We start from the raw sequence: 144,179 nt of genomic DNA on the forward strand, positions 1-144,179 counted from the left end.
TACTGATGCTGTAAAATAAAAATTTTATATGCGATAAAGGTGGTATCTCAAATGATTTTCAAAAGAAAAGATCAACATTTTACTAACTGGGCAGCCATATAGAAAAAGACAAAACTTGATAAAGATATCATAAACCAAAAATAAAATCCAAATAGATGGAATATTTAAAAATACAAATGAAACCATAGAAATACCAGAAAAAAAATAGGTAATTAACCTTTAGACCTATAGGTAATTAACCTTTAGACAAATCAGGTCTATAACCCGGGAGTGGGATAAACTTCTCATCATGACTCAAAATTCAAAAACATGAAAGAAGAAGAGTGATAGCTTTGACTATATAAAAATAAATGCCTCATGGTAATAAATAAATAAATGGCAAGTGAAAGGCTGGGGGGTGGAGAGAGTGGTAAAATCCTTAAAGACCTTCTAAAAATAAGAAAAACAATCAACACCACACCAGAAAAAGAACAAGGAAAAAAAGGCAAATTGTTCTTAATATAAAAAAGTATATAACAAGTATAATATATAAAAAGTATAAAAAAATAAAAAGTATATGACAAGGAAACTCAAATGGTTAATTGCAGGTTGGGGCAAGAAATGCATAACTAGACCCTAGAACATTTTATACTGGAAAGTAAGAAAGTAATCAGAGACAAATCACTTTTAGAGATTGCTCAGATAAAAACTCTTTAACCTGAAATTTAAAATACATTTGCGATAATTTGGAAGGTCACTGTGTAATAAAAACAACCATAAGTACGTGAAAAGATGCTCAGTATCATTAGTCATTGTTGCAGTTGCTTAGTCACTAAGTCCTTTTATGATCCCGTGGACTGCAGCCCATCAGGCTGCTCTGTCCATGGGGCTTTTCCCAGCAAGCATACTGGAGTGGGTTGCCATTTCCTTCTGCAAGGAATCTTCCCAACCCTCGGGTCAAACCCATGTCTCCTGCATTGGCAGGCTAATTCTTTACCAGTGAACCTCCAGAGAAGCCCCACCATTAGTCATTAGGTATATGCAAGTCAAACCTGCAATAAGACAGAACCAATCACAAGGATGGTTATCATAAAAAGAGCCAGACAATAGCAAATATTGGAAAGGACATAGAAAAATGGGAACCCCCAGAGATTACTGACAGGAATATAAATATTTCAACAACTTTGGAACGCATTCTCAAAGTTTTCCAAAAGTTCAACAGAGAGTTTCCATATGCTCCAACAGTTCCATTCTGAGGTATATATGGCCACAATGATAACTAGGCTTACCATGGTAATCGCTTTGAAATGACCAAATCACTGTGTTGTGTACTAGGAACTAACATAGTGTTGTAGGTCAGTTATACTTTAAAAACAAATAAACCCATAGAAAAAGAGACCAGATCTGTGGTTACCAGAGACAGGGAACGGAGGAAGGAGGTACTGGATGAAGGTAATCTAAAGGTATACACTTTCAGTAATAAGATAAGTAAGCACTATAGGGATGTAATGTACAACTTGATAAATATAACTAACACTGCTGTATGAAAAGTTCTAAATCCAAAGAGGTCTCATCACAAGGGGAAAAAAATATTTTTGTTTCTTTAACTGTATATATGAGATGATGGATGTTCACTAAACTTATCGTGATAATCATTTCATGGTACATGTAAGTCAAATCATTAAGCTATACACCTTAAATTCATACACTGCTCTATGTCAGTTATATCTCAGTAAAGCTAGAAGGATAAAAACTGCCTAAGAGAATAGGGGGAAAAAAGAAAACATAGGTCCACATAAAAACTTGTACATGAACACTGCTATATCTAAAATGGATAACCAACAAGGACCTACTGTTTAGCACAGGGAGCTATGCAGACCTACTGTGAAGCTCCCTCCCAGGCTGGATAGGAGGGGAGCTCAGGGCAGAATGAATACATGTATATGTATGGCTGAGTCCCTTTGCTGTTCACCTGAAACTATCACAACATTGTTAACAGGCTACCCCAGTACAAAATAAAAAGTTAAAAAAAATAACTTGTACATGAATGTTCATAGCAGCATTATTCACAATAGTGAAAAGGTGGGAACAACCCAATGACTATCAACTGATGAATGAATAAATAAGATAGTATATTTATACAGTGGCAATAAAAAGGAATGAAGTACTGACATGTGCTACAATATGGGTGAACCTTGAAAATATTATGCTATAAAAAAAGCCAAACACACAAACACAAATTCTATGATTCCATTTACATGAAATGTCCAGAAAAGGCAAACCCATAGAAACAGAAAGTAGTTAGTGGTTGGCAATGGCTGACATGAGGGCAGGGAATGAGGAATGGCTGTTTTGGGAGAGATATTCTGGAATTAAATAGTTGTGATGATTGCCCAGTTTGTGAATATGCTAAAAACTACTGAACTGTGTGCTTTAAAGGGGTGAATTGTGCAATGTGTGAATTATATCTCAATAAAGCTGTTATTTTAAAAAAAATCACTTTGTAGAACTTGTTTGGATCCTGATTCAAATTTACCGATTACAGAAAGACACATGGAAGACGGTCTGGAAATTCTGAACACGACTTAGTGTAAAACGATGTGAAAGAGCTGGTAATTTTATTTCAGATGTGACAATGCCACTGTGGTAATTTAAAAATTATCTCTTAGATGCATCCTAAGTACTTATGGATAAAACTGTATAGCAGCTTGGATTTACTTTTAAATAATGTGTTGGGAGTACAGAACAGTATGCGTAGAAGCAAGATCACTCACAGATTGATCTTGAAGCTGAACGAAGATTACCTATGAGTTCATTATACCTTTCTCTCTACTGTTGCATGTTTTTAAACTGTCATAATAAAAATGCCTTAAGATTATTTTTAGACAAGCAAACCAAAGAAACAAAACAGAAGACAAAAAGCAATCATCACTTGTTAATCTGTATTCCTAAGAACCATCCTAGGGGATCATCTTGTTCCTAAAGCTTTTGATGCCAGCAGGCAGAATTCACCCACACACACACACCCTCAGGCTCACCTATAACCAGTTCTCCTAGAACATTGTTAGCATTCCCTGCACATCAGCTGGTTGAATTGCATTGTCTGTATAAACATATATTTATCACAACTTCATTCCTCTAGAATTCTCATGATGGGTTATTCTAAACAAGCAAATTTTTCTGCATGACTGAGAGTTTATCCCTTGAAATTTAAAACATTTAAATATTTTAGATAAAAATCTTTGTAAAATATATTGCATGACTTTTACCTTTCTAGTATTAAACTGGCCTATTCTTTATGGGTTTTTAAAATTAATCATTATGAAAATTAATCATGCTTACTGTAGTACTGGGATTCTCACAGAGGGTTTTCAGCTATACAGTGGCTTGCTGCCTACATCAAAGGACCCTCAGGTGGCTTTGGGTCTTTCTGAACATCTCTTATGTCACTCGTGTTCCTTCACTTCCTGGTACTGTCCTTTCTGTCCTCAGAGTGCCGTCTCTCCCCATTCCTAATTTATTACTTTGAATTTAACATGTAAGTGAAGGAACAAGACACTTCAACTTGTTAGAATTACAGAGTAACCACACTTTCCAGCTACGTGCTCAGTTGACTCAATGGACATGAATTTGGGCAGACTCTGGACAGGGAAGCCAGACCCACAACAACAGTCTATTTTAATAATGTTTTGACCTGTTTTTCTCATTATTCTTTGTTTTTCAGTTGGTTCAGCATCAGATTGCCAGCTTAATTCTGAACAGATGATACACGCAAAAGCACTTTGCAAACCCTGGAAATTGCTAATCATACATAAATCATCATCGTTATTTCCATGAAAGTCTCTCAGTTGTCTTTGACTCCTTGCGACCCCATGGGCTGTAGCCTGCCAGGCTCCTCTGTCCATAGAATTCTCCAGGCAAGAATACTGGAGTGGGTAGCCGTTCCCTTCTCCATGGGATCTTCCTGACCCAGGAATCAAACCAGAATCTCCTGCATTGCTGATGGAATTCTTGACCATCTGAGCTACCAGGGAAGCAGGAGATAAAAACGATGCACTCTACGGCTTTATTTGTTCATATGCTTCCACCTATAATCCTTAAGAATTCTGAAGAACAGTGTATCATTGTTCTGCTTATTAATTCACTGTCTCTCAGCTTCAAACATACTCAGGTACTTGGCTGTCATGCTGGGTTAGCCTCTGCAAACCTTTTACCTTGGCCAGTCACTCCTTGTTAGGCTCTGCCAGTAGAGGGCAGTAGAGAGACTACACTTCCCCAGCGTCCTCTACCTCTCAGAATCATCCTGAAGTTTCTTCACCCCCACAGCTCACCCTGTTTCAGTGACAGCAGTTGGTGGAAGTTTTCCCAGTGCTCCCAGAACCAGCTTCAAAAGCCTCTTAAAGACACCAGCACTCATCAGCTTGGAATCTCCTCCTTCTCCCAGCTCTGGCCCCTTCCTTCCAGCTTCCAGGTGATCATTACAAATTCTTCCCTGTGTTCTCACAGAAATAGGGGCGGTGGTTGATTCCTGTACCTACTGTTCCAAGGACACCTGGGTTCCTTTTTGCTACTTCTCAGGTAATAAATCTTCATGTTAAATTATTTTCATTAAAATTACTGCTGTTGGGCTTCCCTGGTGGTTCAGTGGTAAAGAATCCACGTGCTAATGCAAGAGATCTGCATATCTGAGATTATTGCTATTTCTCCAGGCAATCTTGATTCCAGCTTGTGCTTCTTCCAGTCCAGCGTTTCTCATGATGTACTCTGCATATAAGTTCAATAAGCAGGGTGACAATATACAGCCTTGACATACTCCTTTTCCTATTTGGAACCAGTCTATTGTTCCATGTCCAGTCCTAACTGTTGCTTCCTGACCTGCATATAGGTTTCTCAAGAGGCAGGTCAGGTGGTCTGGTATTCCCATCTCTTGAAGAATTTTTTACAGTTTATTGTGATCAACACAGTCAAAGGCCTTGGCATAGTCAAGAAAGCAGAAATAGATGTTTTTCTGGAATTCTCTTGCTTTTTCCATGATCCAGCGGATGTTGGCAATTTGATCTCTGGTTCCTCTGCCTTTTCTAAAACCAGCTTGAACATCTGGAAGTTCATGGTTCACATATTGCTGAAGCCTGGCTTGGAAAATTTTGAGCATTACTTTACTAGCGTGTAAGATTAATGCAATTGTGTGGTAGTTTGAGCATTCTTTGGCATTGCCTTTCTTTGGGATTGGAATGAAAACTGACCTTTCCCAGTCCTGTGGCCACTGCTGAGTTTTCCAAATTTGCTGGCATATTGAGTGCAGCACTTTCACAGCATCATCTTTCAGGATTTGAAACAGCTCAACTGGAATTCCATCACCTCCACTAGCTTTGCTCCTAGTGATGCTTCCTAAGGCCCACTTGGCTTCACATTCCAGGATGTCTGGCTCTAGGTGAGTGATCACACCCTCATATTATCTGGGTCGTGAAGATCTTTTGTGTACAGTTCTTCTGTGTATTCTTGCCACCTCTTCTTAATATCTTCTGCTTCTGTTAGGTCCATACCATTTCTGTCCTTTATTGAGCCCATCTTTGCATGAAATGTTCCCTTGGTATCTGTAATTTTCTTGAAGAGATCTCTAGTCTTTCCCATTCTGTTGTTTTCATCTATTTCTTTGCATTGATTGCTGAGGAAGGCTTTCTTATCTCTCCTTGCTATTCTTTGGAACTCTGCATTTAGATGCTTGTATCTTTCCTTTTGTCCTTTGCTTTTCACTTCTCTTCTTTTTACAGCTATTTGTAAGGCCTCCTCAGACAGCCACTTTGCTTTTTTGCATTTCTTTTTCTTGGGGATGGTCTTGATCCCTGTCTCCTGTACAGTGTCATGAACCTCCATCCATAGTTCATCAGGCACTCTGTCTGTCAGATCTAGGCCCTTAAATCTATTTCTCACTTCCACTGTATAATCATAAGGGATTTGATTTAGGTCATACCTGAATGGTCTAGTGGTTTTCCATACTTTCTTCAATTTAAGTCTGAATTTGGCAATAAGGAGTTCATGATCTGAGCCACAGTCAGCTCCTGGTCTTGTTTTTGCTGATTGTATAGAGCTTCTCCATCTTTGACTGCAAAGAATATAATCTATCTGATTTCGGTGTTGACCATCTGGTGATGTCCATGTGTAGAGTCTTTTCTTGTGTTGTTGAAAGTGGGTGTTTGCTATGACCAGTGCATTTTCTTGGCAAAACTCTATTAGTCTTTGTCCCGCTTCATTCCTCATTCCAAGGCCAAATTTGCCTGTTACTCCAGGTGTTTCTTGACTTCCTACTTTTGCATTCTAGTCCCCTATAATGAAAAGGACATCTTTTTGGGGTGTTTGTTAGTTCTAAAAGGTCTTGTAGGTCTTCATAGAACCATTCAACTTCAGCTTCTTCAGCATTACTGGTTGGGGCATAGACTTGGATAACTGCGATATTGAATGGTTTGCCTTGGAAACGAACAGAGATCATTCTGTTGTTTTTGAGATTGCATCCAAGTACTGCATTTTGGACTCTTTTGTTGACCATGATGGCTACTCCATTTCTTCTGAGGGATTCCTGCCCACAGTAGTAGATATAATGGTCATCTGAGTTACCCATTCCACTCCATTTTAGTTTGCTGATTCCTAGAATGTCGATGTTCACTCTTGCCATCTCCTGTTTGACCACTTCCAATTTGCCTTGATTCATGGACCTAACATTCCAGGTCCCATCACTTCATGGGAAATAGATGGGGAAACAGTGGAAACAGTGGCTGACTTTATTTTTTTTGATCTCCAAAATCACTGCAGATGGTGACTGCAGCCATGAAATTAAAAGACACTTACTCCTTGGAAGAGAAGTTATGACCAACCTAGATAGCATATTAAAAAGCAGAGACATTACTTTGTCAACAAAGGTCCGTCTAGTCAAGGCTATGGTTTTTCCAGTAGTCATGTATGGATGTGGGAGTTGGACTGTGAAGAAAGCTGAGTGCCAAAGAATTGATGCTTTTGAACTGTGGTGTTGGAGAAGACTCTTGAGAGTCCCTTGGACTGCAAGGAGATCCAACCAGTCCATCCTAAAGAGATCAGTCCTGGATGTTAATTGGAAGGACTGATGCTAAAGCTGAAACTCCAATACTTTGGCCACCTCATGTGAAGAGTTGACTCACTGGAAAAGACCCTGATGCTGGGAGGGATTGAGGGCAGGAGGAGAAGGGGACAATAGAGGATGAGATGGCTGGATGGCATCACCGACTCAATGGACTTGAGTTTGGGTGAACTCTGGGAGTTGGTGATGGACAGGGAGGCCTGGCGTGCTGTGATTCATGGGGTCACAAAGAGTCTGACACGACTGAGTGACTGAACTGAACTGAATGCAAGAGATGCAAGTTTGACCCTTGGGTCAGGAAGATCCCCTGGAGGAGGAAATGGCAACCCACTCCAGTATTCTTGCCTGGCAAATCCCATGGACAGAGGAGCCTGGCAGGCTACAGCTACACAACTTAGCAACTAAATCACCACCAATATCAACTGTATAATATGCTGAACAGGACTATCCTTGTGGTCCAGTGGTTAAGAATGCTCCTACCAGTGCAGGGGACACAGGTTCAATCCCTGGTCTGGGAAGATCCCACATGCTGTGGGGCTCTAAACCCCTGCATTACAACTACTGAGTCCGTGCTCTAGAGCCTGTGCTCACGAACAAGAGAAGCCACCACATCAAAACCAAGAGCAGGGCCCACTGACTGCAACTAGAGAAAGCTTGCACACAACAACAAGGACCCAGCACAACAAAAATAAAACTAAAAATTTAAAATGCTGGACAGAATAACATCAGTGCTTTCAGCAACCTTGCTTTCATTTCTTCAAGTAACACTGAGGTCTTGTTGTATACTCACTCCCTGCTGTCAGAAACATTTTGTTTTTAATCTAACTCTAATATAAAGCAGAATAAAAAGCAGCAAAACTGAGTGCTCAAGATATTTTCCAATACTCTGTGCTTGCTATCATTAATGACACCACTAGTATTGAAGAATTTTTGCATCTTTGAAGATAGTTAATCAAATTTCTTTGTGGGTTTAACACTATTTTAATATGAATACAATCCTCAATCCTTCTTTACTCTTCTTTGAACATTTTTAATAGTGAAACATTCTACACACACATAAATGTACAGCTTAATAAATTGCTATAAAATGAATATCTATGTAGCTAGCATTAAGTAAGGAAATATAATCTCAAATTGGCAAAATGGTTGTCTGAGGAGACCTTATAAATAGCTGAGAAAAGAAGAGAAGCAAAAGGTAAAGGAGAAAAGGAAAGACATACCCATCTGAATGCAGAGTTCCAAAGAACAGCAAGGAGAGGTAAGAAAACTTTTTTATGTGAACAATGAAAAGAAATAGAGAAGCTATACTTAATATTTTGTAATAACCTATAATGGAAAATAATCTAAAAGAAAATACAAATATCTACATATATGGAGATATATAAATGTATATAAATATATATATATAACTGAATCACTTTGCTGTATGCTTGGAAGTAACATAATATTGTAAATCAACTAAACTTCAAAAGAATTCATTAAAAAAGTGCCACGGTGGAGGGGTTCTCTAGTGTCCGGTGGTTAAGAATCCATCTTGCAATGCAAGGGACACAGGTTTGATCCCTGGGCTGGGAAGATCCCGCGTGCTGCAGAACTAGGCCCGTGTGCCGGAACTACTGAGCCGGTGGCATTCTAGAGCCTGAAAGCCGAGACTTCTGAAGCCTGTGTGCCTAGAGCCTGTGCTCCACCAAGAGAAGCCTGCACGCCGCCAACAGAGCAGCCCCCACTCGCAGCAACTAGAGAACGCCCTCGTGCAGCAACGAAGACTCACCACAGCCAAAAAACAAATAAACAAATCTTTTTCAAATGCGACTGTTAAAAAAAAAAAGTATTTCCAAATCAGTCAAGGGCCTCTTTGTCAGCTCCAACTATAATTTATTTCAATAAAATACAAGAAAGTGGGAGGAAGGAAATTACTTTAAGTTTTTGTAATGCAATTTGACCAGCAAATAATAAATCATTGTTGAACTAAAAGTCAAAAGTGACAGAAAATAGATATTTTAAAAAATAATAATAGCATCAACCACAAGCATATGAAACAAAATTAGGATGTAGCTTTTATCTTGTCAACAATACATTCCTAAGTCATAATCAAATCAAACAAATCAAGCAGTGTTGTAGGGTTCAATTATTTTACCATAATAAAGGTTATATTTCCCTCGTCAAAAAATCTAACTCTAATAAAAAGCAGAATAAAAATAGCAAAATTGAGTACTAATGATGTTTTCCAATTCTCTGTGTTTTCTATCATTAATGAGGCAACTGGTATTGAAGAATTGAAGAATTCTTGTATCTTTGAAGACAGTTGTCCATACCTATTTGTGGTTTTAATGCTGTGTTATATGAATATAATTCCCAACCCTTCCTTTCTTTACTCTTTGAAGATTTTTTAAATAGTGAAATATTCTACACATACATAAGTGTATAGTTTAATGAATTGTTCTGAAATGAATATCTACAAACCAGCATTAAAAGTCAGAAAATACAATCTCAAAGGCACTCTATCCCCAAGTCTCCACCCTGCCCTGCCCACCAGAACTGACCACAATCCTAAGTTTATGAGATTCACTTTTTTTATATCGTTTTCTCCACTAAGTATCCCTGGAGAAGGAAATGGCAATCCACTCCAGTACTCTTGCCTGGAAAATTCCATGAACGGAGGAGCCTGGTGGGCTACAGTCCATGGAGTGGCAAGGAGTTGGACACTTTCTTTTTCTTTTTCTTCACCTTCTTTTTCTTTTCCACTAAGTATGCATCCATAACCATAATGCAGTTCAATTTTGCCTTTTAAAACTATTTATGTGCAAAATCATACAATGTATTGGGGTGTTTTTTAACTCAATATTGTATTTTAATACGCCTCTGTTTTATTGCATGCAGATGTAGTTCATTAATTGTTGCTATTGTATAGTATGTCAGTATATGAAATCAGTTCAGTCGCTCAGTCGTGTCCAACTCTTTGTGACCCCATGGACTGCAGCACCCCAAGCCTCCCTGTCCATCACCAACTCCCGGAGTTTACTCAAATTCATGTGCATTGAGTCGGTGATGCCACCCAACCATCTCATCCTCTGTTGTTCCCTTCTCCTCCCGCCTTCAACCTTTCCCAGCATCAGGGTCTTTTCAAATGAGTTAGTTCTTCACATCAGGTGGCCAAAGTATTGGAGTTTCAGCTTCAACATCAGTCCTTCCAATGAATATTCAAGACCGATTTCCTTTAGGATGGACTGCTTGGATCTTCTTGCTGTCCATGGGACTCTCAAGAATCTTCACCAACACCACAGTTCAAAAGCATCAATTCTTTGGTGCTCAGCTTTCTTTATAGTTCAACTCTCACATCCATACATGACTCCTGGAAGAACCACAGCTTTGACTAGACAGACCTTTGCTGGCAAAATAATGTCTCTGCTTTTTAATATGCTGTCTAGGTTGGTCATAACTTTTCTTCTGCAGTCACCATCTGCAGTGATTTGGGAAATATTACAATTAAATTAACTTTTATTGTTGATGAATATTTCAGTTATTTCCAGTTTGGGTGCACATAAGCATACGCAGGTGGGAGGTAAACACCTAAAAAGTGAAATTGCTGAATCACAGGGTGTACACATCCGAGCTAATGTGAAGCCATTTTCCAAAGTATCTGCACGAACTCACACTCCCATCTGCAGTATATGAGGGATCTTTGCCCTACCATCCTCCCCAACCCTGGGCGCTGTCAAGTATTTTAATGTTTGCCCACATGGTGAGTGTGGCCGGTATGCACAGTGGCTTTACTTCATCCTCTTCTGATTATTAACCTTTTCCATCCACAACACATAGTTATTGGCCACTGGATTTCTTCTGTGAAATTTCTGTTCAAATCATCTGTCCATTTTTAAATTGGATTCTTTGCTTTCTTAATTTGTAGGAGTTCTTTACATAATCCCTTCCCACTCGGTGGCCTGTCTTTCCTTGCTTTTCAACTTTGGAAAAGCCAGTATGGGCTGCGAGCGGCTTCATTGGGAGCTCCCGGGATCCTGGGAGCTGTGCCCTGGACGCGGTCATCACAACCCGTCCCATCCTCTCCACCTGGACCGGCTAGCCGGCACTGTGTAATGGGGGATGCCAGGATGGACAGCACAGGCCCCGCCCTCTCGCTGAGGCCCCGCCCACAGCCGGGCGGCCAGAGTCGCGCGGGGCTGGCTCTGTTGGCCCCGGTCTCCAGGGCAGCACTGGGAGACGCAGGGCGGGACCGGGAGGCGCCAGCACTGAGGATGCGGGGCCTCCAGGGTCGCGGCAGCCAGGAACGCCCGGCAAGGTGACAGGCGGTTGCCTCCCAAACAGGGTGTGCGGTGCGCCCGAGCAGGGGTTGGGGGTGGGCGGTGGGACCGTTGATGGGGACAGGAAAAAACCTCTCGAGGAAAGTGATCCAGGTGGGGAGAAAAAGGAGCCCACAAGCGGGAGCCCTTGGGACCCAGATGGGAAGAACAGACGGTGGCCGAGGCAGGGACGGAGCCCAGGGGCCGGTGGTCAGGATCTGGAAAGACTGGCGCCCAGACTCCCAGAACAGCCCTAGTCTGCGTTGATCAGGCCGGTCCGGGGCATCAGACCCACCGGATCACCCATCACTTCCTGGGCCTTAAAGCGCTGCTGGCTGCCGAGTCTTGTCCATCAGAGAATAGGTGGAGGGAGGAAATAAGTGCCACACCCCTTTGGGCAGCTTAGGACTTGTTCCAAAACAGGGTAACTTTTCCTCTGCACTCGTCTTGGTGGATGAACCCTTAAAGCAGGGCTACATTTCACCTATAGAAGGAAGTGTGTTCCTCCCAGTACTAATGTAATGGGCTGGGCCCAAGGATCTTGATGGCACCCCTTGGGAACGAGGGGTTTCTTGGTGCCACTGGTTTATCCCTGTCTGTCTTGTTTACTTAGGAGATGTGTCAGCCGGTCTTTGTCTGAAATTTCAGTGAAAAACTCTGTCCAGTAGGGAGCCACAGTCACTGCATTTAGAAGTCCCACTTTCTAATTTATTTCAGCCACCAGCTTTTCCTTTTTTAATCCCATGCTTTTATAAAATCACACCTCCACAGATGACCCAACTTGGATGGTATCTGGCTTTGCTCTCTTCATCAGCTCCCAAACATCAACAACAAAAATCGTATCTTTTCCTACGAACATTTTTAACTGATTAACTCCAAGAAACCCTAGTCTATTTAAGAAACGAAGAGAAATTGAAGGGACTGAATTATTTCATGAAGGGGCAGTTCCAAACTGAAATACAATAATTATTTCAAGCTTTTTTAAGATCCCAAGTACAGTGACTTGAACTCTTAAAGATGTATTATTACAAACTGCTTTGGTTAAAATGTGTTAGTATTTGAGGGATTTGCTGCTTTCTAAAAATATCCAAAAAGCAAAGGTTGATCCATTTCTCAAAATTAAAATAATATGGTAAAATGAAATATATATTTTTAAAATAAGGCAATTAATACAAACAGTTTGACAAATAATATGTTAGTCTACCAAGAGGGGGGAACTTTAAGTTAAAAAGAAAACCATAGATATTTAAATATCATATGTACTTCAATATGAATGTTACCTTTGGTCTCTTGTTTGTTAAGGTGCTTTCCTCCAAGGAGTTGAGGATGTTCCATAGAAACGTTAGCAACAAGGTCAACTAGGACTAAAAAGAAGGTCATGTTATTTAATTAAAGAAAGGATTTGCCAAAAGAATAGGAGTAAACCATTAAAAGAAATTTTACAGTAATCTCTGATCAGAAAGGTTGTTTCTGTTATCTGACCTACAGGAGAAAAAAATGGCATAAAGGCAGTGAGATAGAAGACAGAGCAAACAGAAATGCCAGCTAGAGATGAAAGGAAACACAATCCAAAAACATCATTTCCTTTCAATCGTATCTGAACTCAAAGCACCCTTTCCGTAAACCATCTCATGGGTCTTTATGACAGCCCTTTGAGACAGGGAGGGCTCACTTGGAATCATACTCTTAAGCGAGTTAGAAGGGACCCCAGCTGTATTCAGGCCAATCTTCCACCCAGCCAACATTCCCCAGGACAGCATCCCTTTCAGGTCCACGTGGATACCCAGCCTCTGCTGTGAATCACTGAATGGCAGAATTCACAAGGCCATCAAATCTTCTGTTGAACAGTTTTGATCATTATCATGGGGTTTTTATTAACACTGAGCTGAAGTTGATCTCCATGTTACATCCACTTAAATTACGTATTCCTACCTGGTAGCAACCTGGATATCAAAAAGTCTTTCAAATGAAAAGTCAGCCAGTATATGTCTAGGAACAAACTAGCTTCCATCATCTTTTCAGTTCCAACTGTGGAAACCATACTGTCTCCCCCTCCTTTATTTTCCAAAAGGCAGACCGTGAACCTGTTTTACTCTGTCCGTAAATACTACTGAACACGGCATATATATATCAGTGCCCTGGGTATTGGAAATAAGGCACTGAAGTACTATCCATAATAACCCATTTGGTTTTGTCCAGTCTTATCTGTAACAGGCTCTTGGAAGCTAGAAAAAGGATTCCAGTCATTTGATTTCCTCAATAAAGCTGCATTTGATTATTCAGACTGTTTATGAGCTCTGCAGCAGAAGTGTTCCTGTAAATGGAAAAACACAATAGTTTTTCCAATAGACCTTTCTCATACTTACAAAAGGGTGCATACAAAACCCTGCAGATAATATAATGAGGTTCTCTTACTTATTTAAGTTTTTGATTAATATTAGAATTAGAGATTTTAATTGTCACAGAATAACATAAATATAACTTTTTTAGGCAAATGCTCTTGTGAACCACAACTTTAAATATCCCACCAGCTGCTGCCATCCACCAGAGAGAATCCCTGTTCATTTTTGTATTTTTCTCAAGATGAGTCATAGTAAATTCATTCCCAAGCTGTCTATTCAATCTCCTGTACATCACACCAACTTAAAGGTCCAGTCCACAGAGCCATCTTTTAAGAAAGAAGACTTACATTTGATTTCAAAAGACTCTTTGGAATCTGACTCAGAAAGCCCCACTCAAAAGATCAAGTCCCGGTCTGAGCTTGAAGACCAAATTCAGGACAACGACATGGAGCCTGACAGCCTAGAGGAGGAGAGCTTGAGTGAGATGGAAGAGGAAGCAAGCAGAAAAGCAGCTCAGAGGGCCTGCAAGGAAAACCTCCACACCCAAGACGCTGGTGCAATTAACAGGTAAGGAATTGGCTTGTGTAAGAAACAGTGGGTTCTGAGATGCACTGTTACATAATTATTGGTACTGTCCCAAGTGAAAGTAAGGATGGGCTCTTGTTTGGGGATTTTTTTTTTTATAGTGGATATAATTGATTTACAATGTTGTATTACTTTCAGGTATGCAAAGTGATTCAGTTATAGGTATACATATATCTAATTCCTTTTTCATTCTTTTCCCGTTCTTTTCTTTTTTCAGTATTACCAAATATTGAGTAGAACTCCCTGTACTATACAGTAGGTCCCTGTTGATTATCTGTTTTATTTATCGTAGTGTGTACATGTTAATTGCAAACTCTTCGTTTATCCCTCCCCCTCAACAACCTTTCCCCTTTGAGTCTGTTTCTGAACAGGCTCTTGTAACGAGCTCCTTTGTAATGTGTGTGAGACAGATCTCCAAGCAGTTAAGGACAGCTTGGAGCCAAGATTTTTGATGAGAATAGTTATTAATGATAAGGACATTTGTATTTCTTATGCTCCTTACTTCCTGTCCATATTCCAAGGTGCTATGACCTCACCCTGAAGAAATCCCAGAGAGCCTCATCTAGAAAAATGCCATGACTTTGGACTCAGGTGTTCTTGAGTTGGTCGAGGCAATGGTGTTTAGTGTATAATTTGAAATAAGTCCCTTTTAGTCTTTTGCAGCTCATTTTTTCTCTCCTGTGAAATGAGCCAGCCTGCTTCTCTCACAAGACTGCCATCACGTCAGTGAAGTACATTGTTGGGGGGAACTTGAGACCTCTACCTGAGCCAGGAGAGGTCTACCTTCCTGGGCTTATATAATCACAGAGATTTGATTTCTATAACCATCAGTATTTAGGGTGTATTCATTTTATGCTAGAAGCTACCAAAACATCTAAGAAGATATAAATGAGTGCAATATTATTCAGTTTTAATGAAAATATAAATGACACACTAGAGTATTGAAGTTCAAAGCCACTGATTAGAAAGGGATCTTAGGATGGTGGTTAAGTTACAAAGCATCTGAAGCAGACCAAGTGGTTTCAAATTCTGCCACTGACTAGTTGTGTGACCTTGGCTAAGCCCATTTAAACTCTCTGTGCCTCAGCTCATCAGTAAAAATGGGATAATAATAGTAGTTATCTCACAGTTTATTGTGAGGCTAAAATCAGTGTGTGTGTGTGTGTGTGTGTGTGTATGTTTCATATATATATATATATGTATGTATGTGTGTGTATATATATATAAAGTGCTTCAAACAGTGACTCTTAATAAGTTATGTATGCGTTAGATTAAAAAAAACCACTCTTCTACCATGTTTTTTTTTTTTTTCCATAAAACCAAAGCTGAAGGGTTGAGGAGGAGCAATGATATAAAGTCAGAAGTAGGGCTTAATTTTGTTAGCCAAGTAATAAGGGTGCATGGGAATTGTAGAAAATAATGCCTTACCTTATTCTCTTAAGTTTAAGGAAACAATTTTTACAAATGTGCAGTATAAACTGCTTTTATTTTTTTGAATTGGAATATAGCTGCATTACCATGTTGTATTAGTGTCTGCTGTACAACAAAGTGAATCAGCTATGTATACATATATCCCCTCCCTCCTGGACCTTCTTTGTGTTAGATGGATTTTAACTTAGGGCTAAAATAAATTGAGGAAAGTTTATTGGAAGGCTTAGAACCTGGGCAGGCAGGGTTTTGGAAACTAGGCACGATTTGGGGAAAAAAGGACAGAATTAACATGAGTGTGTGTGGCCCATTGAGCCCTATTTGATGACAGAGGATGTTTTTTGAAGGTAGGGAAATTAGAGGAGGAGCCTGCTTTCAAGGGCCTTTGTGGACACCACATCCCATGCCACGGATGCGACACTGAACACAGAACCCAGATGATGTTTCCCAAGAGTACACTCCTGGCGCAGTCTTTCATGGGAGCCAGAATGAGAGGCTAGCCCTACTTATTTTCCCCCTTTCTTCGTTCCTTCTTTCACTAAAGATACCAAGTTGAATCAAGCTCGTCTGCTGTCAGAGTAGAGTAAGTCCCCTAAATACGAACCTTCTAGTCATGAACTTTCAAAGATATGAACATATTATAAACCCTAACAGTACAATGCTATAAAGGCAATTTTGTTAGTTGGGTACCGAGGGTAGCTTTGTTAGACTTACAAATAAATCAGACTTAACTAACTGATCTTACATTATCTTAACTGACTTAACCATCTTGGAATGGAACTCACTCGTATATAGGAGACTTACTGACAAGTGATAAATGCTATAATGAGGTGCAGCCACAGAGTTAGGGGGTGAAAGAGGCTTAGGAAGGCTTTAACCAGCTCGCCACCCCTGACTGAATGGGGTTGGGTATACCCAGAGGAGAAAATTCAGGTTCTTGGGGAGGACAATAAGATGAAGCAATATTCAAGGAAGATTATTCTGCAAGCTGGTGCATTATGAATTAGACGGTAAAAACACAGCAGAGACCACCAGATGGTAGTAATTATAATGACAACAGTAATAGTAACGTCATCTCTTTTGAAAGGCCATTGTAACTTCACTCAATTCTTCATTGCAATCCCACAAGAAAGTGCTGCTATTCCCATTTTACAGGTCAGGAAAATGAAGCTGACAGAGATGAAGTCACCTAACATCAGAGTGCTTTGTTACTGATGTTGAGGGTTTCTTTTTTTTTAAAAAAAATATTCATTTATTTACTTTGGCCATGCCGTGCAGCCTGCAGGATCTTAGTTCCCCAACCAGGGATTGAACCCAGGCCACAGCAGTGAAAGTGCCAAGTCCTAACCACTGGACCACTAGGGAATTCCCTGAAGTTTCAAATTAAGAAAACATTCTAATCCACAGAAAAGTACAGAGAAAAATACCATCTCACCCTTATTGCCATATTTGTTTCAGATATATTTTTTAAAACATAAAATGTTGCAGATAGTTTCCTTGTTCCTCTTCTCACACCCCCCGTCCTCCTCAGAGATAACCAACTCATACTTTTATTCTGGCCTTGCTGTGCAGCCTGTGGGATCTCAGTTTCCTGATCAGGGACAAGACCCTCATGGTAGAAGTGTGGAGTCTTAACCACTGGACCACCAGGGACGTTCCAACCAATACATACTCTTATATGAGTGTATTTCCCTCATAGCAATTTTTAATTCATTTCCTTCACAGCTAATGAGTGGAGACATATGTATATCAAGAATTGCTAGGACTTGGTGACAGTTTAGAACTGGGGTTGGAAAGAACAAGAGAAGGCAAAGATTACTTTAAGGTTCTGACAACAAAAGCATTAACAGAATACTTGTCCTGAGCCTGATTCCTGTGCCAGACACTTGACATATATCATCTTATTTAATCCTTTTGGCAGCCCCAACAGGTGGACACTATCATGATCCCATCTTAGAGACTGCAAATGAGGCTTACAGAAGCTGGTTATTTATTTCACCAAGGGCGCGGTAGAGCAGCAAACTCCTGCAGTCTGACTCTATGCTTTAAACCATGTTTTTATTGTAGCACTAATCTAAGAGAGTCATAGTCTCCTAGGTAATAAATGGCAGTTTTATTTATAGAAACAGGGCATCGGAAAGGATAGGTATTCTTGTCTGTACTTTTACAAGGAAGAAACCAAGGCAAGGATCCATTATGTGACCTCATTTCCCCGATGTTGAGTTTTTCCTCTCTGAACAGTGCTCAGAGACCTGACTTTAACCTTGCTTTTTACCAAAGGACAATGTAAATACTATTCAATGTATTTTTTAAATTTATTTCTTTATTGAAGGATAATTGCCTTATAGAATTTTGTTTTCTGTCAGACCTCAACATGAATCAGCCACAGGTATTCGTATAATCCCCTCCCTTTTGAACCTCCCTCCCGTTTCCCTCCCCATCCCATCCCTCCAGGTGGATACAGAGCCCCTGTTTGAGTTTCCTGAGTCATACAGCAAACTCCCATTGACTATCTATTTTACATATGGTGATGTTACTCTTTCCATACATCTCACCCTCCCCTCCTCTCTCCTCATGTCCATAAACTGCTGCCCTATAAATTCCTCAGTACCATTTTTCTAGATTATGTATATATGCATTAGAATACAACATTTATCTTTCTCTTTCTGACTCACTTCACCCTGTATAATAGGTTCTAGGTTCATCCACCTTATCAGAACTGACTCAAATGCATTCCTTTTTATGGCTGAGTAATATTCCATTGTGTATTTGTACCACAACTTCTTTACCCATTCATCTGTCAATGGACATCTAGGTTGCTTCCAGGTTGCTTCCATGTTATAGCTATAGTAAATGGTGTTGCAGTGAACAATGGGATACATGTGTCTGTTTCAATTTTGGTTTCCTCAGGGTATATGCCTAGGAGTGGGATTGCTGGGTGGCTTTATTCCTAGTTTTTTAAGGAATCTCCATACCATCTTCCATAGTGGCTGTATCAATTTACATTCCCACCAACAGTACAAGAGCGTTCCCTTTTCTCCACACCCTCTCCAGCATTTATTGTTTGTAGACTTTTTGATGATGGCCATTCAGACTGGTGTGAGGTGGTATCTCGCTGTAGTTTTGATTTGCATTTCTCTAATAATGAGCGATGTTGAGCATCTTTTCATGTGTTTGTTAGCCATCTGTATGTCTTCTTTGGATAAATGTCTGTTTAGGTCTTTTCCCCCACTTTTTGATTGGGTTATTTGTTTTTCTGGCATTGAGTTGTATGAGCTGCTTGTATATTTTGGAAATTAATCCTTTGTCAGTTGTTTCATTTGCTATTATTTTCTCCCATTCTGAGGGTTGTCTTTTTCACCTTGCTTACAGTTCTCTTTGCTGTGCAAAAGCTTTAAGTTTAATCAAATCCCACTTGTTTACTTTTGTTTTTATTTCCATTACTCTAGGAGGTGGGTCATAGAGGATCTTGCTTAGATTTATGTCATCAAATGTTCTGCCTATGTTTTCTTCTAAGAGTTTTATAGTTTCTGGTCTTACATTTAGGTCTTTAATCCATTTTGAGTTTATCTTTGTGTATGGTGTTAGGAAGTGTTCTAATTTCATTCTTTTACATGTAGCTGTCCAGTTTTCCCAGAACCATTTATTGAAGATGCTATCTGTGCCCCATTGTATATTCTTGCCTCCTGTGTCAAAAATAAGGTACCCATAGGTGCATGGGTTTACTTCTGGGCTTTCTATCTTGTTCCATTGGTCTATATTTCTGTTTTTGCACCAGAACCATACTGTCTTGATGACTGTAGCTTTGTAGTATAATCTGAAGTCAGGAAGGTTGATTCCTCCAGCTCAATGCTTCTTTCTCAAGACTGCTTTGGCTATTTGGGGTCTTTTGTGTTTCCATATGAATCGTGAAATATTTTGTTCTAGTTCTGTGAAAAATGTCATTGGTAATTTGATAGGGATTGCACTGAATCTGTAGATTGGATTTGGTAGTATAGTCATTTTCACAATATTGATTCTTCCTACCCAGAAACATGGAATATGTTTATGTCATCTTTGTTTATGTCCATCTGTTTATGGCATCTTTGCTTTCTTTCATTAGTGTATTATAATTTTCTGTATACAGTCCTTTTGTCTCCTTAGGTAAGTTTATTCCTAGATATTTAATTCTTTTTGTTGCAATGGTGAATGGGACTGATTCCTTAATTTCTCTATCTGATTCTTCATTGTTAGTAAATAGAAATGCAAGTGATTTCTGTCTATTAATTTTGTATCCTGCAACTTTGCTAAATTCACCGATTAGCTCTAGTAATTTTCTGATAATTATCTTTAGGGTTTTCTATGTATAGTATCATGTCACCTGCAAACAGTGAGAGCTTTACTTCTTTTCCAATCTGGATTCCTTTTATTTTTTTCTCTGACTGCTGTAGCTAGGACTTCCAGAACTATGTTGAATAATAGTGGTGAAAGTGGACACCCTTGTCTTGTTCCTGATCTTAGGGGGAATGCTTTCAGTTTTTCACCATTGAGAATAATGTTTGCTGTAGGTTTATTATATATGGCCTTTACTATTTTGAGGTAGGTTCCTTCTATGCCCATTTTTTGAAGAGTTTTAATCATAAATGGGTGCTGAATTTTGTCAAAGACTTTTTCTACATCTATTAAGATGATCATATGGTTTTTCTTTCAGTTTGTTAATATGGTGTATCACATTGATTGATTTGCGTATATTGAAGAATCCTTGCATCCCTGGAATAAACCCAACTTGATCTTGGTGTATGAGCTTTTTGATGTGTTGCTGAATTCTGTTTGCTAAAATTTTTGTTGAGGATTTTTGCATCTAGTTCATCAGTGATGTTGGCCTGTAGTTTTCATTTTTTACGTTGTCTTTGTCTGCTTTTGTTATCAAGGTGATAGTGGCCTCATAGAATGAGTTTGGAAGTATTCCTTCCTTTGCAATTTTTTGAAAGAGTTCTAGAAGGATAGGCATTAGCTCTTCTCTAAATGTTTGATAGAATTCTCCTGTGAAGCCGTCTGGTCCTGGGCTTTTGTTTTTTGGGAGATTTTTGATCACAGCTTCAATTTCAGTGCTTATAACTGGGTTGTTCATAGTTTCTATTTCTTCCTAGTTCAGTCTTGGAAGATTGAACTTTTCTAAGAATCTGTTCATTTCTTCCAGGTTATCCATTTTATTGCCATAGAGTTGTTCATAATAGTCTCTTATAATCCTTTGTATTTCTTCATTGTCTATTGTAACCCCTCCTTTTTCATTTTCAATCTTGTTGATTTGATTCTTTTCTCTTTTTTCTTGATGAGTCTGGCTAAAGGCTTGTCAATTTTGTTTATCTTCTCAAAGAACCAGCTTTTAGTTTTATTAATCTCTACTATTGCTTCTTTCATTTCTTTTTCATCTATTTCTTCTCAGATCTTTATGATTTCTTTCCCTCTACTAATTTTGGGGTGGGGGTTTGTCCTTCTTTTTCCAGTTGTTTGGGTGTAAAGTTAGGCTGTCTACTCAGTGTCTCTCTTGTTTCTTGGGGCAGGATTGACTTGCTATAAACCTCCCTCCTAGAACTGCTTTTGCTGCATCCCATCGGTTTTGAGTTGTAGGGTTTTCATTGTCATTTGTTTCTAGAAATTTCCTGATTTCCCTTTTGAGTTCTTCAGTAACCTGTTGGTTATTTAGGAACATGTTGTTTAATCTCCATGTCTTTGTGTTTCTTAGATTTTTTCTTGTAATTCATATCTAGTTTCATACCATTGTGGTTGGAGAAGATGCTTGATATGATTTCAGTTTCCTTAAATTTACTGAGGTTTGATTTGTGACCCAAGATGTGGTCTATCATGGAGAATGTCCCATGTACACTTGAGAAGAAGGTGTATTCTGCATTTGGATGGAATGTCCTGAAGATATTCTTCTCATATAATGTACCATTTAAGACCTGTGTTTCCTTATTAATTTTCTGTTTTGATGATCTGTCCATTGGTGTGAGCGGGGTGTTAAAGTCTCCTACTATTATTGTGTTACTGTCAATTTCTCCTTTTATGTCTGTTAGTGTTTATCTTGTGTTTTGAGGTGCTCCTATGTTGGGTGCATAGATATTTATAATTGTTATGTCTTCCTCTTGGATTGATCCCTTGATCATTATGTAGTGTCCTTCCTTATCTCTTATAATATTCTTTATTTTAAGGTCTATTTTGTCTGATATGAGAATTGCTACTCCAGCTTTCTTTTCGTCACTATCTGCATGGAATATATTTTTCCATACTCTCACTTTCAGCCTATATGTGTCTTTAGGTCTGAAGTGGGTTTCTTGTAGACAGCATATATATGGGTCTTGTTTTTGTATCCATTCAGCCAGTCTGTGTCTTTTGGTTGGAGCATTTAGTCCATTTACATTTAAAGTAATTATTGATATATATGTTCCTACTGCCATTTTCTTAATTGTTTGGGGTTGATTTTGTAGATCTTTTTCCTCCTCTGTATTTCTTGACTGTATAAGTCCTTTTAACATTGTTGTAAAGCTGGTTTGGTGGTACTGAATTCTCTTAACTTTTGCTTGTCTGAAAACCTTTTTATTTCTCCATCAGTTTTGAATGAGATCCTTGCTGGGTACAATAATCTTGATTGTAGATTTTTCCCTTTCAGTACTTTAAGTATATCCTGCCATTCCCTTATGGTCTGAAGAGTTTCTGCTGAAAGATCAGCTGTTAAGTGTATGGGGTTTCCCTTGCAAGGGGTCTCCCTTGCTGCTTTTAATATTCTTTCTTTGTGTTTAGTCTTTGTTAGTTTAATTAGTATTTGTCTTGGTGTTTCTCCTTGGGTTTATCCTCTATGGGACTCTTTGTGCCTCTTAGACTTGATTGACTACTTCCTTTTCCATGTTGGGGGAATTTTCAACTATGATCTCTTCAAAAACTTTCTCATACTCTTTTTCTCTTTTTTTTTCTGGGACCCCTATAACTCGAATGTTGGTGCATTTGATATTGTCCCAGAGGTCTCTGAGACTGTCCTCGGTTCTTTTCATTCTTTTTACTTTATTCTGCTCTTCAGAAGTTATTTCCACCATTTTAGCTTCCAGCTCACTGATTCATTCTTCTGCTTCAGATATTTTGCTATTGATTCCTTCCAGAGTATTTTTGATTTCAGTAATTGTGTTGTTTGTCTCTGTATGTTTATTCTTTAATTCTTCTAGGTCTTTGTTAATTGATTCTTGCATTTTCTCCATTTTGTTTTCAAGGTTTTTGACTATCTCTACTATCATTATTCTGAATTCTTTTTCAGGTAGTTTGCCTATTCCTTCTTCATTTATTTGGACTTCTGTATTTCCAGTTTGTTTCTTCATTTGTGTAGTATTTCTCTGCCTTTTCATTATTTTTTTTAACTTATTGTGTTTGAGGTCTCCTTTTCCCAGGCTTCAAGGTTGAATTCTTTCTTCCTTTTGATTTCTGCCCTCCTAAGGTTGCTCCAGTGGTTTGTGCAAGCTTTGTATAGGGTGAGACTTGTGCTGAGTTTTTGTTTGTTTGTTTGTTTGTTTTTCCTCTGATGGGCGAGGATGAGTGAGGTGGTAATCCTGTCTGCTGATGACTGGATTTGTGTTTTTGTTTTGTTTGTTGTTTAGATGAGGCATCCTGCACAGAGTACTACTGGTGGTTGGGTGATGCTGGGTCTTGTATTCAAGTGGCTTCCTTTGTGTGAGTTCTCACTATTTGATACTCCCTAGGGTTAGTTCTCTGGTAGTCTAGGGTCTTGGAGTCAGTATTCCCACTGTAAAGGCTCAGAGCTTGATCTCCTGTGTCACAAAGTAATTCAGTGGAAGAGATGAAATGGGCACCCAGCTCTCAATTTTCAATCCAGGGATCGTTTTCACTACACAGGATCCCCTTAGAAGAGCTGTTGGTTCTCTGTCTTTTTCAGAGCACTGGAGGAAGAGACAGTCAACACTCAGGAGTAAGAAGATAAGTAACAATTTCACAAATCCATAGTAGCCGGAAGAATGTGACACTTTAGACTCCAAGGGAGCCCCAAAAACATCAATGTATTTTTAAATAAATAATACAAAGTCAAAAGCATGGTTAGGGCATTGGTCTTCTGATTCACAGATCCTAAAACGATAGTATTTTCCTTAGACTGATTTGTCTTGGAAACATTAATGAAAGACTATAATCCCCAGGATTAGAGTGGGTTATGGCCCTAGTGATTGTTTGGCTGTGCAATGCTTCATACATTGACTGGAGAACCAGTTCTCCACTATAAAGGAAAACACAACCAAAGCATTTAGTCAAGTAGTGCCTCAAAAATATCATCCAGAGACTTCCCTTATAATCCAGTGGCTAAGATTTTGCACTCCAATGCAGGGGGCCCAGATTCAATCCCTGATCAGGGAGCTAGATCCAACATGCCACAACTGAAAGATCCTGCAACCAAGGCCCCAGCATAACCAAATAAAAACAACTTTTAAAGCCTTAAAAAATATCATCCAGCTGAGCATTTCCTTACTGGCCCCTTTCTCTGTTCATCTTGGAAACTTTTCCTTGGTGTATCATTGCTTGGATCTGAGTAGTTTATGAGTCGAGAAATAGACAAATTGATCACAGGCTCTCAATATGAAATTCAAGAGTGCTTTCATTTCTGTCAGGTAGATAGCATTCTGGGAACTGTAGTTCAAAATAATTAGTCAAAGCCTTGCCTTAAAACCAAGCAAAATCTCTTTCTTCTTGCTTTTGTGGGCAACCATTTTAAAAGCTGCCTGCCAAGTCACTTATGAGCTCTACTCTTGTGTTTTGATGTTACTAGAACCTCCTCAAAGCAATTACTCCCTTGTACCTCAGCAAAGTCAAGCCTCAGCTCAATGTATATGGATTAGAAAAACCTTTTACTTAATAGAAATTGGAGCAGCATTGACTGCAGTGAATGAATCAAGAGTAGAAAGAGGATCTTCACGTGATAATCCTTAAACCCCACTCCAGAACTAGCCTTATGACACTCAGCACTCAGGGAAAAGGAGATCAATGTAATTCCTAGAGCATTAGAAATAACCTCTTCAGCCCTGTGGCCCTCTGAAGCCTCATATGTTAAAAAAAAAAATCAGAAAGCAGCAATACAGTAACTGGTATATGTGTTTGATAAGGTTTTATTTACAAAAATACCTCAATATAATTAGCTACTATTTGGAGGACCATTTGCTTGATATATACTATCTCATTTATCACAACAAGAGGCTCTTAGACAAATTTTGCAGATGGGGAACCAAGGCTCTGAAAGTTTTGTTAGGTGTATGTAGCTACTAAGTGGCCGAGCCAGAAATTGAACTGAATGAACTGTCTTCTAACTCCAAAGTCTGTGTCTCGAGTTGTATGTATCTGGATAGGTGATCAAGGACTGATCTAGTCAAGAACTCAGTTTTGCTCTCTATCAGAAATTAAAGCTATAACAGCTTCAATATGGACCGAACTGAGGCCAGATTAAATATGCATGTAAAATGATAAATTTTAGTTAAGTAATACAAATCTGTAATGGATCCTGTGTCCTCAGAACACAATAAACATTGATAGTGTTTTACTTTTGGGCAGGAGGATCATTTGTTGTTGTTTAGTCACTCAGTCATGTCCAACTCTTTGTGACCCCACGGACTGCAGCACACCAGGCTTCCCTGTCCTTCACCACCTCCCAGAGCTTGCGCAGATTCACATTCATCAGAATTACAGTAGCCTGTATTCCCCAACAACTCTCCTGGAAAACAGAATGTTTTCCTTCAGTGAAGGCTCTCTCATCACCTAGGAAGCAGAGCCCTCACCAGATATCTCCCATTCTGTCTAACAGACCACCTTGTGCCAGAAATTACTGGGTGGAAGACAGGTACGGGAAGGTATTCTTAGTTAACTTGAATATTCAGAATTGACTGAAAGTAAGAAAAGGACTCAGAAAACGAAGATCATGGCATCCGGTCCCATCACTTCATGGGAAATAGATGGGGAAACAGTGGAAACAGTGTCAGAGTTTTTTTGGGGGGGCTCCAAAATCACTGTAGATGGTGACTGCAGCCATGAAACTAAAAGACGCTTACTCCTTGGAAGAAAAGTTATGACCAACCTAGATAGCATATTGAAAAGCAGAGACATTACTTTGCCGACTAAGGTCCATCTAGTCAAGGCTATGGTTTTTCCTGTGGTCATGTATGGATATGAGAGTTGGACTGTGAAGAAGGCTGAGCACCGAAGAATTGATGCTTTTGAACTGTGGTGTTCGAGAAGACTCTTGAGAGTCCCTCAGACTGCAAGGAGATCCAACCAGCCCATTCTGAAGGAGATCAGTCCTGGGATTTCTTTGGAAGGAATGATGCTGAAGCTGAAACTCCAGTACTTTGGCCACCTCATGTGAAGGGTTGACTCATTGGAAAAGACTCTGATGCTGGGAGGGATTGGGGGCAGGAGGAGAAGGGGACGACAGAGGATGAGATGGCTGGATGGCATCACTGATTCGATGGACGTGAGTCTGAGTGAACTCCAGGAGTTGATGATGGACAGGGAGGCCTGGCGTGCTGAGATTCATGCGGTAGCAAAGAGTCGGACATGACTGAGCGACTGAACTGAACTGAAGAAAAGGACTCAGGAATAATCACCTGCATTTTTGTGGTAGTATATAATTTTTCCTCTCAAAAGCTTTCACATATATATATGAAATATGTAGTATTTATATATAAATATGTTGTGTGTGTGTGTGTATATATATATATATATATAGTTGACCCTTGAACAAAATGAATTTGAACTGAATGGGTTCACTCACATGAAGATTTTTTGTTAATAAATAGTACTACAGTAGTACAAAACCCACAGTTGGTTGAATTACTGGATGTGGTACCGTGGATACAGAGGGTGGGTCGTGCCACTTGAGCATCCACAGAATTTGGTATTCTTGGCATGTCCTGGAACCAATCCCTCACACATACCAGGGATGACTGTATGTTGTCTCCGATTAACAATACAAGAATCAAGTGAAGTACTGAATGGTGATTTCTAGGACTTAAATATTAGTATGGGATAAGCAAAACCAAAAGTAGGTAGAGCGACTTAGTAAAAACCCAAACTCAGAATTTTAACTTTCCCCTCCAATTTCGCACATAAGATATATTTGAGCTGATGAGAGATTACTTCCTCTCATAAGTGTCATAGAGATTAATTTTTCTCCCTCTGGTTGGGAGAGTAAAGAAACTTGAGGCTAGGTGTAATATTCTAGTTTTATCAAGAACATTCTGAGAGCTTCCAGGCATCAACTTTCATTCCTGTTGGTTTCTAGCAACATTCATCCATGTTAATTTATGTTGTCTTGATGAGATTTTCCATTTAAGGTTATTGGCTGGCCAGCCTCTTCAAATGCATTCTACTCTATACCCAAGGGCTTCCCAGGTGGCTCAGTGGTAAAGAATCTGCCTGCCCGTGCAGGAGATGCAAGAGACACAGGTTTGATCGCTGAGTGGGGAAGATCCTCCTGGAGAAGGAATTGGCAACCCACTCCAGTATTGTTGCCTGGGAAATTCCATGCACAGAGGAGCCTGGCAGGCTACAGTCCATAATGTTGCAGAGAGTCATGAGCATGCGTGCACATGTACCCAATCCTATGGGGTTCACACAGTATTTGGCGATAGCTACTAGCATGTTGGTTATTTATTTCTGATCACATGGGTATCATCATATCAAAGAAGAGACCTGCTGTCATAGGTACTGGCCACTGCTGTCTTATGTTCACTTGCTCACTAACTATGCAGCTGTGAAACCCTGACACGCTCCTCAGAGCAGGCATTGTGCCATCATGACAGACGAGCAGTCAGAGGAGGAAGTGAAGTGTGTGCGTGGGCATGAATTATGTCTATTAGAGGCACAGGCGCCGCCAGAAATGCTAATGCTACCGTGACTCCTGGGGTTTTATTGCCCTCGGAGACGACCATGAGTTCCTTTCCAGCTTATTTCCAAATGGGGATGCATTACTGTGTCAAAATAAGTAAATAAACAGTGAGTTCGAAACCTCACAATGTGTTATTGAAATTTATATCACCTACAGTCCTGCCAGTTTATCAAGAGGAAGACTGTAACCAAGTAACTAAGGAGATAAGTTTAATTGACAACCTTCACTGTATTCATCTGTTTCTACTCCCTGACAAATTTGGAAATGTGGAAATCTTTGGTTACTATAATTTTTTAATGGATGGAATTTAAAATTTTTCCCCAACCCCTATATATATTGGTGAGTTTCCCATGATAGGCCCAATTCAGTTTTTAAAATGGTGGATTCTTAGAGCTGTTTGGTCTTTTAAAGGTCAGCCTGTATTAATAAAAGATGGAACCTGAGGCCTAGAGTGTGAGGCCTAGAGTGGATAAGAAACTTACCCAAGTTCACATAACTGCTCAGTGGCAAAATCTGGACTAGGGCTCAGGTGTCAAGGCCTCTCCAGTGCTCTTCCCATGACATCACAGCTACCTTGCAATTCCAATGCCATTAGTATCTGGCAGTTAAAATACAAGAGAGGACTCCCCTGGTGGTCCAGTGGTTAATATCTTGCCTTCCAATGCAAGGGATGCGAGTTCCATCTCTGGTCAGGGAGCTAAGATCCTACATGCCTCTTGGCAAAAAAAAAAAAAATATATATATATATATATATATAACAGAAACAATATTGTAACAAATTCAACCTAGACTTTAAAAATGGCATGTGTATGCTCAGTTGTATGACTCTCTACAATCCCATGGACTGTACCACACCAGGCTCCTCTGTCCATGGAATTTTCCAGGCAAGAATACTGGAGTGGATTTTCTTAAAAATGGTCCACACCAAAAAAAAAAAAAAATCTTAAAAAAGTACAAGAAACTAGCACCTGGAAGTGCTGTCAATCTAGGTCTCTGCCTTTTAGCCACTGTTTCTGGAGAATGAAAAGAACTCCCGAGCTTTCCACAGAAAATGTCTGGCAGGAGCATTGTAAACTGTCACTGAAGGAGGGGAATTCTGTTTCTAAATATGTTCTGTGTCATACAGCATTTCCCTTGTGAGGATGCAGCCGTTGTTTCATGTAAGATAATCTTAATGGAAACGAGGTACTGGAATTTCACATTGCAATTACTAGCATGCCCTCTTAAGATAATTTAACTCAGAGATTGTCCATGAATCAACACTGGTACTATAAGAACCTGGTGCAAATATTTGGTTATTTTGCAGCCAAAAGCTGTTGTCAACAAAGGGAGACTTTGATTGGAATTATCCAAACTGTATGACTGCAGTCAACAAAATTCACCAGATAACATAACAATCCAACCCCGTCACTTGTGGATAGTCTTTGGCCTTTGGTTCATTAAACTACTTTTCTTCTATTAAAATGTTTAATTTTTTTAGCAGAATAAATACCTGCATTAGATGAAATTTTCTGGGTTGTAAATAGCCTTCCCAAAGGATTTCAATATACTTGTGGAACCTTTTTGTTTCATACTTGCAAAAGTGATTTTTTTGATCCTTTGGATTAATTTCATTTTATTTACTTAAAAGCTGTTGATAAAAAGATTAAGATGAGCACAAAATTCAGAAATCCTTGGAAGCAATTGTCAGATTTATTGCTCCTTAAAGAAGCATTAAAAACTGTACACTTAAACAGAAATTGAATTTGCTGTTCATATCCATAAAAGATTTAATGGCATATAAATTGGGAATAATTGTTCTGTTTAAAAGGATTAAATTAAACCTACATCAATAATAACATGTGCAGTTTCAATTTAACTGCCTACTTAAAATAAAGTGGCAAAGAAATAACTGCTAAATGATTAATAGCAATGCTTTTATTCACCTCCTTGACAGGCAAAATGGCCAGTTATTGAATATTTTATTATGAGTGCAAAGGATGTTAATTGTACTAGAAACATGCTCTAATTTTAGTGATTTTTTGATTGAATACTAAACTGAACACGAAGCTCTTCGTCAAATGGAGATTTGATTTTATTTGGACTGAAGTTGTCACAGTCAGTGCTCAAATGTGGTCCATTAGAGACAGCAAATAGGATGGCATAGCCTAGGAGACCACCCTCCCCTTCCTCTCTGCATCCATCTCTAACCTGGGCATCCGAAGGGCAGACCTGGCATCTGTTGTCTGAATGGCAACAAAAGCATTGTGTACTCATTGTCTAACTTCCCTATCCAATGGGGAGAAAACAAGGTGTGTGTTTTGTGTGCACATGATTACCGATGAAGGAGCACTTCACACTCATTTTGTTCCAGTGTGTTGACCTGGACCACACAACACAATGGAGCATCTCAGCACACAAGCTCAGAACAATGGGCTTTTTTAGTATCATGTTCTATTTCAACCATTAGATTTGTTTCCGTGAAGTATTACAGCTTTTCACGCTCCTGAGTTTGCAAAACATAACCTCGCATTTGTCCCTACATATGGTTTCCATCAAAAGGAAGAGAAGGGGGCATGTTTTAAGATAGTCATTGTAGCTGTACACGGTACAGTGTAATTAAAGCTCTTAGAAGAGCCACATTTTCTGATTCTAATCTTGTAAATACACATTATTAGAGTGTCTCTTCAAACGATTGGTTCAAAAATATCTTTCACAGCCCGAGCAACTCAGTATGTCTGATTTGTTTCAAAGCCTTCTGAATTTTCCAGGTTTCACTCAAAACACCCGTCTTTCCCAGGGTGTGTGATGCTGCTTGGCAGTGTCTGATGGCAATTTGTTGAGGCTAGAAATTATATCTCCTTCTGAAAGTCTAAAATAATTGAATTCTCCCAGTTTTATCTTCCTCATCATCTCTCAGCAGTGCCTAAAATTTCTCATCGTGTGGAAACACAGACATTTCTTAATCCCATTTTCCTAAATCACAGTTCATGATGCCTAGTTCTTCAGAAAAAATTTTAATCTTTTTTTTTAAGAGAGTGTATTCATTCTTTCAGGCCACTAAGGTGCCACTTAGTGCATCACAAGACAGCACTGTGTCCTGGAAATAACTTAGGCCTTAGGGAGAAAAAAATTCCTTGAGATCCAATCAGCAGGAAGCACAAGACACGTCAGTGTCGTGTCACGTGACAGAACGCAACACACAGCAACAGACTCCAGTGACGGAGCCTGTTGGCACCCGCTCTCATAGCAGACCCTTCCTGGGGCCTTCCTTACTCTGTAACAAGAACATAGTTCTAGGGACTCCCCCAGTGGTCCAGTGATTAAGAATCTGCCTTGCAATGCAGGGATGCAGGTTTGATCCCTAGTCAAGGAACTAAGATCCCACATGCACGGGGCAACTAAGCCCTCAAGCCACAGCTAGAGAGAAGCCTGCGAGCCACAACGAAGATCCCGTGTGCCGCAACTATGACCCAACACAACCAAATAAATATTTTTTAAAAAGCAAACACAGATAATAAGAAAATTATATCTTAAAAAAGAACATAGTTCTCAGCATATATATGTATACAAATGTGCTTAATACTCTCAATGACTATGAAGTAGGTACTATTATCTTTTTTTAGGGAGGTACTATTTGCATCCTCATTTTATTGATGAAGAAACTGAAGCACAGAGAACTACAATAACTTGCCCACACTCCCACGCTAACTGGCAGCACAAGGAATTCAGTGCAGGCAATCTGATCCTCACTCTCCAAACCTCAGTTTCTTCATCTATTAAATGGGCATAATAGTGACACCTCCCCATAGGGTTGCTCTGAGGTTAAAAAAGCAGATTCATTATCAGCATTCCCTAGATCAGCACGGCATAATATGTTCTATCTTCCCAAAGCCAGCACTCTACAACCCAGCCTAGGAAAGCGGTGGGCCAGTGGGCCCCAATAAGATGCGTCACTTTAAAAGAATTTGTCTTTTAATTTATTTTTGAGTCTTCATTGCTGCGCGGGCTTCTCTCTGGTTGTGGATAGCAGGGACTACGCTCTAGCTGCGGTGCTTGTGCTTCTCTTTGCAGTGGCTTCTCTGGTCGTGGAGCACAAGCTCTAAGCTCACGTGCCTCAGTGGTTGCAGCCCATGGGCTCAGTAGTTGCTGCTCCCAGGCTCTAGAGCACAGGCTCAATAGTTGCGGTGCACAGGCTTAGTTGCTCCACAGCACGTGGGATCTTCCTGGGCTAGAGACTGAACCCTTATCTCCTGCTTTGGCAGACTGATTCTTTAGCAGTGAGCCACCAGGGAGGCCCAGATGTATCACTTTTAAGGTTGCCAAGCCCTGCTTTAAACAGCGCAAAGAAGAAGGCTACTTGTTCTAAAACTTTCCCCCCAAAACCGTATATAAGCCGTAGATAACCGTAGATAAGCCCTTTGAACACCACATCACTGTGCCTATCCAAATATATCTGTATTACTTTATTCTTTAATTGAGTGATTTTGCTAAATTAAATCCAAACTTTCAAGTTAATGGAGTTAAGCCATACCCTTCACGGAATTTACAAAGCCCTACAAAATTTCACCTCGGCTTAACCCTGAGCTTCACTCCTCAACCGTCCCCACTCCTAGCCTCCACTTTATCCTGCAAAATTTGTCCTTTGAAAGCCCCATGTTCTCTCGCTCCTCTGTCCCTTTCTACAAGTTGCTTCCTCAGCCTGGCTTAGACTCTCTGCCCTTCTCAGCCTTCGGTATCAGCTAAGCCATCAGTGCCTTCAGAAAGCTTCCCTTTTTCCCAAGCTGGGACTTGGTGTCCCTCCGTTCTCCTGCTCGCTGCATTCATGACTCCAGCTGTAAATCGCTCATTTCCTGGTCTGTATCCCCAACTGAGCTCACCACCATCTCCCCCTAACTTGTGTGGGGATGTGCAGTCGTGTCCGACTCTTTGTAAACCCACGGACTGTAGACCACCAGGCTCCTCTGTCCGTGGAATTTTCCAGGCAAGAATACTAGAGTGACTTGCCATTTCCTATCCCAGGGGATCTTCCTGACCCAGGGATCGAACATCTCCTGCGTTGACAGGCGTGTTCTTGACCACTAGCACCACCTCCCCCTAACTTAGTACGTGCTCAATAAACATCTATAGAATCACTGAACAAGCAAATGCATGAGGAAAGTTAAATTCTGTCAAATCAAGTGAATGAATGAATGAGGAGAGTTAAACTCACATTTTCCTTTGAATATATCATAGATATGGGAAAATGGCACATTTCTTCATTTAAAAAAATACTTTCTATCTTTATTTATTTGACTCTCTTCATCTTTTCTTCCATTGCTGAAACTTTTACTTGATGCAGCGCAAAATAAGCCCTAAAGTCATTCACTGGTTTGGTCCAAAGAAAACAGCTTTTCTGCCTGTTTAAATACTAATTTACTACTGTTGGGCTTTTTAAAAAAAAATATAAATATCTAATGGTCAGTTATTGATTCAAGCATCACATTTTACCTCTTCTGTCCATAGCACAGGGCAGAGGTGAGGGAAAGGAAGGCCAGCCCTCAGTCCCTGCTGCCCAGGACCTGACCTAGGTGAGGAGACACAGTTGCCATGGTGAACAGTGAACTAAGCACAAATACAGCACATGAATTTGGCTACATTGTCTCATCTGGCTTTTATGCAATCTTGAGAAATAAACAGAACAAATATAACTGATCCCTAACTTAAGGATGAGAGAAACCGGCTCAGAGATGACATGGTCTTCCAACCAAGGCACAGATAAGTAGTGATAGACCCAGGACTTGAGCCCAGGTCTGTCTACTCCCAAATCCAGATTATGCCCCGCTGGACCAACCCCTGCTCCTGGGACAGTAGGGGCCATCGCACAGAGAGACCTCCTCAAAGCCCCAGAGGCAGGTTGCCCTGTGGAGTTTCAGGAGTGACGAGTCACACGGTTTGATGTCAGTTTCCTGACAATCATGGACCATCCATCCAGGCGCTTTGCTGGAGGAGAATATCATTTTTCTTCCCTCAGCGGAAAAGGAAGAGCAGTCCATCCCAATAAGTTTTCCATCTTAACATGTGAACTACGGATTCACAGTGACAAGGGGAACTCCCCGGCAGTCCAGTGGGTTAGGACTCGGGACTTACACCATTGTGACCCAGGTTCAGTCCTGGATCGGGGAACTGACATCCCGTCCAGCAAGCCTTGCATCATGGTTAAAAAAAAGGACACTAAAAATTCAAAGTGACAATTTAGCAAGATATGGAAGTTGGGGCTTTCTGCTCTAGTTTCTGCTTTACATCAAATCAAAGAAATCTAGGTTCACATTAAGAGGACTAAATTAGCATTAGGGGCACCATTAGTTTGTTTACCCAGCATAAAATTATGTCCTCTGTAAACGGGAATATCAAATAGCATAAAAAGCCCAGATGATTTACATTTTCTTTTTGATTAGAGGATTGCATCTACTGTACTCAAGGAAAATCTCTCCCATTTAGCTTTTGAAGATCAAAGAGGCCATTAAATATGCCCATATTACCAGCATTTTTTTTTTTCCTTTTTTGATTAAGACTAGGAGGTGCTTTACAAATTGAGATCGTCATAGGGAAAAAGGGAGGACTTGATTTGGGGTCATATGTACTGATTATGGACCCATTCATATGGACCAGGCAGGACCCTATGCTTAACCTTTTATTCATATAGGGCTTTTCTACACCTTAAAACACATGCTGACCTGTCTACTGAGTTTTGTGTACACAGACCTGACCCAGAGAATATGAGCTGAGAGCTTTCAGAGGCATTGTCTGATCCCAAATGTGAGGGATCTTCCCGTAGCATATTTGAAAAGAAAGACAAAATGAAGTGATGAATAAAAATCACTGATACAGGAGGATGAACCTGTGTAGGTGTTCAGTTGGCATAAATCCTGCTTTTCTCCCACAAAAGATGCAGACTGAGTCGTTGTCCAGGCAACAGTCGAATTTCCCTTCCTTGATAAACAGCTAAATGTGTATATCACCAGCTAAGTGTGAAATCCATTTTATCCTCAGCAGCTTATTACTTATGCAACTTACAGTGTGTCTAAGTAATGGCATTCCCCGCACCAAGATGATTTCACTGGTTTAACATTACAGACATTGGTTTTCCAGCATTTAGAAATGAACCATCCCCCTTTTTTATTCCATATTTCCGTGAACTTAGATAATGACGACTTTCTGCCCTTACGTGTAGTGTGTAGGCCTAGTCTGAGCCTGAGATGTGTCTTTCCCATGTTATATAGTAAAAAAGGAAAATTGTAAGAGAAAGATGGAGATTGATGTCGAGTAAGATGGTCAGCTGAAGAGAATGAGTAATCTGTTTGGATGAAGGCCTTGACATTTCTTTTCTGCTCTGGGCAGCCAACAACCCACAGAAGACAAATACTCACACCTCCGATACGATCCAAACTGGAAGAGTAAGAAAGAGGAGGGGAAGTTGTTGCCTGTGGAAGCGTTGCCAGAGTCCGTGGACAGCTCTACAGAAAATCTGACTCTGGACCCACTCTACCCTTCCAAGGAGCCTTCGATGGACCTCTCAGGGAGCAAAGGTGAACAGACGCGCCCACGGAGCACAGCCTCCTTACTCGGGAGTGAATTCGTAAGCCCGAACTACGAGCTCAGCACCCACCGCTCTGAGCCGTTTTCCGTGCTGAGTGACAGTGATCCTGAGGAGAAGTCCAGCAACCTCTCTCAGTACTTGAAGAGTTCAAGTTCACGCAGAGGGCCATTCCTGCCAGGATCACGCGGCCCTCGGCGAAGGAAGTCCAAACAGTATTTTGTGGAAAAGAACAAGCTGACTTTGGGATTACCCACTCCAAGAATGGACTCTTATCTTCAACTTCACAATAAAAAAAGGGGGGAAGGTCGCCTAGAACAGGTATGTAGTAACTTCTTAAAAATCTCTTCCAGGCACTAGACTGGAATTTGCCTCTGTTTGCAATAGCTGGGTATCACTTCCTTTGGGGTGGTGATGTCATTGTAAGCACCCGGCTGAGTAAAACAAACACCCTGTACCTTGCCCCTCTTTGAGAATTGGGGGGATTATTCCACAAATTCTTAAAAGCAAAATAGAAGTCATTAATGGCTTACAGTGCTGTAATTCAATTATTAGACCCAAAATGTTTCCATCCAAGGAACCATAGGTTTTTTTGTTGTTGTTTTTTTTAACTATAAACTCCATTAGATAAATTACAGAGCTGAGGGTTTGATCCTCTGTATTGGCTGCCTTTTTTCCCACAAAAGCACTGGACTTCAATCCTATTAAATCCCTCTAGTACATTGGAGGTGACATGACACACTCATATCAGTAACAGCAACTGACAGAAGTGCTTCTCAGCTCAGATTCTGTGTGTGTGTGTGTGTGTGTGTGTGTGTGTATGTATGTGTGGAGAAGGAAATGGCAACCCACTCCAGTATTCTTGCCTAGAGAATCCTGTGGACAGAGGAGCCTGGTGGGTTGCTGTCCATAGGGTCGCATAGAGTCAGACACAACTGAAGCAACTTCGCATGCGTGCATTGGAGAAGGAAATGGCATCCCACTCCAGTGTTCTTGCCTGGAGAATCCCAGGGATGGAGGAGCCTGGTGGTCTGCCGTCTATGAGGTCACACAGAGTCAGCCACAACTGAAGCGACTTCAGTTCAGTCGCTCAGTTGTGTCGACTCTTTGCGATCCTATGAACCACAGCACTCCAGGCCTCCCTGTCCATCACCAACTCCTGCAGTCCACCCAAACCGATGACCATTGAGTCGGTGATGCCATCCAGCCATCTCATCCTCTGTCGCCCCCTTCTCCTCCTGCCATCAATCATTCCCAGCATCAGGGTCTTTTCAAATGGGTCAGCTCTTCGCATGAGGTGGCCAAAGTATTGGAGTTTCAGCTTCAGCATCAGTCCTTCCAGTGAACACCCAGGACCGAAGCGACTTAGCAGCAGCATATGTGTGTGTGTGTGTATATGTGTATAGTGAAGTCGCTCAGTCGTGTCTGACTCTTTGCAACCCCATGGCTCCTCCATCCATGGAATTTTGCAGGCAAGAGTACTGGAGTGGTCTGCCATTGCCTTCTCCAGAGGATCTTCCCAACCCAGGGATAGAACCTGGGTCTCCTGCATTGCAGGCAGACGCTTTACTGTCTGAGCCACCAGGGAAGCTTTTATATATATGTGTATATATATATAGGGTGGTAGCGCAAGGACGGCAGGGTACAACATGGGTATTTTTTTATTATTATTATCCAGGTGATTCTATTATCTTTCCAGCTCCCATTGATAATCACTGTACTGTCTTTTAACCTGTGCAAATGATGCGATATGATTATAAACTTTAGTCTCTCTGTCTATAAAATTGGAATAATAGTATGTCCCCTCCCTTTCTCGTCTGATCATTTTGAGGGTTTATTCTACCCCAGATGATGGATTCAAGACCTGCTGGAGCCAGTAAACTTAGCTCTATTTCATGGACACACATAAAGCTCACATCAACCCACCTCCTAGGGGACATGTTTGTGGACATGGAAAATAGAATGGCTGGATCAGTGCATCCACCACCCTTATTGGAGAAACAGATTGAAATTCATCACCCAACAATGTGGGATCATTTTCAAACATGAAGGAGAGGTTGTTATATTAACTAGGGATGCCCTTGGGGCTTTCTAGGTGGTGCTAGTGGTAAAGAATCTGCCTGCAAATGCAGGAGACTCAGGTTCGATCCCTGGGTGAGGGAATTCCCATGGAATAGTAAATGACAACCCACTCCAGTATTCTTGCCTGGAAAATTCCATAGACAGAGGAGCCTGGAGGTCCATGGGGCCAAGGGGAGTCAGACATGACTCAGCCACTAAGCGTGTGCACACACACATATGCACACACACAGGGATGCTTTTAGACCTATTCGAATTCAAACTGGTATTATTTAGAGTACTTTGACCTGTTCTAACCTGTGAGTATTTTCTGAAGGAACAAGAGAAAGTGAACATTTGTGATTTTTTTCTTAACTCAGGAAACTCTCTGGTCTTAAAAGATTATGTCATATCCTTGCCTTCGTAACTGAAAATAAAACAAAGGCGTGGATATGTATTTTTAGTTGATTATCAAAACAAATACTTAGCTGACCTCAAACAGAATTTTCAACATTTTTTACTCAGTTCCAGTTGTGAATGTACTTTTCCATGAAACTTATGTGACATTTAAAATTTTGCTTGGTCACTCATTTTAAAATACAAATAAATTCTGTGAAAGCTGTTTATGGTCAATAATTTCTCCTAGACTAAGGCAATATTTTTCCTTTATTTTTAAATGTATTCTCGAAAGAGAAGAGGCAAATAGTGAAGCAAAAAATAATTAGTTATATCTCCAATAATAAAACTGAAAAAAGGTTTATTATAAGCTCCTTAATTGACTTAATTGCTAATTTTTCTTAATAGTTATAGTTTAATTTACAAACAATATCAGCGTGTGTTGATTGTCACTGATTCCATAGCATAATTTTGTTTCAGTATGCCCAGGAGGAAACTTTAAAGCAGTTCAGGTTTGTCCAGTCTTTAAGCTCTTGAATTATTCTGTGAAATGGCCATGGATCTTTTCCTCCACTTTCTCCAGATTCAAATGTCTAAAGGCTGATTGCTAATTGTATTCAAAATTGTTTCTTCATCATTTTCGAACATACATTTCCTTCATTTTACTCCAATTCCTTAAAAAAAAAAAAGATGCAAACTAGTTTGACCTAATAGTGATATACAATAATAGGTGTAACTTTTTTTTGAGTTATAGTCAGTAGCATAGAATGATGTGTTCACAAGTCATTATTTCTGTATGAAGTATGTGCAGGTCTTTCTGCCAGTACAGATTATATATTCCCTGATGGGCAGGAACTATGCTTTGTACTTTTTAAGATTTTTTTTTCTTTTTTTGGATGTAGATCATTTTTTAAGTCTTCACTGAATTTGTTATAGTACCATTTTTGTTTTATGCTTTGGTTTTTTGCCCACAAAGCATGTGGTTCTTAGCTCACCAACCAGGGATCAAACCTGCACCTGCAGCATTGGAAGGTAAAGTCTTCACCCCTGGACCAACAGGGAAGTCCCTGTACTTATCTTTAAATCTTCTAGCCTAACATACTATCAGGGCTCAGTACATATATGGGAAACAAAATATGTCCATCTTCTGTCACCTCCAAACTTTATTCTCTTTACTGTGATTTGAAGTTTATGTGTGAGAAATGGTATTTCTAGAACAGTGGTTTGAAATCCTGGCTGGATTCAATTTGGGGGGCGGGGCGGTGAAGAGACTGTGATCCTCACTACCCAGACCAGTTTACATCTCTGGATGAGATCCTGAGCATCAATATTTTTAAAAAAGACCCTCAGTGGTTCTAACATGAAGCCAGGTTTGAGCAGCATTGTTCCACACTAGAGCAGTGGTTCTCATCCTTGGCTTCATATTGCAATCACCTGGAAAATGACAGTGTCTTGGTTCCTGAGCCTGCAGCAACTGAAATTCTAATTTCGCTTTTCTAATTTCACAGTTCTAGTTCTAAATTCTAATGCTTCACTTTGGAAGCACTGTGGAGCTTCCAACGCTTGCCAGGTGACCCTAGTATCTCAGCAAGACTGAGAGTTGATGATCTAGAGCAGGGATTCACAAATGTTAGGTGTATCACAATCATCCAGTTGTCGTGGTTCAGTTGCTCAACTGTGTCCAGCTCTTTGTGACCCCAGGGACTGCAGCATGCCAGGCTTCCCTGTCCTTCACTATTTCCCAGAGTTTGTTCAAACTCATGTCCACTGAGTTGGTGATGCCACCCAAACATCTCGTCCTCTGTCGTCCCCTTGTCCTCTTCTTGTCCTTCCTTTCCTCCTCTAGAATCCTCTAGAGAGCTTGTTAAAGCAGCTTGCGGGACCTAACCCAGGGATTTCTGACCCATTAGGGGTAGGGTGGGGCCCAAGGGTTTGGATTTTTCTACATAGTTGCCAAGTCCACCATTCTGCTACCAAGCCCACACTTTAAGAACCACTGATCTTCTTTCCTTCAAACCTCAAGGTATTTATGAACCCCCGTAGGGCATGTTTAAATATAGATTTTGAGCCAGTAGGTCTAGAGTGAGATTCAAGAGTCTGCATTCCCATCAAACTCCCAGGTGATGCCAAGGGTGCTGGTCCCTGGATGACACAGAAAGAACATAAAGGGTTTTCCAGAAATCTACAGTAACAATTGTGTAAGCCCCTACTCATTGGCCCTTGATGTTTGCAGTGGCGGAGGATGTGAGGTAAGAAGTTGGGGTGGCAGGTTTGGAGGCTGTTTTAGATTAAGCAGCATCTGTTTGGAAGGTTTTCTTTTTTGGAAATCTGTTTTTCCCTATTCATTTCTTTGAAAGAGATGATAAACATCTTACAACTAGAGATATTGAAAGGATAAATAAACTCTGTTGTTTAGTGAATGAATAAATGTCAATTACCACTACACAGTCAAGAAAACCCATCATTTTGTTGCAAATCTCTATGCCCAGTGAATCAGACAGGATCTTAAGCAGTGCATTGTTATTTGGGAAGATTTGAAATTAAGTCTAAGAAGTTCACAACACAACATCCCAGTGAAAATGTCAACCCATTAAAAAAAAAAAGTTGAAAAGGTAATATTAAGTTCACATAAGAAACAGGCAAGAATAATAATAACACAAGCTCTGGAAATTAAGAGTCATGAAAGATACGGCAAAAGCCATCACAATATTGTAAAGTAATTATACAATTAAAATAAACAAATTTTTTTAAAAAGAGTCATGAAAGAATGTAGCCCCACTAGATAACAGAGTATACTTAAACCCTCAATAATTAAACAATAAAGTTTTGTTTAATGCATTTACAGACACATAGAACAGAAAGTCTAGAATTAGGACCAAATTAGTGTGACAATATATGATCTGACATAATTATTTGATAAAGGCAAGACCTCAAATCTGTGACGAAATGATGAGTTCTCCAAGAAGACAACTGGATAGACATTTGGGAAAAAATTAAGTTGTACACATACCCCATATCATATAACAAGATAAATCCCAAGTGGGTCAAATATTTAATTTTTAGAAATTAAACCACTGTACACATATGGCTGATTTATACTGTAGTACAGCAGAAACTAACACAGCATTGTAAAGGAAGTATACTCTAAAAAAAATTAAACCATAAAATACTAGAGGGAAAACAAGAAAATTCTCATATAACTTTGAAATTATTCAAAATCCAGAATCTGCAAAACATAGATTAATTTGACTACACTTCCCCCTTGAGCAACATGGGTTTGATCGCACAGGTCCACTTACTTGTGGTTTTTTAAAAATAAATAAATACTACAGTACTACACAATGTTTAGTTGGTTGAATTCAGAGCTACAGAACTGAAGATACGGAGGGCTGACTGTAAAGTTATACATGGATTGTCAACTGTATGGAGGGTCAGTGCCCCTAACCCTCACTTTGTACAAGGGTAAACTATATATAAATATCAAAAGCTTCTGCAAGAAAGAAAAGCATAAGAAAATCAAGATACAAAGAACTAGAAAAATATGTCTAATTCATATGACAAAGTAATAGCTCTAATATGTAAAAAGCTCCTAGAAGTCAATAAGAAAGAGACCAATAGACAGTATCTTTTGTGAATATAAAAATTCACAAAATATAGGAATATATAGTTCACAGAAAAATTAATACATGTGGCTATTAAACATATGAAAACATATCCAACTTTGGTCATTTAGGAGAAATGCAAATTAATACTATATTGGGATTCCATTTTTCATCTATAATTAAACCAATAAAATTCCCAACTTTTTATTAACCTCTGGGCAAAAAAAAAGTACAATCAAGCTGGTGAGAGAATAAATTGAACTAACTAGTATGGAGGACAAGTCGCTAATATCCGCTTAAAATACAAATACTACACACACTCCTGAGAAAGCAAAGCATAATGGCCAAGAATATAGGCTTTCAAGCCAGGTTGGGTAACACTGCCACCTGCTAGCTGTCTGACCTTGGGCAGGCTGTGCAGCCTCTCTATGCCTTAGTTTTCCTCATCTTTACAGTGGAGATGATAATAGTACCTTCTTTCCTCAAAGGATTATTAAGAAGATTAAGTTAATTAATATATGGAGAGTGCTTAACTTGATGCCTGGCTTATAGTGAATGCTATATAAGTGTTAGTAATTATTATTTTTTAAATTTGACCCAACATCTTCCTCTCCCAGGACAGTATCCTTGTTATATGTGTGAAGTTTTGAAATAACCTTGTTCAAAATCATTCACTTCATCCTTATTTCTAATAGCAAAAGATTAGAAGGTACCCAGATGTCTATTATTTGGGAAATCTGTAATAAATTATGGTACGTCCATATACCAGAGCATCCTATAGCTTTAAAAAAAAAAAAAAGTTCCCCATGAACCATTATGGACAACCTCTCAGGATTTATTGTTACTAAGACAGAAGTTAAAGTTGTAGAAAAGTGTATATAGTGCAAAAAAAGTGGGAGGAATAAAACTATACATATTTTCTTGATATGCTTTTAAAATAGTGAGAAAGAATACATAGGTGGTTAATTGTAGAGGATGGGGCAGAAAAAGAGTGGGAGAACAATTCTTCACTTCATGCCTTTACATATGTCTTACTTTTGAACCATGCTTACGTGTTTGCAATATCTAGTGTTTTGTGGGAACCCTGGTAACTTTATACTCCCTGATTGCTCAGGGTCACCTAAATTGCACTTCTGCTTGAAAATAATGGCTCCGAGTAGAACCACTGATTTTTTAAAGTTGATTTCTCCATGATCTTTTCACCATTTTTCATAGATCTGTTTATCTTACTTTAAAATGCACTGGAAAAATCACCTTTAGAATGCATTATGAGATTTCAGACACATGATGTGCAAGGCAAGGAATTGATATAAAAACCAACACACACTAGAGGGCACCTAAGTATCACAGTCAGCCAATACTTAGCTAGTGAATATTCAGTGCTTGCTTTTATTCAAGACTTGTTTAGTAGCCAGAGGTATTCGTCTGAAACTCACTAGAATTAAGTCAATTTATGATCTACCATTAAAGGAAATTGTCTCTTGAAAACTGAGCTACCTTTCTATCTTGATTCTAAAGTGTGACTTTGAAGACTGATGAAGGTGAAATTTATTATGGGCTCAGAAAACAGCAGGAAGTGCTTTATACATGTTATTCTGTCTTTCCCTTGTAATTTCTTCAAGAAATTACAGATACTTTGGAGCGCGCATATAGAAAGGTTATTCCATTACCTATGGCCTTCAAAACAATATAAGGTCCTTACATAGAGTCCACTACCCGTTCTGAGCATCAGCACATCTTTGAGGCTATTGCTGAGGCAGCAGGTCACTCATCGAAACGTATCTTTATTGAGCACCAGCTGTATGCTAAGTAAGTGCTAGTGATATCACAGGAAATAAGAGATGTAGAGGCCAGTCTTCAGGAAACTTACATCCAATCACCTGATGAGAAACATCTAACAAAATAATTTTGGATAGGGATCAATACCTCAAAGGATATTGAGTCAACTTTCTTTAATAAAGGTATAACTGGGATGTTTAACGAGGTGCTTAGGGAAGCTTTCACTTTCTGAGAAGATATGATTTGAGACGTGAATGGGTAAGAAAGAGAAGACTTTGTAAGCCCTGGGCAAAGAGCTTTGGTTGGTCCCAGCCTTGGAAGGGGCTACACAATATAGTGGGAGAAGAGATGAAACCAAAGCAGAACACTGGTTTGGGAGTCAGACTATCACAGGTTAGATGCTGGCTCTTCAGTGTACTAGGTCGTATCATTAACTAGATATTTGAGCAAGTGACTCTTTAAACCTTAGCTTCTTCATCTGTTATAGGGGGTTCATTTCTGCCTTGGAGGGCTATTGGAAGAATTTATACAAAGTTCCTGACACGTGGCAGACACTCAGTGTAGGGAAGCTGTTATTAAACGGGTCGTTCCTTAAGTCATGAGAAAGGAATCCACCCTGAAAACAGGTCCCCCCAAACGGCTGTGTTTTTTCAGGCTACAGTGTCTGAAAATGAAAAGCATATGACTTCAGGTAGAGTAAGAACAAAATGTTACCAAAAGAATAACATCTGTAGACCCTAGCTTCCCAAGTGGCGCTAGTGGTAAAAGAACCCACCTGCCAATGCAGAGACCAGTGAAGGTTCTATCCCTGGGTCGGGAAGATCTCCTGGAGAAGGAAAAGGCAATCTACTCCAGTACTCTTGCCTGGAGAATCAGGTCAGAGGAGCCTGGCAAGCAACAGTCCACAGAATCACAGAGAGTCAGACACGACTGAATGGATTTAGCACACACACTAGACTCTAGCAGCTCATTCTATGATGTGACTCCCAAAAGACTGTCCACTGACCAAGTTGTCTCCTGAAGGTCCCCTCATCAATCAAACACTGCCCCGGGGATTACAGGACCCTATAGTCTTGTACTCATTGGCAATATTTCTTTAAGAAGTTGCAGTTGGCCTCAGTTAATGTTTCAAACATTTATACTTGGTGACAAGGAACTTAGTGAATATTTGACGCTTTGGTCTCAAAGTGCAATTTCGTATCACAGCTTTTGCAAATCTAACTTCTCCACTGCAGTCACAAGTGTTCTTCTTGGATACAAATCTGATCATGTCAACCAGCTGCTTAATGAGGGTCCCTGTTAATTTCAAGAGAAGAATCGAACCCTCAGAGTGGTACTCGAGGCCCCCTGTGACCTGGCCCCTTCTGCCAGTTTAGCCTCGTCCTTTGTCACTCCTGCATGCTATGCACCAGCCATACTCTGGGAACTCACAGCTCCCTGAACCCAGCATTTCCCCTGGCCCTCTGTCCGGGCTGATGAATTACCCTTCCCTGTCCTGTTTCCTTGGGAAAATTTCACCCTCCATTTTGAGATTCAGCCCAAAGCCCTCTGCCTTTAAGACACTCTGAGTTCCTCACTCATCCTTGAACACCCACCATAAAACCCATGACACCACGCTGCACTATTTAATGTTTGTGTCTGTATGTCTTTACGTGACTCTGAGCTCCTGAAGGCAAGGAATGGCTCATCTCTGAATTCCTAGGGCATGGCATACAGTAAGCATTTTCGACATCTTTTATGAAGGAATGTAATTTTTAACTACTTGAGGGGAGGTGGTTCAAGTTTTTATCACTCTCAAGTGAAAAAAATTTTCAGAACTGAGGAGTTCATGCTCCTGAGTTAAATAATAGAATTTGGCATTGAAAGACCAGATTTGAGCCCCATTATTATTAGAGCCAGTTATTACCTTTGGTAAATTAAGTCTTGAATGTTTACCTTCTTCTGCAGATCCAGTTATTTAGATGGCCAAAAAATATGTTATATGTGAATGCTCTGCATAATCATATAGCCTTGTATAAACGTTACATTTATTACTGAATGTTTGATCTGAATTTAGTCTCTTATTGGATATGATTAATATCTAAGTGATATAATGCTCTCCTTTTCTGTGGTTTTAAATATCATGGTTTAAGAAACCTTTGGTTGTCTATAAAATTAAACTTCTTTTATTTAAATTATGATCATCTTTTTCTAATTATATTTGGTCAGAATCACAGAATGCTTTTTTATAGAATTCTTCCAGTTTGGTGGTGTTTTTGAGTCCCACGTCTCACAGTGACAAAAAAATATTCTTCTATAGAGTAGGTACTTTGTGTATGTTCATTGATAGATTTTTTTTTAATTTTGCCCTATGCAACCACAACAAGAGCACTTACTTATAACAGCATAATTTAAATTGAACTTTATGGTTTTTCAATACAAGACATTTCTTAAGGCATCTTTCTTGTATGCGCTAGTCAGCACTTATTTGTCTGATCTATAGAGCGACACTTCATTAATTCAGCATTACTGAGGAGGGACCCATGAAGAGACAACTTTCCTCATAACTGAAGCATGCCCTTTCAAAAACCAGAACTTTAACAGAATAAATCATGTCTAAGGATAACTTTGAAAAAACATGCCTGGACTATTTGCAGGAATAGAGATGCAGACACAGAAAACAGGCATGTGCACACAGAAGGGGCAGGAGAGGGGCGGGAAGAGCTGAGAAAGCAGCGCTGACATATATACACTACCATGTGTAACACGGCCAGCGCGTGGGGAGCTTGCTGCATAGCACAGGGGGCTCATCAAAGTACTCTGATGACGCAGAGGAGGGGAACGGGGTGGGGGGTTCAAGAGAGAGGAGGTATGTGCACACATATAGCTGACTCGCTTTGCTGTACAACAGAAATTGAAACAATAGTGTGAAGCAGTTGTCCTCCAATTAAAAAAACATAATGATAGTGTGCCTGGAGAATGTGATAATTCTGTGCTCTCTTACCCAGGCCACAGTGCCCCGTTCTGCAGTAAAGTCAAGAGCCATGGTGATGGGCACAATCCTTTGCCTCTTTACCAGATGCCACATTTCTGTGGTCATTTTTGTCACTGTCAGAGTACATGCTCTTTAGGAGCTTCTGGCCAAGCAGGAAGCAGACATGTAAACAGGACCAAGTGATAACTGCTGTCCTAGAGACACATGCGGCCCCAAAAGAAGCCAGAAAAAAAAATGCCCAGGTCTGTCTGGGGAAGTCAGAGGGGGCTTCATGGAAGAGGCAGTCATTGAACTGAGTCTTTAGGGAGAAGTAGAAGGTAACACGGAGAAGGCAATGGCACCCCACTCCAGTGCTCTTGCCTGGAAAGTCCCATGGACGGAGGAGCCTGGGAGGCTGCAATCCATGGGGTCGCTAAGAGTCAGACACGACTGAGTGGCTTCACTTTCACTTTTCACTTTCATGCATTGGAGAAGGAAATGGCAACTCACTCCAGTGTTCTTGCCTGGAGAATCCCAGGGACGGGGGAGCCTAGTGGGCTGCCGTCTATGGGGTTGCACAGAGTCGGACATGACTGATGCTACTTAGCAGCAGCAGAAGGTAACAGGTGGAGGCAGGCAGCAAAGAGACCTCAGGCAAAGGGAGCACATGGGGTGCTAAGAGGGTGCGAGAGGACACTGCTAAGTGGAGACCTGCGAGTCTAGGAGGAACCACTATGGTCCTGGTCAGGAACTGGCAGCCAGTCAATCAAGTCAAGTGGTTAAAGCAGTATGACAAACGACGTTAAATATCTTACTTTCACTCTAAGTATATAAATATACATTAACTCACAAAATTTTTTTTTTTCCACTAAGGGGACTGGCCTTCCTGTCAGTGCATATTCTATGGACTGGAGTTTTGCGACATCTTTCTCACATCAGTTTGAAAGATCTATGGTTTCCGCTTCCAATTTCTTGAAAGCAAAGTATTAATAAAAACTTAGCAAGTGCTGGGAAACAATCTAAGAACATAAACTTTCTAGATTTTTGTGACTGTGTCCCCTAGTCTCTAGTTGTGATATTGCCATTTGTTTGACTGGGTCATTCTAAATTATTCAACTCAGTTTTTGTGAAAACAACTCTCTGTTCACACTCAGATTTCTCCAAATTATCTGATCTTTAAATAAAATTCATAATTTGAACAATATATACAATAGGAATAAACAAGTAAAAGATTCTTGGTAAACATGTAACTCAACTAGTAGAAACAGACATATCAAGGCATAATATGAGTGTTTGCCTATGGGCTTAAGTTAGACTATCTTAAGAAAGGACTGGAGAGTGTTACTTAGTCAAATGAGTTAGTGAAGGAGGAGGCCTAGATTGTATTGTGGATGACTGGACTGTGAGGATGGAGGTCCATATTTAGGCTAGAGAAATGGGCATGGGCCTTTCACATGGGCCCTTACGTGTCATTTTAAAGGAAGAACTCTCAGAATATGGTCCCTGACCAGCAGCATCAGGACCATTAGAACTGCAAACTGGGAACTCATTAGAAATGCAAACTCTTGGGCCCCAGCCCAGATCTCCCAAACTGGAAACACCGGGGTGAGGCCTTTACATCAGTGTCTTTGTTTTGGTTTAGGGGCTGTTTTGGCTGCGCTGTGAGGTCCATGGGATCTTAGTTCCCTGATCAGGGATCGAACCTGTACCCTGGCTGTGAAGGTACTGGGTTGTAACCACTGGACCACCAGGGAATTCCCTACATCTGTGTTTGTTTGTTTTTTAAAAAAAGGTTTATTTATTTGGCTGCATCAGGTCTTTGTTGTGGCAGGCTGGCTTAGATGCTCTGTATCATGTGGGGTCGTAGTTCCCTGACAAGGAATCAAACCCAAGTCCTCTGCTTTGCAAGGAAGATTCCTAACCACTGCACCACTAGGGAAGTCCCTACATCTGTGTTTTAACAAGCCCTCCAAGTGATTCTGACATGTGCTCAAGTTTTAGAACTACTGTGCTGAAGAGTTAGGCCTCTCCTTTATGCGACATGGAATCACTGAAGCGTTTTAGTCACGGAGCAGTTTGAATCCTCTGACCGTCCAGAGGTCACACTTACATATCCTTAGCTGCGTTATAGGGAGTTCAGGTTGCTCATCAACCCTCGCTTACGTTTCATGCCACATTCCTAAAAATCTCTTTCACCTTCTTGAAAATGGTTGTTGGCTTCATTCATTTGCATACAGTTATTAAGAGCTTCATATGTGCCAGGCTTTGTCCCAAGTGCTTGGAATATATCAGTGAACAAAACTGACAAAAATAAGGGCCAACTTCCTATTAGGAGGAGGCAGACAATAGACAAAATAGATCATCAGCGTATTAGCAGGTGATGTAAGTGGTGAGGAGAGGAAGGAAGCAGAGCAGGGGCAGGGAACGCTGGGGGTGGGGTTACCACTGCAGACAGGTCACGAAGGTAGGAGAGAAGAGCTTTCTTGGGAGAGGAAACAGCAAATGCAAAGGGCTGAAGAGAGGAAGGGCTGATGGGTCTGGAGCCAAGCCAGCAAGGGAAAGAACAGACATGGGATCCTAGCTTCTACCTTGTATCGCTGACAGTCCGCCACCTGGCTTTAATTGAAAACCACAAATCTAGGCAGAGAAACAATAGATTAGATGTGTTCTGATGTCAATGGAGCAACCAGTGAGCAATGTAGATCAATCTTCTCACTTAGTAATGTTTACTGAGCACGTATGTGCCAGGCACATCCAGAGTCACCACCCAGCTCATGGGAGTAGTGCCCCTGCAGCCCTACAGCCCGGCACAGAGTCCCTCCTTTTCCTGCCCTAGTGGGACTTAACATCTAGAGGCGAGACAAACATAACGACCAGGGTGAAACTCATCACACACAGAAAAGGACAGAACACTAAGGCGGTGAGCTCAGGTACATCTGTTATAACCTCCTAGGGGTATCAGGGAAGGCTTCCTGGAGGAAGTTATATTTTGGCCAAGAGTAGACCAGTGAATGGGACTGATTAGAGTAGGTAAGGTGAAAAGTCACCATGCAAAGAATGGCGTGTGCATGGACCCAGAGCATGTGGCCCAACAACAGACCTGAAAACATACAGTCTAACGAGAGCAGGAGGAAGAGGCAGAAAACAAAGAGGAAGTAAAGAGCCTCTGATGAGGGTGAAAGAGGAGAATGAAAACGCTAGCTTAAAACTCAACATTCAAAAAATGAAGATCATGGTTCCATCACTTCATGGCAAATAGAAGGGAGAAAAGTGGAAGCACTGACAAATTTTATTTTCTTGGGCTCCAAAATCACTGCAGATGGTGACTGCAGCCATGAAATTAAAAGATGATTGCTCCTTGGAAAGAAAGCTATGACAAACATAGACAGCATGTTAATAAGCAGGGATATCACTTTGCTGACAAAAGTCTATATAGTTAAAGCTATGGTTTTTCCAGTAGTCATGTATGGATGTGAGAGTTGGACCATAAAGAAGGCTGAGCACTGAAGAATTGATGCTTTTGAACTGTGGTGCTGGAGAAGACTCCTGAGTGTCCCTTGGACAGCAAGGAGATCAAACCAGTCAATCCTAAAGGAAATCAATCCTTAATATTCATTGGAAGGACTGATCCTGAAACTGAAGCTCCAATACTCTGGCCACCTGATGCAAAGACCTGACTCATTGGAAAAGACCCTGATGCTGGGAAACATTGAGGGCAGGAGGAGAAGAGGACGACCAAGGATGAGATGGTTGGATGGCATCACCGACTTGATAGACATGAGTTTGAGCAACCTCTGGGAGATAGTGAAGGACAGGGAAGCCTGGTGTGCTGCAGTCCATTGGGTCACAGAGTCGGACACGACTTAGTGACTAAACAACAGTGAGAGCAGGGAGGAGAGGCTGAGTGTAGAGGATGTGGGACCTTGTAAACCTTTTAAAGGTTAAGGGCAAAGGAAGTGCACTGAAGGGTCTTTAAGTAGGTGACTGGCATAACTCATATAGGGTTGTAAAAAGCTCAAGAGTCTTATACAGAAATTGAATGTGAAAATATGTTCAGAGATCTCAGTGTCATCGGTTTCTGAGTAGATGCATGCTAAAAACATTATGAAGTGATCTATAGCAGCAGTCCCCAACCTTTTTGGCATGAGGGATTGGTTTCGTGGAAGACAATTTTTCCAGAGACTGAGGGTGGTAGATGATTTCAGGATGATGCAAGCATTACATTTATTGTGCACTTTATGTCTATTAATGTTACATCAGCTCCACCACAGATCCTGGAGGCTGGGGACTCCCTGTTCTATAGGATAGAGAAAGTGGCCAGCGGCAGAGCCAAAACATTTCAGGTGTTTTGTCTCTAAATAGCTGAATAATTATTACAAATGCCCAGATAATTCAAACTTGAAACAACTGTACTAAATACCCTTGTCGGAGCCCAACAGCCTGACGTCCCTGCCTCTTCTGCCAGCCACAGAAGAAGATATGTAATACAGGCAGCAGCAGTGCTGACCTTAGCAGGTCCAAATCGACACAGAGCAATATGGATTAGAAACAGGACAAGTTAACACTGCACATCACTCATCAGCCAAGTTTACAAAGAGATGCACACTGAGTCCACTGATTATGCTCCTAAGTGAGGATTCAATAACAGATGTGCTGGAATGATGATAAGCAAACAGCAACTTTGGAAAAATAGGACCCTCTGGCCGATTTTAATCTGGATATATGCTTGTCACATATCATAAATACCATCAAGGAATGAGAATAACAGGGAACCTAATAAATTCACACGAGACTCTCCCACAACAACTAAACAGGAGGTTATTAATAGAATATAACGGAAAGGGGGGGAAAAGGACCCAAACCTTCAGCGACTGCAGGACCTCACAGTGATACTGTATTTAAACATGTTTCAATGTGTATGTCTGTGGGTACACGCGGATCCACATAGGGCTCTTGGTAAAGCATCAACTTGTTTTGTGGTGCCGATTCCCTAAGAACCTGATGAGTTTCTTTGAGACAGAAGTAGCCAGCCCAATCTAGCTCAGCTGTACTCAATCTGAGTTGCTCTCCTACATACAAACCCTCACTTCAAAGCCAGGAACATAATGTACAATTTTTTAATGGCTCTAGACCCAGGCACTCAGGCGCTCTGCTCTGCGCCTTACCTCAGTGTAAACACCTAATCAAGATTGCCCGAGCTTCAACAATAGCAGCCAAATGCAATTCGAGAACCACAGGCCTTTGAAGTCCTCCCAGCAAAGGCCGGTTTTCTAGTCCGGGATAATGACATGGCATGATTGCTGTCTTTGTTGTATCTTTTCAGTAGAGAAGCAATTATAGGTCCCAATTTAACAGAATAGACATTACACAGCTTATGATGCTCAAAATGCAATTTCATTTGATCATTTTCTCAATTTGATTGGTATTAATAGAATGGCTCACCAAGGGGAAAAAAAAAGAAATAGCTAGCAGAGGTTGTGTCCCATTCCACTTTCAAAGAGATAATGTAGAAGTATGCTTTATCCACCCGGAGACTCACTGGGGGGCTTCACACACCGAGTTCTACCAAAACAGCCTGTGGATGGAAATACTGTACATCTTACTTTATCTGGGGAAGGCAGTGTAGGGCAATGCCTTTATATTTTTTCATCTATAAACTTTTTATCAGAGCTCCATTAAGGGACCCCATGGTTGTTTATCAAATAATATCACCAGTGAAAAACCAAATTAATGAAGTCCCCTTTACAAAAGCTAGGGCATCCAATCCCCTCGTGGCAGATCTAGGAATAAACCCAGCTTCTCCCAGGCTCCAGCTTGTCCAAGACATTGCGTGTTTGAGATTGAAAACAGGATTATTTCCTCGCCTGCTTAGGCAGCCTATTTAGATTTTTTTTTTTTTCTTTTTCCCTGTCCTGACTGTCATTTCTCCTCCAGGACAGAGGTGATCTCTCTTTCAAATGAGTTATGTTTCTGTTTCACATCACGGCAGTAAGGGATTGAAGCCTTTCAGAAAACAATGACGAAAGTTGCAAAATCTTAATACTTTTATTGTCATCCTGGGTTTCTGCAAACAGTGAAGGGCTGAGAGATGCAAACACGAGAAGGCGGCTCCTGACCTTGAGCTCTATTATAGTATTATAACTCCAAACTTCCCATCTCAGCGCAAGTTCAACTGTTGCATGGTATCATGAAGTTTTCCACTTGCACAGTAGGTAATTACTCAAAACCTATTGATTACTTCCATTTGTAATTAAAAAAAAAAACTCCATGATCCAACAGTACATTGTGTTCCTGTATTAGCAGTGAGAATTCAAACATGAAAAAAGTTTTACTTTCATTTTTTTCCCTTTTTACAGATCAACCTTTTAAACATTGAAACTTTCACACTATTTGAGTTGGGCAGTGGTGATCAGGAGGCATTCAGATAGACGGCTGCACCCCAAACAAACAAACAAAAAACAAATTGTTTTTCTTGTGCCAGAGAAGCTACCTTGAATAAGGAGTGAGGTTATCATCACTGTCAAATGCTTTGTTGTTCAGTCGCTCAGTCATGTCTGACTCTGCGATCCCATGGACTGCAGCACACCAGGCTCTCCTGTCCTTCACCATCTCCCAGTGTTTGCTCAAACTCATGTCCATTGAGTCAATGATGCCTGCTTACTAGTTAGTATTTAACAAGTATTTTTGCCTTTCTGCACTGAATACTAGTCTGCATGCGTAAGTATGAAGTAAAAATCAGCCACACGGGGAGAATTTAAATGCAACTCTGCAGATCCTAAACTCCAATGCACTTTCTGAAAGACAGATTGACTTATTCTGTGTTGTTTCAAAGGGCAGAGGGATAGAAATTACAAACATATCACTGCTCTTATAAGGAACAGCCTAGTAGAATTTGGGCTTCCCTGGTGGCTCAGACAGTAAAGAATCTGCCTGCAATTGGGGAGACCTGGGTTCGACCCCTGGATTGAGACAATCCCCTGGAGAAGGAAATGGCTTCCCACTCCAGTATTCTTACCTAGGGAATTCCATGGACAGGGGAGCCTGCCGGCCTACAGTCCATGGGGTGGCAAAGGGCCAGACAGGACTGAGCGACTAACACTCCTTCATAACAGTTAGGTTTCTCAAAGATGGAAAAGAATCTTCATCATTAACGAAACAGAGATTCAGAGATCTAACACTTTATTACTCCAGCGGGTGGCTGGAAGGACCGGATCTCCCACAGCAAGGGACTATTCACAAGCCACCTTGCTCTGCCTTCCTCTATCCATCTATACGAATACTGACAAGCAGATTCTCCTGCCTGGAGAAGGGGCATGTGATTAGGCAGTGAGGGGAGGAAGGTCGACCAGGGATGCATGGAAACACCAGAGGGTGTGCTGGACTATCTTCAGAATCTCTGCCACCTTTAAGACTGCGGAACTTTAAGTCTGTTCTCTGAAATGCTACCCGGTGGCTAGAATTCCATATAGCACAAAGACAACCTAATCTCTCGACTTAAAACAGGTAGGTAGGGGCTTTCCCTGGTGGCTCAGTGGTAAGGAATCTGCCTGCAATTCAAGAGCCACAGGAGACCTGGGTTCAATCCCTAGGTCGGGAAGATCCCCTGGAAGAGGGCATGGCAACCCACTCCAGTGTGTGTGTGTGTGTGTTTTTCTTTTTATGGTTTTCCTTTTTATTTAATCAAAGACAGTGGATAAATACAAATATAGCTCAATTACTTCAGATCATTCTTCATATTGTATACACACAGGCCGATGAACATAATCTTAAAAGAAACCTGCAGTCAGCAATGAAATGCGTACAGCTTTTCTTTCCCTCGCTCAAAAAAATTTAAAAACACACAAACTTAGAATTGCATCCTTGGTGGCTCAGATGGTAAAGCATCTGCCTGCAATGCAGGAGACCTGAGTTAAATCCCTGGGTTGGGAAGATCCCCTGGAGAAGGAAATGGCAACCCACTCCAGTATTCCTGCCTGGAAAATTCCATGGATGGGGGAGCCTGGTAGGCTACAGTCCATGGGATCTCAAAGAGTCAGACACAACTGAGAAACTTCACTAAAATTGTATCAACACACGCTCTCCTGTGACAAATGATCCAGACATAAATAGTAGGTGCAAAGAAACTATATGCTAACATATGTATAACCTTTGTCAGTGAAAATCAGAAGCAGCCATAATGATTAATATATATTCAGTTACTGATAACTAGCTGTGCCCTAAAGGGCATTATCAAGACAGAAATTGTGCTGCAGAGAAAAGCTATACACAATGAGAAAATAAACTGCAAGATTAAAGCATGCATGTTTAATACTGGGAAAAATCACAGCCCTCCAAAATTTCTCCACGTTTCTTATAAAAGCCCTCTGCACTCAACTAAAATTAAAATGATCTCAAAAGGATAATACTTGCAGAGTTTACTTAAGTCTTTTCAGCCACAGAAACTGCATTGGAAATAAACGTTCAGAGTAATTTTCAAAACAAAAACAGAAATCTATTCTTTGATGACATTCATGATTAAAGGTCTATGCAAGATACATTGCTTTATGTTCCCAAGGACTAGGGGTAAAAAACCTCATCAGTTTTTAGTTTGCAGATAACCAAAGGATTTTGTATTCCAGCAGTTCAAATCTTCTGGATCTTTTCACCAACAACTACTGGATTTTCTTTTCTGATTTTCTCAGCAGCCATCAGTCTTGTAAGTTTAAGAGCAGTTGTTTACATCTGAGTAACGGTGTACACCGCAGTAAACATTTCCATGCTGGCATTCAAACCCAGTAAGTCCCACTTTCTTCCTGCACATGAAACAGAGATTCTCTTTCTGTTTTGGCTTTTCAAGAGACTTGGTTTTGCTCTTCAGACGGCTGCTATGCCGTTTCTGATACTGAAGTTTGCAGGTCTTCTCTTTCCAGTATTGCTTTGTCCATAGATGTACTGTCCACTTGGGGAAGACACTACAGATTCTGATAAAAGTGACTGATGTGATACAGGGCTCGGTTACATAGACAAAGATGTAGAGTCTAGCACTGACTGAGCTTCTGGGACACTGCCATCTGTGCTCTGGGCTGGTAAAGACTCAGACAGACTAGTGACAGAAGGTACAGGGGGGCTTATTCTACCTTCACTATTCTGAACTACTGTTTGAAAATGTTCTTTATTGCACACTGAACACATGCCATTCATACCAGGGTTTCCATAAAACCTGCAGCCAGCAGAACAAAGCGCAGGCACTTGGCTGTGATTAGTTTCTTAAGCCATGTTCCCCTGTTGTGCACCTGGTGAGGGCTTGGTCTGCCTGACACGCTGCCCACTGCCACCAATAGCCACTGATGAATGGAGACAGGTGAGGCCACCGAACCCTGCTCGCTCCAGGCCCACTGCCACTGGCCCTCCCCACTCCAGTGCTCTTGCCTGGAGAATTCCATGGACAGAGGAGCCTAGTGGGCTCCAGTCCATAGGGTGGCAGAAGAGTAGGACATGACTTGGCGGCTAAACAACAACAAAATTTGACTTCAAAACACCAATTCTCACATCATCCCTGCAAGAGAAACCATTGTTTATTCCCACTTTCCTTGGGAATAATCCGGGTACCCAAGGTACCTGAGCTGAATGGTTGAAATGAACCATAGGTACAACGTAACTCTGCAGGACCTCTTTCTAGAGTACAGACTAAAATGAATCCAGTTAACATGCTGTCTATGTTTTACCCCCGCAGATCTCCTACCCCGGCAGAGTAACTGACAAGACGTCTATTCAGAATGCCAGAGAGACTGGAAATGTCGCTATAGACCCTGAAGACAAATGGCATCAAAGAGCCCAACAGCTAAAGGTCACTGGCTAGATTGAATTTTAAGTGTGTTTCAAGAGTTACTGCTGGATCTAAGTGATGGTCTGTGGCTGACATCTTATCACTTAAGGGTTTATTCTTATGCCTGAGAATAGTTACCCACTTTCTGATGGGTAAGAAGACTTCTGCCCAGATGGGCCATTACTTGCTCAGCCAGCCAGCCCTCCCCACTTTCCCGAAGTTCTCTTTCCTAGAGGAAAATCATTACATCACTCTGCAGATATTCAGAGGAATGGCCTGGAAACAATACAGGCAGGTCCAAAACACTGTCCAATCCCATACTGTTCCCAAGTCTGTTTCCTGGGGACTTCCCTGGCAGTCTAGTGATTAAGATTCCATGCTTCCATTGCAGGGGCCTGGGTTTGATCCCTGATCAGGAAATAAGGTCCCACATGCCACACAGCATGGCAAGATTAAAAAAAAAAAAAAAGTCTATTTCCTTTTGGAGTTATCAGTCACATAGTATCCCTATGTGATGGTGGGGGGCACAGTCCTTAAAAATGGATGGGAAACCCCAGAGCCTCAATAAACCCTCACTGGCATAACATGAAAGCCTATTACCTAGTAATTTAGCATGATGACATCCCTTTGGGGGCCATGGGTTTACTACTTTGAAATCATAATGTTGTTTCAGGGAAGATTTTCACGAAACTGTCCTCACTGACTGTTTTTCTAGAAGAATCCAGAAAAGGTCTAGCAGCTGATTTCTTCTTGAACCAGTATATATCGTTATGTGTAGTAGTGATTCTTGACTTCCCTGGTAGCTCAGACAGTAAAGAAGCCACCTACAATGCAGGAGAGCCCAGTTCGACCCCTGGGTTGGGAAGATCCCCTAGAGAAGGGAATGGCAACCCACTCTAGTATTCTTGCCTGGGAAACCTGATGGACAGACGAGCCTGGCAGGTTACAGTCCACAGGGTTGCAAAGAGTCAGACACGACTAAGCAACAAACACTTTCAGAAGGAGAAGCCCTTTGAAATCACCCAACCTACAGAGCCTGTTGACATCATTAGTTAGAACTATGTTCAATGGAAAAGCAGTAATAAGAATAAAGCTCATTCCAGGGACTTCCTTGGTGATACAGTGGTTAAGACTCTGTGCTTTCAATGCAGGGGACATGGGTTTAATCCCTGGTCAGGGAACTATGATCCCACGTGTTAGGTAATGCAGGGGTGGCGGGGCAGGGGGTGGGGGGTGGAGAACAAGAAAAAAGCTCATTCCAGTTTCAGAAACATTAGAGAAGAGGGACAGCTCAAATCATCTTTTTTTTTTTTTTTCCCCCAACCAGTGGCCTCCAGGCTACTTTCAGAGTTGCAGAAAAAGAAATGAACTACAAGGGCCATCCCAGCTGCAAATGCTATGAATCTAAGATTCTTTATCTCTAGTTAACTTAAATTACTATGGGAAACACACTTGAAGCATGTAAGAGTCTCACAACCTCTAGTTTTCACACTTGTCAGTATGAGAAATCGTAGGCATCTCAGCCAATGATAAAAGAATCAGGTAAAACTGGGATGCTTGATGCATGGCATGGCCCTAGGCAGAGGCAAGAAAAACCTTTGTAAAGAAAAAATCAGAAAAAGGCTGTTTCATCTGAGTGTCCTGGACTCACTTGGTTCTAACCCACTCCTGAGTGAAGACGGTAAGAAGCAAAACAGCTAAAGATTGTTGGACCTAGAAAGATGGCTACACAGAGCAGCCCAAGGAATGTTTTCCTTTATTCAGAAAGGATTTCCTAGCTGCCCGCTGCACCCAGCACACTGACTGGGTACTCAATGTGCAAACCTCCAGGCTGCCTTCCTTATTTTTTACCCTTTGGCCCCACAGCGTATGGGATCTTAGTACCTCGACCAGGGACTGGACCCATGCCCCATGAATTGAAACTGCAGTGTCCTAACCACTGGACTGCCAGGAAGGTCCCCGGGATGCCAGCTCCATTGCCTTTGCTCTGGTTCCCCTCCTCCTCCTGCCTCTCCCACCGCATCCTGTCTTGCGTGTGGTCAGGACCACTCCTCCAGGGCTCACCCTGTTTGACCTTTGTCCCATTAGCTGCTGTGTTTCTTTTGTACCAGCTACTCTCTAAGTTCCTTGATAATTCCCATAATTTTGTATGAATTTTTCTCTCCACTTCCTAAGATACTGCTTTGCCCAAAGCTGATGCTCAGTATTTAATGGTGTACTCAATCACGCAGTCGTGTATCACTCTTCGCCAGCCTGTGGACTGTAGCCCACCAGGCTCCCCTGTCCATGGCATTTTCCAGGCAAGAATACCGGAGTGGGTTGCCATTTCCTTCTCCAGGGAATCTTCCTGACTCAGTAATCAAACCCACGTTGCTTGCGTCTCGTGCATTGGCAGGTGGATTTCTTACCACTGCGCCACCCAGGAAGCCCAGTGATGGATTAGAAAACCATTTATAGGTCATTTAGTGAATCTTAAGTGAAAATGGGCCTCGTTTGAAATCTTGTTCTTAAAAGGTGACTTTCAAAGAATCTACACATCCTTTAGTAAACATACTCTAACCATGAGTAACTCTTACTAACATAGAGATACCTCTATGTGAAATCAAAATAATTCAGACAATAAATAATTATTGAATGTCTACTATGTTCCCACCACCAGCTTTTAGGTGTCTGGCCCCAAAGACATGGACTTTTAAAAACTCTTCAGAAAAAAAATAGAAATAAAACTTAACAAAAGACCCTTTTAAAAGTGGTTCCTACCCTTAAGGAGCTCAAAACAGTTATGTAGTCATCAGAATGCAGTGACATGAAAGTCGGCATAAAATGCCATGTAACTAAAAGAGCACCTAATTCTGCCCTAAAAAGATGGGAAAAGCCTCTTGAAAAGGCAGGGCATCTAAGCTGACCCTGGAAGGATGAGTCAAAACATGCCAAGCAGACACACATGAGAGCAGAGGGATGAAAGTGGGGGGAGTCTAGTCTGCCCTGAGAGTTTTGCTGGAGTTCAGTGACTAAAGGGGAAAGTATGAGGAGGGGACAGAGGTTGGGCAGGCTAGCTGGGGGCCAGGAAAGGCTCTCTATGTCAATTAAAAGATTTTTGGCAACTAAACACTTGTGCCGCAACTACTGAGCCTGTGCTCCTGAGCCCGGGAGCTGCAGCTACTGAGCCTGTGCTTCTCAGCAAGAGAAGCCACCACAATGAGAAGCCTGCATACCTGTGCCACGAAAAGGGAGGAATGTATCCAACTCATTGATGCAAGTCTCAAATGATTCAGACCAACTAAGTGATGATGGGACCAGCAATAACAGTTTCAATGACAGAATGTATATTTGTGTGTCTGTCTACACATGGACAGTGAGTGATCTACAGAGCGAGAGAATGATGAAACGTGGCAAAATGTTAAAAAGTGAATCAGTGAGGATATCTGGGAGTTCTCTGTGCTATTCTTGCCATTTTTTTTTTTCTGTAAGTTTGAAATAACAGTGTAAGTGTGAAAAAACAGAAAGTTAAAGAAAGTGGTACCATAGGATTTAGCAACTAAGAGGTGGTTGGTGGCCTGAGCAGAGCAGTTTCACTGGGGCGGTGAGAGTAAGGGCTCACCTGCAGAGTACAGGGGTCAGGATGAGAGCGGGGAAGATGAAGACCAACCTGCATTTTAAGATGCTTGACGATGGATTACAAGATGAGATGTTTGGAGATTTTTTGTTTGCTTTTTAATTTTTACTGGAGTAGTTGCTTTTTTTAATATATAGTATAGACAACTTTGCTGACGAAGGTCTGTATAGTCAAAGCTCTGGCTTTTCCAATAGTCATGTACAGATGTGAGACTTGGAACATAAAGAAGGCCTGGTGCTGAAGAATTGATTCTTTTGAATTGTGGTACTGGAGAAGACTCTTGAGAGTCCCTTGGACTGCAAGATCAAACCAGTCAATCCTAAAAGAATCAACCCTGAATATTCATTGGTAGGACTGATGCTGAAGCTCCAGTACTCTGGCCACCTGTTACAAAGAGCTGACTCATTGGAAAAGACACTGATGCTGGGAAAGATTGAAGGCAAAAGGAGAATAGGGCAGCAGAGAATGAAATATCACCAACTCAATGGACATGAGTCTGAGCAAACTCCGGGAGATAGTGAAGGACAAGGAAGCTTGGCGTGCTACAGTACATGGGGTCACAGAGTCGGGCTTGACTTACGACTGACCAACAACAATAGTTACTATACAATGTTGTGTTAGTTTCTACTGTACAGCAAAGTGAGTCAGCTATTGTATACATATATCCCCTTTTGGGGGGGATTTCCTTCCCATTTAGGTCACCCTAGAGCATTGAGTGGGAGAAGGCAGTGGCACCCCTCTCCAGTAATCTTGCCTGGAAAATCCCATGGATGGAGGAGCCTGGTGGGCTGCCGTCTATGGGGTCACACAGAGTCAGACACAACTGAAGTGACTTAGCAGCAGCAGCAGCAGAGCATTGAGTAGAGTTCCCTGTGCTATATGGTAGGTTCTCAAAAAGAAACATCTGTTTTCTAGATAGTAGTATATGTGTCAATCCCAATTTATCCCACCACCCCTACTGAAGAGATGAAGTTTAGCCAGAGAATGAGGTCAAGTAAAGAATTCTTTTTTTGTTCTTTAATAGAAGAGCTTTAAACATTTACTTTTCCTCTATTTCTTTGCATTGATCGCTGAAGAAGGCTTTCTTATCTCTTCTTGCTATTCTCTGGAACTCCGCATTCAGATGCTTATATCTTTCCTTTCCTCCTTTGCTTTTCGCCTCTCTTCTTTTCACAGCTATTTGTAAGGCCTCCCCAGACAGCCATTTTGCTTTTTTGCATTTCTTTTCCATGGGGATGGTCTTGATCCCTATCTCCTGTACAATGTCACGAACCTCATTCCATAGTTCATCAGGCACTCTATCATATCTAAGCCCTTAAATCTATTTCTCACTTCCACTGTATAATCATAAGGGATTTGATTTAGGTCATACCTGAACGGTCTAGTAGTTTTCCCTACTTTCTTCAATTTGAGTCTGAATTTGGTAATAAGGGGTTCATGATATGAGCCACAGTCAGCTCCTGGTCTTGTTTTTGCTGACTGTATAGAGCTTCTCCATCTTTGGCTGCAAAGAATATAATCAATCTGATTTCGGTGTTGACCATCTGGTGATGTCCATGTGGAGAGTCTTCTCTTGTGTTGTTGGAAGAGGGTGTTTGCTATGACCAGTGTATTTTCTTGGAAAAACTCTATTAGTCTTTGCCCTGCTTCATTCTGCATTCCAAGGCCAAATTTGCCTGTTACTCCAGGTGTTTCTTGACTTCCTACTTTTGCACTGAAAAGGACATCTTTTTGGGGTGTTAGTTCTAAAAGGTCTTGTACGTCTTCATAAAATCGTTCAACTTCAGCTTCTTCAGCGTTACTCATTGGGGCATAGACTTGGATAACTGTGATATTGAATGGTTTGCCTTGGAAATGAACAGAGATCATTCTGTTGTTTTTGAGATTGCATCCAAGTACTGCATTTCAGACTCTTTTGTTGACCATGATGGCTACTCCATCTCTTCTGAGGGATTCCTGCCCGCAGTAGTAGATATAATGCTCATCTGAGTTAAATTCACCCATTCCAGTCCATTTTAGTTCACTGATTCCTAGAATGTCGACGTTCACTCTTGCCATCTCTTGTTTGACCACTTCCATTTTGCCTTGATTCATGGGCCTGACATTCCAGGTTCCTATGCAATATTGCTCTTTACAGCGTCGGACCTTGCTTCTGTCACCAGTCACATCCACAGCTGGGTATTGTTTTTGCTTTGGCTCCATCCCTTCATTCTTTCTGGAGTTATTTCTCCACTGATCTCCAGTAGCATACTGGGCACCTACTGACCTGGGGAGTTCCTCTTTCAGTATCCTATCATTTTGCCTTTTCATACTGTTCATGGGGTTCTCAAGGCAAGAATACTGAAGTGGTTTGCTATTCCCTTCTCCAGTGGACCACATTCTGTCAGACCTCTCCACCATGACCCGCCCGTCTTGGGTTTCATGCAAAGATGGGCTCGATAAAGGACAGAAATGGTATGGACCTAACAGAAGCAGAAGATATTATGAAGAGGTGGCAAAAATACACAGAAGAACTGTACACAAAAGATCTTCATGACCCAGATAATCATGATGGTGTGATCACTCATCTAGAGCCAGACAACCTGGAATGTGAAGTCAAGTGGGCCTTAGAGAGCATCACTATGAACAAAGCTAGTGGAGGTGATAGAATTCCTATTGAGCTATTTCAAATCCTGAAAGATGATGCTGTGAAAGTGCTGTACTCAATATGCCAACAAATTTGGAAAACTCAGCAGTGGCCACAGGACTGGAAAAGGTCGGTTTTCATTCCAATCCCAAAGAAAGGCAATGCCAAAGAATGCTCAAACTACCGCACAATTGCACTCATCTCACATGCTAGTAAAGTCATGCTCAAAATTCTCCAAGCCAGGCTTCAGCAATATGTGAACCATGAACTTCCTGATGTTCAAGCTGGTTTTAGAAAAGGCAGAGGAACCAGAGATCAAATTGCCAACATCCGCTGGATCATGGAAAAAGCAAGAGAGTTCCAGAAAAACATCTATTTCTGCTTTATTAACTATGCCAAAGCCTTTGACTGTGTGGAAACTTTGACTGTGGAAAATTTTGAAAGAGATGGCAATACCAGACCACCTGACCTGCCTCTTGAGAAATCTGTATGCAGGTCAGGAAGCAGCAGTTAGAACTGGACATGGAACAACAGACTGGTTCCAAATAGGAAAAGGAGTATGTCAAGGCTGTATATTGTCACCCTGCTTATTTAACTTATATGCAGAGTACATCATGAGAAACGCTGGACTGGAAGAAACACAAGCTGGAATCAAGATTGCCGGGAGAAATATCAATAACCTCAGATATGCAGATGACACCACCCTTATGGCAGAAAGTGAAGAGGAGCTAAAAAGCCTCTTGATGAAAGTGAAAGAGGAGAGTGAAAAAGTTGGCTTAAAGCTCAACATTCAGAAAACGAAGATCATGGCATCTGGTCCCATCACTTCATGGGAAATAGATGGGGAAACAGTGGAAACAGTGTCAGACTTTATTTTTTTGGGCTCCAAAATCACTGCAGGTGGTGACTGCAGCCATGAAATTAAAAGAGTCTTACTCCTTGGAAGAAAAGTTATGACCAACCTAGATAGTATATTCAAAAGCAGAGACATTACTTTGCCGACTAAGGTCCGTCTAGTCAAGGCTATGGTTTTTCCTCCGGTCATGTATGGATGTGAGAGTTGGACTGTGAAGAAGGCAGAGTGCCGAAGAATTGATGCTTTTGAACTGTGGTGTTGGAGAAAACTCTTGAGAGTCCCTTGGACTGCAAGGAGATCCAACCAGTCCATTCTGAAGGAGATCAGCCCCGGGATTTCTTTGGAAGGAATGATGCTGAAGCCGAAACTCCAGTACTCTGGCCACCTCATGCGAAGAGTTGACTCATTGGAAAAGACTCTGATGCTGGGAGGGATTGGGGGCAGGAGGAGAAGGGGATGACCGAGGATGAGATGGCTGGATGGCATCACTGACTTGATGGGTGTGAGTCTGAGTGAACTCCGGGAGTTGGTGATGGACAGGGAGGCCTAGCGTGCTGCGATTCATGGGGTCGCAAAGAGTCGGACACGACTGAGCGACTGAACTGAACAGAAACATTTATTTGCTTGCTTCCCTGGTGGCTTTACCAGGTCTTTACCAGACAGTAAAGAATATGCCCACAATTCAGGAGACCTGGGTTTGATTCCTGGGTCAGGTAGATCCCCGGAAGAAGGGAATGGCTACCGACTCCAGTATTCTTGCCTGGAGAATTCCATGGACAGAGGAGCATGGCAGGCTATTGTCCATGGGGTTCAAAAGAGCGGGACACGACTGAGTGACTAACACTTTCACATGCCAGAAAGGATAAGAACCTAGAGATATAGGACCAGAAAAAGAAAGGTGATATGCTGGAAACAAGGTCCCTAAGGCCATTTAAGATTGTGTATTTTCACTTTAAAAATACCAGGAACTGATGGTCATTTTCATTATTTTCTGTGTAAGGCCTTACCCATGCTTGGCATCTTTATCTCGGTAATCCATCATCCTTTACCTGTCCATGAGGTCCTATCATCATGAATTGTTTTGTGTGCTCCTGTGAATCTTTTCCAGATCCCATTTCTATTGTGTACTCAGAAGTGTACAGAATACTTAGCTAAGAGTCGGAGCCCAGGGGTCCAGTGTAAGAGGGCACACTTTCACCTGCAGAAGATCCTTCCCAGGAGAGAAGCCTGTGGTCAAAAGGAAAAGTCAAACATTCCCCGGTTAAGGAAGGCTTCAAAAGGATCAAATAGGATGTTTTCCTTCTTCTCTCTAAAATAAAATAACTCTTGCCTCTCTAGATAAGAAATGATAGTGTGAAAGATATGTAGCATCTTTGACTTATTAATGTCAGAGTTCTCGTAATCCCATCCTAAGTTATCTTTCCACCTTTCCAAAGAGCTATTCATTGGGTTTTGCCTCCAGTGCTTTCAACAGAACTATGATGCATTTATTCATCCAGACACAAATAATTAGAGCCAGTTAATGTCTTCTCTAAATTTTATTAATATTATTGGATGGAATGTATAACCCAGACTCAAAGAATGTGTGTTTTGTTGTTAAGAAAGAGCACAATCAGAGAACAGATGTAGAGAATAGACCTGTGGCCACAGTGGGGGAAGGAGAGGGTGGAACAAATTGAGAAAGTAGCATTGACATTTACAGACCACCCTGTGTAAAATAGATAGCTAGTGGGAAGCCACTACAGAGCACAGGGAGCCCAGCCTGGTGCTCCGTGATGACCGAGAGGGGCAGGATGAGGGGTGGGTGGGACGGGGGCGACATGCATATGTATAGTTATGATTGATTTGCAATGTTGTACAGCAGAAACCAACACGACGTTGTAAAGCAATTATCCTCCAATTAAAAATAAAATAATAAAAAAGACAACACAAACTTCAGAGCTAATCTTGGAGTCCAGGAACAACCCTCAGGACTCTAGAGTTGATCAGGGTGGTTGAGAATAAGAATGGCTTTTGTTTTAAAGCAGATGAACATTTTGCTTTGGCTGAGATCAAAGCGTGCGTTCTCCCCTCTGCTTATGTCATGTAAACAGGAAAGTCATGAAAGAGATAGTCAGCTGCTGCCCTTCTCAGGGTTGGGGGCAAACTTCCCTTGGATGGGACAATACGGAGGAGCATTAAAAACTGAGGACACATCTTACTAAGAAACTACCATCCTAGCATTAGGCATCAGGAGACTCTGGTGCTAATGCCCCAGCCACAGGACTCTGCTCTGTGTGTGCTGGAAAAACCTACTGCCATTAAGCAGTTATTCTGAGTGCATGTAGTCTGGACTGATTGTGAGTGTTGATGACAAAAGAATCCCAGGGAGAGGGGGATGCAATAGAGGATTTCAGCGCTGATGGAGATTAAATAGCCTGAGAATGGCTTTGTATATTAACTTCAGGGAACTCAGGTCTTGCCCTAAAGAGTGACACCTGATGCCTCAATTGTAGGTAATACATCTTTAGTAAACCTCAGATTTCAAGTAGGCTGCTCGGAAGGTGAGACAAATCACATCCAGCCCATAAATGTCTTTCTTTCCGGAGACTGAAATGCCATCCCTGGGCACTCACATTTACGTGAATAGCAGATTTAACACTTGAGACAATTGAAGTTTCTCACGAAATGATGAGTCCTTGGCCTTGTTGATAAAGCACCCTGTGAAGAGCACTATTGTCGTCTGAATTGTCAGCAGAAAAGGTATAATATGATTAAGACCAAGTGGTAAGCCAAGACTTCAGGTCTGGTACTCATTGGTGGAATGACTTTGGGTCATTTCTCATTGGTGGAAATGAGAGAGAAATCTGGACCAAGTACAGTCAGATGGTAGCAGAAAAAGAACTCCTGGTCACTTATTTTTCCAGCAGTTAAAAAGCTGAACAAACATGGATGGACCTAGAGATTAGCATACTAAGTGAAGTCAGTCAGGAAGACAGATACCATCTGATACCACTCACACGTGGAATTTAAAATATGTCACAAATGAACTTATCTATAAAACAGAAACAGACTCACAAACATAGAATAGACTTGTGGTTGCCAAGAGGGAGGGGGAGTGGAGGAGGAATGGCTTGGGAATTTTGGATTAGCAGATGCAAACTATTATATGTAGGATGGACTACATATAGGTGTTACACTATATAGTACAGGTAACTGTATTCTTGTGATAAACCAAAATGGAAAAGGATATTTAAAAGAATGTATGTATGCATAATGAGTCATTTTGCTGTACAGCAGAAATTGACACAAAATTAAAAGTCAACGAAAAAGGCTAAACAAATACTGAAAAGAATAACATCAGCATCAGTAAATATCTATGCTGCTGCTGCTGCTGCTGCTAAGTCGCTTCAGTCGTGTCCGACTCTGTGCGACCCCATAGACGGCAGTCCACCAGGGTGGGATTCTCCAGGCAAGAACACTGGAGTGGGTTGCCATTTCCTTCTCCAATGCACGAAAGTGAAAAGTGAAAGTGAAGTCACTCAGTCATGTCCAACTCTTAGCAACCCCATGGACTGCAGCCTACCAGGCTCCTCCGTCCATGGGATTTTCCAGACAAGAGTGCTGGAGTGGAGTGCCATCACCTTCTCTGAGTAAATATCTATAGATCATAGCAAAAGTGGATTTTTTTGACCTTCAGAACAGTGGCGACAGCCATAAAAAGGCCACTGTGTTTCATGAACACACCTATAAGGTGTGTTCATAATTTTCTTCTGGATGCATTACAAGCAAGGATGTTCTTAGGCTGTGTACTGGCAAAGCCTTCTTGCCCACATTTTGTCCATGCAGCTCAGTATACTGCATGGAAGGAAGGACCCTTTCAATTGAAATACAGAGAAGGAAGTTTTTCTTTTTTGGATACTGCAGGTAAAAACTTTAAGGAGCTAATCTTCCAGAAAATTCAAAATCTAAGGAGAACTTACTCTAAATTTCAAATTATAAGTCATTCTTACATGAAAATCTGATACAAGTAGTAATATTGTATATTACTATTTTAAATTCAACAATCTCGACCTTTTTATAATGAGATATAATGAGAAATAGAATGGCATGAAATGATATTATACAAGAGTCGTATTATACAGTAGTAGTATATTATACAGGAGTCTTAGCAATTATATCAAAAAAGTGAAATATCCCTAAAGCAAACAATTTGAGCAAAAACTTGATTTATTCATTTCAAGGTTTTTTTTTTCTCGAATGATCTGTGTAACTTGCGCTTTTTCGATTAACCTTGCATAAATACAGGCCACAGAGGCTTTTTATATGTGTGTTCAGAGAGGAAGAAATATGTTGCAGTTACACAGCACATGGAGGCATATGGCCCTCTGACTGTTTTCAGTAAGCATATAATCATTCTTTCCAAAGGCCTCTTAACTCAGCTAGTTTTTCACAAAGTAATGAGTGCTTTATTCCTTGGGAAATATGTCTAAATGGCTGAGTGCAATATAGTTACATAGTGTATCTATTATACCAGGAGTACATTGTGTTGTTACAAGACTTTGGAAAGCATAAAGACTGCTCTGAAATTGAAATATTTCCCCCAGATGTTTGATTGCCTAAGTACAGGCTATATTAAGGAACAGAAGCAAAACAACTCTTGTGGTTTCACAGATGTCCCATCACCATGCAGACTCTTTTATAATCCTCTGAATAAAATCTAATTTGTTTCATCTGGTGAAGAGGTCATTTCTGGCTTCTGACCTATATGACTAAGATCTGATAATGTGAATTGTATTTCATACTAAACTTGTATTTAGTGGGTAAAGCAAATCGTTGATGTTCTTTCTGGTTAAGATTTTTAATATTTATCTTAGTTAAGACAAATGTGTGTATTTTGATGCTGATTTGCACTTCCTCTGCAGCTCTTTAGGGAAAAAGCTGCTTTCTCCCCCATGTGGTAATACTTCATTTTACAACATTTTAAGTCAAAGACTTGCCCTTAATATAATGCCCCTTCTAAGCTATTTTTTTCTAGAAAATTCATAATCAGAAATTGCCAAGAGGAAGCACTCAGCTAATCACCCTCTCGTTGCCTGAAATGAGGAAAGCCCCCTGTGTTCTTTATCTCCTTTCAATCCCATGATCACCTTCCTAGAAGTCTCAAAACTCCCAGTTTGAGAAACACTAAAATTTTTGTCTTTTAACTTTAAATTCAGTCTTTCAACTTTACATTAACAAAAAATATCTTTTTAGAATTACCAGGAACACTGGTCTCAATATGAACATGAAAAGTCAAGCAGTGGACCCAGAGATCAGTCCTCGGAAACAACCAATGGCCAGCAACCTTCCAAAAGACCAGCCAAGCACAAGATTCGAAAACAGCATAAACACCAGCATGGCCCAAAGTCTTTGGTGACTGAAGGGCTGGTTGTCAGTCAAGGAAACCAGAATAACACTCCCAGACATCAGCAAAACCCAAATAAGCCTATTGATACTGAAGTAACACAGGACACAGTTGTGATTATGAATGCCACGAATGATGATTTACAATACTCAAGTGTACTGAGAAGCCAGGATCCCAAAGTAACCTCCAATCAATTTGCTCCACCACACCAGGTTTCTGACAAAGTATTATATAAAAATCCTGCCGGATATTACCCGGTGATGAACGCTAATAGAGAAAGAGGACACAACGACCAAGAAGAGAAAAGGTTTTCCTACCAGCAGCTACACACCGACACTCAATCTGATATGCACTTGAACTACCTTCATGAACTTACCAAGAAACACGCATCCCGTAGCCAGAAAGGCTCTCAGTCTAACATAAACATGCAAGCATCAACCGAAAAGAAGAAGCAACCCAAATTGGATTATACAGAAACAAAGTATAAGAACTTAGAAATATTATGGTAAGAATTCCCTGTTCTCAGGTGGTTTTCTGGAGAAATGAGAGGCTAGAAGAGGGAGGATGGGATGCTGGACAGAGGGGTGGGTTCATGACAGGGGTCAGGCAAGAGGAGAAATTCACCTAACGGTGTCTGTCTTTCTACCTAAAATAGTCCACTTTTCATGTATTTCTTTTCTTCTTCCGTGTCTCTAGCTTTTCCACTGTAGTTAAACCAGAGACTAGTGGGGAGAAGGACAGAGGGAACCTATCAATAAAGATACAGTTAAAAAAAAAAAAGATACAGTATATCTTGAGAACTGCAAGTAATATTTGGAGGAAACAAATTATCTCCAACCCTGTAATGGTCAATCTTAAGAAAACAATGCAAAATGCAGAAAAAATTATGTATGTGCAAAAATATCACCATTTACAGAAATGACAATAATTGAATAAAGAAATGTTTAAGTAAATTATAATATTAAATATGGAATTATTTAAATGGGCTTCCTTCGTAGCTCAGACTGTAAAGATTTCACCTTCATTATCCTCTGGGGAAGGGAATAGCTATCCACTCCAGTACTCTTGCCTGGAGAATCCCATGCACAGAGGAGCCTCGCATGCTACAGTCCATGAGGTTGCAAAGAGTCAGACACGACTTGGTGACTGAAAAACAACACACCCTTTAAAATTATGCTTCTATAGGGAGAAAATGTTGTTATTGTTGTTTAGCTGCTAAGTCATGTCTGACTCTTTGCAACCCCCATGGATATAGCCCGCCAGGCTCCTCTGTTCATGGGATTCCCCAGACAAGAATACTGGAGTGGGCAGCCATTTCCTCCTCCAGGGTATCTTCCCCACTCAGGGATCAAACCCTTATCTCCTGCATTGCCAGGTGGATTCTTTACCACTGAGTCACCTGGGAAGTCCTTAGAGAGAGAAAATAGTGAGGTACAAAATGTTACCTAAAAGAGTATGAGCTTCACCTACGTGTTAAAATGTACACAGAAGATGGAAAACGCACCAAAACATCAGTAATGTTTCCCTCTGGCAAAAAAGTTTGGGATTATTTTTAATTTCTTCTTTATATATTCTGAGCTGTCCAAATTCCCTACAACGTATATGCATTACTTCTGTAATTAGAAAAATGAAAAGTTATTTTTAAAATCAAGGGGGATTTCTTGATGTCACTCAATCAAATGTATTTATTACACGCCTGATACAACTGAATATAGGACTAAACTGTTATAGAAGATACAAAAGTAGTATGATGCATAGGAACCCTCGAGGGGCTTATTTTCAAAGTAGAGAGACAATTGTAACACGTATGAATTAATCAGAAGACATTTCAGTGCTCCACTTGGAGGTGTGGAATGTACATTTAACAAGATTTAGAATTCACTTCCTAGAAGAGATAGTGGTAGATAGATAGTAGGCATTTTTGTCTTTTTTTTTCCCTGACTTTAGAGGGAGTGCTTCTAACATTTTGCCATTAAAAATATTTAATTTTTAGTACTTAGGGAGAAATAGAGGAAACGTACTCCTATTTCTATTTTGCAAAGATCTATCATAAATAGATGCTTAATGTTATCAAATACTTTTTCTGCATCAACTGAAAATTTTTCTCCTTTAATTCTTTAATGTGGCTAAATGTATGAACAGATTTTCTAACATTCCACCAACCTTTTACTCCTAGGACAATCCCAACTTGTCATACTATTTTAATAAACTGCTTGATTTGATTTGTTAATGTTATTTATGATTTAACATTCACATGTAGGAAGTGAGACTGGCTTAAAATTCTCCAATCTGTCACTGGCCTTGTCTGGATGTGTTATCAATTACACCAAGATTATACCAGCCTTAGAATAATTCCCTCATTTCACATCCTCTGGGATATACAATTGGAACTGTTACTCGAAAGTTACATAGAACTTTTCAGTAAATCTATTTAGTTCACAAGTGTTTTTTCATTTGGCCTTTCTTTTGTTGTTGTTTGTGGGCAGATTTTAAACTTTAGACTACTTACATTTTTTGTGATACTCAAATCTTGAGTTTATTTCCCCTATCTTAATTTGTCCTAACCACCCTACTTTTTTCTAATATCTTTTAAAAAAATTTATCTATTGAACTGATAGAACTTTGTTACCTTTCCCCTCTACTGATTTGGAAATGCATATTTCCTTTCTATTCTCTTTTTTTAAACTTACATACTTAACTAGACTAGGGTTAAATTAATATTTCTGTTATCCTGCAGACACATTCAAAATCACTGGATTGTTCTAATCCAGTCACCCCTTGTGTCATACATATTCTTTTCATTCAGCATCCTATATCTCCTAATTGCTATTTTATTATTGCTAGATAGAGTCCATGCTGTTTTAGATTTAACCGATTGCTTATTAATGTCTTGCTTTCCATCTTTCTTCCATTTCACTCTTCCTTCCTCAAGTAGATCCTTTAGAAGTTCTTTCAGCAAGTACATTTCACTGGTAAACTTACCTGAAATTACTTTATTCTCTTAAATTACTGTTTAACTTGATAAAGAATTAAACTCTTCGAAAACACCATTTTTCTATTTCCTGGCTTCTGTATTGCTTTGAAAAGACTTTTATCAATGTAATTATCATTCTTTTTGCTTTTATTCTCTTGTTGGTTTTGAGGTCTCTCCTTTGTTTTTTGTGTTTTCAAGCTTCACTATGACGTATTTAGTTTACATTTTATAATCTTGCTTGTGACTTTTCTGGGCTTCCTAAATCTGAAGGTTTGTCTTTTTCATAAATTCTGGAAGATCATCACACATTTTCCCTTTGAATACTATGTCTCCCAAATTTGCTCTATTTTCCCTTCAGGAACACACAATAGATATATATTTGATCCTCTTATTCTAGACTCCATGTCTTTTTAACTGTTTCTTACTTCCTTATCTCATATCTCTCTGTGCTGCTTTCTGAGAAATTTCCTGTTTATGAGTCTCTGACTGTGTCCAATATGGTGTTTAATGTGTCCACTGAGTTGTAAATTTCAGTGATGGTGCTTTTCATGTCTAGAATTTCTGTATGGTTCTGATTAAAGCCTTCCCGTTCGTTTTTTCATAATATATTTCTCAGAGTTTTTATTTCTTACTTCATGTCTTTAATTATTATACACACTTCTTTATAAATGCTTTCTAATATTCAGTTATCCTAAATTCTTAGAAATCTACTACTGTTTGGTATGTGAATGTGCATGTGTGTCTGGACTCTTATTTGGTAGGTTATTTCCTTACATGTTCTAAAATTTTGGATTGTGAACTTATGTGTAGCCACCTTATCGGTAGACACCTAGGCAGGTTTGGGTGGGGATGTATCTTTCCAGAGAACTTTTATTTCATACTCTTTTCCACTGTAATTTATTACAGGACACTGAATATAGTTACCTATGATATACAATGTTGTTTATACATTCTGTATACAACAGTTTGGGCCTTCCCTAGTGGCTTAGGTGGTAAAGAATCTGCCTGGAATACGGGAGACCTGGGTTCAATCCCTGTGTTGGGAAGATCCCCTGGAGAAGGAAATGGCAAGAACGCTGGAGAATGCTATGGACAGAGGAGCCTGGCAGGCTACAGTTCATGGGGTTGCAAAGAGTCAGACATGACTGAGTGCAACTTACACATATAATAGTTTGCGTCTGCTAGTCCCAAACTCCCAATCCAAGCCTCCCCCAACCCCTTGGCAACCACAAGTCTGTTCTCTATGTCTGTGAGTCTGTCCTGTTTCATAGATAAGTGCATTTGTGTCATATTTTAGATTCCACATATTAAGTGATATGGTATTTCTGACCTACTTCATTTAGTGCAATAATCTCCAGGTCCATCCATGTAGCTGCAAATGGCACTATTCCATTTTTTTCTATGGCTGAGTAATATTCCATTGTGTACATGTACCACATCTTCTTTATCTGTTCATCAGTTGATGGGCATTTAGGTTGTTTCCATGTCTTGGCTACTGTAAATACTGCTTCTATAAACATAGGGATGCATAGTATCTTTTCAAATTATACTTTTGTCTGGAGATATGCCCAGGAGTGGGATTGCTGTGTCATATGGAAACTTTATATTGAGTTTTTAGAGCAATCTCTGCATTGTTCTCCATAGTGGCTGTACCAATGTACATTCCCACCAACAATGTAGGAGGCTTCCCTTTTCTCCACACCCTCTCCAGCATTTCTTATTTGTAGACTTTTTAATGATGGCCTTTCTGACTGATATAAGGTAGTAGCTCATTGTCGTTTTGATTTGCATTTTTCTAGAGAACTTTTGTATCTGCTTCTGCCACCTACAGAGGTATCCTTCCTCCAGTATCATTTTTATGTTAATTTATTGGTGTTGGAGTTCCATGATTATGTAGATAAGGTAAATTTGAACCCCAAATATTGCCTCAAATTCCCAGGGAGTTTTTTTTTTCTAGTTCAGAGCCTAGACAAAGATGGTGTCGCTCTGTTGTTTCTCAAGGCTGGTGAATGAGTTTTTTACTAATCTGCCTTTTTATTGAGGCTGTATCTCTTCAGGGCTTCCCTGGTGGCTCAGATAGTAAAGAATCTGCCTGCAATGCAGGAGATTCTGGGTTCAATCCCTTGGTCGGAAAGATCCCCTGGAGAATGGGATCTTCAAGGGTGAGAGCCTTAGTGTAGGTATCTCACTTCTGATTCCCTGCGCCACACAAGGCCAAGGTCTGACATATCTAATACCAGTGTTAAATGGTAAAATGCAAGCACTTAGGTTCAAAATTCCCTCAAAAAAAGCTATAGCTTCAGCTCATCCAAAATCTGCTTTAGTTTTAGTTCCTGTTTAGTTTGTTGTCTTTGAAGATTCCCCATCTCTCTTACAAATTCATTTATATAATTAAAAGAATATTTGTTTAATTTAATCCACCATATTCAGGTATTTTGTGGTGGAAAGGCCTTTGATTTTTCAGAATGGTGTTTTTTCTATTCTGAATGCAGTAAATGAAAGTTCTCAGAAAGAGCTAGAATATCCTAAAGAAAAAAATAGGATATTATGAATAATAATATAATTATGAAAAGATTAAAGGACATTAATTTGATTGTCATGCATGTTAAGTCACTTCAGTCAAGTCCAACTCTTTGCAACCCCATGGACTATAGCCCACCAGGCTCCTCTGTCCCTGGGGTTCTCCAAGCAAGAATACTGGAATGGGTTGCCATTTCCTCCTCCAGGGGATCTTCCCAATCCAAGGATGGAACCTGCGTCTCTTATGTCTCCTGCATTGGCGGTGGGTTCTTTGGGAGTGGTAGATACAGTAAATCAATGGTTCATGAAGACTTTTATGAAGTCTTATGTATCTACATTTTAACAGATTTGTGCTTTTTTTGTTTTTCCTTTAAGGAAATTTCATTCTTCCTCTGAGGAACAACCTGCTAAGGCTTCCGCAGATTCCCGACTCTCCCAGATAATGGAGCAGCATCAGCAAGCCCTGCTGCAGCTGACAGAGGTGCAGCCCCACGAAGGGGCCTCACCCGGCCTCACCCTTCCACCCATACTCTCAAGGGTGGAGAGTGAATCCCAACTCAGTTCAGAGAAAAGCCAAAGAAACCAAGTGAAAATCAGCCGCAGCAATTCCGAAAGCTATCTGTTTCAACTGGAAAAGGGGAAGAAGCATAGGAAAAGCAGCAGCATTAAGGTAATAACAGCATCTTACTTAACCATCCATGTTGATAATATTCATGGTCCTTGGTTTTCATTCCCCTTATCATAGGCCTGGAATAGGGATGCTCCTCTTCCTCCTCTTTCTCTTCTTCCTGCCGCCATCCCCTAAGAACTCTTCCTTGACTCTCATCTCAACCTCAGCTCCTGCAGTAAAACACCCAGGACAGCCAATGACTGCAATTTTCTTCTGAAATGTTTGCTTTACTGAGTTCTGTGTTTACTATAACTTGATACTATACTATAAGATTCACCATGGGGTGGGGGGTGGGGTGGGAGGGAGGTTCAAGAGAGAGGGGACATATGTATACCTTTGGCTGATTCATGTTGATGTATGGCAGAAACCAATAAAACACTGTAAAGCAATTATCCTCCAATGAAAATATTTTTAAAACAACAACAAAAAGATTCACCATCATTAGCACCTTTGTGCACTGAAGTTTTTCCCATCAGGTCTGCTTTGCTAAATAAAGGAAATGGGGGTGGGAGGCAAAAAAGGAAGGTTTTCAGGAAGAAATGAGAGAGTCTTTTTATGTCCTTTGTGTTTCTCCACTGTTCCAAACAATAAAAACTCCTCAGGAGAGACCACTCGTTTCCAGTGTCAGATAGTAAGGGAAAAGCTGGAAAATGCTTTAAGGGGCAACAGGTAAAGACTTGGTTGGAAGCAATAGGCCTGTAGTGGATGGGCCCTCCCAGGAACAGACTCTGAAATGGAGATTTGTGAGCTGGAGCCCTCCTCCAGAACCACCCCTGGGAGGGAGGGAGCCGGCAGGGCGGGGCGAGGGAGAGGCGGCAGCTTTGAGGCTCAAAGCAGACGCTTCAGCCAAGCCCCCGAGGGTTCTGAAGTTGGTATGGCCCTTTAGAGGCAAGGCACCAGCCGTTCCCTGACATGGATCAGCCACTGGCTGTTGCCTACCTGTGGGGAAGGGTAGTAACTTTGGGCACGGCTACTTTGGGCTGCTGCGGTGTGCGACCCTATAGACGGCAGCCCACCAGGCTCCCCCGTCCCTGGGATTCTCCAGGCAAGAACACTGGAGTGGGTTGCCGTTTCCTTCTCCAATGCATGAAAGTGAAAAGTGAAAGTGAAGTCGCTCAGTCGTGTCCGACTGTTAGCGACCCCGTGGACCGCAACTTCCCAGGCTCCTCTGTCCATGGGATTTTCCAGGCAAGAGTACTGGAGTGGGGTGCCATTGCTACTACTTTGTTAATCTGGTAGTAACTTTGGGCTACTCCATCTGAGTGAGGGCAGTTCTCAGGGAGGGACTCGACTGTGAGCCACGGAAGACGACACTCAGCAGCTGGGGGCACAAGAGTCTGGATCCAGGGGAGTGTCCACTCTCAGGCAGACTTAGGGAGCCATCCTCAGTTCAACTCGACACATATGTGTTGAATTCCTTCCAGGACCCGATGTCAGGTGCCGGGGGATGTATAGTGAACGAGTGGCAGGAGTGGACAATTACCCGGAACTGGGAAAAGCTCGCAGGCACGTGGCTTCAGTATCATATTGAAATATGAGAGTCAGGGTGGACACAGAGGAGCACCGAGGGGGCACACATCCCCACCTGGGGGTCAAGCAGAGTTTCAGGGGTGATCGTGAGGTGTCTGAGAGGACGTTCACGAATTAACAGAAGAAGAAAGACTGAAAGCATTTCAGGCAGAGGGACCAGCGTGAGCAAATGTTCTGAAGCGCGTGAGAACACAAAGCATGCTGGGAACTGAAGCGATTCAAGGCTGCTGTCACTCAAACGGGCTTCCCTGGTGGCTCAGACCGTAAAGAAGTGGGCATGGCAACTCATTCCAGAATTGTTGCCTGGAGAATCCCATGGACAGAGGAGCCTGGCAGGCTACAGTCCATGGGGTTGCGAAGAGTCAGACACAACTGAGCGACTAGGCACAGCACAGTCGCTCAAACTGGGAGGCTTGAGTGTTGAGAGATGACAGTGAAGAAATAGGTCAGGGAGTTGAGGGGGTTGGGTAGGTCTGCCAGTATCTTGCTTGTCATTGGTGGAAGGAGGGCTCTAATCTCTAAGCTAGAGGGTAGAGGTGCCGGTTGGCGGCGGGAGGCACTGAAGAATCTTAACCACAATTAGCTTAGTCTTTTTATTTTATTTTATGGGATTAACATTGACCTTTACTTTCTGTTCGTAACTGTTCATATTTTCTGATTTTTTTTTTTTTTTGGAACTGAGCATGCATTACTCTTATAACCAGAAGGTTAATAAAACAACTGTTAAAGAAGAGATGAGACAAAAAGGGCTAGGGTGAAAAATTGGGGTATAGTCACAAGACATCAAAAGATACTAATGAAAAGTTTCATGTCAAAGACATTCAAATAAGGTGACAGTTTTAATTATAATGGTTTGCATCCTTAGCACTTCTTGAGTTCAGAGGGAAGAAATACTTTTCAATGAAAATAAAGGTCTCTGTAAAAAACCAGGCTTTCATTTATTCTTTTCTATTGTTTATGTTTTTCTGTCCTCCATTTATTATTAACCAGTTATATTTCCCGAGTAACTATTCTATTACTAGTGCTGCTTCAGATACTTTATCAGATTCAGTATCAGGAACAGGGATAATATGCTTTACAGTTAAATATGAAGAATTTCAGTCATGGGTGGTTAATTGAGGGCTTTATTTCTCTTCTGTTTCATTGTGCTTTTGATCATGTTATTGCTCATTAGTCTGTTTTCTGGTGTGTGGATAAGTGAAAAGATACAGACACAAAATTAACTGTCAGTTCAGTCACATACTGATCAGATGAGGGTCTTGCAAAGAAATTACAGTAAGTCCCCTGCTCATTTTTGGCCAGAATGTGTATGTGTTCATCAGATGATTTATGGATTAACAGATAACTAGTGGTTTAAATGGCTCTTTCCCCTTAGTCAGCAGTTTACATGGAAACACTAAAGCATGTGATGACAGAACTGACGGTGGTTTTCTGGTTAGCAGTCATCAGATTTAGAACCTTATTCTTAGCCTCTGTAGTAGAGAGCTAGATCCTACTAACATTCCTTTTTATTGCTTTTTTTTTAAAATTTAATTGAAGGCTAATTACTTTCCAATATTGTGGTGGTTTTTGCCATATATTCACATGAATCAGCCATGGGTGTACATGTGTTCCCCATCCTGAACCCCACTCCCACCTCCCTCCCCATCCCATCACTCAGGGTCATCCCAGTGCACCAGCCCTGAGCACCCTGCCTCATGAATCGAACCTGGACTGGTGATCTGTTTCACATATGATAATATACATGTTTCAATACTATTCTCTCAAATCATCCCACCCTCACCTTCTCCCACAGAGTCCAAAGTCTGTTTTTTACATCTGTGTCTCTTTTGCTGTCTCACATATAGGATCATCGTTACCATCTTTCTAAATGCCATATATATGCATTAATACTGTATTGGTGTTTTTCTTTCTGACCTACTTCACTCTGTATAATAGGCTCCAGTTTCATCCACCTCATTAGAACTGATTCAAATGCATTCTTTTTAATAGCTGAGTAATATTCCATTGTGTATATGTACCACAGCTTTCTTATCCATTCATCTGCCAGTGAACATCTAGGTTGCTTCCCTGTCCTGGCTATTATAAACAGTGCTGTGATGAACATTGGGGGTACACGTGTCTCTTTCAATTCTGGCTTCCTCGGTGTGTATGCCCAGTAGTGGGATTGTTGGGTCATAAGGCACTTCTATTTCCAGTTTTTTAAGCACTCTCCACACTGTTCTCCGTAGTGGCTGTACTAGTTTGCATTCCCACCAACAGTATAAGAGGGTTCCCTTTTCTCCACACCCTTTCCAGCATTTATTGTTTGTAGACTTTTTGATAACAGCCATTCTGACCAATGTGAGATGGTACCTCATTGTGGCTTTGATCTGCATTTCTCTGATAATAAGTGATGTTGATCATCTTTTCATGTGTTTGTTAGCCATCTGTATGTCTTCTTTGGAGAAATGTCTGTTTAGTTTTTTGGCCCATTTTTTGATTGGGTCATTTATTTTTCTGGACTTGAGCTGCAGGAGTTGCTTGTATATTTTTGAGATTAATTCTTTGTCAGTTGCTTCATATGCTATTATTTTCTCCCATTCTGAAGGCTGTCTTTTCACCTTGCTTAGAGTTTCCTTTGTTGTGCAAAAGCTTTTAAGTTTAATTAGGTCTCATTTGTTTATTTTTGTTTTTATTTCCATTACTCTGGGAGGAGGGTCATAGAGGATCCTGATATGATTTATGTCCAAAAGTGTTTTGCCTATGTTTTCCTCTAGGAGTTTTATAGTTTCTGGTCTTACGTTTAGATCTTTAATCCATTTTGAGTTTATTTTTGTGTATGGTGTTAGAAAGTGTTCTAGTTTCATTCTTTTACAAGTGGTTGACCAGTTTTCCCAGCACCACTTGTTAAAGAGATTGTCTTTTCTCCATTGTATATTCTTGCCTCCTTTGTCAAAGATAAGGGGTCTATAGGTGCGTGGATTTATCTCTGGGCTTTCTGTTTTGTTCCACTGATCTGTGTTTCTGTCTTTGTGCCAGTACCATACTGTCTTGATGACTGTAGTTTTGTAGTATAGCCTAAAGTCACACAGGTTGATTCCTCCAGTTCCATTCTTCTTTCTCAAGATTGCTTTGGCTATTCAAGGTTTTCTGTATTTCCATACAAATTGTGAAATTATTTGTTCTAGTTCTCTGAAAAATACTGTTGGTAGCTTGATAGGGATTGCATTGAATCTATAGATTGCTTTAGGTAGTATACTCATTTTCACTGTATTGATTCTTCCAATCCGTGAACATGGTATATTTCTCCATCTATTTGTGTCCTCTTTGATTTCTTTCATCAGTGTTTCAATAGTTTTCTATATATAGGTCTTTTGTTTCTTTAGGTAGCTTTATTCCTAAGTATTTTATTCTTTTCATTGCAATGGTGAATGAAATTGTTTCCTTAAATTCTCTTTCTGTTTTCTCATTGTTAGTGTATAGGAATGCAAGGGATTTCTGTGTGTTGATTTTATATGCTGCAACTTTACTATATTCAGCTTAGCCTTTTTAGAAAGACTGTTCTGGCTATGTCATACAGAGCAGATAGATGCAGAGCACACCAGGAATAGGGGGTTGTGAGCTAAAAGCTCATGTGGGAGGCTCAGAAAAAAAAGGAAAGGGTGGTCTTAAAGAGAACAAGGGAAAGTGGACTAGAATGACAGTTCTAATATTACAGAGAAGGAAAGGAGGACCAGCTTACTGTGTCCTCCTAAGAGAAGACCTCAGAGGTTGATGGACATGAAACACCTCAGCCCACTGCCACAGCCCCCACCCAAGAGCCCACACAGCCCAGGTCTTCAACTCACTCACAACCCGGGGTCCTTACCACCACCCATTCCCATACCCCAACCCAAGGGCTCCTTGAGCTCTTTGTCTGACCTTCCCTCACATCCTCTGTCCTGATTCTTGCCCAGGCCATGGAGACCACTACCAGCTGTTTGGAGCTGGGATAATCCCCAGTTTTACAGTATTAAGAAGAAATGTGTTCCTGGGATCATAAGTAACTTATTTTTCCACCAAAACATCATTATATGCTTAGGTTACATTACAGTTAGTTTCTGAGGTACAATTAGTACTGTTTTCAAGTACTTCAAAAACAGAATAGTTTGTACACTGGACTAGGAAGCCAGACACCATGTGTATTATTACTTCTATGGGGAAATGTATTCAGAGCTTAGGAACCAGCACATTCTCAAGATGAGGATGTCCCGTCCCTCTAGAACTTATGAGTTATCAGGCCCTAAGAAAGAGTTCAAACACACCACTTTGGATGAGAACCTTCTGGGTTAGGGTTCCTACCAACTGTGGATTATTTTAGCTCAAGTTCTAGTGAGCAGGGATCAGTGGAAGTCGCACACTTGGCCATTTCTAAATTTCCATCACCTAATCTCTGCATAACTTGGCAAGTTATTAATTCACCTGAGCCCCTAGTTCCCCATTTGAGCAATTAAGAGTTGTTCTTTTGGTAGATTTCATTTGACAGTTAAATGAAATACCATTTTAAAACCTTAGATTGTTGTTGTTGTTTTAGTCACTAAGTCATGTTCAACTCTTTTCAACCCCATAGACTGTAGCCTGCCAGGCTCCTCTGTCCATGGGATTCTCCAGGCAAGAATACTGGAGTAGGTTGCCATTTCTTCCTCCAGGGGATCTTCCTGACCCAGGGATCAAACCCCTGTCTCCTGCATCTCCTACACTTGCAGATGGATTCTTTACCACTGAGCCACCAAGGAAACCCCAAAACCTTAGCTTAGTACCTAGTGAAGAATAGATGCAACTAGATGTTCATTTCCCTTCCCTTCCTTCTCCTCCTGTAGTCTGAATTTGCATTTTACCTGGGAGGGTAGAGGATAGGCCCAGGTGATGGTGGGTATCACCAGACATCTAAGATCTGGAAGAGAGGGAAGAGGAAGAAAGAGAACTCCCACTTACTGCTTCCCAAGCCCTCTTTAAACTTGGGAAATCCCTCCCCTCTTGCTCTCTCTCGGGGATGTTACAGTCCACTCATACCCATTTTCTCCATCCAAGACCTTCAGCCTACATCCGACAAAGACAAAGAAGCACTCTTTGTCTGGGGAGCCATTCCAAAAGCTACAATGATTGAGAACCAAGCTATTTGTATAGGACAGCAGGTAGCCGGGGCCCCAGACACAGGGACTCATTACCCAGATCAGGCCCATTTCCCAGTCAAAGCAAATCTCTTGGTCGCCAAGGGAATTGACTTGAATCACAGTAAAAATCTGAGGATTTGTCAAGATAATAGGCCTGAGCACCGTCCCTCTTCTCCTGGCAGTTATATTGTAACTGATTTATGAATACTCAGCATTGTCCATGCCACTGAATCCAGACGTCAGGCAGTGAGAGATTAACCCAGCACAAGGGATGATAAACAGTATAAAAATATCCACTGCGACCTGCACAGAATAACTGCTTAAGGAGTTCTCTGACAGCTGTGCAGAGCTGAGCCACAGTAATTAACTCGTGTGTTTGTTGTCACAGACAATCTGGGTATTGCTGCTCGACTGCTTCTAAGAAGAGGTTTATTTGGATTAAGTTTAGTAACTGCAGAGCAAATTTCCTTCTCTTGCTGTTCCCCAGTATTGGAGACATTGTTTTCTATCCCATCACTAAGTAACTCTCTCACCCTTACACATCTGAGGAATGTTCTGGGGGAGAGTCCTGCAGTGTCCCCCCACATCAGGGCATGACCTCTCAGAGTTGACACAAGTCCTCCCGGGGACAGTTGATGTCATGTTCAGTTCAGGCAGCTTTTGCCCCAAGTTTACAGTAAAAGTCCGTCTTCTAGCTTGAGAAGCATGATGGACGGATGGCAGAAACCTTCCACAAGGAAATCCTATGCCGAACTCTGCCAAAGTCATGACCCATGGACACCAGTTCCAAGGGGCAGGTCTGGCCTGGTCAGTCATCAACTAGAGCCAGAGTTGGCTAATGTCAGCCCATGGGCATCTCACACAAAGACTAGCAGTGAACCCCACTGGAGATTTGTTGAAAATGTGCTTTTATTTTCCTCATGTTTGGAGACCTAATGAGACTATTATTGTTGGTGTAATTTTTAAAAATTTGAGGGCATCACGCTGTCGTGACCTTTTGGTCTTGTAACAGCCAACGAGAGGTAAATCAAAGTAAATTCTAGGGATTATTTGCCTATGACAGCCTTTTGAAGAGACAGAAAGTAGATTAGTGGTTGCCTAGGGCTAGAGGGAGAGAGGGGAGAGGCGTGATTGCTGATGGGTATGGGGTCTCTTTTTAGGATAATGAAAATGTTTTAAAATTGGATTGTGGTGACTCTTGCACAGCTTGATAGCTACACTAAAAACTACTGACTTGTACAACTTCAAATGTGTGAATGTGGTGGTGTGTGAATTTTATCTCAATAAAGCTGTTAAAAAGATTTTTGATGGAAAGGGATCAAACAAAATTACAGCACTGAGAACCAATCAAGATTACTTGAGGCTAACAAGTGAATCCAGGATTTTTCATTGCCGGTCACCCAGAACAAACTCTGTCAGGAGCCCTGGCGCTCCCTTGAGAAACGTCCCTTCTTATTTTCGCTGGCAGCAGCTCACCCTGTCAAGGGGTCAACAGCGTTTGGAGATGCCCCTTTCGGTCCACACTCTCTCTTTCACGTCAATCTGCAGTACTGGACCCTCGGTTCTGTCTTCCTGTGACCGTCATGACATCCAATCCAGGTGATAGTAAGAACTTGGACGGGGCAGCAATAAGCAATTACTCATGCTTCACAATCTGTCTTTGTGAGTCGGTGGGATGATTAAGGCTAAGCTGCTTCAGACTAAGGCTGTGATTTCTGGGCACTAATCATTTCTTTCTCTCAGTTTTGGACAAATTGGATTTGTGACTTGGACATGAGTAGGTTCCCTCCTTTTTCATCTTTGGTTTACTTTGGCAAATAGATAGTAACTTAGTGATTATGCTGAAAACAATGGCACAGGCCAGGTGAAGAACAAATTCGCAGTTGCCAAGAATAGGATATCTGAGCTCATTCACCTATTAAAAATCAGCAGAGGTTTTAAAATGTGATAATACTCAGCGTCATCAAGATCTGCACAAAAGGAGCCTTCTTCTGCCTCCTTAACAGAAGTGTTCCTGAATGGCCCTGAATACGCTCACAATTCTGTTTCAATAATCTCGTTTCTCTTCAGAGAAGTGAAGAAATAATTGAGAAGTGAGAAGAGAAGAAATAATTGTGAAGAAATAATGAGTGGCCCACAGACAGTGCTCATCCCTATGTGTGTGTGTGTCAGTCAGTTGTGTCCGACTCTGTGACCCCATGGACTGTAGCCCACCAGGCTCCTCTGTCCAAGGGATTCTCCAGGCAAGAGCACTGAAGTGGGTTGTCATTTCCTTCTCCAGGGGATCTTCCCAACCCAGGGATCAAACCCACGTTTCCTGTATTGCAGGTGGACTCTTACTGTCTGAGCCACCAGGGAAGTCCCCTCAGTTTTCAGATATTATAAAAATTCCATTGTTAGGGAGGAAACTGAGGCACACTAACCCCCCACCCCAGGCCTCTATTTGGCAGTCCAAAATCTAGCGTACACCCTCCTACTCTCCACCCCCAGTGGAATGAGCTGCACACAGACAGCCTTTTGCCGGGGAGAGGGTCTCAGGAGCCCATCTGGTGGCCTGTGTTGGGGGAGGCTGGCCAGGGTCAAGGGCTGTGGGTGGTGGGGAGCAGGAGGAGGGGTGTGGTTGGAGGAGCAGCTGCTGTGCGTGTGCATGGGGGGCAGTCAGTGCTGAATAGGGGACCCCAGCTGGGGTTCCATAATGATCTATACAGTCCATGGAATTCTCCAGGCCAGAATACTGGAGTGGGTAGCCTTTCCCTCCTCTACGGGATCTTCCCAACCCAGGGATCAAACCCAGGTCTCCCACATCGCAGGCAGACTTTTTTACCAGCTGAGTCACAAGGGAGGCCCGTGCTCATCCCTAGGACATCTTAAATGTTCAACATTTGGAGAAAGCACTAAATAATTCAACTACAAAGAGACAATAGCATGTTATACACAGAAAATATTCAGTGGCAGGGAAATACAGTGTCATGCTAACCTCAGTGAAAAATAACAAAATAATTTGTAGCATAGGGACAATTTTAGAAAAGTAGGAGCAGACACATCTAAAGGGCAGGAAGCAGCTGTAGTGGTTTTTCTGGGTGATGACTCCATTCTCTTAAAGGAGATTTATGATTTTTAAGTGGCTTCAGTGAACACTGTTTCTTCTATATACTTAATGTTATTAATGTTCTAGTCATTTGAGTCCAAAGCCTTCTTTGACCCTGATGCTGGGAAAGATTGAGGGCAGGAGGAGAAGGGGGCAACAGAGGATGAGATGGTTGGATGGCATCATAGATTCAGTAAACATGAGTTTGAGTAAACTCCGGGAGACAGTGAAGGACAGGAAAGCCTGGTGTGCTGCCGTCCATGGGGTCACAAAAAGTTGGACACAACTGAGCAACTGAACAACAAAGCCTTCTTTAAGAAAGGATCTTCTTTGGTCTTTTAGGATTAGATGCACTGAAAGAGTTTTGACTATAAATGTCATTATATAATATAATGTTATATTAACATTCTAATAATGCAAATACTATTTACAGAACTTTCATCCTTGCAGTGTAGAACTATTGCCTAAATGGCACATGACTTTGGCCCTTTGAAGCCCCAAGATGTACCATAAAAATTCTGTAGGACCACAGAAATATTGCCTTCAGCTACAAGTCATAGAATTGCTATTTACAACAACTTGAAAAATTCTTGAGTTCATTCTTCTTACATATAGTTACAAGTAGGTAGTTGCACTGGTGCTTCCAGAGCTCAAAACATCAGAACCAGTATTTATGATTCTCTTGTTCTTTTTTCCCTTTCCTGGCCTCAAGACTGCTGTTAGCTCCAGAAATTACATCCACATTCAAGACAAGATCAAGGGAAAGGGGAGGGGCTGTCGCAGTATGAATAAAAGTTTTCCAAGATGCACCCTCTAGCTCACATCTCAAAGGCCAGAGCTCAGTGCTGGGATCTGGGAAAAAGAGAATTTGGCTCTAAGCCTGGGAAATAGCAATGGAGAAGCTAAGTGATCTGACCTCCAGGTAGTCAGTTAATAGTCCCTGTGAGAAGTAACAGTTGATCCATGTGTATATGTAAATTCACTGTTAAGATTTGAGAATTATATGCAGTAACTATATGATGAAATGTTCCATTTTTAAAGTCTCTGGACTATCTCTGCCAAATTCTCTCTTAGGAAAGAACACAATAGATATAGTGTATATACCCACTCCAGTATTCTTGGGCTTCCCTTGTGGTAAATGTGGGAGACCTCGGTTCAATCCCTGGGTTGGAAAGATCCCCTGGAGAAGGGAAAGGCTACCCACTCCAGTATTCTGGTCTGGAGAATTCCATGGACTGTATAATCCATGGGGTCACAGAGTCAAACTTGACTGAGCTACTTTTACTTTCCCTTTTCAATAATTAACAGGAACTTTCAACATTTAAAAAAATGCCTTGTCATTAGCATATAAATAGGTGGTACCATGTACAGTTCAGAACTGCCACCTCCACGGTATGGCTGTTTATTCTAAGCACCAATTTCAATCTGCCCCAAGATCATTACTGTCACCCAAACCATCTCTTTGGCCTCATCCTTCCTACCTTTCCCAGGCGGCACTAGTGGTAAAGAACCTGACAGCCAGTGCAGGAGATGTTAGGAGACGGGGGCTCAATCCCTGGCTTAGGATGATCCCCTGGAGGAGGGCATGGCAGCCCACTCCAGTATTCTTGCCTGGAGAGTCCCAAGGACAGAGGAGTCTGAGGGGCTACAGTCCATAGAGTTGCAAAGACTTGGACATGACTGAAGTGACTTAGCATGCATGCACCCTTCCCAAGGAAGACAACCAAAGGAGCTCACAAATTAAAGGACATGGTTACCACAAGGGCATCTGCTGCAAATAACAAGTCAGATTTCCTGTCAAAAGAAGGAATTTGGGAAAAATCTCAATCTGTCCTACAATCAGGAGCACCTTAGTATTTTTCCTGCCTACTACTATCCTCACGTGTCATAATTTAATAATTAAATGGCCTTGTTTTATATCATCCCTTTAAATATGCAATAGTGATAATAGTTATCATATAAAATTACCTGTGAAGTGAAGTGAGGTGAAAGTTGCTCAGTCGTGTCTGACTCTTTGTGATCCCATGGACTATACAGTCCATGGAATTCTCTACGCCAGAATACTGGAGTGGGTAGTCTTTCCCTGCTCCTGGGATCTTCCCACCCAGGGACTGAACCCAGGTCTCTTGTATTGTAGGCGGATTGTTTAACAGCTGAGACACAAGGGAATCAAAATTACCTGTACCCTTCAACATATCCAGAATCAAACTGAATACAATGAGTTCCTCAGTGGGTCTTCCTTAGACTCTTAAGCTTTACATGTTTCTGTTCTTTTGAATCTTAACATCAGACAGGGCACTCTCCCTTTGAAGCAGTGTGCTTATCTGAGCCATTTATTGATAGATAGCCTCTTCCAGGGAGATCATTTGGTTCAGTGAATGGTGCAAAACTAGACATACCTGTCATAGTAGCAGCAGAGTAGGAATGTGTCTGTCGTGTTAAAAATATTAATAACAAATCTACCATATGACCCAGCAACCCCACTACCGATCATGCACCCTGAGGAAACCATAGTTGAAAAAGACACATGTACCCCAATGTTCAAAGCAGCACTGTTTACAATAGCCAGGACACAGAAGCAACCTAAATGTCCACTGACAGATGAATAAAGATGATGTGGTACACATACCCAATGGAATATTATTCAGCCGTAAGAAAAGAATGAATTTGAGCCAGTTCTAGTGAGGCGGATGAGCCTAGAACCTATTATACAGAGTCAAGTCAGAAGGAGAAAAACAAATATAGTATATTAACACATCTATGTAGAATCTAGGAAAATTATGTTGATGAACCTATTTTCAGGGAAGGAATGGAGACACAAATGGAGAAAATGGATTTGTGGACACAGTGGGGGAAGGAGAGTGTGGCATCAACATACACATACTATCAGGTCTAAGAAGGATAGCTGGTGAGACGCTGCTGTGTAGCACAGGAAGCCCAGTCTGGTGCTCTGTGATGACCTGGAGGGATGGGACTGGGGGAGAAGAGGAAGGCTAGAGAGGAAAGGAATGTATGTATAATTAGGGTTGATTCGCATTGTTGTATGGCAGAAACCAACACAACGTTGTAAAAAAGTTTTTAAATATTTAAACTAAAAAAATAGGAAAAAACGGTTTTTAAAAAAGTTAATAACAAAGCAGCACTTTACTCACTTCAAATTTTTTATTTATAATTTTCAGAATTTCAGTGTTTTTTATTGCAGAAGTGGAAAAGTCCACACATGTCAGCCCACCAGCTACAAATTACCAAGGACACTGTTATCAATGACGACCATTAAAATGGAAGAACTGTCAGGACACACCCACTCCCCTGAGGTCCACGCAGGCCACCAGTCTTCGTTTTGCTTCTCCCCTTTCTCACGTGGCTACGACAACTTGGAAGGGGCGGGGGGGGGGAACATACAAGTCTCTAAAAAAACCTCTCTCTTTGATTGTATTTTCAAGAGCTCCAAGCTGAAAGGTTATCAGAACAGAGACGTGAAACTTGGAGGCCTCGGACCTGACCTTGAGTCCATCAGAGACAAAGTGAGTGGGAGGTACCTACAGCATTTCCAGGCTCAGATCTGTCCTTTGTCTTCCAGCAGAACTGTATAGAGAGACCCCCGGAAGCAAGTTCTAATTCAAACATCTCCCTCTGAATAGAGACCCCTCTGAAATAGCATTGGTATTAATAATAAGCCCCGGGCACTCCTCCTACCATGAAATACAATTACTCAGCCAATGTTGTTTTATGTATCCACCTTTTAAGTCAGTTTTAAAGGCCCAAACAGAAAAGTGGGGCACATGCCCATGAAAAGAGATGTGTGTGTTATGTGGTTGTTGGGCTTTCCCAATAGAGTTATCTTTATAATACTCAAGAGTGGCTACAGAGAAGACACTCAGGATAAGAGTTTCCCAACCCATGAAAAGTGCACCCACTTTACTCTCTTTCCTCTAGTGAAAGGAGATCTTCATTTAATGTGTTTTAACTGCAGTTGCACTCAAGGCATAAAAAGAGAGTAGAGTTCAAAGTTGGACTCAAGAATGAATATAAATTGGGTAAATGCAACAAAGCAGAGGCTGAATGTGATTTAGCCCCTGTTAAAGGAACACTGGGTGTATTAGTCCCCCCTTGAGAGAGAATGATTTCTAGGAGAAACATTAATTTAACCATTTCTCTGCTGTCACACGTGGTAATCCCATTTCCCCTGTGCTAATGATACTGTATGCCCAGCTCACTAAAATTAGTGTCACTTGAAAGAGAGAACAGAGCAATCTAGCAGGACCTGTGAGTCACTCTCCCTGCGCTTCTCTGAACAGATGCAGAAATTAATACAGCAAAAGGAATATGCTAAACAAGTGAAGGAATACAACATGAAGACACTATCCATCCCCCCAAAGCCACAAACAGCAGTTACTGAAAATAAATCTGCTGTCCCGCGGCAGAAGGTAAGAAACTCTCACCAAGGCAGTTCTCTGTTCAATTAGAATTAAAAGGAAATCTGTGTGACCTCATGACTTAAATTCCCCACATCTTTGGAACACAGAGGATGTTTTAGCTACTAGCATTCCTGCAGCACCCTGTCATTCACAGATATTGATGTAAGAGTGATACACCCACATATGCTGCTGGAAGGTTAGAGTCTCTTTTTCCCCTGAGGGTCACTATTATTTTTAATCCTCCATGTGTTCTCCTCCTAGCATTTCAAGTTTGTCACACAAGAATTGAATGCTTAGGTGGTTTTCTTTCTAAAAGAAACTAGTAATCCTGATTAACCATCAATTTCCTTCTCTACCACTAAATAAGTTTTAAGAAATTAGCATCTTCTTGCCATCTCTGGGTGCCAGTGTCGGAGGAAAGTTCTTCATGGTTTCAAGTTCACTCCCTACATTTTTCCTAAGGGATGGTACAATAGATATAGGTTCCTCTACCTAAGAAAATACTTTGGCCACTTGATGCAAAGAGTTGACTCACTGGAAAAGACCTTGATGCTGGGAAAGACTGAGGGCAGGAGAAGGAGGATGAGATGGCTGGATGGCAGCACTGATTCCATGGACATGAGTTTGAGCAAACTCTGGGAGATAGTGAAGGACAGGGAAGCCTGAAGTGCTGCAGCCCAAGGGGTCGCAAAGAGTCAGACATGACTGAGCGACTGAACAACAACCCAAGAAAAATGATTTCATAAAATACAGAATGTTCTCCCTCTCAGAAGTCATCCAACTCTAAGTTGTGATGTGAATGAAATACGTTCTATGGGGACACCGAGCTTTGCAGTACAAGTCGCTGCCTCAGTCGCAGCAAGGACGTGAGACCCTTTGCATGAGGGACAAGTGACCCTTTGGTGCTTTTAGGTATTTGTACTTCGTGTTCTCTTTCACAGACTCTCATGTTTTCTATCTATTGCCTTTCTTCCTCAGACCTTGAAGACCTCAGTCCTCTTGATTGAGTTTCCATGGTGCCACTTTTTCTTTTTTCTCCAAACCATTATTTTTTCATGAAAAATTCAAGGCAGCAAGTCTATAATTAGAAATTCCAACAGAAGTCACCTACACACACAGAGAAGTCTGGAGTTTTTCTGTTTTGGGAATTTTCTCCCTTCCAGAACTTATATATGTTGTATCTATCCCCATTTCGGCTCTCAGGAAACTCTTACTAAGATGTAAAACTAGGGAGGGGAGATAAATTAGGAGTTTGGGATTAACATATACACACTTCTACATATAAAATAGATAAGCAACAAGGAGCTACCGTACAGCACAGGGAACTATATTCAGTATCTTGTAATAACCCATCATGGGGAAGAATCTGAAAAAGTGTGTGTATGTATATATATACATACACACACATATATATATGTATATAAACCAGAATCACTTTGCTATATACCTGAAACTAAAATAACATTGTAAATTAACTATACTTCTATTTTTAATTTTAAAAAAGTATTAAAACATATAAAGGCAGATTTAGAAATCATATTTAGTGATCTCATTTTTATTGTAATGCCTTTCAGAACTGATAGCCCTGAATAAAGACTGCCTTTTTTCAGTATCCAGGTTTCTATAGGTATACCAAAAAAAAAAAGAAAAAATAATTTTCAACCTCTAAAGAATATTTGCTAGAGGTCTAAGAGCCAGAAAAAAGAATAGTTGGTATAATAATGGAGGCTCAATTTTATCTCAACTACAGTGATGTCTTTGGTCTCAAGCTATAACAAGTCCTCTTTGGATGGAAAGGTCTGTTAATATCTCCTTAATAGAGGTTTGGTTTTAATAAGACTGCCAGAAGCTAAATAGATCAAACACATAAGAAATCTATTTTCAAGCACTTTAATAAAGCTCAGTTTTATAAAGAAAACATCCAAAGGCACAACTGTATGTATCAGTCTTCAACTATTTTTTTCCACAGCATATCATTACTTGGTTAATTTTATTTAAACTGTGTGTTATATTGCATTATTTGTATTTTCCATTTGGTCTCCATTTCCACCTATGTCTTAGTATATTACCTGTAGCAACAGTCTCCATTTATATTATCAATAAACCTTTTCTAAGACTAGATTTAAGGAATCCAGGGCTCCATTCCCATCTCAAATAAACTTTTATATGCTTTTAGGCTTTGGAATACGCTAAGACCATCCCCAAACCCAAACCTTCAAATCTGAGTGATCAAGCCTCAAAAGAAAAGAAAACTCCAACCCATGCTGGAAAAGAAGACACCTTACCTGAAATCTCACTGCTGGAAGTGCTACAGAACAGACACGAAAGGGAAAAACAGGCTGTGGCTGCTTTTAAAGTCCTTCACATTGTATAGACAGCATGTGTGTTGGAGACCAGAGACACTCAGGGAATGGACATGGAGGAGAGAAACTCCAACTTTAACTGCTCTGCACTAAGTGATGACCTCACGTCATCATCTAACTGCAGCCCATGTTTGCTTTGTATAGGATTTAAAATATGGAGCCCTAATTACAATACGGTGCCATATTTTACTTTCCAGGAAGAAAAACTATTTTAATTATTTATTTTCAAAATCAGTTAAAACTGGGGCTGAATAAGAGCTAGGGAATAAAACCTTCTAGTTTTCTATCAGCTCTTCTAATTTCTAAAATGATGGCTACCCTTTCTCAGCATAATGAAACTCTTGAAGTTACCCAGAAATAAATGTATCTACTTGCGTTTATTTCTTGTTTTTCTGATAAGAAAAAAAAAAAAAGAACACTTCGGTTTCTATTGAAAAGAACTCGAATGGGACTAAACACAGGTAAATTTTGAGATGTCATTTCCAAAATATTTCTAACATCTCTCAATATTTTAAAGGATAAAATCTTTTAAATGAAAGTGCTTCAGATGTGCTCACTCAAGCAAAAGCAGTCTCAATGCTGTTCTAACAGAGCATCAAGACATTAATCAGAAATCTACCAAGGCCAGGAACGCTCAAATTAGGCAACTCTGAGACACTCTTTCTCAAAGCTACTTACTTAACGTTATAAATGTGCTGACCATCTTGCCATCACAAATATCTTAAAATATCCTCAGGTGTGTGCTTTCACACAAAAGCATTGGGTAAGACAAAAACATCCCACTGTGTACTACTGAATGTCAATGTTAATAAATATTTTTTTAGTTTTTAAAAAATCTTTTGAAACTCAATACACAGTGTAAAATTCCCAGGTCTTAATTTACTGGAGGATTTAATTTTTCTGACTTGCTTGTACTAGGTGGGCATTGCATTCTTAGATGGCTACATCCAGAAATGGACACATTTAACCAAAGTACAGTATGGTGTTAATCACTCAGTCATGTCCGTCTCTGCAACCCCATGGGCTGTAGCCAAGGTCCTCTGTCCATGGAATTCTCCAGGCAAATCTGTTTATCTCTACAGGTGGCATAAGGACTAGCTTTGGAAATTCCTATGTTGTATACATCTACATATACCACAACATGGTAGAAAGACTGCCTGTACCAAATTTAATTTCCTACTGGAAACAGAATTGAAGGTATGGAACGATAACAAGTATCTGAAGATAAACAGTAAGTTGAAGCACCCTGGTTCAGCAGTATTGGGGAAATCAGAGCATATATGAGGAGTTAGTTCAGGAAAATCATATCCCAAGCTGCTCCTAAAACATATTTATAAAAGAAGCAGACCCTTCAGGTTACATGTTCAAAGATTTTTCTAAAAACATAAACTGCTACTGCTGCTAAGTCGCTTCAGTCGTGTCCGACTCTGTACGACCCAATAGACGGAAGCCCACCAGGCTCCCCCATCCCTGGGATTCTCCAGGCAATAACACTGGAGTGGGTTGCCATTTCCTTCTCCAATGCAGGAAAGTGAAAAGTGAAAGTGAAGTCGCTCAGTCGTGTTCGACTCTTTGCGACCCCATAGACTGCAGCCCACCAGGCTCCTCCGTCCATGGGATTTTCCAGGCAAAAGTACTGGAGTGGGGTGCCACTGCCTTTTCCAAACATAAACTAGAATGATTTTTTTCCCTAAATGGCCTTAAATTTAAACTTGCTCTGGAAGATAAAGGAAATAATGCATATAAAAATATTTCCATATTTCCATATGCAAAGGGACAGGGTGAGTTATTTAAATGTTTCATTTCTATTAAATTATCTTAAAGGAATTTAGAGCTTGGAAGGGGTTTATCTTGTTCAAGTGTCGATTTTTCAGAAGAGGCAATGATGATCAAGAAAGGGTGTGCCTCTGAAACCCTTCAGTCACCGTGGGAGGGCAGGCAGGTCTAAACTCCAGTCTTTGAACAGCAAGGCCGGCACGTTGGATTGATTGATTGTGGGAAGAGAGAGCTCCTGTTTCTCTGTGTGAGCAAAGAGGAATTAGCTATATATTTCAATTTGGGACGTGAACTTCCACCATTAAGTTCCATTTTAGAAATATGCATTATTACCTATCTTGCCTTTCTAACATGCACAATCTGGCAACTTCATTACTACACTGATAAAGTTGTAAGAGACATCTACAACGCAACTCAAATGTTGACCAATAAATGAGATGCTATTACAGGTTTGTTTTTTTTTCCCCAGAACATTAAAAAACCTCCCCTAAGCATTTCTCTCAGTCTAAGCATTAAATCCTTCAGGCACGTTCACACATATCAATGCCATTTAGAACCCACACTCCACTGAAGCAGGTTCAATGAATCAGTTGATATCAACATTTCCCAGAGACTGTACATCCAAGGCAAGGCTTTACCATCCAGTAAGTATGACCCTAGTACAATTAAAATTCTTTGTACACAGGGGCTTCCCTGGTGGCTCAGTGGTAAAGAATCCGCCTGCCAATGCAGGAGAAATGATTTCAGGAAGATCTCACATACCCCGGAGTAATTAAGCCTATGCAAATAAGCAACAACTATTGAGCCTGTGCTCTAGAGCCTGTGTGCCCCAACTACCGAAGCCTGCGCGTCTAAAGCCCATGCTCCCCAAGAAGAGAAGCCACTGCAATGAAAAGCTCACACACCACAACTAGAGAGTAGCCCCCACTCTCTGCAACTAGACAAAAGCCTGCACAGCCACAAATAACTTTTTTAAAATGGGACACTTGCTTTTTTAAAAAGTTCTTTGTACCCAAATACTGAAAGTGACAGGTAGCATCTAAAATGACTTTAGCTAAAAAAAAAAAAAAGAGGAAGAACATATTTGCTGAAAGTTTGGGGGTTGAAATCAAAGAATAGCTCAAAGTAGGCTTCATCTGACCCCAAGTCATCCCACAACCATAAGATCCAGCAGAATGTCACAACACGAGGACAGGACAGAGATTCTGCAAGAACAGTGAATGACAAACACTTGTTGACTCCTCCTTTCGAGAAAATTGTACTAATAACACTGATCTTCTATAGACCCAAGTGATCAGTAATCAATTTTTATAGTGTTTCTGTTTCAGATATTTAGGAAATAAAAAGAACCTGCCTATCAGAGGGCACAAAACTATAAACCTGAGTGATAAAATGATGGAGGGCCTGGATTTGACCAGATGTTAAATAAGCCATTGAAAGACATAGGGCCTAATCTCTATGCTGCTGCTGTGAGCTGGTATAAATAAAGGACCTTTAAATCATGTATGTTCTCCTATTATAGCTCCTTTTGTGACGTTTTTCCATCTTGATTTTCCAACAAGAGCATCCTCCTAGAGTGAGCTTTTGGACAAGTAGCCGAATTTAATGACAGCTGTCTTCATGATATTGTTCTGTATGGTAAGGAGTCTCCTGGGAGTTATCTAGAAACCAACTCAAGAAAAGACAATATTGAGGAATAAAATAAAAGGTAAGCATAGCAAAAGCACCAAAGTCTAATGGTTCCAATCGGGGCCTTATTATTGGTTAATGAATCATTGTCAAAACATCGCAGCAAACATGAGCATGCACAGCCTGCTCTATAGTGAGAAAATGACTCTTCATCCCAACAGTTATTAGCTGGGAGTTGTTTGAAAACACATCCAGTAATTAGAACAACACTGGAGCTAATTGAGAACTTGGAGTTGATAGCAACTAGTCTATAATATCAGACAGGATAAATTCAGGGGGGATTCTTTTTTAATTACTGATTGAAAAATTGCATAAAAAATGAATTGAATTTGGGTGACAGTCTGCACATATCAGGACAAGTTTAACTAATTCTCTCCAAGATGTGCTTCCAAACATATATTACCATTAGATTAGAAGTTGCACTTGAAAACATAAAGTTCTTAAGGAAAAATTAAGATTGCTTTCCTAAACATGCCTTTTTAAAGATTATCTTTTCCTATCAAGAATAAACCTTGAATGTGAGAGATAGTGAAGGACAGGGAGCCTGGCGTGCTGCAGTCCATGGGGTCACAAAGAGTCGGGCACCAACTTAATGACTGAACAACAATAATACACATTTCATCTAACTCTCAAGTATTCTACAAGACGACTATAGGACTTCTCCCTAGTGCTAACTACATTTTCATAACTTCTATTCCTAATGGGTAAAAACAGAAAGACAAAAAGATACATGAGTGCTCCATTTGCTTAGCTGTTTTCCTAGCGAAACAGGATTTAAAACAATAGCACGAAGTGATGCTTTTTCATTGCAGATTTTGTTTATCCAGTGTCTCACTCCCATTCTATATCCTGGATTATAAGAAATTTTTTACATTGTCAGACAAAATTTCTGTACTATAAAGGCAAGAAAAGGAGAAATATGTATTCTAATAAAATTTTTACTTAGATATTCCTTCCACTTTTTAAAGCATATGGAAGTAGGATCTCAGAGTAGCTAAAAAATCTGATTTTCAGAACTGTCTCCTCAACCCACAGCCTCCAGACTAAGTACAGTATTTGTTTCTACTCCCCCCTCACTTCATTAAGCAAAACCACACATCTTTCTCACAAAGGTACTGAGAAAACACAAAATGTCTCCATTTCCTAGGCAAACATCCATTCAATGGAAAGCAAAAGGTTTTGGATAGATTTTTCTTTCATTCATCAATTTATTCATTCTTTCGTTTGTTCATTTTATTTCCCCGTCTGTCTTAAAGATTCCCATTCTTCGTGTTTTGTTACTTGATTTTGATTTAGTGGGAATAGCTAGAAACTTGAGGCTTTCCCAAAAGGTTATGAAAATATCACAGTGTGAGATGCAATAAGATGCAAAGTGCACAGATTTTTGAGCTCTCTCCACCACGCAATATAGAGCCTCTTTGGGTAAAATGAAGAGAAGAAAAAAGAATTTGGCTGCAAGGTTTATCTCCCCTGCTGCCTCTCCACTGCCTTTTCATTGTACCCTTGCAAACCCGAGCCATGTAAGTAATTAATTTTCAATAAGCTGAATAAATGGTCTTCCACTATTAAACAACTCTAACAGGTCGAGAGGATTACAATGATGTGAATATCTCAGGCAAATATATTTAGTGACGCCCTGGAAATATCTGATAAGATGTCAGAAATTTTCTTTAATGAGCTCAGAGAGACCCAACCAGATATGGAGGCTGCCAGACTGGCTTTTCAGAGCACCTCTTGTCGCTGGAGTCCCAAACGTTTGCAAGAGATGCTTAAACAGTTGGTATCCTAAGGGCACAAATTTGACAGTGGGAGAAATAACCTTCAGAAATTTAAAATCCACCAAGTATACCAGTTATCCTTTGAGAAGCTGTTTATACAGGAGAAGGAAGAAGAAAACGAATGTCCAGTGAGTAAAATCCCTGTAGATATCTACACGAAATAATTTGGGCTCCAAATGGACTCTTTTCTCTGTGGCAAATTTGCCTTCTAAATTAATCCTTACACTTTCTTTTTTGCCATCCAGACAATGATCGAAACCACTCTCATGAAACCTGATTGGCCTTACCCCGGATCCCCAACCTGTCACCTGGCGGCAATGTCTTTTCCCATTTCCCGGGCTTCCACACAATGGTGACACTTTGAAGCAGTACCAAGGATGCTGTCTCTACTTAAAATTGATAATCTAGCATACAAACCTCAAGCACCCATTTTTAATGAAACCTTTAGATGAATATCAAAGAACTATTTGCCATGTCTAATGTTTTAATTAGATTATATTCTCAATTTAACCCATTAAACCTCCTTTGATGATCCCCATATTTAGTGTTTAGCCTCAGATGCACGAGGTAATGAATACTGGACCTTTTGATTTAATGAGAATTTCGGCTCTTCCAGCCTGCGCCTCTTTGTATACCTTTTATTTTGCCAGCTATAGAATTCAGTTAATTGAAGGGGCCTCTTACCATCACACATTAAGGAGTATAAATTAGCATGTCCATTCTGATTGGAAAATGCAAGCAGACAGTTTTGCTTTGATCTGAGGACTGAGCTGAAGAAGGCAGCAGCCCTCTGAAAACGAGCTGATGGCCTTGTTATCAGGGCAAAATGTAGATGCGTCCGTGTGTCACAAAACACTTAATGTCTTAATTGATCACCTTCCAATTCTCCCTGTCCTGTTTGCATCATTCTCTTTATGAGCCTGCGCGTGCATGTGTGTGCGCATGTATTTATGTGTCTCTGGCTCTGTTTTGCTGTCTCTATTTATCTTTTCTGTTTCTCTGTTCAAAGATCAGGGACCCAGGTTTCAAATTAATCTGAGACCAAGAAAAATGAAATAACAAATCCTTTCACCTTGAAATTTCTAAGAATATCCTGTAAAACTATTCAGGACCTTTCACAAAGATTCTTAAGGACTAACAAACTTCCAGTACTTTCAGATGGGTAGATCCCAAGCCACTGGTACTACATTACTGAATATGAGGTGAGAGGGGCTATTCTGTGCTTTGGCAACAAAGTCAACCTTTTAGTCTGTTGTGATGATAATGCAACTCCTGAATTTAACAAATTCAGTTACATAAAAGAAACATCAAGATAAAAGATCAGTGCCTCCACTGTAACAGCCAGAATAAACAAACATTAAATTCAAATTACGAGAAATCTGGATAAATACAGTAGATTGAACACACACACACGTGCCCATGTGCATATCTGTTTCACTCCTTTGGCAAGCTCCCACTAAAATCACAGTAACAGCTTTTTGTTTTTTAATGGCATAAACATATAAGAACAGGGAGAACAGGAAGAGGGATATCAGTAGCAACTTTTCTAAAACTAAAAAGGGGATGAATAGATTGTAAAATAATAATAGTAAATTAAAAGCCTCAAAAAATAAGAAATCGTAACTAAGCAATGGGGAAATCCAAGAATCAATCTGATTTACACTACAGAATGACCCCAAATGCTCAGGAACTGATGGGGTCAATTACCACTGGAATTAGGGGGGAAAGGGGGTGGGGTGAAATGAAGGGCGACTGACCCTCCACCACCCCAGTAAAAGGCTGCTGGACCCTCTGCAGAGGGTAGGACAGTGTCTCAGGAGTGAGAAATGACTGGCTGTTAGGAGGCACCATCCCAACAGGGTCAACAGTGAGCACAGGCGTTCTAAATACACAGACCTCTGCTCCTCCTCTGCCACTAGGCTCCCAGAAAGTTAGGCCTTCATCCTACAAGAAGAGATTTGGAAATTCTTCTCTGGAAATCTGACCAGCCCAGAAGAAAAGAGCTAAAGATTCTGACCTCAGAGGTTCTCCAAGTGAAGGAGTCAACAGTGTTATCCTACAGGAGAACTCACAGCCAGCAGGTCCCACTGGGTATTCAGAGCTTCCTATCAGCTTTCTGTTTCTCCTACTTAAATATGAGCAGACAATCAAGGCTTTCCAAATATATGAGAATATTATATGGCATACCACTAAACAGGAGAGGAAAATTAAAGAGATCTTAAGAGTTAGAAAAATGATAGCTGAAATTAAAAATTCAAAGGTTATAAAGTAAAACTGAAGAATTTTTTTCAGAAAGCAGAGCAAAAAAGGCAAAAATATAAAAAAGTAGGAGAGAAAGGAATAAGTTTAGAGGATAAATCTGGAAGGTTGAAAAAATCAAAATAATAGGAGTTCCATAAATAACAAATATAGAAAAAAAAGGAAGAGAAATCATCAAAAAATTAATTCAAGAAATTTTCCCATAATTGAAAAAAAAAAATGAGTTTTCATATTGAACGGGCCTATTGAGCCTCTGAAAAATTGTGTGAAAACAGACATCCAACACAGGCATATCACTGTAAAATTTCAGCACACTGGCTCCAAAGAGAGGACCCTACAAATTCCCCAAGAGGAAAACAAATGAACAAATAAAACAGGATATATTGGGAATCAAAATGGCATTAGACTTCACAGCAGCAACTGGAAGCTAAAACACGACTGAATGATGCCTTCAAAACTATTCAAACATATTCAAAATGATTTCCAATTGAGAATTCTATACTTACCCAAAATACTAAGAAACTAGAATCAAGATGTTTTTACACAAGAATGATCTCAAAACATTGACCTTTCACATACCAACCAGGAAGCTAGAGGAGCCTGTGCTCCACCAAAATAAGAGAGTAAACCAAGAATGAGGAAGAAAGAGGGAACAAGAGTGAAATGAAAGGCAACCACGGGATGAAGGGGAAGAAAGACGCATTGACACAGAATCCAGAGTGGACAGGCTAGAGGCTGTGGGAGAGACTGGTTCAGGAAAATGAGACATGAAGAATGCATGCATAGGGACCTCCCCGCTGGTCCAGTGTTTGGGACTCTACGCTTCCACTGCAGGGGTGCAGGCTTGATCCCTGTACTGAAATCACAGGCAATTCTTTCTCTCGTAAGAGGGTTCCCGAGAATTTGAATTCTAACTTCCCTCCTTATATAGCATCATGTCTGTCACTAAGGAAGATAACAGAAACCTGGGACTGAAGGGGGCTGGGCTAGGTAAGGGGGAGGAAAAGGAGCATTCTGGATAAGGCATCCCCAGGGACACTTTCTGTTTCATCCAAGCTGTCTGATCCTCTCAGTCCACAATGAAGTCAATGATAGAAATTAAGATGAAGTTATAAAAAAAACAATTCCTTGGAAAGAGACATAATATCCCCTTTTTAATGATGGTGATGGCACACAAAACTAATACTGACCTTTTGGTCAGTATTGCTACAGCCGATGTCCTCTGAAGTTTAGTATCAAAGACCAAACTGATAGCTTCAGTGCATGTTGTAGCTCAGTCGCCAAGTGGTGTCCAACTCTTCAAGACCCCATAGACTACAGCATGCCAGGCCTCCCTGTCTTCAGATGTATGTTGTAATTCATCATCTTTCTCTAGCACGTTTCTTCCAAGATACCACAGTGTGTATTTTTATATCTGTTATCTCACATCCGCTCCCATTCTCAACTGATTTACAGGGTACTCTCCCCATTTTTCAGATACCTAGTAAGAAAAATTTTTAGCAAAGTAATAACTTACAGATGCCAAGTAATCATTAGCAAAAGAATGATTAGAATTGAAGTCTCTAAGCCATCTAGCTAGTGTCCAAATCAGATATGGTTCCACAATAATACAAAGAGTCATAAGAGAAGACTGGAACCGCTGAGAAAGATTGAAGGCAAAAGTAGAAGGGAGTGGCAGAGGATGAGATGGTTAGACAGCATCGCTGACTCAATGGGCATAAATCTGAGCAAACCCTGGGAGACAGCGGAGGGCAGAGGAGCCTGAAGTGCTGCAGTCCATGGAGCCGCAGAGAGTTGGACACAACTTGGCAACTGAGCAACAACAAAAATGAAATCACAGAGGGGAGGTTATCCAGTGTACACACTGGGAATTCTGAGAGAAGGAGAAATCTGTCTTTGGGAAGCAGGATTAAAGCTAGAAAATACAACAGAGAGAATCTGAAGAGAAAACATGAAAGTCATTTCAAATTTTTATCTCCTAAGTATTTACTGGGATGCTCTCTGACCTCTGCATGTATTAATTCTATAATTTACCAAATTAATAGCCTGTATGACATGAGGCAAGTCAGCCTCTCTCAGTTGCTTTGTCTGTAATTAAAGGAAATTTAGGCCAAAATTTTTAGAAAACTATGGGGATTTGAAGCAGCTTAGTGTTCCTGCCTGGAGAATCCCAGGGACGGGAAGCCTAGTGGGCTGCTGTCTATGGGGTCGCACAGAGTGGGACATGACTGAAGCGACTTAGCAGCAGCAGCAGCAGCAGCAGCAGACATATCTAGCTCATCCTACTGGACACACAAACATCTTCTAAAACATCCCACCCAGCAAATTGTTATTCAACTGTGGCCTGGATAAAAAACAGGGCTGAGGGTCTCAGTACCTCCTAGAAATGTCAATTTAAGTTTCAGATTGCTCTTAATTAGGTTTACCATAAATTGATCTAAGAATCTGCTAGATAATTTCCAGCCATTTTAAAATTTTACATCTAAAATTACTATGCAAAATCCTTTCCTCCACATAACAGAATGATAATAATCCCACTGCCACTTTTATCACAATATAGAGTGAGGTTCTGGGACTTCTTTAATAAATAAAGGAATATCCTTTTTTTCTCTTCTTTTTCTTGTTTTTGTTAACTCTTCCACTTATTTAGAGTGTATGAACTAAAATCTTATTCTTAGTAAGATGACAATTTTAAATGTTTTGCCTGCTAGCTTCTGATTACACTTTTCTAGTGAAATGTATTTAGTGTTTTGTGGATTTAGCCTGTTCTACCGATGGACAACACAATACCTGTCTTATAGAAGTTACTCAAATATTGTTCCAAGATCTACTTCCCTGGAATCACCCATTGGCTCTGGTTCTGCCCTCTCCAGCAGAGCAGACTAGACATGCCCTCGTGATACGTAATCCCTCTGTAGCCACTGAAACACAACTAACACAGCCTCTCCCAACCCTCCCCAAAGCTTTGCTTTTCCAAGCTAAAAAGTTCACACTTATTTGTTTCCTATATCTTTTACTATCCAGGTTCCTGTATTCATTCCTGGATGAATTTTAGTTTGTCAATATCCTCTTTAAAATGTGATGCCAAGAACATAACATAAACATAATATATTTCATTATTTTTGCACACACACTGAGCCCAATTCAAGACCAGGAAGTTATTGATTCAATTAAATATGTTTATTGCACATTTCTCTTAGCACCGGAAAGCATTCTGCTTGCTCTGTGCCTTCATACCTCTTTATCTCTAGTTATCAAATCCATCGATAAAAGCCAGTCCTCCATCTTTTGAAGTGGTGTCATGGATTTCAATTAATCACTTCTTAGTGCCACTATCAGCTAATACTAGGCTAAGTGACGTATTGTCAATTTCTTGCCTTCTTATGTCATGTGAGTAGAAATATTAGTGAGTCCCTCTCTGAGAAGCTATGAAATGCTGTCCATCAGAAACAACATTGAGAACAAATACCCAACAAATTATTTACTACATTTAGGATTACAAGTAGGGTGACTTGTCCACCAGGGCTATTTTAAGATGGTTTTGACCCTTCAGAACCAGATCTGTATATATCTCTCTTTAATACATCGTAATGAGCGTGGTTTTGTCAGATCTTCACCACCAAGTGAACCTGAGTTGAGGCAAAAGCCTGGGTAATTCAGACAAGATATCTTTTCAGCCTATGGAGGCTTTGATCCGTATTGAAGGCCAAAAACAAAAAGTGCTATCATGTTACATTAAATTGAGACTAAATTGTATCTATCCTCTACCATCATCACTAACTCGCTGTGTATAAAAAAGGGGGAAAAAAGAAAGAAAAAGGAAAGAAAATCTAGGAGAACTTTGCTATTGAATTGTTTGCACCAATTTCAGGGAATACTGTCTGATGTGGAAATGGTGACACAGGTTCTGCTGGTGCTGCAGGTCTGAGCTCTTCCCTTCCCAACTAACCCACCCATTGAGGGAAAGCCACAGAGGGAGACCAGGATGACGCCGAGTGAGCATCTTGTGTTGACGCTCATGAATAAAAGACACAGCTACTTCATTCTGCCTGGAGTCAAGCAATGTTGTGCCTATGCTAATAATGTTTCCTATTCATCTGTCTTTTCAAGGCAAAAAAGTCTTTAAAATGTAGCTAATCTGTTACTCTTAGACCCAAAATAAGCCCTGCCATCTTCTTGTGAAGACAGGAGAAGAAAGAAAGACATGCTTGGTGCTTTGGGGTTTGTGTTAACCATCTAATTTTTTTAATTTCCCCCTAAACACCGTATTTCTACTCACTTCAGAGATTCTCCCCCCAAATCCCTCTTAGCAGTTGCTCTTCCTGGGATTAGAAGAATTTGAGATTTATTTCCCCTTGTGTAATAGTATCTACTTTCTTTTCCCGGTTACCAAAAACATTCTCATTCACAAATTGCTTTCTTTCTATAACCAAGTCTTCCTTAAAGCATTTGTCAAAAACTTGCTTAAAATGGTACCGTTATCTGAACAGGGAGAGAGAGAGGAGGAATCTGAACCTAGACTTGCATTTGTAGCACATCTACAAGATCTAAATAAATGAGAGGGGTGTCCTTACAAAGTGTTAGAAGCAAAATGCCAACCAATGCATTATTATCAGAAGAAAAAGTGTTTGGGGCAAAAGAAGTGATCAAGGAGTCAGAAGACATTTTCTGTCCTGCTTTGGCTCCTAGCTAGTCCTGATTTCATGGGTAAATCCTTCAACCTTGCCAAGCCTCAATTTCCTTATTTATGAATGGGAAATCAATCCCTTCTTGCCAAGACTCACTGATTGTTAACTGATAAAGAGCACTTGGAAAATCCAGATAGTATATACAACGCTTGTGTTTTTAAAGCAATAGCTTTGCTCCTAAATAATATACTGGATAAAGGTCTCACTCTGACACTTATCTGTGCTTAAGTTAATATTTCCCCAAACAAGCTTACTTGAAAAAAAAAAAAAAAAGTCTGCTGCTACATTCATAGAATCATAGAACTTAGACCCAGAAGGATCTGTAGGGTTCATCCTCTTATTAGAGAAATAAGGAGCCAAAAATTGTAATTAAATGGAACCCAAGGTCATACAGCTGTAATTCATGTAATTAACGGTAGTCATTAGCACCCAAGAGTCAGGACTCGACATAGTCTCTTTTCCAGGTTTCCTGGGCTCTTTTACCTAAATATACAACCAGAACGAAAGGAAAGGTCGGAAACTGAGGTCGTCTCTGGCACGGGTGCTATATCTGATAAGTGTACTGGGTACGTAGTGTCGTCACACAATTCGTTTAGCACAATTTCAAACTCCTAATATCAAGAGACCGCTGTCCTTTCAGCATTTGAGAGTCAAAAATACCATCTGCAGATACCTTTTTCATGTAGGCGGAACCCGAGACTATTAAACGATTCAAAACAGAAAAATCGGCGTCGGGGAGATGGGAATCTGTTAAGTAAAAGTTATTAGCCCTGCTCAGTCCTGCCGAGGACAGGAAATTACCCAGGGCTGAGCGGAGGGGGCTTGCGCGCAGGAGGTCGCGGTAACAAACGATTCCCGGAAACTCGTGTTCGTTCCAGTTTTGCCCGGCGAGCCCTTTATTATCTACAGAGTGCAAACCCGGGAAAAGAATAGGAGACCTCCCAGGGGAAGGAAAGGGGGGCGACGGGCAGGGCCAACCCGATTCCTGCCCCCACCTCAAAAGTCCCCAAACAAGAGAGAGGCACGCCTGGTAGGGGAGGCGCATTCTCCTTTAGGCTTCATCTTGCTAAGATTCCCTAAAATGCAGTGAGAACGAACATTTCCATATAGAACCCGAGAGACACTCAGTTTTAAAATATCAATAGCCGGCGGGGTGTGGAAGAGTTGCGGGGCAGGCGCGCAACAAGATCGGGAGCGGGAATCGCTCGATGGGTTTTCTCCGCCCGTTTCTCGCCTCCCAGTACTGGGGCCGGGGTCACCAGAGTGAAGACCGCGGGGGCCTGGGGGACCACAAGCTCAAAAAGGGTTCTGGGTGCAGAACCAAGAGATTTTGAGGAGAACCTTGGAGAGAGAGGAGGGAAGCGCCGCCCTGAAAAGAGGAGGGAGTCGGGGGAGAGTGGGAGCGTGGCGGCGAGCAGCGCGCGAGTCTGTCCCGGAGTGGATGTGAGCGGAACACCGGGTCCCTTACCTGCAACCCATCGGTCTGCCCAAGGAAGGGCAAGGGGTCCGGTGGAGAGGCCGCAGCGCCTGGACAGCGAGCGGGGAAAGGTGGCTGAGGGCGAGGGCCGGGGGGGTCTGCAGTCGCGGCAGGGAAGAGGTTCCCGCACCAAGTTAGGGCGCCGAGAGCCCAGGCTCCCGTGGGCGCTGCCGAAGGCGCGGCACGCGCGGACGAGCGAAGCAGGCGCACTCTCGCCCCGGCGGCGCGGGCTTGGCGGGCGGGTGGGCGGGGTAGGGGGCGGGAGGCCGGGCGCACCGGCCCGCACCGGTTGGAGGGTTAACAGGTGTGCAGCGTTTGGGTTTCCGAAGCCGATCTCCCAGGCCCGCCCCGCCGCGTCCTCCCCGCCTCTCCAGCCCCGCGGCTCAGAGCACGTGCGGCCCTGAGCCCAGCTCCCCCTCGTCCCCAATGTCCACCTCGTCCTCCGGCTCCGTCAGCACGAAGGAGCTGGCAGGCAGGCCCAGCCGAGCCTCGGCAGGTGCGGCCTCGGGGCCGCGGGGGCTGCCCTCGGGGCTCTCGGGCCCATCAGGCGCTTTGGGTTCGTCTTGACTTTTCCTCAGCTGCTTTTTATGCTTCATCCGGCGGTTCTGGAACCACGTTTTCACCTGATTCCGGGGAGAAAGAAAGAAAAGCACGTCATTCCTTCAGACTCAGCGAAGATAAAAGCGATTGCTGGGGTTTAAGAAAATAGACCTCAACCCACTGACGAATTATCCAGAAGCTGTTGACTGTCTCGCCCTTGGGTTAGGTCACACCTGCACGGCTCACAAGTTGTCGTCTTAACTTGAATGGGAACCAGATATCCTAGGGCTCTCAGAAGTAATAGCCCCAAAATAACAACGAGGTTCAATATGGTGTGCTTAGTACATACTAATACTGCTATTAATTAGAACCTCTAACAGTAAGTGCTGCATGGGTGAGCTTCCTTTCCGTTCCACTTACTTTCTCTGACTGTGACATCTAAATACCTGTTCCAGCAAGACTCCTGGACAGGAAGAGCAGAGAAGCAGACTCGCTGCTTCTCATCAGAGAGAAAGTCACTGGGGCCTGGCAGGCCTGCGCTTTCACAGCAAGTTGGGTTTCAGAAAATAGAGAGGGAGTGGAGCCAGGCGTTTTGGGGTTGCAGGTGAAAAGCGTCTGGAAGAAAATGAAAACAATTCTCCCACTCAGGACAGGGAAATAGGAAGAAGGCTCATATTTGTGCATGTGTGTGAGAGTGTGTTAGGGAGAGGGTGGGTATGAAGACTTGCGGCTGTGAGAAACATTAAGGGGGGAAAAAAACCCTTATATGGACTTCTCTTGGGTCAAGAATCCTCTTTATTTCTTACTGATTTGCCTCTGACCCGGGCTACTGCCCTGATGGCAAAAGAGTGGGGGAAAGCGCAGAAATGGTAGTCCTCAAACAGGACGTGATCATCGGAATCATTCGAGGGGGTTTTCCTCCGCGTCCGGAACCCGCTCGAGAGATTTTGCTTCAGTGACTCAGACAAGCGATTGGAAGTGTCGGTAGTCTTCCTACGGGTCTTTGGAGAAGTCTAGAATCAAGGGGGAACTCTGTGGCCCGTCCAGAGGCGTTAGGGAGAGGAGCGAGCGGAGAAGGGGCCTCCCCCTCCTCCAGCCCACCTGCGTCTCCGACAGGCTGAGGGCCGTGGCCAGCTCCACCCGCTCCGGCGTGGACAAGTAGCGCTGGATCTCGAATCTCTTCTCCAGGCCCGAGAGCTGCGAGTCCGAGAAAACTGTGCGAGCTTTGCGGCGGCGGCAGTGCTTCCCCGGCAGCTCCGGGTGCTGGGGGTGCGGGAACAGCGCGGGGACTGGCACCCCTGCGGAGAGAAGAGCGGTCAAGTGGGCAGAGAGCGCCCCTCGCCCGACTCCCACCCTAGTTCCCCGGCAGCCCCTCCGCCTCGCGCCCCCACTGGTCCCGCCCCTTGCCCCCAAAGCTTCTCCTAGGAATCGCAGGGCAGGGGGGAACAAATTGCAAGAATAGCGCTTGGAGATCTTTATCAGAAAGGCCATTTATAAATACAAACAGTAAACAGTAAGTAAAACGGAAAAGAAAATTATCAAATAGATCCGGAGGCCTTTGAAAATGTCCTCTTGGAGAAAAACTTCTGGCGGCGCCTACCAAAATATTCTTGCAAACGTCGAGTGGTCCAGCAGCTATTCCTCCCCACCCGCCCCCACCCGATCCTTCCAGTCTTCTCTGGACACTCAGTGACAATCAGTGATGTCCTGGGGGCTGATGGAAGCAGTGAATGTGATCCTGCTTCACAACCTTACTTAAAAAGCGCCTTTCTCTTCACTGAGCTGCCCCGGTTCTCCCCGCCTGCAACCAAAGGGAATAGACCAACAGTCAGATGCAAGTGAAGCTCCTGAGCGAAAACGGAGGGGTAATTTCCGTCTCGCTCGTTTCCTGTCAGTTTCGGGGAAGCGCTGGGGACCCCGCTCTCTGATCTGGTTCTCATTCTTTTTCTTGTTCTTTCCCTCCAACCCCACGCAGAAGGATTGAAGCGCCTTGCCTCGGGAGACTTCTCGAGTCTTTCCTGACCCTCGCAGGCTTTACCTTTTCTGAGACGCGCCAAGCTTACCAGCCGCCACAGACATCAATATCGACTGACTCCACAGAGAAAAGCAGAAACAGAAAACAGGTAATTCCTGTATCTCGGGCTTTGTCCACTATTTGCTGTTTGCGGGGAACATGGGTGCAGCGCTAAAGAGCTGTCTCTGGCCCGTGGTGAAGCCAAAACCAAAAGGCGAGCTCGGACACAAGTTTTATAATTGCCCCTCCAACCCAGTGCCCCTGTCTGGGTTTTACCGCTTTACAAACGCTTTAACTTTTGTCGTGGATTCCAGCGCCCACATTTCACAGACTGTCTCCTGTCTTTCCAGACCCCACCCCGACCGGGACTGTTTTTCCCGCTACGCCCTGCATCTGGACTCAACGAATCACTCTATTCCGGCTGTAATGAAGAGGCCGGAAAAGAAAGTGTGAGTATGGCCTTTCAGAGAGAGGCAGAAAAAAAACTGGGTATTTCCCCCACATATCCCTGTCCCAGCCAGACTTTGCTGGCCTCTGATCTTTGCCATGCCTCGGAAATCGAATTACTTTGGCTGGGGCTCCAGAGAGGGCAGCTCAGCCCAAGACTGTGAATTAAATGATGGATGTTGGAAGTGAAGAGGGTTAACGAACAGCCTCCTCTCTTTTGTATTACCTTTGCTCCCTTATTCAGGCCAGTCCAAACCTTCAGTCCTTACGATATCCCAAACCCTCCTTTACTTCTAAACCCCTGAAGTATCTGCGAATGCTCAGCACCTGGAAGGAGAGAGCTGGCCCCACTGGAGCTTTTTGAGCTTCTGGGCTGAAAAGTTGAGGTCCCTTCCATGGGGTGGGATAGTCAGGGGTCCCCCTCAGAGTGAAAGAGATAGCGATGGGGACAGAGATGCACCAAAGTGACCAAAACCAAGAAAAAGGAAACTGAACATTGCACATCAAGAGTATCACCCAAACCTACAGCCACTTCTTGGCTAGGCATGTGTCCTTCGTTATAAAAAGTGCAGAGTTACCACCCTGCCTTGGCATGCCTCAAGGGAGCTCCCTGTGTTCTCAGCTATATCCCCAACATTCTTCCCCTGTCACTTAGAGAAGGAGGCCGCCAAGCCAGGCCCAGGCAGCTCTGGCCTTTCCTCCGCTCCACCACAGGCTCAGAGTCTGCTGGAAGACCTGTTCTTGCTCCCCATTCCTTGAGACCCCTGTTACTTACCCGAGGTGGTGAGGAAATAAGGGTGGTGGTGGTCTCCCTTATGTAGTGGGTGATGGGGGTGAGGAGCCAGGAGAGTGGGTGTGGGCATGAGTGGGTAGCCATAGTCTAGCAGAGGCACCCGGGAGGCCAGAGTGCTGGTGAAATGGTCAGGGGCCACCTCCCTCAGCGGCTTGGGCTTGTGTAGCAGGATATCCTCGATGAAGAAGGACGTGGGCCTCTGAGATGACGCCGGGTGTAGAGGGGAGGTGAAGTTGAGATTCATCTTGAACCGAGCGCCTGCCACAGGGCGAGGGCCGGGACGAAGTGTAGGAAGCAGGCGGCGTCTCACCGCGCCTGGTCGAGAGCCAACCACCCTGATGCTCTCTTCTCGGCCTTGGGCTACCCCCGGAGCTGGAGAGGCGAGAAGATAAGCTCCTGGGTAGATTGGGTCTGCGTGTAGGAGAATTGGCAGCTTGGAGAGGGGAGCCGGGAGAGCCAATGGCAAGGCTGCCAGAGGCAGAGGGGAGGTGCGGTGGGCGCGGGGCGGGGCGGGGCGGGGCGGGGAGCTGTCCGCGGTGCTGAATGCGACCGGCCAGGCCCGGGAAGAGCGGAGCCGAGAGAACTGGATTCTTGCTCTTACCAGGTTTCTGGACCTCAGTTTCTGCCTGGCCACTGCAGGAGCTGCCTAGCTCCCAGTCGTCTTTTAAAGAAAGCGAAAGAGAAAAGGTCTCTACCGTCGGACAAACTCCTCTTTAGAGAGCAGAGGGCATTTAAAGGGACCTGAAGCAACAAAATAAAAGCACGTACTTCAGCATTGGGGTCTGGGCTTGAAAACTTTAGAGCAATGATAGCAGAAGGGGAAGAGAAGAAGTGAGGAGAGAGCCTATATCTGCTGACCCAACTTAAATTGATGGGTAAGGGATGACTAGTTTGTGGAGGTAAATAAATGATCATAACATTATTTACCTCAGTTTTAGAGGGTGTTGTGAGGAAAGTTATATCAACATTAGTCAAGTAATCTGATCTGTATAAATATGTCCAGAACTACCTCTTAATGCCAGCCTCCTCCTCCTCTCAAATTTCCACTCTCCTCATTCCACTCGCGTGACTTGCTACTTCTACTATACCATCACTTGTCAGCCAACCCTAGCCTGCCAAATAATTGTACTGTGTTTTTGTCTCCCATTCCCTTTTGCAACCTTTCTTTTCACTTTCCTCCCAATCTTTTGGTGTTTTTTTTTTTTTCCTGTTTGTCTTTTTCTAAACTGTCACATTTATTTCCCTGGAGTCAATTTGCTAAAATTAAGGTGATCATCTACAACACAGCAGGGGTAATTTCAGCTCACATCTCCGAAAATTGCTCTAATTATTGATGTTAAACTCAGGGAAATTAAAAGAAGCCACTTCTCTTCCATCTCTCCATTTTTAAGCTCTAATTTGTTGAAATCTAGTCATCATCACAATTCCAATCACTACTGCTAATAGTAAAAGTGTTTTAATAGAGACTGAGTCCACACAACCCATGCTATTAGATAATTAGAGGAGGTGTTAGAAAGCCAAGTGCTAATCCTTGGGCGCACGGGTAGGATTTCCATCTGATCTAGCAGGTAGAACAAATTAATTACCAGAATCAATTAGGCCCCAAACTACAGCTCTCCAAGAAGTGGGAGCGTCGTATTCCATACGGATGAACTGGTAAATGGTAAATAGATGAGGAGAGTGAGAGGAAAGAGAACGAAGGGGGAAATAACTTTAAAATAAGATCTTGGAAAGGAAGCCTCTAAATGAAGTCAGAACTCATGTCCTGAAGCCTGAAATATGATCTTTTTAAAGTTTATAATGGTAAGAACTGAAGACCCCAAAGCAGGTGGTCTCAGAGAGGGAATATAGCAGGCTTCTGGGAGTCAATGCTTGGTCTTAGCTCTGGTCCAGGGGAAGACAAGTTCGTGAAGAGGTGGTGGGGGTGACAGTCCACACCTGACCCACATCTACCAGCTCCCAGTGAGAGCTGAGGCATCTTGTCTCCTGAGACTCTAGAGGCAGAGTGGCCATTGAGGGAATGGTGCATATACAAACAGCAGTAGCCCCTGTAAAGAGCCTTTGGGTCAGCACACCTACACTGCATCCCTACACAGAGCAGACTCACATCCACCCTTGAGGGTGGGATTTCAGCTTCACTTGGGGGTGGGGACTAACTTCAGCCTCAGAAACGACAAGATTTCTGAAAGTCCCTTGGGAGTAGGGGCAGTAAAACACTCTGTTGAATAGCAGTTACCTTGGAGCCATGGTACTGCAAACCCTGTCTCAGAATTCAACCTTACACCCCTCCTTGGATGTTCGCAGGATCCAAGGAGGGAAGGGAGAGGGTGAGGTAAGCAGCCTGCTCAGTCCTTGAAAGAAAGTGAAAGTGAAGTCACTCAGTCGTGTCTGACTCTTTGCGACCCCATGGACTGTAGCCTACCAGGCTCCTCTGTCCATGGGATTTTCCAGGCAATAGTACTGGAGTGGATTGCCATTTCCTTCTCCAGGGGATCTTCCCAACCCAGGCATTGAACCCAGGTCTCCCGCATTGTAGACAGACGTTTTACCATCTGAGCCATCAGGGAAGTCCTTACTGCCTCTTTACTTCATATACTTCTATTTTATACTCCCTGTTCCCCCTCCAAGCTAAAGCTATCTCCCCAGGCCCTGCCCACGCTCCCCTCTCTCTACTGCTCACACTGGACCCACCTGCCCAAGAGCCCAGCCCCACGGAGAAGCGCTTGAAGGCCTTTTCCCCAGGAGTCTAGCCCTCCCTCCTCTGCCTCCACAGAACCTGGGAAGTGACAGATGGAGGGAGGAAACTGGACAGCTGTGAGAAAGGGCAGGACCTCCAAGACTGCCGGAGTTTTCCTAGCCTTTCCCCTTTAGGCAGTGCTGGGAAGCAAAGCTTTGTGGCTGAGAGAGTGGACCCACTGCCCACACTAACGCAGGCCCCTGGAGGCTCAGAGGTGGAAATTGGGGATCGGAAGTGGAGGCCGAGAGAGAGATTCCTCCATCGCCACCCCTTTCCATTAAGGATACACCTTTCTCCCAGGGTGCTCAGGTAATCTCAGCTGGGACCCCACTAGGGGCTATGGGGCCTGAGTCCAGTATGAGCACAGGCTGTCCTGGCAGGGCTTGTCCCACAAAATTTCCTTTTTCCTCTTAGATAGAGTTATTACAACCCAGACTCTTGGGAAATCAGGAGGTGAAGAAAGCTGTCAAGTTTCTCTGTGATGCTGGGGCTCTGGTCTGGCCCATCCTACTTCCCAGGTTGCGTGAAGGAGGCCCCCAAGGTGCCTAGCCCCTTCTTGAGATTCAATTTTGGGGTAAGGCTCAGGGTGGGCTTCCCAGATGACTCAATAGTAAAGAATCCACCTGCCAATGCAAGAGACACAGATTCAACCCCTAGGTAGGGAAGATCCCCTGGAGAAGGGAATGGCCACCCACTCCAGCATTCTTACCTGGAGAATTCCATGGACAAAGGAGCCTGACAGGCTACAGTCCATGGGGTTGCGAAAGAATCGGATAGGGCTGAGTGACTGAGGCTGCCTGCATGATGAAGTCTCAGGTCAGAGGGAAGAGGCATTCCAGAGTCAACAGGCTTCCCTCTCCCCTCTTCTCCCACCAGTCTACCTAAGGAGAATAATCATATAGTTACATAGCTAGCAAGTTCGCCCTTAAAAGCAGAGATATTTCATTGCCTACATTATCTCCAAAGTCCAGACAAGCATCATCTAATTAAAGTATAATGCAAACCACATAAGTAATTTAAAATTTTCTATCAGTCACATTTGAAAAGTAGAAAGAGACAGGTAAAATAGTAATATATTTCATTTAACCCCAATATATAAAAAATATTATTCAACATGTAATCAATATGGGTATCATTGAGTTTTTTTGCATTCCTTTCATTATACTAAATCTTCAAAATCCAGTGTATATTTTATACTTAGTGCACATCTCTGTTCACAGTTCAGACTAGCCACATTTCAAGTGCTCACTAAACACATGTGGCTAGTGGTTAGCTACTGAACAGTGCACACTTAGTTAATTGCCATAATTCCTTTTGCCCTTTTCCAAAGTAGGTATTCACAAACAGAAAATAGAAAGAAGTTGTTGAAGCCAGACTCCAACATTCTCAATGCTTCCCCTTCATCCATCTATGATATTCTATTATTGTGAGCATTTATTGAGCATCTGCTGTCTGAGAGGGTACTCACTACCCATCTTTGCAAGCTTTCCCCAAGCCTTAGGAGATTAAAGAAATGCACTCACATTACATTTATTTTTTTATTCTCATTTGACCAAAATTGATCTACCCAGAGTCAGCAGACTGTAACTGTATGCCAGGCTGACACATACATTCAGATCCTATTTACTATCTGAGCAAAAAAATAAAGATCAAAAAATCCCCACCGCACCCCCTCAACCCACAAGACCTGATCAAGCTCCTGTTTATGGCTTCAGCTGAAGAATTATTAATCTAAAGAGAGAGAATGCATATTTCTCAGGGAGCTAATAATTAAAAAAAGTCCTTCTCTCTTTCATGTCAGCCTCATCTTAAACTGTCATCTGAACCGAGACTTGGTTTCCTGAAAAGATAACCCTGCTGATGATCAAAGGAAGAGACTGGTTCCATTAGTCAAGATGCCTATCCCATGGCCTTCAAAATAGAGAGAAACGTATTTTAGAAGGATCTGAGTAACACACTTTACTCATAACATTTTGTATTATATTGCTTGTTGTCTGTTTCAACTTACCTTCTGAGTACTTTATTTTAAGCACTACCAAAGTGGATGACATGCCTAGAAAAAGAACAAGAGTCACCAAATGCTTCCTGCAAATGTATCTTCAAATAATGCTTTTACACTGAAAATTAGGATGTGAACTCTTATGAGAACACACTCAAGGATAGGGTATTTAAATCATAGTTTTTCTAACCTAAGGAGAAATAACTCTATCCAGTTTGCTCATTGAGGATAAGATCTGAAGAGTTAAAAACTTCCATTTCTCTCTTGAAGTTTTCTGTGCTGACTTTGGCCTCTCAATTCGAAACAAGCTTCACAAAGTGACAGGAAAAAAGAAAGACCTGACGTTAAAGGTTTGAAATGTAAGAAATTACACATCATTTCTTAATCCTCTAAAAAGTATATAGTAGAATAAGAATGAGGTTTGAATAGTGTCTTATTAGTATTCCACCATTTCCTCATCAAAACCCCAAAAGACATCAAGACCCCAAAACTAAGTATATTACCAGAGGGGGAAAAAACCTAATAAGCTTACAAAATGCCTTTTAAGTATTCTTTTCTTCCATTCTAAACCATTTAAATTCTATGTCAGATTTAAAACTTAGCACCTACTAGCACAATGTACTTTAAACAACAATACAAAATTAGTATGCGTAGTTTCAAAAATAATGAGTTGCTACCATAATACTTACTATGTGATTTTCTAATATCAGATTATAAGATCCTTTCAAACTCTATCATTGGGTACAGAAATTTGTAAACATTTTTGAAAAGGACTATGTTCATAGAACTAAATATTGGGTATGTTTTGTTAAAATGCTAGATTGTTTATATTTTGTTTGAGAATATTGCTCATGAAGCAAGCTGATTTTTATTCTTTAAACTCTCATTAACAATGCAATCAAGTTAGGTGAACCAAAAACACGGGAGGTACAAATGTTGTCACTGTAAGAGAATAATATTGGGTTTGTCTTCCAATAACCAACACAGAACATAATCTTAAAAGAAAACAGAAGGAAAAGTATTGGGGAAGTTTTTTAAAACTTAAAATAGGAAAAATCATTCTGTGTATAACATAAAAACTTGGAAGTCATAGAATAAAACTGATAAAAATTAATTTTTAAAAATTCTGCATGACAAAAATTATCATAAGCAAAGGAAAAAGACAAGAAACTGGGAGAAAGTGTTTGCAATTTGTATCCCAGACACAAGGATAATTTCTTATATATAAAAAGCTCCTACAAATCAATTTTTAAAAATCAAGAGTACAATTTAATGGCTTTCCCCGGTGGCCCAGTGGTAAGAACTCCACCTTCCCAAAGCTGGAGGCCCCGGTTTTGATCCCTGGTCAGGGAACTGGATCCTCTATACTAGAATGAGGAGTTCACATGCTCCAACCAAAGACCAGGCGTGCTACAACTAAGACCCAGCACAACCAATTTATTATTTATAAATAAATAAATAAAAATAAATATTGTTTTTAAAAATGAGTACAGCTTAAAAACGGGCATAGGATAGAAAGAGTTCACCTAAAAGAAAATATAAATAAATGGCTGTCAATCAGTTTCAAAGAGGCTAATAATGATAACTACTAAAAATAAGACTAATGAAAGTGAACAGTGAGTTGAATAAAAAAATTAAAAAATCTAATTACTCATTCTGTTGGCAAGGCTGTGCAGGAAAGAATCTCTCTCATATATTGATTCAAAGAATGCAAATTCGTACAATCTCTATGGAGAACAATTTGGTAATATATGTCAAAATTACAAATGCACATTGAAATTTATCCAACAGATATGATTTGTGCAGCATGGCTAAATTATACAAACCCAGAACAAAAGGAACTCCAGAAGGTATTAGCATTAGTTGCCTTTAGGAACTGAGGTGCCAGGGACTTCATGGGAAGTAGGTTTCTTCCTAAATGCCCTTTTGTATTTTTTCTGTAAGAATCATATAGATGTAATATTTATTCAAAAATAATTTTAATATTAAAATATAAAAGAAAAAAAGTTATTATACTTCAACCCCAGAATGTTCCAATCAAAATTCACTCTATTATTTTTATTATGATTTTAGCTTTTTTCTGTAAGTTACTGGACCCAGATTAGTACACTGTTGTGTTTAATTGATATTTGCCTATAAGGGACATTAAACTTTAATTCCTTAGTAAAAGTTCTTCAAGTCTTTATTGTCATATAAAATATGTGATTTCTAAAAGTTGATCACACACGTCACTTTCATCCAGAAATTAAGAATAATATGGATATAGTCACTTCAAGTCTTTGAAGAATGCTTTTTAACTATTTCAATGATGACATTATGGATAATGAGGTAAATTGCTTGCATTTATATTATTTATCATGCATTTTGCTCTGCCTTCTCATTTGAGTATCACAACTCTTCCTTTTTACATACTAAGAAATGAAAGATCACTTAGGTAGAGCTGCTTAGCTTTGTACACCAGGACTTGAACTCAGGTTTATCTGACCCCAGTGTCCATACTTTGTTCATTCCAACCACATTACTATAGACAAGCAAAACAATAATAGATGCTGCCTGTTTCTCACCTGGAATGGAACTTGAAACTGCTCCCCTTGATTTAAGAGGACAATCTCCCCAATTCTTCTCATTGGAGGATTATAAATCCTCCAATTTATAACTTCATAAAATTTATAAAATTCATATCATGGCCTGTAATAGCCAGAATTTAAAATAACAGAAAGGTTGTTTTAAAGTTTTAACTTTGCAATATGAATACACACACACACACATGCTTCAAGATGATGAGAGCGGTATACACTGCCAGTTGAAAATAGAACAGGGTTAGAGTCAAGCAGACTAAGATTAGAGATCTGGCTCCATCACCTTTATGTACTAGCTGCATGATAATGGAAATTTTGTTTAATTCCTCTAAGCCCCATTGTTCTCAGTTGTAAAATGGAGACTGTTTAAGGTAATATATATATATATATATATATATATATATATATATGTCAATTATATCTCAAATTTTGGGGGGGTTGGGGTTATACCACTCAGTTTGCAGGATCTTAGTTTCCTGACCAGGGATCCAACCAGAGCCCTGAAAGTAAAAGCACCAAGTCCTAACCACTGGACTGCCAGAGAATTTCTTATATGTAAACTTTTAAAAGATAATATATGCAATGCATTTTGCTCAGTGCTTGGTAAGCATTAACACAGTTAATGCTTAGTAAGCAGCCCTGCTGCTGGTGCTACTGCTGGCGATAGAGATAGAGGTGATGGTGGTGGTAGTGGTGTTGGTGGCCCAACTAACTGATGAAAGCAAGCCCAAATAATCAATATCACAGACATGAGTGATTAATGAATCTGACACCATGTTGCTACACAAAAGCAGGCTTATATAATTGCAGAAAGAGTTTTTTGTCAAGAAAAAAAAAAAAAGAATGTATTGAGAAGGTGGAGTCATCTCTTGGATCCAAGTAGGGAATAGCTATTTAGCTCTAGAAGATACTTTGAAGATGATTTTAAGAAAGATGACAACTTCTTATTGGATGGCTGCATTATTCATGATCCTACTTTCTCCCAGACAGAGTTCAAAAACATTAATTTAGAAAATAATATCAAGGACTTCCCTGAAGGTCCAGTGTTAACATCTGCCTTGCAAAGCAGGGGGCATTGGTTTGATCTGCTTCCACTTTTTCCCCATCTATTTGCCATGAAGTGATGGGACTGGATGCCATGATCTTCGTTTTTTGAATGTTGAGTTTTAAGCCAGCTTTTTCACTCTCCTCTTTTGCACTCTGAGGTCTTAGCCTCACAAAACTTGACTATTAAAACTTGCTTCCATCTGTCTCTTTCAGGAAGGTTCATCCATATCACCTCCCATCTACATAGAAAATTTCCATCCAAATCTAGATCCAGTTCATACCCCTGTCCCTGAGAAAACTATCCCTGTCCACAGCACTTAGTCACCATAGTATTAGCAGATGTTCCTCTCACTGGGCTTTTAGAAGAGGCTAATTACAACACTGATATGTTTTTATCTCTTTTCATGGCCATGTTCTGTTTCTCCAACTAGACTATGTGTTATTTTTTCTATAGGAAAAACATTCAAATCATTCCAGGTGAAAAACCATAAAAGTTATGAAGTGAAAAATTTTCCCATCCCACTCTTCCAACTTTAAGAGGCTTAGTTACTCTATCTGCAAAGTGAGGATAATGTCACTTACCTCAGAGACCCATTGTAGGACTATTTTATGAGGAAAATATGCAAAAGATCTTTCAAAGCTCTCCAGCAGCATGAAAATGTTAATTGTTATTAAGGATAATAGCTTAGAGCACTTACTCTCTGACAGCATTGTATTGTTGTTGTTGTTTAGATGCTAAGTTCCCCCCAGACTGTAGCCCGCCAAGGCTCCTCTGTCCATGGGATTTCCCAGGCAAGAATACTGGAGTGGATGGCCATTTCCTCCTCCAGGGGATCTTCCCCACCCAGGGATCGAACCCCAGTCTCCTGCATTGCAGACGATCTCCTGCATCACAGGCAAGTTCTTTACTACTGAGCCACAACAGAAGCCCAACAATGTTTATTAGTCACGGTCTGTGGATGTCGGCCATGATAGTAGTAGCTTGTGAAGTGAAAGTTGCTCAATTGCATCTGACTCTTTGCTCTCCAGGCAAGAATACGGGAGTTGGTAGACTATCCCTTCTCCAGAGGATCTTCTCGACCCAGGAATTGAACCGGAGTCTCCTGCATAGCAGGAGGATTCTTTACCAACTAAACTATCAGGGAAGCCCAGCAGTAGCTTGCTGCTGCTCCTAAGTCTCTTCAGTCGTGTCCGACTCTGTGCAACCCCATAGACGGCAGCCCACCAGGCTCCCCCGTCCCTGGGATTCTCCAGGCAAGAACACTGGAGTGGGTTGCCATTTCCTTCTCCAATGCATGAAATTGAAAAGTGAAAGTGAAGACGCTCAGTCGTGTCTGACTCTTAGCGACCCCATGGACTGCAGCCTACCAGGCTCCTCCGTCCATGGCATATTCCAGGCAAGAGTACTGGAGTGGGGTGCCATTGCCCTCTCTGAGCAGTAGCTTAGAAAATGTAAATACGACATCATCTGCTTTTAAGACATTCAAACCTCATGATATTGGCATGATCTTAAATGCTAATAGTCTCTGTGTCCCTCTTCTGTCACTCTTTCCAATCCTTTCTTCACTAGCCAATGTGATGATTCAAAAGTACAAATCTGATTGTTAGTCCACGCTTAAAATCCTTTGGCAGTAGGTTAAGTTACCCTCTCTGCCAGGAACATTTATTGCTCTTGCCGCCTCTTATGCCGGCGCTGGCTTCCAGTTTTCAGCTAAAACAAATCACTTCCTCCCGGAAGCCTTTCCCTGATGCCCCCAGTTGGATTAGGTCCCCTGCCCTTGTGCTACCATACTTCTGACATCATGATAGTTTTCTCACTACATTGCAACTGCCTCTTTAATCATTTGTCTCCCTCTCTAGGGGCTTCCCTTGTGGCTCAGTCAGTAAAGAATCTGCCTGCAACGCAGGAGATCGCCTGCAATGCAGGAGACCCTGGTTCAATTCCTGGGTCGGGAAGATCCCCTGGAGGAGGAAATTACAACCTGCTCCAGTATTCTTGCCTGGAAAATCCCATGGACACCAGGGAAGCCTGGTGGGCTACAGTCCCTGGGGTTGCAAAGAGTCAGACACCACTTGGCGACTAAACCATCATCACTCCCTCTTTACACTGTAAACTCCACAGAAAGAAGGACCAATGCTCTTTCAGGCATCGAGTTCAATGTCTGGCACACAGTAAGGTCTCAACTATTGAGTAAGTGAATAAATAAGAGCATAGGTGAAAGAGCCATTCAGATGATCAAGCCTGGAAGATTTTTCTTGGCTTGGGAAAGAAGCAAGTGTTTTCCACTCTATAAAATGGCATGAAAGTCAATCAATGCCTGGTCACCTTTCCAATTCACTATCAAATGGGGCAGAGAGCCGACCTGGCAATCAGATAATAAGCTATGGGGAGGGCGGTGGTTGCTATGACAACCTGTAAGCTTATTAAATACCACAAACCTATGGTGCAAGAAGGGGCTGGTGGTTTGCAGATTCAAGGAGGTTCAAGATCTGCAGGCTCTAACCACCTGGTCCAAATAGTCATCATATTTTTTAGAATTCTAAGGTTGGTAGAAACTTAGAGATTTCTTTTTATTTCTGGTTATGTCCTGCAGCATGTGGGAATCTTAGTTTCTAAACCATCACCCCCTGTACTGGAAGCACAGAGTCTTAACAACTAGACTGCCAAGAAGTCCCAGATTTCTTCTTTTTGTATTCCTGGTTTTACACATCAGTTCCAGAGAAGGTAAGTGATTTGCCCAAAGTCACACAGCAAACTGTTGGCCGAGCTGAGGCTAGGAAACCTGAGTCTCTCCACATCCAGTGAATTGTTAGTGTTTCATGACTCCCAAAGTTGTTGAGCCCTTTAACCAATGTATCACAGGAGGGTATACAGAATTTCTCATAAAGTTTTTTATTTTATTCTCTCAAAACCAATCACCTTTTGAATTGTTACCATATCGGTTACACAACCAGGTGCTGCAGGAAACTTTCTAATGCAAGGTTCTTGGCCCTCATTTGCTGTGAAATGGGGAAACTGATTTTTTTTTTGATGGCACCAAAGTACCACCCCACAGATTACTTGCTGTCTACAGACAAGGAACTATAACTCTATATTGGTGCAATCAGGCGGTCAACTCTTCAACTCAGTGATCAGTTTTAACATCCCTAATGGTGAGACAACTAGACATTACCTGTGTCCTTGCTATGATGTTACATGAAGCACCTGTCATCACCTATAAAGTATTCCTGCCAAATGCTTAACCTGAATCCAATCAGGTTTAGATTTGACTTTAAGTTTCAGAAAATACAAAGGACCCAAAGGTAAGCTATACCATACTGCATAGAAGTAGTGAGATAAATCCAGGCAATTCAGCATTCCACGGGACAATTCCCCATTTGCTTCAACAAAACAATGCCATGAGGAAAATAAAAATAAAATGAGGACTGGAAACTTAAGACACAAACATGATGTGTGGTCCTTGATTAGATCCTGCTTTGAACATACCAAGCATAAAAAATTCTTTTAGAATAATGGAGAAAGGTAATTAAGTCTTGGAGACCAGGGCAGGGAAGAGGAAATAAATACGACAAAAGGCTAATAACCAGTAAAATTTAGTGAGCGATACATGGAAATTCCTTATAGTTTTCTTTGTTCTAGTTGTTGAAAATTTCCATAATAAAAAGAAAGAAGAGCAAAAATACCATTCAACCATAAAAAGAAAGTTAGACAACAGTAAAAGTTGTGTATGTTCAGTATTCAGTGTCCAGAAAGCATTACAGAAACAGAGACCAAAAGCTATCTAGGAGTCCTCTCGACACCAAGGGAGGGAAAAATAAATCTCTTGGCCTGAGGTAGTCAAGGAATACTTCCTGGAGGAGGGACTTTGGATGACTGAAACTGAAACAGACAAGAAGGTCAGTAATCCTAGCATAACCAAGACAATGGTGAGTTTAAAGACACATTCACCGCCACTCTCCTCCCACTGTGGGCTACAGGCAGGGTGCTGGCAAGTCTAATCCTCAGAGGTGCCAAGCCCTATTGCCTAATTTGATATTAAAAGTCCATACACTGTTGGTCCACAGAGTGAGCCAGAGCCAGACCTTCTGTCGTGCACCGCCATGGGCCCCTAGCCGAATAATCAAAGCTAATTACAAACACAAAGGGATGCTCATTTGCAAAGAAATGACCTCCAGCTACTTGTTGCACCAGCCAGAGGTCAGCTCGGCCCAACCCATTTAGTGCTTTCCCGAGAGATTCCCAGGGTGTCCTCACCCATGCCACCAGCAGGTTCCGCTGAAGCCCCAGAGAAACCACCCAGAAGCCTTTGAAAGCCAGAGCGGCATATTTTCTCTGAAGCTCAATGCCAACTGGTTTTACCAACCCTTATCCCTTAAGAACAATCTCAGTGAAGCCGCATCAAACAAAACAACAGGCGACTGGATGATGCTGCCATTTAAATGCTCTGACTAATGCAGTTTCTGATTTCCCTTCCAAATTAAATGCATTTCACTCAGTACGTTTTCAACAGACGTTACTCATCTGCCCGATTAATGAGTTGCTGTGAAAGCTACTTTGCGAGCAATTTAAAACAAAAGCACCTCAACGTGACTGCGGCTCCGCTTCCCCTTCTCTCTCCATCTTAGCCTCCCTTTCTCCCTCTCCCTCCCCAGGGCAAATGCATCACCGCCTGAAGACGGGGAAGCTGGAGTCGGTGAGGGTTCTCTTCTGTGTCACTACGCTACATTAGGAATAAAACCTTCCACTTAAACACTTAAATGAAAACATCGAGAAACTAATTTACTATTTGCAATCACATGATTTAAGCCGAAGCTGCCTTAATTTCCTTCCCATTTTCCTTCATATTCAATGTGAGCGCACACTAGATTGGTCTATGAAAAGGCTGTCTTCAAATCACAACACTTAAGACCTCTTTCATTTTCTTTTTGATTAAATAATTGAAATTCCTGTCAGGGCCTGCACTTTACCGATGCACAGATTTGGTGTGTGAGGATAAAGACCACTTTTTCTTTGCTGCCTGGCTCTTAAAAGCCAGTGGGCTTTACTTCATTAAGGGGCTGATAAAATGGACCCACGCTATTCACCCATTTCGCAGAAATTTCCTGTGCCCATTAAGTGATTGTTTGAGACAAACTGGGGAAAGCACCTCCTCTCATTTAACCATCCTCATTCATCGGGAGGCTTCCCTTCTGCTGCAGAGAGCTCAGCTTCTGCCATGCCAACTTCATCCATTAGGAAAATAACAAAAGCCCATGCGTATAGGTACATATGGACACAAAACACACAAAAACCAAAGTGAAGTAAGGCACAGAAATTTTAATTTGCTTCAACTAAAGAAATGTGAGGTTATTTCCATTCTGTGACGGGGCCATGGCAGGGAAACCCCAGACTAACAGCATGGCCCAGCCTGGCCAGCCTGGCCATGAGCTCCTTGAGGTAGAAGTAAACGGATCCTGATGGAAGAAGGGAGCCCGTCACTCAGAAGAGAAGCTACCCCACCACCTCTGCAGTCCCATCATGCAGTGAGACAGTGACTGACCTGGACAGCAGTAGCTATTTACGTGGTCTCCATGATAAATGCCCTGTCTTAGAATGTGTGTCTGTCTTTAAACACAAATCACACATCCTCTTTCATAAAGCTGATCATCAGACACACCTGGACGTTCAACCTAGCTCTCCTTTCTTGTGTGCCCTTCGGTATGTCATCTGGGACCTCTCAGAGCCTCTGTCTCATCTGTAAAATGGGGACATAAATAAATGGTCCCATCTCTTCCCAGGATGGTTGGGAGATTTAAATGAGACACAGCATGGAAAGTGGTTGGTGGGTCCAGCACGTGGTAAGTGCCTAATAAAAATTAGACGATACTGTTATGTACTTCTGTATCTTCATATGCATATCAATGTAAGGCCATGTTCACATTCACTCAAATAATGTACTTTCAGAGAAAAGATGATCTTAGTCACATTTACCCATAATAAAAGACAAGCAAAAACCTATGTCTGGCTACAGCAGAAGAACCATACGCTATACACACACACACACGTGTGTGTGCCAAGTCGCTTCCGTTGTGTCTCACTCTATGTAACCCTATGGACTGTAGCCCGTCAGATTCCTCTGTCCAAGGGATTCTCCAGGCAAGAACACTGGAGTTAGTTGCCATGCCCTCCTCCAGGGGATCTTCCCGACTCAGGGATCCAACCCAAGTCTCTTGCATCTCCTGCATTAGCAGGCAGGCTCTTTACCACAGTGCCACCTGGGAAGCCCATGTATGTACATATATGTAGTATAATTTTATAGCAGCAAAGGGCCTTAGCAGACGTTTGTCCAAACTCTACCCAGAGCAGGCCTCCCACCTAAAAGATGTGAGACAACTCCCTCTTATGAAGTCTCAATTTACTTCTGTGTAACCTGTACAACTGATTCCTGTTCTGACCATAGAATCACATAGAGGAAAACTGCTACAGAAGAGCTTTTCCAATATTAAACCAAAGTAAATAAATAAATAAAAGCTCTACTCTTTTCTCTGAGTATTCTCCTTCCCAGAATAAATATCTCAGAACCAGCGCTGCTCCTTGTAACATTATTTTTTAGCCGTTTCACGGCTGTGGAGCTCTGAACTTTAAAACAGAACCTGCCTTGAATTAAACATAATATTCCAAATGTGGTATGAATAATGCTGCGTAGAAATACACATTGTATTCACTTATTGATAAACTAATTAATCTAACACTGACAAAAAGTCAATCCAAATCTTACTGACTAGCAGAGACTAAACTAGTCACATATTTGGACATACTGGGTTGGCCAAAAACTTCATTTGGATTTTTCCATAACCTCTTAGAAAATCCCAACAAACTTTCTGGCCAACCCAATAAATATTAAATAGCATAATAAATGCTATATATAAAAGATCACCTCTTAGCATGTTGTCTATAGTTAATAATATTGTTTTGTGTATTTGAAAATTGCTAAGAGAGTAGTACTCTTGCCTGGAAAATCCCATGGACAGAGGAGCCTGGTGGGCTGCAGTCCATGGAGTCGCTACGAGTCGGACAAGACTGAGCGACTTCACTTTCACTTTTCACTTTCATGCGCTGGAGGAGGAAATGGCAACCCACTCCAGTATTCTTGCCTGGAGAATCCCAGGGACGGGGGAGCCTGGTGGGCTTCCGTCTATGGGGTCGCACAGAGTCGGACACGACTGAAGTGACTTAGCAGCAGCAGCAGCAGCAGCAGCAGCAAGAGAGTAGATCTTAAAAGTTCTCATCACAAGAAAAAAAACTGTCACTATGTGTGGCAATGGACGTTAACTGGACCTATTGTGGTGATCACTTTGCAATATATACAAATATGGAATCATTTCATTGTACACCTGAAGCTAATGTTATATGTCTATTCTATTTCAATGAAAATATAAGGAAATATTCTACAAAACAAAGGTTGCCTCTTGGTCGTGAATGTTGAGATCTTCCATGGCCAAGAACTCATTGTGAGGATGTTGTTCTCAGGGTTTCCTCACTTTGCAGTTGCTATGGGCTCAGGAACCACAGACTCATTTTTAGTCTCAGCCCAAAGAATAAAACAGAAAGCGATGCATGTCTCCCAAGAAGTTCCTCCACACTTCTCAGTGCCATTCAGAAAGACCTCGGTGCCAGGCACTGCTGTGTACTGTTGCCCAGTCACCCTTCGTGGCAACAGCACCAGTGACTGAGAACAGATTCCAGAGTTAAAGAAGAAAGTGGAGCGAGCATGAACAAGTGAGACCTGTGCAGGCCCACACTCTCACCAGCCAAGGAAGCCTCTGTGGCAAGTGACTGGGAAGGGCAGGCGTTCGGCTGGAGGGCAGAGGGCTTGCACAGCCTGGCAGGAGGGAGGGGCAGCTACCAGGGGTGGTACCAATGTAGGCCTGCCTGGAGGCCACAGGAGAGATCAGATGCTACTTAAAGATCCAGCAGGAATTTCCTTTCTCTAAAGCAAAACTAGAGGCTTCCCTGGCAGCTCAGTTGGTAAAGAATCTGCCTGCAATGTAGGAGATGCAGGTTCAGTCCCTGGGTCAGGAAGATCCCCTGAAGAAGGAAACAGCAACCCACCCCAGTATTCTTGCCTGGAAAATCCCATGGACAGAGGACCCTGAAGGGTGACAGTCCATGGGGTCTCAAATGAGTCAGACAGGACTTGACTAAACAAGGACAACAAAAGCAAAACTAAACCAAGCTCATGCGGAGTAAGGGAAGCTCACTGTTTATTTTCCAGCTGTCAAGTTCAGGCAAGGACCCTGGCCTTCTCACTTCCACCTTGAAGTATGGGCAGCCTGGGGAACACCCTGAACAGCCTTTCAGCCTCAGACCTTCAGGCCTGCTTCTCCCCGTGTGCTCTTCCTCTTTACTGTGCCCTTTCTCAAGGACACTTCTCAGTGTGTAAGTCACTTTATTGCCATTTCTGAGCCTGCTGGACAGCTCAGCAAGTAAGAGATACTAGCCATGCAAACCCATTGCCGTGAATTCTGAGGTCACTGCTTCAGGCAACAGAGAGGACTCTAGTTTGTCCCATGAATAGATCCATGGATGAAAAGCAGAAGAGCCAGGATTGTGCCTAAAGCCACCTCTGCCTTGCCAGGTGACCTCTTCCTGAGGCTCAGTTTCCCTGTGGGGGAAATGAACCTAACCACCCAGTGCTATAAATGAGCTGCAATTAATTGGGAGATGGAAAGGTGCTTGGAATGCTTTGAAGGGTCTCCAGGCATACCAGTGAGGGTACAGAAAAAGCAGGCAAAGTAAGATGACGTGGACATTGCCACTTAACCAGTGGAACCAAAGCACCGGAAGCTGCACTCAGAGAAAACTGGCTCCTGCCACCCCAGTGTACAAGGCCATACCTGATTTCCCTGTGAGCACTGTGAGAATCCAGACACTATCTAAAATTTGATCTGATTTCCTTCCATCTGAGATAACTTCAGGGCTCTGTCCCTGGAAACAGATAAATGCATTAGATACAGAGTTCCCAAATGCTGGTCTGTGAACCAGACCCACCACACAAGGATTTTATTAATTAAGATGAAAAGATAAAAATAGGTACCCTGGAATGAATCTTTTCATAGAGTTTAATTTCTTTTATGTACAGAGTTGAGTTATATTATCGGAACATCAGCTCCAAGAGGACAAGGACTTTGATGTTCTCATTTTCTGTTTTTTCACCAACACCTAGAATACAAGTATGAAATGGGCACTTGATAAACTACTCACTGAATGAAGGAAGGAAGGAATTACTTCCTTTCTATTCTCCTAGCATCAAAATGTCCTTTCTTGGGCTTCCCTGGTGGCTCAGTGGTAAAGAATCCACCTGCCAATGCAAGAGACACGGGATCAATCCCTGATCTGGGAAGATCCCACATGCCAAGAAGCAACTAAGCCCATATGCCACAACTATTGAGCCTATGCTCTGAGCCCACAAGCCAGTATGCATAGAGTCCATGCTCTGGAACAAGAGAAGCACCACGATGAGAAGCCTGTGCATTGCAATGAGGAGTAGCCCCTACTCGCTGCAACTAGAGAAAAGCTTGCATGGCCACAAAGACCCAGCACAGACAAAAATAAATAATAAAGATAAATAAATAAAAATATTTTCTTCAATGAAATGGTATGAGTAGTGTCAGAGTATTTTTTAACTTTTTTCCTTGGAAAAAATCAAAGTATATAATTATCTTTAAAAGGTTCATGGGACATCCCTAGTGGTCCAGTGGTTAAGCATCTGCCTGCCAATGCAGAACACATGGGTTCAATCCCTGGGCCAGGAAGATCCCACATGCCATACAGCAACTAAGCCTGCGCCATAGCCACTGGAGCCCTAGTGCCCTAGAGCCCAAGAGCCACAAGAGGAGCCACCACAAAGAGAAGCCTGGGCATGGCAATGGAGAGTAGCCCCCATTTGCTGCAACTAGAGAAAGCCCACACACAGAATGCAGACCCAGAGCAGCCAAAAATAAATAAGATAAAACTCTTTAAAAATTTTTCTTTAAAGGTTCATGGATCTATTATAAGATTGGGAATCTCTGGTCCAGATAATCCACCAAAGAATATTCAATCCTATGCTCTGTCAGATGCTGAATGGATACATACCCACCATCCTTAGGTCACATCCCAACAGAAATGTTTCCTTTCTGAGATCTTAGAGGTGGGGAGATCTGGGTTCAGGTACGGAAAACTCAAACTAGCCTTATGACAATGGACAAGCTGCTGAAGCCTGTTTTCTCCTTTGTAGAATGGGAGTCATGCTACTTGGTTTTTGTTTCATTGAGAGAGTTTGTGGGTTTTCAGCCCTGTGAAGGAAGGGCTTCTCTTCCTGTGTTGGCCTCTCTTGTTGCGGAGCACAGGCTCTAGGGCTCTCAGCCTTCAGCAGTTGCAGCTCCCGGGCTCTAGAGCACGGGCTCAGTAGTCGTCACACTCAGGCTTCAGCGGTTGCAGTTCCCGGGCTCTAGAGCACGGGCTCAGTAGTCGTGGTGGTCAGGCTTCAGCGGTTGCAGTTCCCGGGCTCTAGAGCACGGACTCAGAGGTCATGGTGCAGAGGCTTCAGTGATTGCAGCTCCCGGGCTCTAGAGCACGGGCTCAGTAGTCGTCACACTCAGCCTTCAGTGGCTGCAGCTCCCGGGCTCTAGAGCACGGGCTCAGTAGTTGTGGTGCACGGGCTTAGTTGTTCCTGGGCATGTGGGATCTTCCCGGATCAGGGATCGAATCTGTGTCTCCTGAATTGGAAGGCAAATTCTTTATCCCTGAGCCACTAGGGAAGCCCTCAGATCATTTCTTAATCAAATCCAGGCAGCCAGACCCTGTATAAGTTTCTTAAAATTTGACGAGGCAAAATTCTGGGCCTGTTCTGAACCATGTAGACCACTGGGCTACAAGTTGTTCACTCATGAAAGTGCCTCATCAGTATTTCTAACCAATCCACGATATCTTGAACATCACTCATTTCTCCAGTAAAAAAGTCATTTCTGACACCAACTGCGCATATTAACAAAACTCTGATGTTAATAGGAGTTAAAGATCATTAAAGTGCTTGTAGCAACCACTTCAGGGGTGTGGACTAGTGATTAGAGATTTTTCAAACGCTAACTAACCAACTAAAGAGTGCGAGATATACCATATTCTTCATCCTGAAGTAATTTTCAATAAAGACAATGTAATAGCTCAACACAACATCTACTTAGATATCCCAAACCTTTCATTATTATTATTATTGAAGATGTTATTGATCCATGAAATCCAAAAGGCTGAAAACCACTCCATCACAATGCTCTTTGTGCAAGGCTATATAGGTGGACACAAGTCCCTCCAAAGGGAAACAGGTCTCTGGCACTCAGACTGTTCCTGCATGTGATTTGTAGCCAAATTTTAATGAAAACTAAAGTTTCCAACCACTTTTCCCAACTGACAGAGGATGGGTTGGAACAGAAGTCAGCCTAGAGTTCAGCCTAGAATCCAGCCTAGGGGCTAGCTGCATGATTGCCAACCAGAGTTTGTTCTTCGGCGAGTTTGTGTGTATAAGAATGCACAAGTTGCAATTAATTCCCAGAGAAGTCACTCCTCAAGTTAATTAGAAATGCAAAGTGTGAGTCTAAATGTTATGAGATTATAAAATGGCTTAATAATGGGAACAATGAGATTGAAGCATATGCATTCTGGCCATGTAAATATTTCATAACAGTGTCAATCTGATTTCATTTGCCTAATCATGCCATTGATATGCAGCCACCAGCCTGCAAATAGAAAGGCTGAATTGCAGCAGATCACCCCTCTAATGTCATAATTATTAATATTGGAGGGAAATGGAGCTGCTACCCTCCAATGGAAACTGCTGGGCCTTTGGAATTGAGATGGGGACGGCCCTGCTGGGGAAGAGGAGGAAGGTGATGGATACACCAGCCCCAGCATCTCCTTCCTGCTTCTTGACCAGAAGTATGTAGGTAATTAGGCAGCTCAACAAATTAAAGTGATAAGGATGCTGGGGAAAAGGGTTGCAGGGCATAAATCTTCCAGCCCTCAATCAAAATCATAATGAAACATGCAGGCAACTCGAGGAAAGGAAAAGGAAGAGACATTTTGTGGCCACAAAAGATTCTGCATGCTGAGGTTCAGCTGGGTGCCAGATGATGGGGTTGAGGCTTGAGCAGGGCAGCAACCTCTCTCTCCTCCTCCCTTTTGGTCTCCTCTGTTGGGTCAGCACGTTCCGTGTACTTTGGCCACAAATCTCTCTTCTATGCACAGGACCTGACTTCCTCCTGACACAAGTTGACTCCTGTGTCTGCAATGAACTTTGGCATGTCACCCAACCCCTCCTAGTTTCAGTTGCCTCACTTACAGAATGAGGATCTCACAACTGTTGCAGAGGTTTCTTCAAGAAAAGAATGTGGGACTTCCCTGGAAGTCCAGTGGCTAAGACTCTGTGCTCCCAAGCCTGGGTTCTATCTCTGGTAGGAGAACTATATCACACATGCCACAACTAAGACCTGGTACAACCAAATAAATAAACACTAAAAAGAGAGAGAGGATTTCCTGGTGGTCCAGTGGTTAAGAATCCACCTGCCAGGAGACACAGCTTGGCTCCCCAATCTGGGAAGATCCCACATGCCTTGGGGGAACTAACCTGGTGCACCACAACTGCTGAGCCAGCTCTCTGGAGGCTGTGCTCTACAACAAGAGAAGCCACTCCAGTGAGAAGCCCGTGCAGCACAACTAGAGAGTGGCTTCCCCCCGTTGCAACTAGAGAAAGCCGACATGCAGCTAGGAAGACTCAGCACAGTCACAAAGAATGAAAACCAACCAAACAAAAAATAATGTGACATCCCTATTTAGTTACATAATGCCTTGTTTCAAAAACAATTGAGAGTAACCAGAAGGCACTCAATAAAATGTCAAATGCTGTGCACATTTTCCCAATTTCACTTTTGCAGTTGAAATTGTACATCTTCAGCCTTGAGTTTCTCTGCTTCCTTTTACTCCAAGCTATCTCCTCCTAGCCTAACAGGTCGTTACCTGGAAACAGCACAAGAAGAATTCCTTTTAAAGAATAATTCTGGGAATTCCCTGGTGATCCAGTAGCTAGGGCCAAGTTCAATCCGTGGTCAGGGAACTTTCAGAGACGCAGCATGGCAAAAAAAAAAAAAAAAAGCTCTTACCTCCAGAATTTCTTGTCCATAAGTTTTACAGACACTGACATAGTTCCGTTCAGTCCAGTCATTCAGTCGTATCCAACTATTCGTGATCCCAGGGACTGCAGCACGCCAGGTCTCCCTGTCCATCACCAACTCCCAGAGCTTACTCAAACTCATGTCCATTGGGTCAGTGATGCCATCCAACCGTCTCATCCTCTGTTGCCCCCTTCTCCTCCTGCCTTCAATCTTTCCCAGTATCAGGGTCTTTTCCAAAGAGTCAGTTCTTGGCATCAGGTGGCCAAAGTATTGGAGCTTCAGCTTCAGCATCAGTCCTAGCAATGAATATTCAGGACTGATTTCCTTTAGGATGGATTGGTTTGATCTCCTTGCTGTCCAAGGGACTCTCAAAATTTTGTCTCCTCCAACACCACAGTTCTAGGTATCAATTCTTTGGCTCTCAGCCTTCTTTATGGTCCAACTCTCACATCCATACATGACTACTGGAAAAATCATAGCTTTGACTAGATGGACCTTTGTCAGAAAAATAATGTCTCTGCTTTTTAATATGCTGGCTAGGTTGGTCATAGCTTTTTTTCCAAGGAGCAAGCATCTTTTAATTTCATGGCTGCAGTCACCATCTGCAGTGATTTTGGAGCCCAAGAAAATAAAGTCTGTCATTGTTTCCACTCTTTCCCCATCTATTTGCCATGAAGTGATGGGACCAGATGCCATGATCTTAGTTTTCTGAATGTTGAGCTTTAAGCCAGCTTTTTCACTCTCCTCTTTCACTTTCATCAAGAGGCTTTTTAGTTCCTCTTCACTTTCTGCCATAAGGGTGGTGTCATCTGCATATCTGAGGTTATTGATATTTCTCCCGGCAATCTTGATTCCAGCTTGTGTTTCTTCCAGTCCAGTGTTCCTCATGATGTACTCTGCATATAAGTTAAATAAGCAGGGTGACAATACACAGCCTTGACGTACTCCTTTCCCAATTTGGAACCGGTCCGTTGTTCCATGTCTGGTTCTAACTGTTATTTCTTGACCTGCATACTGATTTCTCAGGAGGCAGCCCAGGTGGTCTGGTATTGCCATCTCTTGAAGAATTTTCCACAGTTTGTTGTGATCCACATAGTTAAAGACTTTAACATAGTCAATGAAGCAGAAGTAGATGTTTTTCTGGAACTCTCTTGTTTTTTCTATGATCCAGCGGATGTTGGCAATTTGATTTCTGGTTCCTCTGCCTTTTCTAAATCCAGCTTGAATATCTGGAAGCTCTCAGTTCAGGAACTGTTGAAGCCTGGCTTGGAGAATTTTGAGTATTACTTTGTGTGAGATGAGTGCAATTGTGGGGTAATTTGAACACTCTTTGGCATTGCCTTTCTTTGGGATTAGAATGAAAACTGACCTTTTCCAGTCCTGTGATAAAAGATATTGACATAGGATTATATTAAATTGAGGCAGCTTTATAAAAATTAACTAAGTAATTTAGTTAACTTTTGTAAACCTCAGGAACCTCATCTGTAAAATGAAGATATAATAATAGTCCTTGTCATGTACAACTTATGTGAAAACTAAAATGATACATAGAAAACAACCAGTGTGGCATCCAACTAATAGAAAATTCTCTATATGTAGGCTTCCCAGGTGGTGCTAGTGATAAAGAATCCACCTGCCAATACAGGAGATGCAAGAGATGGGGGTTCCATCCCTGGGTTGGGAAGATCCCCTGGAGAAGGAAATGGAAATTACTCCAGTATTCTTGCCTGGAGAATCCCATGGACAGAGGAACCCTGTTACTTTTAGTTAATTTTATTATTATTAAAACATTGTATTATATAATAAATAACACCATTACTAATTATTTATTATTAATAATTACAAAATAATGAGTGATATCATGGTGAACTCCAGGGGACCTGGTAAATTAGAGATATTGTGATATATATGGGGTTTCCCAAGTATGGTGAAAGAGAGGGAAGCCTGGTATGCTGCAGTCCATGGGGTCACAAAGAGTTGGACCCAACTAAGTGACTGGACAACAACAGCAGGCGGCACTAATGGTAAAGAACCTGCTCGCCAGTGTAGGAGACATAAGAGACACAGGTTCAATCCCTGGGTAGGGTAGACCCCTGGAGGAGGGCTTGGCAACTCACTCCAGCATTCTTGCCTGGGAGAATCCTATGGACAGAGGAGCCTGACAGACTATATAGTCCATGGGATCACAAAGAGTCAGACGCAACTGAAGTGACTTAGCGTGCATGCACATATGACATATATACCTTCTTGCTGTCAGGCTGCACACAGAACTGTAGGTTGTCATTGTATGTCCACAGCATCCAGAACTTGCGAGATGTGCACTATAGAAATAATAATTGCTAACACTTACATGGCACCAAATAGGGGCCAGACACTGTTCCAAGCAGTTTACATGTAACTCATTTAATTCTTACAACAGCTCTCATTAAGTGGGTCCTACCATTTTCCCCATCTTACAGATGAAGACATGGAGGCCAAGGGAGGCATATGAGTCTGTCCCAGGTCACACAGGTAATAAGTAGTAGAGCTGGGGTCAAAATCACTTAATCTGGCTTTGGAGTCCATGCCTGCCTTTGCAGTGTGGAGGAATCACACCACGCTGCTTCCTTACTATTAGGAATTCACAGGAAAGGAGAAATTCTAGGTTCACTCTCATCCCTCCTCCTCCTGGGGAGCCAAGAGCCCTGAACTGCTCAGCAGTGTTTTTTATGTTTTTATCCTGAAAGCTTTTAGGCAAAATGTGTGCTTTTAAGGTTAAGGCAGGAGGCACCGCTCACTCACTACTGAGTTATACCTCCTTTATTTCCCAAGGATATTTGAACATGTAACTCTGTGCTCTGAGAAACAGAAGGATCGGAGCCTGGCATGTGGATTGGAACCCAAGCAATTCTTCTGTAGTCAGGGGGATGCTGGGCTTGGCCAGTAGGGTGGCAATGAGAAGAAGTTGCAACAGGAGAAAGGGATTTCCTCTTCTCAGTCTTCATCCAAAACAAGTACCTGAGGCTAGGAGTGAGGTGAAGGGCCTGTGGTGCTTTGCTAAAGAGTTTGGGCTTTGTGTTTCAGACCATGACCCCAGTGGCAAGTGTTAATTTGCCTTTGCTTGTCTCATCCTGTTGCATACCCTGTTTCCTTGATAGCCCTAATGGATGTTCCCACTCACTCACGTCCAACTCTTTGCAACACCATGGACTGTAGCCTGCCAGACTCCTCTGTCCATGGGATTTCCCAGGTAAGACTACTGGAAGAGAAAGAAATGGCAACCCACTCCACTATTCTTGCCTGGAGAATCCCATGGACAGAGGAGCCTGGTGGACTACAGTCCGTGGGGTCAAAAAAAGCTGGACACAGCTTAATGACTAAACAACAACAGTAGTTACTCAACTTAGGGAATTTATTAAAAGCCATTGAATTGTATATTTTAAATGAGTGGATTTTATGGTATGTTAATCATAATAAAACTTTTAAAATTCCAATTATATGAATAAAAAACTCATTAGTCCAAACAAAAAAAAATACTGGAGTGGGTTGCCATTTTCTCCTCCAGTGAATCTTCCCCACCCAGGGATTGAACCCATGTCTCCTGTGTCTCCTGAATTGGCACATGGATTCTTTACCACTGAACCACTTGGGAAGTCCACCTAGTGTCCCCAGATACTGCCTCTTTCCTCTGTAGCCAGGTCAGAGCTCTACATCCAGGAGGCACCTCCATCTGGTGCTCATCCAGGCTCTCTTGGCAGATAACTGGGAGATCACGGAGACCTAGGCTTGATGATTCTCAGCAGCAGCACCTGCAGTCGAGTCTTTGCTCTGATGCTGCTGCTGGCTCAGCTCTGAGAGCAGCCAAGGAGCGACCTCGGGGAGAAGCCAAGCAGCACAGTGGTTAGAGCACAGAGGCAGCAGCAAGAACACTGAAGCCCAATCTTGGCTTCTCTTCAATTTAGTTGTGGCCTTGGGCAAATACTCAACTTTTTAGTGCTCCCATTTTCCCCATTTTTTAAATGAGAACAACTACACCTAACTTGGAGAGTGCATACGTGCATGCTAAGTTGCTTCAGTCATGTCTGATTCTGGGACCCTATGAACTGTAGCCCACCAGGCTCCTCTGTCCACTAGAGTCTCCACGCAAGAATACTGGGGTGGGTTGCCATGATCTCCTCCAGGGAATCTTCCCCACCCAGGGATCCAACCCACATCTCTTACGTCTCCTGCAATGCAGGCAGGTTCTTTACCACTTGGGGCTTCCCTGATGGCTCAGATGGTAAAGAATCTGCCTGCAATGCAAGAGACCCAGGTTCAATCCCTGGGTCAGGAAGATGCACTGCACAAGGAAATGGTAACCCACTGCAGTATTCTTGCCTGGAGAATTCCATGGACAGAGGAGCCTGGTGGGCCACAAGCCATGGGTTGCAAAAAGTCGGACACAACTGAGCAGCTAACACTTTTTCTTTACCACTACCACCACCTGGGAAGCAACTTGGAGAGTTGCTGTGATTAAGTCTGTTAATCCATAAATAGCATTTAGAATGGTGCTTGGTCAGAGTTCCCTGGCAGTCCAGTGGTTAGGACTCAGCACTTTCACTGCTGGGGGCCTGGCTTCAATCCCTGGTTGGGGAGCTAAGATCCTGCAAGTCCCAGGGCATATCTTAAAAAAAAAAAAAAAAAAGTTCCTGGTGCATAATTAATGAGTGCTCAAAAAAGGATTTGTTTTTATCCTTTTTTATTGCATGTAAATCAGTCACTAATGTGTCTAGGTAGTTCCTCCATCTTTGACCTCTGACCCCTCTGGCCAACCACCCTCTGTCTTGATTGCCTTTTTCTAGGCTGGAGACAAAGGAAGAACCGAGTCCCTTCTCTCCCTCCCTACCTCCCTCCTTCTTCTCTCTTGGGGATACAATTAACACATGATAACGGCACAGGTTGGACTCAATTACGACCAGATCCCAAAGCAGATGCTCCTTCTGTGCAGAGAAAGGAGTAAAAAAATTGGCTCCAGAAGGCTTGGGACCTGCTCGTAGAAGATACTAATTGGTTTTTTGCTGGTAATTTTTCACCCCTAAGTGAACAAGAAAAAGGGCATCTCAGAGGCTCATCTGCTTTGCAGGTGATCAGGCAAAAGAATATCTGTGTCCAAGGAGAGGTGAAGATTGTCTTCTTTTTTTGTCTCTCCAGAGGGAACATAATCTCATTTGTCCCAGGACTTAATTCCTGCAGATCTGCTGAGCTTGATAGGGATAAAGGTCACCTCCAGAATTATATGGGCGTCTCTGACTCCCACACACTCGTGGAAAGTCTAGCATTCTGGATGCTGGGGAAGAGTGGATAGTCATTTTATCACTGAGGATTTTGAGAGCTATAAAGAGAACTTAACTGTCGGGGGCAACGATCCGGTTGAACAATATAGAAGTAATCACAAGAATCACTCACCTTTAATCAATGAAATATTATTACAATAGTGCTATTTGAAGCACTATTTACTTTGCTATTTGAAGCACTGAAGCACTATTTGCAATAGCCAAGACATGCAAGAAACCTAAATGTTCATCAACAAAGGAAAGATAAAGAAGAGGTGGTATATGTATATATATACATACACGCGCGCACACACACACACACACACATATAATGGAATACTGCTGCTGCTGCTGCTAAGTCGCGTCAGTCATGTCCAACTCTGTGCAACCCCATAGACGGCAGCCCACCAGGCTCCCCCATCCCTGGGATTCTCTAGGCAAGAGTACTGGAGTGGGTTGCCATTTCCTTCTCCAATGCATGAAAGTGCAAAGTGAAAGTGAAGTCGCTCAGTCGTGTCCGACCCTCAGCGACCCCATGGACTGCAGCCTACCAGGCTCCTTTGTCCATGGGATTTTCCAGGCAAGAGTACTAGAGTGGGGTGCCATTGCCTTCTCCTACTCAACCATAAAAAAGAATGGAATAATGCCATTTGCAACAACATGGATGGTCCTAGAGTTTATCATACTAAGTGAAGTAGCAGAGAAAGACAAATACCATATGATATCACTTTTTTTGTGGAATCTAAAATGAAAGATACAAATGAACTTATATACAAAACAGAAATAGACCCACAGACATTAAATACAAGGTTACCAAAGGGGAGAGATAAATTGGGAGTTTGAGATTAACATATATATACAACTATATATAAAATAGGTAACCAATAAGGACCCACTGTATACCACAGGTCACTGTACTCAATATTTTATAAAAACCTATAAGGGGAAAAAACTATAGATATGGATTAAAAAATAGATCTATATGTATAACTGAATCACTTTGTTGTATACCTGAAACTAACATGACAGTGTAAATCAACTATACTCTAATTTAAAAAGTTTCTTTAAAAACCGCTCCCAGGACTTTGGGACTCTGCGCTTCAAATTGAGGGGTGCAGGTTCAGCCCCCGGTGGGGGAACTAAGATCCTACATACTGCATGGCAGCCAAAAAGTAAATTAATAAATAAATAATTTTTTCAAAAATCACTCCCTTTTAGAACTCTTTCTGACCCTTGTGTCTATACCTGTTACTGCAATGTCTTGCTAGACTGGATGAATACAGTTATATGATGCTGTCCTTGAGGGGAGGGGCTTTGTCTTACACATCACATTAGCAAACACCAATCACTTACTACTACTACTACAATCACTGGCATTTCTCCTATAATTAGGCACTGTTCTATTTGTTTAACCTATATTAGCTCATTGAATCCTCACAGCACAGTAAAACAGATGGGATTATTTTTCTCATTTTACAGCTGAAGAAACTGAAAGGAGGAGTTACATACAGATTGAATGGGGAAGCCTAATCGAGTCCCACATGTCTGCTCTCATTGTATCTCCAAACCCTAGGACAGTATAGCCTTAATGCATGTTATTGACCTAAGCCCAAAGTGCAAAAGCAGTACTAGTGCTGAGGCTGTGAACAGATCATTCTAAGTGCTCCATAAATATTTGCAAGGGAAATGGTCGGTCATAGGCTCTGCCCAGATGACTGGTGAAAGCTGTGGTCCTACAGAGGCTGCTGCCCACCTGGACATAGGAGGGGGGAGGAGGCCATTCATACCAGCCACCTCACCCACCTGTCAATGCAAATCCGTATCTGAGCTTTATCTTGGTCCCTCACTGGGACATCGGAGTCTACTCTGCCACCATCCATCCTTACTGTCACCACCTCCATTCAATTACTGATTACCTCTCCCTCAACTGATGAATTAGCGACCCTGGTCATCTCTCATCTGCATAAATCCTAACCTCCCTGTTCACTACTTCTAATCTTTCTAAAACATAATTCCAACCAAGTCAAAAATTTGTGTTACCCAATGCCTTCTGGAAGAAGCACAAGCTGGAATCAAGATTGCCGGGAGAAATATCAATAACCTCAGATATGCAGATGACACCACCCTTATGGCAGAAAGTGAAGAGGAACTAAAGAGCCTCTTGATGAAAGTGAAAGAGGAGAGTGAAAAAGCTGGCTTAAAGCTCAACATTCAGAAACTAAGATCATGGCATCCGGTCCCATCACTTCCTGGCAAACAGATGGAGAAACAGTGGAAACAGTGGCTGACTTTATTTTTTTGGCCTCCAAAATCACTGCAGATGGTGATTGCAGCCATGAAATTAAAAGACGCTTACTCCTTGGAAGGAAAGTTATGACCAACCTAGATAGCATATTCAAAAGCAGAGACATTACGTTGCCAACAAACGTCCATCTAGTCAAGGCTCCAGTGGTCATGTATGATTGTGAGAGTTGGACTATAAAGAAAGCTGAGCGCCGAAGAATTGATGCTTTTGAACTGTGATGTTGGAGAAGACTCTTGAGAGTCCCTTGGACTGCAAGGAGATCCAACCAGTCCATCCTAAAGGAGATCAGTCCTGGGTGTTCATTGGAAGGACTGATGTTGAAGCTGAAACTCCAATAGTCTGGCTACCTGATGTGAAGAGCTGACTTATTTGAAAAGACCCTGATGCTGGGAAAGATTGAGGGCAGGAGGAGAAGGGGACGACAGAGGATGAGATGGTTGGATGGCATCACCGACTCGATGGACATAGGTTTGGGTAGACTCCAGGAGTTGGTGATGGACAGGCAGGCCTTGAGTGCTGCAGTTCATGGGGTCTCAAAGAGTCGGACACACCTGAGCGACTGAACTGAATGCCTTCCCAGGGCTTCCCCAGGGGCTCAAGGGTAAAGCCTCTGCCTGCAACGCAGGAGTTACAGGAGACTCGGGTTTATTCCAGGGCCGGGAAAATCCTCTGGAGGAGGGCATGGCAACCCACTCCAGTATTCTTGCCTGGAGAATTCCATGGACAGAGGAGCCTGGTGGGCTATGGTCCATGGGGTCCCAAAGAGTCAGACACGACTGAAGTGACTCGGCACCACACGCACAAGTGCTTTCCCAATCCAGTCAAGGTCTTCTGCCCAGTGTATCGGCCTTCCACATTAACACACGATGCAGCCTCATTCCCCACTCCTTTTCTGACCCTGAACCCTGGCCACTCCTGGCCACTCCTGCTTCAACCCTCTCTTACACATGTCTCATTTCAGGGCTTTCCAACATAGTGTGCCTGTCTTCAGGCCTCTCTGGCAGAAGAGCAGAATGACAGGAGCACTTTTATTTTTACTTTTAAATTAAAAAAAAATTATTTATTGGAGGGCTTCCTTGTGATCCAGTGGTTAAGAATCTGCCTTGCAATGCAGGGGACATGGGTTTGATCCCTGATTCGGGAACTAAGAGTCCACATTCTACAGGGCAGCTAAGACTGTGCGCCTTAACTAGAGAAGCCATGTGCTGCAACTAAGACTCGACATGGCCAAATAAATAAATAAATACTTTAAAATTGTTATTTATTATTTATTCGGCTTCACTGTGTCTTATTGCAGCCTGCAGGATCTTTTTAGTTGTGGCACCTGACCAGGGATCAAACCCAGGCCCCCTTAATTGGGAGGGTCGCGTCTTAGCCACTGGACCACAAGGGAAGTCCTGAGAGGAGCACTTTTAGAGTCAGACAGATCTGAGATCAAACCCTTGCCCTGTCTCTGAGAGTTGCACGGACTTGAGCAGCTTATTCAGTCTCTGAGTAGATTGCTCAGCAGTGAAAGAAAATGAAGCACAACTACCTTGTAGGTTGTTAGAGACTTGAATTAATTCACAAGCTCAGTCCAACTAGTATTTGTTGAACACTTACTCGTTATCACTGTGGGTACTGGAGACACAGCAATGATCAAAACATGAAGCTTGTATTCGAGTGTGGGTGGAAGGGAGACATGAATGAATAAAACCACACCTATAGAAAGTGCCCAGTGTGTGCCTGGCACAGAGCTAGCTGTCTCTCAGTAAACGGTAGTTGTTTCTCTTTTCAAATATTTCAAAAGGCCTAATAACAGATGTACCCAAGATAGCATGGGACAGAACTGTCCAGTTAGAAAACTCAGAAAGTTCTTTGAAGAAGCACAGTGACTTATCCATTAATGTATTTCAAGTACCAGACACAGCACTATATACATAGAAGGTGCTGAAAACCTGTTTGTTGAGTACATACTGGCTAGTAAGTGATGATCGTTTTATTGCTTTGATTATAAGTAGAAAAATATACTACTTAATAAATCTGTTTTGATAGCACAGTCTTACAGATGTAGGGCCATTGCAAAAAGGAAAGTTTAGGTATCACAACTATCAGTTCAGTTCAGTTCAGTTCAGTCACTCAGTCGTATCTGACTCTTTGTGACCCCACGGACTGCAGCATGCCAGGCTTCCCTGTCCATCAGTAACTCCCGGAGCTTACTCAAACTCATGTCCATCAGGTCGGTGATGCCATCCAAACATCTCATCCTCTGTCATCCCCTTCTCCTCCTGCCTTCAATCTTCCTCAGCATCAGGGCCTTTTCCAATGAGTCAGTTCTTCGTATCAGGTGGCCAAAGTATTGGAATTTCAGCATCAGTCCTTCTAGTGAATATTCAGGACTGATTTCCTTTAGGATGGACTGGTTGGATCTCCTTGCAGTCCAAGAGACTCTCAAGAGTCTTCTCCAACACCACAGTTCAAAAGTATCAATTCTTTAGCTCTCAGCTTTGTTTATAGTCCGACTCTCACATCCATACATGACTACTGGAAAAATCATAGCCTTGACTAGATAGACCTTTGTTGGCAAAGTAATATCTCTGCTTTTGAATATGCTATCTAGGTTGGTCATAGCTTTTCTTCCAAAGAGCAAGCTTCTTTTAATTTCATGGCTGCAGTCACCATCTGCAGTTATTTTGGAGACCCCCAAAATAAAGTCTGACACTGTTTCCACTGTTTCCCCATCTATTTGCCATGAAGTGATGGGATCAGATGCCATGATCTTAGTTTTCTGAATGTTGAGTTTTTAGCCAGCTTTTTCACTCTCCTCTTTCATTTTCATCAAGAGGCTCTTTAGTTCTTTACTTTCTGCCATAAGGGTGGTGTCATCCGCATATCTGAGGTATTGATATTTCTTCTGGCAATCTTGATTCCAGCTTGTGCTTCATCCAGCTTGGCATTTCACATAATGTACTCTGCATATAAGTTAAATAGTCAGGGTGACAATATACATCCTTGACGTACTCCTTTCCCGATTTGGAACCAGTCTGTTGTTCCATGTCCAGTTCTAACTGTTGCTTCTTGACCTGCATACAGATTTCTCAAGAGGCAGGTCAGGTGGTATGGTATTCCATCTCTTGAAGAATTTTCCACAATTTGTTGTGATTCACACAATCAAAAGGTTTGGCATAGTTAATGAAGCAGGAGTAGTTGTTTTTCTGGAACTCTCTTGCTTTTTCTATGATCCAATGGATGTTGGCAATTTGATCTCTGGTTCCTCTGCTTTTTCTAAAACCAGCTTGAACATCTGGAAGTTTATGGTTCACGTATTGTTGAAGCCTGGCTTGGAGGATTTTGAGCATTACTTTGCTAGTGTGTGAGTGCAACTGTGCAGTAGTTTGAGCATTCTTTGGCATTGCCTTTCTTTGGGATTGGAATGAAAACTGACCTTTTCCAGTCCTGTGGCCACTGCTGAGTTTTCCAAATTGCTGGTGTATTGACTGCAGGACTTTGACAACATCATCTTTTAGGATTTGAAATAGCTCAGCTGGAATTCCATCACCTCCACTAGCTTTGTTCATAGCTATGCTTCCTGAGGCCCACTTGACTTTGCATTCCAGAATGTCTGGCTCTAGGTAAGTGATCACATCATCATGGTTATCTGGGCCATGAAGATCTTTTTTTTATAGTTCTTCACAACTGTAGGACCTGGAAATCCTACCCCCAGCTCTCTTCATTCACTGGTATCCTCTCTTCCCTTCAAGACTCAGGTCAAGGGGGACTTCCTTGGCAGTCCAGTGGTTAAGATTCCACACTTCCACTGCTGGGGGCATGGATTTGATCCGTGGTTGGAGAAATAAGATCATGAAGGCTGTGCAACCAAGAGAAAAAAAGACCCAGGTCAAATTCCTCCTTATCCTTTCTGATTCCATTACCATATGCACATCTCTCTATGATGAACCTCCAAAGCACTTCTCTTCAACATGTAAGCCTTATAGCCTAATCATTTGAGTATTAGTTCTGTGCCACGTCTAGGCCACAAACACTTTGGAGGCCTCTATCATCTTTTCACCCCAAAGAGACTAAGATATCTTGCTTTTAGAAGACATACTGTCACCACCTTTCTCCTTCCCTGCTCCTCCTTCTGCCCACACACCACGACCTGCTCAGTCCCTTCTCTACATCCATGGTGTGCATCCATCAGACTTTTCTCTTCTTAGAACAAGACTGGCTTAACCACAAAGAATCGTTCTTACAGCTTCAACAACAGAGGTGGCTGCTTTTGCAAAGTAATTGCAAAATATCATGAGGTTCAGGATATAGGCTCTGAGTCAGACTAACAAAGTTCCAACTTTAACTCTACAGGCACACCTCAGAAATATTGCAAGTTTGACTCCAGACCTATAATAAAGAGACTATCTCAATAAAGTCACCTGAGCTTTTTGCTTCCCAACACATATAAAAATTGTTTATTAACCAAGGAGGTGAAAGTCCCATATGCTGAAAACTGTAAAACATTGATAAAGGAAACTGAAGATGATTCAAAGACATGGAAAGATATCCCATGCTCTTTGACTGCAAGAATTAATCTTGTTAAAATGGTTACATGACCCAAAGCAATCTATAGATTTAATGCAATCCCTATCAAAATACCCATGACCCTTTTTGCAGAACTAGAACAAATAATTCTAAAATTCATATGGAACCACAAAAGACTCAGAATTGTTAAAGCAATCCTCAAGACAAATAATAAAACTAGAGGTATAACCCTTCCAGACATCACACTATATTACAAAGCCACAGTAATCAAAACAGCATGGTACTGGCACAAAAACAGATATATTGATCAAAGGAACAGAATAGGAAACTCAGAAATAAACCCATGTGCCTACTGTTAATCAGTCTATGACAAAGGAGGCAAGAATATACAATGGAGATAAGACAGTCTTTTCAAGTGTTGTTGGGGAAACTGGACAGCTACATGTAAATCAATGAAACTAGAACAGTCCCTCACACCATATACAAAAATAAACTCAAAATGGTTTAAAGACCTAAAAATAAGATGTGATACCATAAAACTCCTTGACGAGAACATAGGCAAAACATTCTCAGAAATAAATCATAGCAATATTTTCTTAATCAGTCACTCAAGGCAAAAGAAATAAGTGAGTAAGTGAAGCTGCTCAGTCGTGTCCTACTCTTTGCGACCCCATGTACTGTAGCCTACCAGGCTTCTCCATCCATGGGATTCTCCAGGCAAGAATACTGGAGTCGGTTACCATTTCCTTCTCCAGGGCATCTTCCCGACCCAGGGATCGAACCTGGGTCTCCTGCATTGGAGGCAGACTCTTTAACCTCTGAGCCACCAGGGAAGATAAATCAAGAGTTTTTGCACTGCAAAGGGAACCATCAACAAAACAAAAAGACAACCTACAGAATGGGAGAACATATTTGAAAATGAAGTGACCAACGAGAAGTTAATATCCAAAATATACAAATAGCTCACAAAACAATGTCCAGAAAAAAATACAACTCAATTAGAAAATTGGCAGAGGGAACTTCCCTAGTGGTGCAGTGGTTAAGAATCTACCTTCCAGTGCAGGAAACACGGGTTTGATCCTTGGTAGGGGAACTAAGATCTCACATGCTGCCAGGCAACTACTGAGCCCATGTACCACAGCTAGAGAGAAGCCCATGTGCTACAACCAAGACCCAATGCAGCCAAAAAAATAATTTTTTTAAAAAAGATAGCCCATGTTTAAAAAAAAAGTTGGCAGAGGACATAAACAGACATTTCTCCAAAGAAAACATAGATGGCCAACAGACCCATGAAAAGATGTTCAAAATCACTAATTATTCGAGAAATGCAAAGCAAAACTACAATGCAGGCTTCCCTGGTGGCTCAGTGGTAGAAAAAACCTGCCTGCCAATGCAGGAAACACAGGATCGATCCTTGATTTGGGAAGATCCCACATGCCACAGAGCAACTAAGCCCGTGTGCCGCAACTACCGAGGTTATGCTCTAGAGCCTGGAAATTGCAGCTACTGAAGCCCCCCTGCCCAAGAGCCTATGATCCACAGACAAGCCATTGCAACGAGAAGCCCACATACCCCAAGTTGAGAGTAGCCCCTTCTCTCCATGACTAGAACAAACACCTGTGCAGCAACAAAGACCCAGAACCGCCAAAAATTATATAAACTTTAGAAATTTATATAAAATTAAAGAAAATTATAATGAGGTATCACCTCACACTGGTCAGAATGGCCCTCATCAAAAATTCTACAAATAATTTCCCCAGTGTTCCAGTGGTTAAGACTCTGCACTACCAATGTATGAAACACATCCCACATGCTGTATGGCCAAAAATTAAAGATGAAGTAATGAAAGTTTTTTTTTGTTTTGTTTTGTTTTTTAAATTCTACAAATAGTAAATGCCAGGGAGGGTTTGGAGAAAAGGGAATCCTCCTACACTGTTGGTGGGAATGTAGATTAGTGCAGCCACTATGGAGAACAGTATGAAGATTCCAGAAAGAGCTACAAATAGAGCTACCATATGATCCTGCAATCCCACTCCTGGATATATATCCAGAAAAAATAAAAACTTTTTTAATTCAAAAAGATAC

The 144,179-nt window shown here is 41.8% G+C and overlaps 2 protein-coding genes, 1 non-coding gene and 1 pseudogene across 5 annotated transcripts; 1 reads left to right on the forward strand and 3 right to left on the reverse strand.

Annotated features, from left to right (window-relative positions):
* Nucleotides 1-13,968: 13,968 nt before the first annotated feature.
* On the forward strand, nt 13,969-90,986 carry JHY (junctional cadherin complex regulator). 3 transcript variants are annotated; one of them, XM_068989304.1, is made up of 8 exons: nt 13,969-14,294; nt 35,005-35,521; nt 55,701-55,814; nt 68,127-68,782; nt 74,147-74,441; nt 87,638-87,718; nt 88,493-88,621; nt 90,789-90,986. In XM_068989304.1, the coding sequence occupies exons 1-8, from the start codon at nt 13,969-13,971 to the stop codon at nt 90,984-90,986; spliced, it is 2,316 nt and encodes a 771-aa protein (XP_068845405.1). The 3 variants fall into 3 exon arrangements, with proteins under 3 accessions (XP_068845405.1, XP_068845406.1, XP_068845407.1); XM_068989305.1 differs by lacking the exon at nt 87,638-87,718; XM_068989306.1 differs by lacking the exon at nt 55,701-55,814.
* Nucleotides 17,034-17,105, reverse strand: TRNAE-UUC (transfer RNA glutamic acid (anticodon UUC)). The gene has a single exon. It is a non-coding gene; the product is annotated as a tRNA-Glu (tRNA).
* LOC138093003 (AN1-type zinc finger protein 6-like) lies at nt 54,611-55,243 on the reverse strand (annotated as a pseudogene).
* Nucleotides 90,987-105,025: 14,039 nt separating the features above from the next.
* BSX (brain specific homeobox) lies at nt 105,026-108,680 on the reverse strand. Its single transcript, XM_068987940.1, has 3 exons — nt 108,419-108,680; nt 106,284-106,480; nt 105,026-105,265 (listed from the first exon to the last, which is right to left on the reverse strand). The coding sequence occupies exons 1-3, from the start codon at nt 108,678-108,680 to the stop codon at nt 105,026-105,028; spliced, it is 699 nt and encodes a 232-aa protein (XP_068844041.1).
* Nucleotides 108,681-144,179: the final 35,499 nt, after the last annotated feature.

This window comes from Capricornis sumatraensis, chromosome 16 (genome assembly GCF_032405125.1).
Source record: "Capricornis sumatraensis isolate serow.1 chromosome 16, serow.2, whole genome shotgun sequence".
Taxonomy (NCBI): Eukaryota; Metazoa; Chordata; class Mammalia; order Artiodactyla; family Bovidae; genus Capricornis; species Capricornis sumatraensis.

What these genes read in the sequence shown, in the direction of transcription:
- JHY (XM_068989304.1), top strand. Translation starts at nt 13,969, where the DNA reads ATGAGTCATAGTAAATTCATTCCCAAGCTGTCTATTCAATCTCCTGTA. An exon ending in GGAAAAGCAGCAGCATTAAG is followed by an intron (nt 74,442 to 87,637) that starts GTAATAACAGCA and finishes TGTATTTTCAAG; the next exon opens with AGCTCCAAGCTGAAAGGTTA. An exon ending in TTGAGTCCATCAGAGACAAA is followed by an intron (nt 87,719 to 88,492) that starts GTGAGTGGGAGG and finishes TTCTCTGAACAG; the next exon opens with ATGCAGAAATTAATACAGCA.
- BSX (XM_068987940.1), bottom strand. Translation starts at nt 108,680, where the DNA reads ATGAATCTCAACTTCACCTCCCCTCTACACCCGGCGTCATCTCAGAGG. An exon ending in TTATTTCCTCACCACCTCGG is followed by an intron (nt 106,481 to 108,418) that starts GTAAGTAACAGG and finishes TTCTCTCCGCAG; the next exon opens with GGGTGCCAGTCCCCGCGCTG. An exon ending in TCAGCCTGTCGGAGACGCAG is followed by an intron (nt 105,266 to 106,283) that starts GTGGGCTGGAGG and finishes CCCCGGAATCAG; the next exon opens with GTGAAAACGTGGTTCCAGAA.